At 32.6% G+C, this 144179-nt stretch overlaps 1 protein-coding gene and 1 long non-coding RNA gene across 2 annotated transcripts; one reads left to right on the forward strand and one right to left on the reverse strand.

Annotated features, from left to right (window-relative positions):
- Nucleotides 1-17914: 17914 nt before the first annotated feature.
- On the reverse strand, nt 17915-106241 carry LOC110671531 (probable jasmonic acid carboxyl methyltransferase 2). Its single transcript, XM_058134594.1, has 5 exons — nt 105758-106241; nt 65081-65208; nt 58952-59356; nt 18703-18957; nt 17915-18280 (listed from the first exon to the last, which is right to left on the reverse strand). Exons 1-5 carry the CDS (start codon nt 106239-106241, stop codon nt 17915-17917), a joined length of 1638 nt encoding a protein of 545 aa, XP_057990577.1.
- A 1169-nt stretch (nt 106242-107410) lies between these two features.
- Nucleotides 107411-110679, forward strand: LOC110638832 (uncharacterized). The gene is made up of 6 exons (XR_009143372.1): nt 107411-107729; nt 107830-107961; nt 108287-108337; nt 108838-109002; nt 109509-109573; nt 110420-110679. It is a non-coding gene; the product is annotated as an uncharacterized LOC110638832 (long non-coding RNA).
- Nucleotides 110680-144179: the final 33500 nt, after the last annotated feature.

Here is a 144179-nt window from a genome sequence, read left to right on the forward strand (position 1 = left end):
GCCACCGGAACAGTAGAACGCACTACCGAACATAGGGGTGTTAGAATTCTCCCCCCCTTAAAATAAATTTCGTCTCGAAATTTTACCTGGCATTAGTCTCTGAACAGCTGTGGGTGTTGTCTCCTCATATCCTCTTCACGTTCCCAAGTAGTTTCCTGGCCTGAATGATAGTTCCACAGCACTTTAACCAGATGTATCTGTTTGTTCCTCAGCTATTTCACCTCATATGCTAGAATTTCTATGGGTTCTTCCTCATATGAGAGGTCTGGATTTACCTCAATCTCTTCAACTGATAGTACATGAGATGGGTCAGATCTGTGCCTCCTTAACATGGACACATGGAAGACATTGTGTATCCTTGCTAACTCTGGAGGTAATGCCAACCGATAAGCCAAAGGACCCACTCTTTCCAGAACCTCATATGGTCCGATTAAACGAGGACTCAGTTTCCCATTTCTGCCAAATCTCATAATCCTCTTCCAAGGAGAAACTTTGAGGAATACTTTATCACCCACTGCATATTCAATATCTCTTCTCTTCAAATCAACATAGGACTTCTGACGGTCTGATGCAGCCTTGAGTCTATCTCTGATCAATCTGATCTTTTCCTCTGTCTGCTGAACAATTTTTGGCCCAATCGTCTTCCTTTCACCTACTTCATCCCAACATAAGGGAGTTCTACACTTTCTGCCATACAAAGCTTCATATGGAGGCATCCCAATGCTTGATTGGTAGTTGTTGTTATAAGCAAACTCAATCAAAGGCAAGTGTGTATCCCAACTACCTTCAAACTCAATCACACAAGCCCGTAGCATATCCTCCAATACTTGAATTACCCTCTCAGACTGGCCATCTGTCTGTGGGTGGAATGCTGTGCTGAAGTTCAATCTAGTTCTTAGGGCTCTCTGAAGACTACCCCAGAATCTAGAAGTGAACCTAGGATCTCTATCAGATACAATCGATACTGGCACTCCATGCAATTTTACAATTTCATATATGTACAATCTGGCCAATCTTTCCAGGCTATAGTCCATCAGGACTAGTAAAAAGTGAGCAGACTTGGTTAGTCTATCAATTATACCCCATACTGCATCATGACTATTCTGTGTCCTCGGAAGTCTCATCACAAAATCCATAGTTATCTGTTCCCTTACAATGTTTCATAGGGTGCCATTTGTATGCTAGCATGACACTTATTATTGTATACAAATTCTGTTAGTGGGATGTATCTATCCCATCTCCCCTCGGATTCAATGACACAAGTTCTCAGTATATTCTTGAGGGCTTATCACATATCACAGGTTATTATTATCATTTCATTTCATTATTTACAGGAACTCAACGAATTTCAAAATTTACCTGAATCACTTGTTTCGACTGTCCATCCGTCTTAGGATGATAAGTCGTACTGATATCTCTAAGCTTATAGCAATTACTATGGTACAGGTAATTCACATTAATGTAACTGAGTCACTAACTCTAGCTACCTTACAAGTGTAGTCATTTGATAGGCTAGTTATGAAGTTTTAAATTTCTTACTAAAATTTTTCACATTTATTTCCAGTAATAGTACTCTATTCGGGTGCAACTGTATCAATTTATAGATTACTTATAAATATTCTTAATTTATTGTACCACGAGGAAGCACATAGCTCTACACAATAATCCCGTGTCGGTACTGTAATCTGCAGCTTACAATACAAACATCGAGAATATTACATAGTCGCTACGTTATAACCTAATGGACTAGGTTTTCTAACATCTTATCTTTCTCGAATCCACTAATATCCTAAACCGATTCTGATTACAATATCCATTAATAATTACTAACAATAACATCTTTGCCCTCATCTAGAGCAATTCTATTACTATAACTTACTTTTAGGTCCTCTTGCCTTACATTAAGTAGGCTCGTCAATTAGCTTTATAATTTATGGTATGTTAGAAAATACTTTTAGCTAACAATTCTTCCAAAATTAATGTCAATCATACTTGTTATTATAGTTTTGATCCTAAAAGACTAGTCACTAACGCATCAAAATTTATTCCCCTATAAAGGAATAGCAACAAAACATAGAATTCTAACACTAATATATAAATAAGTAGTGCTGGAATCAAATAATAACTCATTGTTTCTATAAAAAATTAAGAACTTACCAGCAGCTACATCTGAAGTTTCTGCTCTTTCTCCTTGGCGCATAGTGGACGCTCTGACTGGTGCGCTACTATATTCAGATTGATTCACTGTGTTATAGTGGTGAGGAGTACCAACTCTATTTCTATCTCAACTCTGACTGACGGTCTGTGAACTCTGGAGAGCAGATCGAGGTGCTCTAGTACAATCTTTAGCAAAGTGTCCAAGTTTTCCACAATTTTAGCAGGCTCCAGAGGCCTTATGACAAATACCTCCATGTAGCTTACCACAAACATGGTAAAAACGGGCAGAATAGGAACTTCTGGTTGTTCGATGACTAGATCTTGGTGTTCTCTGCCCTAATGATCCGCCTCTGTCATATCTCTGAGCTCGGGGTTCCTCAAATTCTTCTCTCTTCCCCAAATTACTGCTCGAGTTCTGACCCGTAGATTTCTCCCTCTTCTCTATTCCATACTGCCCTCGTGGGGGTTGGGTCTGTACTTGGTCTTGGGCTGACAGATTATCAGCCACTTGTTGGAAGAAAGTGGCTATTTGCTGGGCCATTTGTGCAGTAATTTGTACTGGTAAAACTAGTACAGTCGGGCCTTCGACACTTTGTGGAGTTGGGGCCTCAACTTGTACTTCTGCCATCACGGACTGTTCTATTATTTCATTCTTCTCTTCCATAACTTTTCACAAGATTTTCTATTCCTGTACAACCAACATAAGGAGATTCCTCTCTATTAGTTCATATTTATGATGTAAATGTACTATATGTATCAAACATTTGAGTAGTTATAGTTACCGATAAAAAGATTTCAAATTCACAGTTCGAAATTCACTTTAAAACCATTGCTCTGATACCACAAAACATGTCATACCCTACCCCTCTGTAAGGCATAACATGATCCCGTAGTATACCTAATAAACTACCAACTTCGTCTACTGATAACCCATTAAATACACTACAAGAGATTTTCAAAACTTTTCTTACTTCTTTTACAGTGGTGAGCACAATTTACAGGTGTTAAAAACCTTTTTAAACTGCAGTGAAACAGCTAACACATTTGGACAATTAGTAATTTCTGTAAAAATTTTAGCAGAGTGCCATCTGTATTTTGAATAAAACAGTTCATCAATCCTGCAAAAGAAAATGCTCCCAATATGTTTTCTCAAATACAACTTCAATAACTTCATTTCAATTCACAATTCAATTCTCAATAAACAATCAATTCATTTTCAAACTAGTCTCATCATAAAGAAACATTTCATTGATTACAAGACTCAAAATTTATATTACAAAGCTATTCAAGTAAATGAAATCTCAAATTTACATTTACAATAATTTACATTTAATTACATACCAAAATGTTTTACAAGAGTTTTTATACAACTGCTCAAATAATTTACATACGTATTATTACATGCATACATCTAAACTTGAATTTTAGAGGTTCAATTGGTGCAAGGGCAATTATACATGAAACTAGACGCATAATGGCACAACTTTGGTGAAGAAACCATGCCCAGAAAACCAAATTTATTGGACCAAAAGATTGCCCTACTCCGGGTGACCTGCATTCTACCTGAGCAAAATGACCAAATGACCAGTGTTTGGTCATTTGGCCATAACTCAGTGTAGAAAGGTCCAATTGACCTGAAATTTTACCAGCAACAAGCTGAGATATAGATCTACAACTTTCATGAAGGAACCTAACCCAAATTAGGACCAGAACATATTCAAAAAGTGAGATGCAGTCACTGTTCCTACCACTGTAGATTTGGTCAGTCCAGAAATTCTGGAAAAATTTCAATCCGGCCAGTTGTGGTTTTTGGACCATAACATGAGCTAAAAAACTCCAAATGGAGTGATTCAAAAAAGGAAATGCAACTAGACAAAATAAGGAACAACTTTCATGTTGATCATTTTGCCAAATTCCCACTGCAAAAATGACTAATAAAATAGTAAAGACAAAGCATGAAAACTAAAAATTCTGCCAAATTAACATTAAGCTTAGAAATGGTATTGGTAACCTATACCAACAAATTTAGAATGCAAAATGTGGTATGTTGGGAATATTAAAACCAATGTACCTATTGTCTATACAAAAGTCAACATTTTAGTTGACTAATGAAATGAATAGTAACATTCAAACTTGAAATTCAAAACTTGTGAAATTTAAAAGTGTAATATGCCCTAGTATAACTAACAAAATTGGTTTGGATAGCTTGGCATGCCAATAGGGTTCTGTTAGCAGTACTGCATATGGCTTCATGCCATTATGTGTTTCATGGCTTCCTATGCCATTCTGTAACATAATAGCCTTTGGCTATGTTATTTGAGTTGTTACATTCGGGATTTTATCCCTGATAATTATTACAGCTTATCAACTATTCTGTTACACACCGGGAGACACAATGTGACTGATGGTGTGATGGTCTGAGGTACTTAGTACCCAGTGCCAGTTTACTCGTTTATCCAGTCCAGTCGACTAGTATGGGTTACTCGGGCAATTATAATAACTTTTACCAAATTTGAATCAAATAATACTATAAAAAAATATCAGGAATTAAGTTTACCCAAAAATGTTAACATACATTCTGCATACTTATTTTTATTCCTATTTTATATTATTTTATATTGTCACCACTAAGCAAAATTGCTTAGCGCGTAGCTTTTGCCACGCACAGGTACTGGAGACCTAGCTGGTGAGCCCAGCAGACATCAGACCGGGTGAGTCTTCATATTTGCATCAGGAGTCCAAAGTCACCTCACATCTGCAGTGCATATGGTAGGACATTAGGATTTTGGGGTAGCACTTTGTATTTTGCATTTTGTATTAATTTTGGTTTGTAACTATAAACTCTTGAAATTATGTAACAATGTAAATATATGAAATTTCATGTTATTGAAATTTTTTGTATAATGTATGTTGATAAATAAAATGTTGAGAAATATAAATGTGCTTTCAGTGATGATGTGAACAGAAAAGAAAAGTTTCTGAAAATAATATTGAGATTTTGAGATTGAGTTGAGAAATGTGTCTATAATGGAGTTTGAATTTGGAAATTATATTGGAAGTGTTTTTAAGCAGGTTCAGAAGAACTGTTTTTCCATTTTACAGACGGAAAAATGACGAATTTTCTATAAAATTTGCAGAAAAATTCAGATTTATCAAAAAATTGAAAATAAATAAATTAAAAGGGATAAATTGTAATTGAAACATGAATTGGTGCTCCAGCACACTGAGTGGCATAACTTGCTCGGCTATACTGTAGACGGGTAAGGGGTGTCACACAGTCCCTACCTGAGTCATTTGGAAATTTTGTGACATATTTTCATATGACTAAACAGGAATACACCTTGGATGGTTTACTTAACATGCTGGTTATTGCCCAAAAGAATATGCCGGGCAATAAAGGAAAAGAGGCAGCTTTGATTGCATCTTATTCTGCTGGAAAGTCCAACAACAAGAAGGGCAATAAGAAAAAGAAACCTCAAATTATTAGTCCTTCCAAAAAGATAGCTAAACAGAAAGGGAAGACCAAAGTTGATGGAGGTAAAGGAAAGTGTTTCCACTGCCAGAAAGATGGGCACTGGAAAAGGAATTGCCCAGAGTATCTTGCTTCTCTGAATGACAAGAAGGATAGACCTTCAGAAGGTATGTCTATATCCTATTATTTAGATGCTGATGATGCTCATAGTTCATCTACAGCTTGGGTTTTAGATACTGGTGCAAGTTCTCACATTTCTTATGATATGAAGGAACTAGCAAATAGTAGCAGCTTGCGTTCTCGAGATGTTAGATTCCGAATTGGCGATGGCTCAACTGTTGAAGCTTTAGCCAGAGGATCTAAATCTTTTTACATGTTTGGACATGTTTTACATTTGAATAATATTTTATATGTACCTGATGCTTTTAAGAACATCATTTCTATATCTACTTTGACTAGAAATGGCTATGAATTTCAGTTCACAGATGATGTTTGCAATATTTATTTTGGAAATAAATATGTTGGCTCGGGTTATATGCATGATGGTCTTTATTATTTGGATAATAATGATAAACACAAAATGAATGCAAGCAATCTAAAAGAATGCAATGCCATGGTGAAAATCAACTCAAGTTCAAAATTTATTTGGCACTTAAGATTAGGTCATGTTACAGAAGATAGGATTGCAAAACTGGAGAAAATGGGGATTTTATCCTCATTGGGTTCTGAGCCTGCTCTAACTTGTGAATCCTGCCTTTAGGGCAAAATGACTAGATCACCCTTTGTTGGACAAGGACTAAGGGCTGAAAATATTTTGGAGCTAATACATAGTGATGTATGTGGTCCATTTAAAGAAATGGCTAAAGGTGGTTTTCATTATTTTATTACCTTTACTAATGAAAAATCAAGATTTGTGGATTTGTTTTTGATGAAATACAAACATGAATCCTTTGAAAAGTTCAAAGAATTTAAATCTGAAGTAGAAAATCAAACAGGAAAAAGTATTAAAGCTCTTCGATCAGATCATGGAGGTGAATACTTGAGTACTGAATTTGATGAATACTTTAAAGAGCATGGCATTGTTTCCCAACTGACTCCTCCAGGAACACCACAGCTGAATGGTGTATCTGAAAGGAGAAATCATACCCTATTAGATATGGTACGTAGTATTATGAGCTATACTGATATACCAATCTCCTTTTGGGGATTTGCATTAGAATCAGCTTTGCATATTCTGAATAGGATTCCAACAAAATCAGTATCTTCCACACCTTATGAGACATGGCATGGAAGAAAATCAAGTCTTAAGCATGTTAAGATTTGGGATTTTCCAACTTATATCAAAAAGCTGAACACTGATAAATTGGAAACCATATCATAAAAAGGTTGATTTATTGGATATCCAAAAGAGAGTTTTGAATATTATTTTTATTTGCCTACATCACAAAAGCTTGTGGTAAGTAGAGATGCCACATTTCTTGAACAATAGTTTGTTCAAGAAGGAGGCAAAGGAAGGCAAATAGAGTTAGAATTGGAGAATTCTGACCAACTAATAGATCAGATAGATATAGATCCATCTAGTCAACCTACACCTATTGATGAAGCATCTACAGCTATTCCTCACAGATCAACCAGGATATCTCACCCACCAGTGAAATATGGTTTTCTTTATAAAGATGAACAAGAGTTGTTTACTCATGAAGAAGTAGATTGTGGAGATGATCCACTTACCTATGAAGAAGTTATATTAGATATAGACTCTTCAAAATGGATTGATGCTATGAAATCCGAAATTGATTCCATGTATAAGAATCAAGTTTGGGATCTTGTTGACCCACCTGAAGGTATTGTACCTATAGGGAATAAATGGATTTTCAAGAAGAAAATTGGTTCTGATGGAAAGGTAGAGACTTATAAAGCAAGGCTAGTAGAGAAAGGGTTTCGCCAAAGGCAAGTAATCGACTATGAGGAGACTTTCTCGCCTGTTTCCATGCTTAAATCAATTAGGATTCTATTAGCAATAGTTGCATACTATGATTATGAGATTTGGCAGATGGATGTCAAAACAGCTTTTCTCAATGGATACATTGAAGAAAACATTTTCATGGAACAACCTAGGGGTTTTAAATCCCAAAATGGTTCCAAAGTATGCAAGCTAAAGAGATCCATTTATAGGTTGAAACAAGCTTCGAGGAGTTGGAACATTCATTTTGATAAAGCCATTAAGTTATTTGGTTTAATAAAAAATAGGGATGAGCCATGTGTATATAAGAAGGTTAGTGACAGTGCTGTCACTTTCCTTGTCTTATATGTGGATGACATTTTATTGATGGGTAATGACACAGGTATGTTGACAACTATAATGGTATGGTTGTCAAATATATTCTCCATGAAAGACTTAGGGGAGGCAACCTATATTCTTGGGATTTGCATCTATAGAGATAGAGCGAAAAGAATAATTGGTTTGTCCCAAAGTCTATACTTGGAAAAGGTGTTAAAGACGTTTAACATGCTTGATTCTAAGAGAGGATTGTTACCAGTGAGACATGGTATCCACCTTGACTAGCAGGTTTCAATCCAATCCAGGTTTGGAACATTGGATAGCTGTCAAGAATATCCTTAAGTACTTGAGAAGAACTAAGGATTTATTTTTTATTTATGGAGGTGGTGACTTGCAATTGGATAGTTATACTGATTCTGATTTCCAATCAGATATCGATGATAGAAAGTCTACCTCTAGGTATGTGTTCATTTGTAATGAAGGTGCAGTCCATTGGAAGAGTTCCAAACAAAGTACGATTACTAATTCCACTACAGAGGCTGAGTATATTGCTGCATCAGATGTTACAAAGGAAGCTGTTTGGATAAAGAAGTTCATGACAGCACTTGCAGTAGTTCCTTCCATTGAGTCAGCAATTCCACTCTACTGTGAAAATAATGGAGCACTCATACAGGCTAAGGAACTTGGTCTCACCAGAAATCCAAACACATAGAAAGGCACTACCACATTATCAGAGAAATAATTGGCCGAGGCGATGTAGCCATGCAGAAAATAGCATCAGCTGAAAATCCAGCTGATCCATTCACGAAGCCTATGTCACAAGCTCAGTTATACCGACATCTTGAGAAGATGGGTCTAAGATATTGTAATGAATGGCTCTAGTGCTAGTGGGATATTGTTAGTAGTATGCCCTAGATTATATCATTAAGTATGTATCTTATACATATTTTATTAATAAAAAGGCAATTTCACTTTTCCATTTACATAATGTATTTATGTGTAATAGAAAAGGTCCATAGATATTTTGTTAGAAATTCTATTCTTAAGTTGTTAAAAATATGAGTGACAGTATTTCTAGCACAAAGTATCATAAATTGGTTCACAATCGAGGATACTTCACACAGGACATGACTTATCCAGAAAGATTGTATTCATGTTAGTTCCCAAGGTATTTATATGAGATATAAATAAGATGGAATGGTGAGTCTCATGCCATATAACAAACATGATAGGCACTTATACATGATAAGTAGGCCGAACCAGTGACACTTATGATAAGCACATGGAGCTTACTCTTGTCAATGCATTGTCATAAATCATATCAGTGCATATAATCTTTAGACCTGAGATAACACAGTTATCTTGTATATAGGTGATTTGAGCTTGATACTGCTTTCATACTTGTACTGTGTATGGGTATATGGGCATGTGTTGGCTCCTACTAGTTATATATGGAGGTAGGTGTTGATCAAGATGGAATCTATTACCCTAAGTAAATAGGGATAAAATCCTATGTTCATTTAATTGTTCTTGATGTTTTAAGTTCCTGGCCAGGACAGACAGATTTAATCAGAAAAGAGTTTCTGATCAGAAAATCTTTTTAATCAAGAATTAGAATTAAAAGAGAACATAATATTCATGGCAAATGGGGTTTGACATAAACCATGACTCCAGCTCAAATTGGGATTTTGTAACAGAGAGATTCTAGTGCATGGTAACATATGATTATAGGTTCATTTAAGGTATTACTTATTGCTGATTGGGTGGCCATGGCATGCTATGCTAGGTGTTAACCATGGTCTATGAGATGCCTAAAATGACTTAGAGAAATCATTTATGGTAAGAAAGAGTTCTGATGATATTAAGAGTTAATATCATATCTCATTGCCAATTAGTGATGAGCCTAGTGAGTCACACACATACACAAGTAATCACCAAGTTAAATGTGATTTAATTAATTAGTTAAAGAGTTTAATTGATTAATTAAATTGGTTTGGTTTGCAATTAGATTGCAAAGTTCCTAACATGGCTTGAAACCAAATCTAGGTTATTGGATGCATAGTATAAGTTAAATTTATATTTAAAGTGTTTAAATATGAATTTAATTATGAGAAATTAATTAATAGAGATTAATTAATTAAGTTATATTTGATATAAATTGATTAGAAGAGGAGAAATAATTATTTTGGGTTGAGAACTCAAAATTACAACACAAGGGTAATTTGGTCATTTCACAGGGTGACATGTGGCACCATGAGATGATAACACATGGCATCATAGTTTGTCATTTGTCTTCCTATCATGCATGATGATCAAAGTCAAGATTAAACCTAGCTTTGACACTTGGCTTTATGTGATTAGGTCAATTAAAATTAAGATGCAATCAGAAGATGACATGTGGTAAGGATTTTAAGTGATGACCTAATTATAAAAGGGTAAGAATGAAAGAATAAAACACATTTTGATTTTTCTACAGAGGTGCCGCCACCCATAAAGCTATCCTCCTCTCTTCTTCTTCTTCTCTCATCAATTCAAAGTGAATTGCCTATATACTCTTGAATTAAAATTGCTAGAAATTATTTCTAGTGTCCTATAAACATCTACAACCTCTTTAAAGGCAAATCCCTAATTTCTAATTGGTTGGCAAGGCTTAAGAAGCTGTTCAAGGGGCTACCATTGGTGATCTTTGTGTGGACAAACTAGAGGGACAACATTTGGGGTCCTAGGTGCTTCACAAAGGTACCAATCACATCTAAAGTGCATCAAAAGGTTAGTGCACATATTCTTGTATCAATCTAGGATTCTAATGAATTAATTTGTTAATTCAAAAATCTTAAATGGCAAATGTAGATCCTAATACATATTAAAATGTGTTTTAATATTCAATTGAACATTAAAATCAATTAGGAAAATAATGAATATTACTTTATGCAATAGACCCTAGAAGAAAATTTTTAAATTCAATGTTCTAATGAACCAACTTTCATGCTTTCGCTCCTTCACTTATAGGTTCAAAGGCCCCAATCTAGCCATAATGAGCAATTTCCTACAATAGGTATTAGAGGATGTTGATGTTCTAATGGTCAAGTTGGGGAAGGAAGTAATGAAAAAATATTCTATGATGAATAGCAAGTGTTGCATAATGGGAACAATAGGTGAGTATTGCAATTTAAATAACATGAAAGACGTGATGGTAGGAGCCAATTATAAAGTTAGAATTCCAAAGTAATGGTGCCTTGATCTCCATGTCAATGTGTTAGGAAGGTATGATAGACAGTAAGACACTTCAATTAGAAGTCAAGGGAGTCCCATTCCAGAGAAAGAGTGGAAAATAATAAAGTCGAGTTAACTAGGTCATTGGGGAATACAAAGACCTTTGTTATGTTAGAGAAGAGACCTAGCTTACTTTCTAATGTTGATAAATGGCGCATGGGACACTTGGAGTCATAAGAACACACATCAATACATAGTGAAAGAGAAGTAGGTGTCAAAGTATGGGTTGAAGGACAAGTGTTCGCACTTGTTCCAATCATACACTTTTCGATATCTCCTGTTTGTTTAAAAATTCAAGGATGAATTTTTTTTTTTTTTTTCTAAGGGCCCTAAAACTTTTAAGAAATAAATAACTTATTAATTTAATCATTATAATGTTATTTTATTATTTAAGTATATTTTATTGATCTATTTTAGAGTTTTAAAGTGGATTTTGATTATTGAATTTGGGCATATTTAAATTTAGAAATTTAGTGTAACGTTACGTTGTTATTATTATTATTATTATTATTATTATTATTATTATTATTATTATTATTATTATTATTATTATTATTATTATTATTATTATTATTATTATTATCATTAAAGTACTAGTGTTATATTATTTTATTTTAATATATTTAATTTAAATAATTAATAATATTTTAATGGGTGAATTGACAATTAAAGAATAAATTTTAATTATGTTTTATTATTATTATTTTAAAGCATCATTTTATGAATTAAATATGTGTAAATTTATTTTATTTAGAAAAGAATAAATTTATAAGTGAATTATATTATTATTATTTTATTATATTATATTATAGATTGTTATGTATTTAAGTTTTAGCAGTAATTTAATATTATTATAATATAACAAAAAGAAAAGAATGAAACTTTCTAGGAATGAATGTAGACAAATACATGTTCAGATTCAATCTCAGATTAAATAAAAAAAAATTGAAACATAAATACCATCTCTCGCCCCCCTCCTCCACCCCCCACCCCCCGCCCCATGCAAATCTCTTTCACCCCCATCCCTTCTCTCCCTTTCTTCATGTTTTTCTGACCGATGAAGGAGCAATCGCCAGCAACGAGTGACCAAACACCTCCAGGCAAGCCCGGACAATGGTCCAATGGCATGGAATAGTGATAAGCATAGTGGTTGCATGAAAAGAGAGAAATAAGGAGAAAATGGGTTTGAAACATTGAATGCTCATATCCGATAATTCCTACATCCTATTGGAGTGATTCTAGCTGCTATGGACTTATGGCTTTTAGATGGGACCAACTATGCTAGATTTGGTGGCCATTTCTGAAGCTAGTAAGAAGAGAGAAAATGGGTCTTACGAGATTATGAACGGTCCAACTGTAGAATTAGCAATTCGAGACCACTATTGAACTCAACATATCGAAACCTTTGAGATGGAACTAGCCTCACTCTGATCGGACATCGTTTGGAGAAAGTGATTATCAAACGGTCTATATTGCTCGGTGCGATCAGATAAGTGATAGCTCACCAATAATTGAGATCGAGTTTTTAACCCTATTCAAATGCTTAGTGGGTTATCCCAAAAGATGGTCATGTTTACTATAACACCCCTATTTGTATAGCCTGGTATATTTCACTGTTTCAGTGACCGGAGTCGGTCTGGATAATTAAGGAGATTAGAACCACACTTAAGACAACTAGATAAGCCATAAACACAAATAATTAGTAATTGTCAATTAGTTAAGTATAAATAAGAAAAACAGAACATAAGAAGTTAAACGAGCCGAGAGTCACAGCAATGGGTGACCTTCTCGGGAACGACTGCGAAGTCGATTTAAACTCAAATTTCGAACCATAAAATGTGACACTGCAGTCCTTAGGACCATTACGAACACAGTGGAAAAAAGAAAATCACAAAAAAGAACTGTTAAGCCAGTTAAATAATTAGGTCAGAGAGCAAAAAGAAATATTGAATTATTTGCAAACCGGGTTGAACCGGCGATGGGCAATTTGGTCAATTGACCCCGAGAGCTGACTCCTGACCTAACTGTCAAATAAAATTGGAGAAAAGAAAATTTCAGAGTCGGGAATTAAATTAAAGAACTAATAGAAAAATAAATAAATAAAAAATGAAAATGAAAAAGTGAAGGGAGATGACATCATGCATGATATCATGCATGATGCCATAAATATTATAATTAATATATTTAATTAAATTAATTTTTTTTAGTCTTCCATAAGACAAAAAACGTAAAGAAAAGAAAAAAAAAAAAAAAAAAAAGAAACAAAGTCATCTTCCATTGCCGCCTCTCTCTCTCAAATTTTCCTCCATGAAAGCTTATTTTTAAGCTTTCTAAACACTAATTCCACCATAAATCCTTTAATTTTCTTGAAGAAAAATTATAAGCAAATCTTGGAAGGAAGATTAGAAGGAGAAGAATTGAAGAAAATCAAGAGAAAGTGAAGATCAAAGACTTCACCTAAGGTTAGTAATTCAAACTTCAAATTTTTAGTTTAATTAGTGTATATATAGCATCAAGAACTTAGAAATTAACATAAAATGAAAAGAAAACTTATTTGGAGGACTAGATAGAAATTTCGGTCAACTAGGGTTTGATATATGTATGCATGAACTTGGTGAATTTAAAGGTGCATGTAAGCTTATTGGTGTTGAATGATTATGATTAAATGTCTTGAATTAGTTAAATGCAATGAATTAGTGTGGCTAGGGTTTGGCAACTAGGGTTTAGAGGCAAAAATTTGGAGAAATGGTGAAATGATGTATTTGATCCAGTTTGAAGTGAGAAATGGTCATTTGTGACCAAATGAAGTGTGTTGGAAGTGTTGGAGTTAAGGTTAATTTTGGATTCAATGTGGTCATGCTGCTGGCAGCAGGACTAAGGTCCCTTTGAGAGACCAAAACTGAAAATTTACAAGTCCAATTGGTATGAAACCAATTGAGAATGAAAATAGACACAAAATGACAAAATTTTCATTTAGGAACCATGCCCAAAAAGTGACCAAAACCTAGTGAACAAATTGACCAAATCTAGAAAATCTCAGTCTGCCCTGTACAAACTGACCAAATGAACAGTGTTTGTTCATTTGGCCATAACTTGAGCTAGGCAGGTCTAAATGACCTGAAATTTTACCAGTAGATAGATGAGATATAGACCTAAAACTTTTATAAAGAACACAAACCCAAATTATGCCATTAACTAAGTCATTTAGCCACCCAAAGTTGGTGACTTAAAACTGCTAGAACCAAAATTTGCTCAGAAAATCTGGGTTGAGTCCAATCCGGCAGCCATGGTTCAAATGGCTATAACTTGAGCTAAAAAACTCCAAATAGAGTGATTCAAAAAGGATAATTTAGTTAATACAATAGGAAACATTTTATATGAAGGAAGTTTTGCCAAATTCTAACAGAAAAATGACCAATGGAACAGTGCAACTTAAGACACTAAAACTAAAAATTCGCAAAATTGCCTAAAAGACTTAGAATTTGAGTAAACCACCAAAACCAACAAATTGAGTGACCAAAATGTGGTATGTGGGTGAAGTTGGAATTCCCATACCTATTAAGTCTTAGAAAGTCAACAAATTGACTTGAATAGTATAGTGAATAGTAACCCCGAAACACAAAATTTAAAAAACTCCAAGTTTAGAATATTAAAGCTAGGTATAAGTGAATTTAAATTTATTTTTAGATTTACGGTGAGTTATGATACTGAAACATTGTGAAACTGTGTGTTTCAGTTGAAAAGAACACTGAGAAAGAATCCGAGGAATCGAGTCAAGGCCAAGAGGCGACTCGCTTAAGGTTTGTGCACAACTAACTATTTTGTCACTTTTCACTTCTAAAATGATGTGAACAAGTTTATTTATGATTTATAATTTTGTGTGTTGAGGATTTTAATTTGTTGAATGAAATTGTACAAATTAAATGTAAATTTTCTTATTCATTTAAGGATTTATTGCATGGTTTTGAGGATCGTAAATTTTAAGTTTAATGTATTGCCAACCTTGAGCATGAATTTATGATGATTAAATATGTTGATGATTTGTAAACACTTTGTAAATAGAAATTGTTTTGAATATGATTTGAAACCACAGTTGACATGACAAAATTTGTTGTGAATTTTCATTAACTTGTCTAGTGAGATATCTCCTCCACTAGATGGGGCGAGTTCCTTCCTCTCTGGCTTGCCAGTTGGGGAAGAATTTGAATGAGTACCAATATATACTAGCTAGTCTTTGTTTCTCCCTTTTAGCCTCGGTTATTGGGAGAGCTTGAAATGTCATGGTGTACAACACGGCATCTATTTGAATTTTGGGTCATGGGTTTAACTGTGTGAATTGTTGGCAACGCCCTTTAAATTATGCATAATTTGATAAATTGTGATTGAAATAAATAATTTGTCAGTGATTCAAAATATTTTTGTATTGTTTCGGGATTTAAAAGAAATGTAGATAAATAGTTACTATTTGATTAAAATGTTATTCAAATGAATAATTTGCATGAATGAAAATAATGATTTTTGTATGTCATGGATTTTGAAGAATTTATAAATTTTAAATTTTTATTCATTATGAATTGTTAAGAATAATTTGTATTAAGTTTTAAATTATTAGTTTGTGCACCATTGAGTTCACCACTCAGCGATAGCTTTGTATGTTGTCGCAGGTGAAAGAAAATATAGAGCAACTGAGCGAGGTTACTGAAAGACACGGTGAGATTATCCTTGGGTATATCATAGGTATACCCTTGTACATTAGCTTTTGATGTAATTCTGTAATTATATGTATGAAATTTCCTTTGAGCAGCTGTACCAACTCTTTTGTAATATATATATTTCGATTGTAATCAAATACAAATTATTGTAATATTATCTTGAGATTTTATATACTTATAAAATTTTGCATTATTAAATTTTAATGCTCCCATGAATGTGAAAATTAATTTGGTTACCTCAATGAGATGTTTTAATATTTGATTTAATTTAAACTGTGTATTGAATTGCTTGTGTTGATTTGTGAAATGAGGATTGTTTGAAGTTTGAGACTTGAGAAATTGGTTGAGATTGATTGTGAAATTTGAAGAAGTTTGTTGAGAAAAATATTGGGAGTGTCATTATTTTCAGGTTTTGAAGAACTATTTTTTTAAAATACAGACGATACTCTGCCGAAATTTTTGTAAAAATTGCGGAGATTTTAAATATATAAAAATTTAATTTATGTTTGGACTTTAAATAAAGGTTTTTAATATCTGAAAAAAAATTTACCCACCAATTTAAAAATGAACGAAAATTATTTTAAAATCCCTTGTAGTATATTTAATGGGTTACCGGTAGGTGAAGTACGGTAATTCATTAGGTGTACTGCGGGAGTATGTTACATCTTACGAGGAGTAGGGTGTGACATTTACAGTCGTTTTTAGCATTTTTAGTCATTTCAAACGCATTCTAGATTGTAGAATTTGCAAAGGTGATCGGTGCTAGCTAGTTTTTTTTCTTTTCAGCCAGACTGGCTATAGTCGGATAATTAGCTCTATGAGTTAGATATTGATTATTTTTGTAATTTCAATATTATTTACATTCTTGGCATGCCCATGCATTTTATATATATATATTCACATAGTTAAATAAATTAGAAGCATTCTTATTGCTATATATTTAATTGTTATTATTTGTCTATGATTGTCACTGTAAGGATAATTTGGATTTGTATGTGTTATATATATATGGTATATGAGGCTATGGATTAGAAGTGTAATCGCAGCTTGAGCTAGTCTCGCTGAAACCTGGTCTTTATGGATCTGTTAAAGTCAGGGTGAAGCATGGCTTTGAGAGGCATCTCACTAGCCCCGCACTTGGAATTTTGAGCGAAAGTCTAGTTTGAGAGGTATCTTGTTTGCAGGATTTGGATTGAGAAAGTTGTATAGTTGATTAACTCCCATATTTATGTATTGATGTGAAACACAAGGTGCGTGAGTAGCTCCAAATTATCTTCTGGTGCAAATATCAGGTGAATTATTTATTATATGAGTTGAATGTGTATTTTGTGATAGAATTGTAGCAGCTGTAGGTAGTTGTAGAAATTACATCTATATTCAATATATAAACTCACTGCGTTAAATGCCCACTCATTTTCAATAATTTTTTCCCAAGTTGTAAGAGGAATAATTTTTTTCTGAGGCTAACTTACAATTTTTTCTTAGAGTACAATATTATTAATTGGAAAATTTTATTTATTTATTTATTAGTTTACTTAATTATTTATTTTATTCTTAAAAGTCCTCTGTGAAACTATGTTATAAATATATTGTATTCATTAATAAAAATTGATAGTATTAAATGATTTATACATACTAAGTATCAAGTTTGAGTTGGGGCTCCCCATAGTTATGGATTTCATATGGTTATTGGGTTGAGCTAGCCTAAATTGATTTGTAATATTTTATTTTATTTTGTTCTATATGTTGGGCTTTAAGATTGGTCCTGGTTATGGATTTGAGAACAATGAGGCTTGCTACAGGTTTCAGGAGCTTTAAATCGGCTCAAATCCTAGTGTCAGTCTAGTCCATAAAGTTGAGTCGTGACATTGTACTTGTAATTATGTGTGTGTGTGTGTGTGTGTGTGTGTGTGTGTGTGTGTGTGTGTGTGTGTGTGTGTAATGCATGTATCAGTTGCATAAGATATTACATAGAAAATCTTTTCATTCCAAGTTCCTACACCTTCAACAATCCAATTTTTAAGACTTCTTAGTCATGGAAATAACCAAGAAGTTGTATTTGGTCTTTTCTTTGGACAAATACTCACCAACATTTCTTGCATACCTTGAGAATAATTCATCAATAGTGGCCTCTCCAAAATGGCTAGCTAGCAAGGATTCTAAAGCAGCTCTTACACAACTAGCTACATTTTCCCCACTTGTGCTCTTGTCAAAGACATAATCCTGATTTTCATCATTGTCATTTGGGTCCCAATTCATTCCAAAGGTTTTCATATTGTTAATTTCAAAAGAACTCTCCATTTCAATTATCTCTATCACTTCTCTACTGAAAGGAGTGTACCAAGGTAGGTTGAAGGAATCCACATTATCCTTTTCAATAAGTCCCTGAACATAAAGGGATAACCATTATTAGAAAGAGATAAAACCATATATATATATATATATATATATATATATATTAAAGGCTAATTAAACAAAAAATTTCAAACTTTTGTGCTAATTGTCAATTTTATTCAAACTTTTCAATTTCAAATTAATTGACCCAAATTTTAGAATTTGAAAAAGAAAATTGTCTAAATTAAAAATTATTAACAAATTTTCAGTGTCACACTTAAGCCATGATCTTGTTTTACAAAATCCTCATGAGCAGTTTTGGCTAAAATTTCTTCAAAATTAAAATGTTTGATCAATTGGTTCAAAATTGAAACATTTGAATAAATTATAAATTAGCAAAATGTTTAGATTATTTTATCCAATTGCCCTATTTGAAAAGAAATAAAGGAAGAAAGAGAGGTGAAAGAACCAACTTCTCTTGACATCTCAAGAAGAGATTTAGTCAATAGATACCAAAACTGGACACAATCATTGCAGATAGGATCAAAAGAGCTTCTTCCTAGTAAAGTTAAAATCATCTGACCATTTGCTTTGAGTTCCATTGCTCTACAACTGAGGAATAATGAAAAGTCTCTCTGAAATTGATCCAAATATGCTTCAAACACATTCTTTGGACTTGTCTCTGACATGTAGATATTTCCTTTGTTATTCTCTATCCCTTCAGGAACCTGTAAACCATGTACTCTAGGTTATATAACAAGCTAACATGCCTGTTTCTATATTCTCATCATAAAAAAATTAAAATAAAAATTAAAAAAAATTGGGAAAAGTTGTGGACTTTAGTTTTTTTTTTTTTTGGCACTTAAGAACTCATATTATTAATTCGTTAGCAATTAAGGACAAAATTACTAAACAACGTCAATATATGCTAATGTGCCAAGTCTCCTTGTACTCTTAAACTAGCATGGCAAGTCTCTCTATGCTCTTAAGCTAGTGTGACAAGTGGACCCCACCTATTTGGCTATATATACCAATTTGCTTTTTGATTTCCTCATATGGGGGGTAAATGTTAGCATATTCTATTTTCACTCATTATTCTTGACTTGGCTGGATGAATGACATTATTTTATATAATCAAATATGTAAGACCTGTTTGCCACACTAGTTTAACAGCATAGAGAGACTTGTTATGTCAGCATATATTGATGTCGTTTAGCAATTTGCCTTTTAGTGCTATAATGGCATAATAACACAAGTTTTTAAGTGCAAAAAAAAAAAAAACTTTAGACTTCTACCTAAAGTTACCATTTTGGTGCATTCTGTCCAGCATTGGTAAATTGACCATAACTTGGTCTACACAACTTAGAATGACCTGAAATTTTGCCCCGCGTGCAATAAGACATAGACCTACAAGTTTATAGTTTGGACCGAAACCCAAAAATTGAGGAAACTAGGTCATCCAGCTAGGTCAAATTAGTATACTAAAATCCGGCAAATTGCAATAAAATGCAATATACTTGAAAATGAAATTGGTAACATATACCAACACTAAAGGGCTATAAAATGTGACATATTGGTAACATTAAACCTAATTCACCTAGAATGCATCGAGGGTCAACATCTTAGGTTGACTAACGAAATAATAGAATTCAATAAATTAATTATTAAGCCTTATTGTTAGAGACGGTTTAAATGAGTACTGAAACACTTCAAATTGTGTGTTTTAGTTAGCAAAGACTCAGGGAAGGGGAAGGAAACACTGAGTCAAAGCCAAAAGGCATTTATCAGAGGTTTGTGCACAACTAGTTTTTAACTGATTTTGTTCTGAATATTTCATATGATTAAATGACATATTTTTCTTATGTATTATGTTTAACAAGCATTGGATTTAATTCAATGATTTTTGAAATTGTTATAGTATGTATGAATTTAGCTTTGTGTAATGGTATTTCCACAAGTATTAAGCATTACTGTGAATTGAATAAATTATGTTTTGAAAATTTGTGATAGAACATGTTTTGAATTGTGATGGTAAATTTGCATGGAAAAATGCAAATTTATGATTTGAATTGTGATGAGCATAAAAATTATTGGATATTGGAATTGACATTGAATCGAATTGTATTGTGATTTATGCTCACTAAAAGGATTGTGATATTGTTTTATATCTCACTATAGATGCTTGACTAGGTTATTACCCGTCTCTCTCATTTATTGAGAAGACAATGGAGTTAGTTGTGTTTTGATTACCATGGTACGTGCACAGGCTTTGATCTCCTCTTATTAGAGGTTAGATCTAAGTTTTATGTTATGGCCCTTTCAGAAGATTCATTATTATGATGTGTATTGTGCACGATGATTCGACCTCCCCTACCATAGGGAGTTATAATCCGATTTGATCTCCCTGACCATAGGGAGTTAGAATCACCTCGAAGATGGCCCTTTCGGATTAGTCTTGCATAGTTAGTGAGATAAAGAATGGTTTTTAAGATAAAGAATGGTTTTTGAGAGAAAGAATGTTTTTTAAGATAAAGATTGGCTTTTGAGATAAAGAATGGTTTTTGAATAGTAAAGAATTGTGATTTCAATTATGATTTATGTATAATTGATTTTATTAGAATAAATCTTTATTTCCAATAAATTGTTAGAATTACCTTAAATGGTTAGTTATGATTTGATAAATTGAATTTCGTGATCAAAGTCATTTTATACAAATGATTTATATTATTGGCAATGAATATTTTGAGTTTTGGAATTTGATGAGTATCCAGATTTCTAAATTATTTGCTGTAGTTTTTGTTAAGGTATATTGTACTATGTTTTAAATTATAGTTGTGCACTACTGAGTTCACCACTCAGTGATAGCTTTGTATGCTGTCGCAGGTGAAAAGAGCATAGAGCAATTGAATAAGCTTCTTTGAAGACACATTCAGATCAGCTCCAGGTTTATCATAGGTATACCCATGTACACAAGTTTTGATGTATGCATGTAATAATATGTATGTAAATTATTTGAGCAGTTGTATAAAAAAAAGCTCTTGTAAAATATTTTGGTATGTAATTAAATGTAAATTTGAGATTTCATTAACTTGAATAGTTTTATAATATAAATTTTGAATCTTGTGATCAATGAAATGTTTCTTTATGATGAGATTGGTTTGAAAATGAATTGATTGTTTATTGAGATTTGAATTGTGAGTTGAAATGAAGTTATTGGAGTTGTATTTCAGAAAACATATTGGGAGTATTTTCTTTTGCAGGATTAAAGAACTGTTTTCTCAAAATACAGCTGGCACTTTGCCGAAATTTTGAAAAAATTTTATAACACCAGATTTTAATTGATGATTTAAATTTCATGAAAATTGTTTTAAAATACCTTATAGTATATCTAATGGGTTATCGGTTTAGGCAAAAGTATGTCCCCGACACTTATGTGGACATAAAGCTTCAAGAATTTCTAATTTTAAGAGAAGAGGATAGAAATAGCTGAATATGAGATAGAATTCTCTCGACTGAGTCATTATGTAGGGGGCCTGCTTATTATGAGCAGACACAGATGCAAGCGGTTTGAGGCTGGTTTGAGGCCAAGCATCAAAATGCAAGTGGTGGGTTTCAGGTATACAAACTTCTCAGACCTGATTTCATAAGCACTCAAGCTAGAGAGGGTAGAACTGGAGATGATAACTAAGAAAGTTGTGAAAAGACAAAGATAAGAGTGTGAAGGTGACTGAACAAAGTATAGGTAGTGGTTCAGGGAAAAGGAAGAAATTCAGGGGATTCAATACTCAGAGATTTGGTAAAGGCAGGTATTTGGGATAAAGGTCAACCAGACCTAATCAGTAGATGTCCAGAGGAACATCCTCTATTCGCACTTGTGAGACATGTGCGAAGGTGCATGGGGGAGTCTGTTTTAAGGCCACAGGAGCTTGTTATAACTGTGGAGGAACTGGACATTTTGCCAAGGATTATATCAGTACTCACAGATCTGTGCCATACACAGCATCAGAGGGGTCAGTTCAGGGCTCTACCCCATGAGCTTCATAGTCTACTAGCAAAGGAAGAGGTAGAGGCCGAGGCAGTACTACTATGAGTCAGGGGACAATAAATTGGCCTGAGAAGAGTGGTGCATCAGCCTGAGTATACACCATGGGACAAAGAGAGCAACCAGAGACTTCTGATGTGGTGGCTAGTATATTTTCTTTCCTTGATCAAGATGTTTATGTGTTGTTTGACCCTGGCTCTACCCATTCATATGTTAGTGCTGGAGTTGTTTGTGATATTGCTATTCCTTGTGTGAAAATGGACTATGATGTGTTGGTGACTAGTCCATTAGGACAAGAGGTGAAAGTGAATAGGTTATATAGGGATTGTCCATTGGTGATTCAAGATCACACATTTTTGTCTGATCTAATTGAGATTCCTTCTAAGGAGTATGATGTTATTTTGGGCATGGATTGGCTATCCAGGCATCATGCAATGATTGACTGTAGATTGAAGACAGCCACTTTTGGTCTCCCTGAGTATATAGACATGGGGATACAAGGGGAGAGACACCTGTTGCCCTCTAATCTCATTTCAGCTGCACTAGCTAAGAAGATGATTTGAAAGGAGTGTGAGACTTATCTAGCACATGTGGTAGACACACGTATGAGGAGTCCAGATCTTAAGGATATCCTTACAATGTGTGACTTCCCAAATGTTTTTCCTGATGAATTGCAAGGATTGCCTCCGGTTAGAGAGGTGCAGTTTGAGATTAAGGTTATGCTTGGAGTGAAGCCAATATCTATCACTACATATAGGATGGTGCTTGCAGAATTGAAAGAGTTAAAAGTGCAGTTGCAGAAATTGCTTGATAAAGGGTTCATACACCCTAGTATATCACCATGGGGAGTGCCAGTGTTATTTGTTAAGAAGAAAGATGGTACTCTCTATCTGCGTATAGATTACAGATAGCTAAACAAGGTGACAATGAAGAACAGATATCCTTTGCCCATAATTGATGATCTATTTGATCAGTTGAAAGATGTAACTGTGTTCTCCAAAATAGACTTAAGATCGGGGTACTATCAATTGGGGTGTAGGAGGAAAGTATTCCCAAAACTACTTTTAGGACTCGATATGGCCACTATGAATTTTTAGTGATGCCATTCGGGTTGACTAATGCTCCAGCGGTATTTATGAGCCTGATGAACACAATCTTCAGACTATATCTTAATCAGTTTGTGGTGGTGTTTATTGATGATATTTTAGTATATCAAGGTACGCAGAGGAGCATGATAAACACTTGAGAACTATATTACAGATTTTGAGGGAGAAGCAGTTGTAACACCCCTATATGCATAGTTCTGTGCATCTCACTGTTCCAGTGACCGATGTCGGTCAGGACAATTAAGAGGATTAGAATCATATTAACTCACCTAGAAAAGCCCTGAACAAAAATAAATAGCAATTACATGAAGGTAAAAAGGAAATAAAGAAAACAAAGTATAATGGGTTAAATGAGCCGGGGGTCACAGCGATGGGTGACCGCACCGGGAAGTGACTGCGAGATCAGTCAGAACCCTAATTTTGTATGGGACATTATGACACCACAGTCCTAAGAAAAATTGCGAAGGTAGTGGAAATGAGAAAACCACAAAAAAGAGTTGAGAAGTAGGTCAAATAATTAGATCAAGGTTTCGAAAAAAATACAGAATTATTGGTAAACCGGATCAGACCGGCGAGGGGCAAATTGGTTAATTCACCCTTAGAGGTGACTCTTGGCCTAACTGTCCAATAAAATGTGAGAAATTAAAATTTCAAAATATAGATTTAAATTGAAGAAGTATGGAAAAAGAAAGGAAAAGAAAAGAAAGGAAAATTAAAAGATATTAATGACATCATCAAGTGACATATGCATGGCACAATTAAACTTTTAATTTCTAATTATTGGTTTTGGGGATAAATATTAACTTAAAGACAAAAGAAAAGTAAAAACTCAAATTATCTTTTTCTTCCCCACTTACATGGCCAAACCATCCTCCACCCAAGCCATCCTCCATTTTTGAGTTTTTAAGCTTAAATTTTCAAACATTCTTACCATAAACTCTCTAGTTTCCAACACATAAATTTGATTATAGACCTCAAATAAGAGTTTAGTACCAAGAAGAAGAGAAAAAAGTGAAAAGTGGGTTAGCTTGGAAATCTCACAAAAGAGGTTAGTACCAATCTTGTTATCTCTATCCTTTAAATCTTTAAGATGAGTTGAATTGAGATGAAATTTTAAGTGAAATGAAAAAGATGATGCTTAATCAAGGGGTAGGGAATTTCGGTGGATATAGGGAGAAGTGAAGTTTTAGGTATTTGATGAAACTAAATTGGTTAGTAGTGTGATTGATAGGTGTATATATATATATATATATACATATATATATATATATATATGTATATATATATATATATTGAGTTGAATTGGCATGAATTGTGCAAATTAAACAATTAGAGTTCTTGACCCTTAGGGTTTTGGGGAAGAAATTTGAGAATTTGATAAATTGATGTACTTTGACCTAAGTGATGTTTAAAATGGTCAATTGAGACTAATTGGGGTGTGTTTGAATGGTGAGAAGTTAAGTCAAATTCGGATTGGTAGGGGTCCAATTCTGGACAGCCTGACCTTGGTCCACTTAGGGAACCAAAACTGTAATTCTACCACTCAAATTGGTATAAGGCCAATTGGAGATGAAAGTACACACATAATGCCACAATTTTTTGTGTAGAAACCTTGCCCTGAAAGCGACTCTAAGTTAGTGAACAATTAGGTCAAACCCGGAATTAGCACACTGCGACTGTACAAAAATGACCAAATAAACAGTGTTTGTTCATTTGGCCATAACTTAGTCTAGGCAGATCCAAATGACCTGATTTTTGAACCATTAGAAAGCTATTACATAGTACTACAACTTTCATGAAGAATACAAACCCAAATTCTGCCCATAACCAAGTCAAATTATTAACCAAAATTGGTTGCTCAAAACTGTCAAAACCAAATTTGGTACCTAGAATCTGGGTTTGGACCAATCTGGCCAACCTTAGAAAAATGGCCATAACTTGAACTAAAAAACTCCAAGTGGGGTGATTCAAAAAGGGAATTAAATAAGACACATCAATGAACAATTTTGATGAAGGAAAGTTGGCCAAAATTCCACTGTGGACAGACTAATAGAACAGTAGAAACTTGTAACCCAAAACTGACTTTTTGGATTTGCACCTAGGGAAATTAGAAATTGAATTGACAATCAATGCCAACAAAATTGACACCCAAAATGTGGTATATGGGTGCAATTAGAATTAATAAACCTATTAAGTATGGAAAAGTTAATATTTTGACTTGAATAGTGCTATGAATAGTGCTACTATACACAAAAATGCGATGGACCGAAATTTATAAATCGTAATGAGTAGGATAAGTCTGCAAAGAAATTGTTGGAATTTAATTATTAGAAATGGATACTAAAGCACTTTAAGTTTATGTGTTTCAATTGGAAAGAGATCTTCGAAGGAGAAACGAAAATTTGAGTAAATTGAGTCAACAAAAGAGGTTTGTGCACAACTAGTTTTAAATTGTTCTGTTTTGCATATTTTATTTGATTAAATGATTTTTGTTTCTTTATGTAATATGTTCACCAATTATTGAATTTATTTCAATGATTATTGAAATGTGTTATGGTATGAATGAGTTTAGTTTTAGAAAATGAAATTAATTATGATTTTATTTTGTTATGAATTGAATGAAACTGGCTTTGGAAAAATTTTAATTGAAATACGTTTACATGGTTTACATGAAAATTTTGATTTGAAAAATGGTTTATACTTAACATGGGAAATGGATTAAATATGTTTTGAATTGTGATGGACATAAAAAAATTATTGGATATTGGAATTGACTTTGAATTGAATTGTATTATGATTTATGCTCACAAAAAGGACAAAGAGATTTATTATGTGTTTTATATCTCACTATACATGCTTGACTAAGTTATTACCCATCCCTCATTTGTTAAGGAGACACTGGAGTTAGCTTTGTTTTGATTGCCATAGTACGTGCACATGCTTAGATTCCCCTCTTATTAGAGGTTAGATATAAGTTTTTCATTGGCCCTTTCCGAAGTTGCATTATTGTGGTGTGTAATGTGCACGATGATTCAATCTCCCCGACCATAGGGAGTTAGAATCGCCCTGAAGATGGCCCTTACGGATTAGTCTTGCATAGTTAGTGAGATAAAGAATGGTTTTTGAATAGTAAAGAATTTTAATTTCAAATGAGATTTATGCATAATTGATTTTATTAAAATTAATCTTTATTTCCATAAGTTAGTGGAATTACTTTAAATGTCCAGTTGGGATTTGATAAATTGAATTTCTTGATCAAAGTCATTTTAACAAATGATTTATATTATTAGCAACGAATATTTTGATTTTTTGAATTTGATGAATATCCAGATTTCCAAATTCTTTGTTGTAATTTTGCTAAGGTATATGGTACTATATTTTAAATTATAGTTGTGCACCACTGAGTTCACCACTCAGCGATAGCTTTGTATGCTGTCGCAGGTGAAAGGAACATGAAGCAGCTGAGTGAGATTACTTGAAGCTGCACCTTGAAGACACATTGGGACTAGCATCGGGTGTATTATAGGTATACCCTTGTACATTAGATTTTGATGTAATCATATAATTATATGTATGCAATTTCATTTGAGCATTTGCATAAATACTTTTGTAATATTATTTTGGAATGTAATCAAATACAAATTACTGTATTATTAGTTTGAGATTTTAATTACTTATAAATTTTTTTTTTTACTAATTTTAGTACTTCAATGAATGTAAATATTTAAATTCTTGCATTTTGTGAATGATAACTTATTTCCTTTACATTGAAAATTTGTGAGATTGAAATGAGATGGTTCAGTGTTGGTTTAAATCAAATTGCGTTTGATTGCGAATTGAGCTTCTTGTATGGGATTGAATTGGGAGCTGAAATGGATTTTATTGGAGTTGTGGTTGAGAAAACATATTAGGAGTGTTTTTCTTTTCAGGTTTTTAAGAACTGTTTTCTCAAAATATAGCCGGCACTCTACCGAAATTTTGAAAAAAATTTTGTAACACCAGATTTTAATCGAGGATTTGATCCATGACCAAAATGTCAATTAAAGGCCTTTTAATAAATATTTGACATTCACACCACTATAAAAATTATCAAAAATTGTTTTAAAATCCTTTGTAGTATATTTAAAGGGTTACCGATAGGCAAAGTACGATAGTTCATTAGGTGTACTATGGGAGCATGTTATGCCTCATGGAGGGGTAAGGTGTGACATGTTAAGTGGTATCAGAGCAAGTTTTAATGTAAATTTTGAATTGTGAATTTGAAATATTTTTCGGTAAATACAACTGCTCAAATGTTTGATACATATAGTACATTTACAACATAAATATGAACTAACGGGGAGAAATCTCCTTGTGTTAGTTGTACAGGAAATAGTAAATCCTATGAAAATATATGGAAGAGAATGATGAAATAATAGAATAGTTAACAGCAAAAGTACAAGGTGAGGCCCCAGCTCTTCAGAGTGTCGAAGGCCCGATTGTACCAGCCCCACCTGTATAAATTACTGCACAAATGGCCTAGCAGTTGGCTACATTTTTTCAACAGATGGCTGATAACCTATCAGCCTAAGCCCAAGTATAGACCCAACCCCCACAAGGGCAGTGTGAAATAGAGAAGAGGGAGAAACCTATGGGTCAGAGTTCAAGTAGAAATTTAGGGAAGAGAAAGGAATTTGAGGAACCCCGAGCTCAGGGAAATGACAGAGGCAGATTATCAGAACAGAAGCCAACAAGGTCCAGTCGTCGAACAACTAGAAGTTCCTATCCTGCCTACATCTGTAACTCTTGTGGCAAACAACATGGGGGTATTTGTCGTAAAGCCACTGGAGCCTGCTACAATTGTGGAAAGCTTGGACATTTTGCTAGAGATTTTACCAGAGCGCATCGCTCTGCTCTCCAGAGTTCACAGACAGTCAGTCAAAGTTGAGATAGAAATAGAGTTGGTATTCCTCGTAATCATAGCATAGTGAATCAACCTGAATATAGTAGCGTATCAGTCAAAGCATCCACTATGTGCCAGGGAGAAAGAGCAGAAACTTCGGATGTAGCTGCTGGTAAGTTCTTTATTTTGGAAGAAACAACTAGTTATTATTTGATCCCAGCACTACTTATTTGTATGTTCGTGTTAGAATTATATGTTCTGTTGCTGTTCCTTTACATGGGAATAAATTTTGATGCATTAGTGACTAGTCCTTTAGGATAGAAACTATGATAACAAGTGTAATTGAAATTAGTTTTGGATGAGTTTATCAGCGAAAATATTTGCTAGCATACAATAATTTATAAAGCTAATTAGTAAGCCTACTTAATATAAGGCACGAGGACCTAAAAGTAAGCTACAATAATATAATTGCTCTAGATGAGGGCAAAGATGTTACTACTAGTAATTGTTAATGGATATTGTAATCGGAATAAGATTCGAATATTAGTAAATTCGAAAAGGATAAAATATAAGAAAGTTTGATTTATTGGAATGTATCGTAGTAACTATGCAATATTCTTAATATTTGTACTGTAAGCTGCAGATTACAGTACTGACTTGAGATTATTATGTAGAGCTACGTACTACTTTATAGTACACCAAGATGAGAATAGTTGCCAACGGCATCTATTTTGGTATACTTATGCCAAGACAGAATTTTATTATTGGAAATGAGTTTGGAAATCCTACTTAGGGGTTTAAAACTCTAAAGTTAGAATATCGAAAGGTTATAGTTATAAGATAGGTAGAGTCATTAACTCAGTTATCTAATATGAGCTACAATACATTGGGAATTGCTATAAGATTACTAATTATAGTATAGTTATAAAATTAAGATAACCTTTATACAATAAAGTCATTCAGTCTCTAGTATAGAGTTTATAGTTATTTTGGCATTGTAATGAATCTTTTTGCCTAAAGTCTGCTACTTATGTAGCATAAGACACAAAATATGATTTTGCTCCTCCGAAAGAGACAAGATACTATGGATGATAATTATAACTTACAAAATAATTACGAAACGATGTTCTAATAAGGATAGTGATGTGTAAAAAAATAATAATAATAATGAAAATAATTGGCCAGGGATTTCTTAGAGAGAGCATAATTCTATTGTGCAGACTATAATGACTAGATTATGATTGGTACATGAAAAGAGAAAATGGATAGTTTTGTAGACCCCCTTTTTAAAATATTAAAGGCTAGTTTATAGTTAAGTAGAAAAGAAGACACTGATTTCAAATCAGTGAAAAATAAGCTATGGGATATCGATAGATAAAAAAAAAATTGTGGAAGTGAAAATTTAAATAGTTGGTTTAAACATAATAAAGAAATGCTACAAATATCAGTGAGAGTGCTGACAAGAATGGTTAGAGGACCAAATCAGAGTAATATTGAGGTATAACGGATTTATTAAGGATGATAGGGATGAAATAATCAAAGTTTGTGGAATGGAAAAAGAAGTAAATAGAAAAGTAAGGATGAGGATGGTAAAGGAATGACATTATGAAAAATATTTATTATGGCATAAACACATAGAAGCGCGAGCTTCGAAGTAAGTTAACTTAAGACAGTGTTAAGAGCCCAACCATGTGCTAGTAGTATGCCCTAGAGCATATCATTTAGTATGTATCTTGTACATCTTTTATTAATAAAAGGCATTTTCACTTTTCCGTTTACATAATATATTTTTGTGTAATAGAAAAGGTCCATTGATATTTTATTAGAAATTCTATTATTAAGTTGTTAAGAATATGAGTGACAGTATTTATAGCACAAAGTATCATAAATAGGTTCACAATCGAGGATACTTCACAATAAGGACATGACTTATCCAGAAAGATTGTATTCATGTTTGTTCCCAAGTTATTTATATGAGATATAAATAAGATGGAATGGTGAGTCTCATGTCATATGACAAACATGATAGGCACTTATACATGATAAGTAGGTCGAGCCAGTGACATTTATGACAAGCACATGGAGTTTACTCTTGTCAATGCATTTTTATAAATCATATCAGTGCATATAATCTTTAAACCTGAGATAGCACAGTTATCTTGTATATTGATGGTTTGAGTTTGATACTGCTTTCATACTTGTACTATGTATAGGTATATGGGCATGTGTTGGCTCTTACTAGTTATATATAGAGATAGGTGTTGATCAAGATAGAATTTGTTCCTCTAAGTAAATAGGGATAAAATCCTATGTTCATTTAATTGTTCTTGATGTTTCAAGTTCCTGGCCAGGACAGATAGATTTAATCAGAAAAGAGTTTCTGATGAGAAAAATTTTTTAATCAAGAACTGAAATTAAAAGAGAACATAATATTCATAGCAAATGGGGTTTGACATAAACCATGACTCCAGCTTGAGTTGGAATTTTGTAACAGAGAGATTCTAGTGCATGGTAACATATGATTATAGGTTCATTTAAGGTAAACCTTATTACTGATTGGGTGGCCATGACATGCTATGCTAGGTGTTAACCATGGTCTATGAGGTGCATAAAATGGTTTAGAGAAATCATTTATGGTAAGAAAGAGTTTTGATGATATTAAGAGTTGATGTCATGTCTCATTGCCAATTAGTAATGAGCCTAGTAAGTCACACACATACACAAGTAATCACCAAATTAAATATGATTTAATTAATTAATTAAAGAGTTTAATTGATTAATTAAATAGGTTTGGTTTGCAATTAGATTGCAAAGTCCATAGCATAACTTGAAACCAAATCTAGGTTATTGGATGTATAGTATAAGTTAAATTTATATTTAAAGTATTTAAATATGAATTTAATTATTGAGAAATTGATTAATAGAGATTAATTAATTAATTTATATTTGATATAAATTAATTAGAAAAAGAGAAATAATTATTTTGAGTTGAGAACTCAAAATTAAGACACAGGGGTATTTTAGTCATTTCACAGGGTGACATGTGGCACCATGAGATGGTGATACATGGCACTACACAAAAGCTTGCCATACGTCTTTGAATCATGTAAGATTATTAAAATCAAGATTAAATATAGGTTTGACACTTGGCACATTGTGATTGGGTCAATTAAACCTAGAGCCAATCAGAAGGTGACATGTGACAAGGGTTTTAAGTGATGACCTAGCTATATAAGTGTTCTTATGAAAGACTAAAACGTGTGGGCTGCTGTTCTCTCTTTGTGCTGCCACCCTTGGCTGCCCTCTCCCCTCTTCTTCTTCTTCTCTCATCAATTCAAAGAGATTAGCAAACAATCCCTTGAATTAAAAATACTAGAAATTATTTTTAGTGTCATGTTTACATCTGTAATCTCTTAAAAGGCAAAACTTGATTTTCTAATTCATAGAAAAAGTTTTAGAAGTTGTTCAAGGGCTGCCATAGGTGATCTTGGTGTGGACAAGCTAGAGAGACAACATCTGGTGTCCTAAAGACGCATCCCAAAGGTGCCAAACACACTGCAGTGCATCAAGAGGTTAATGCACGTGTTCTTGATCTAATCTAGGGTTCTAAAATTAATCAGATTATTTCTAAAATCTTCAAGGGCAAATACAGATCCAAAGACATATTAAAAGAGTTTTAATATGTTGTTTATCATTAAAATCAAGTAGATAAAAATAAATCTTGCATGATGCATGTGACCCTAGGTGAAAAATTTCTGAATTCAATGATATAAACTTGTATTTTTCATACTTTCACTCCTTCAATTAGTATCAGAGCCACTATATTTTCCATTTAGATTGTTGATTGTATGATTTAATTGTGTGGTTTGATCATGAGATGATAGATCCATTGCTGGTTGCAAAGGAAAGGTGGCGGCATGGTGATGAACACCAATGGTGTGCACACTTTGTGGTCTCCAATGGGGTGTGCAAGGTTTGGGTTTTTGAATTTATAATTGTTGTATGATCTAAGGTTCATCCTATGACTAATTAAAATGTTTAATTAGTTGTTTTAATCACATAATTAAATTTTGATTCAAATCTGAATTTTAAAAATTGTTTGAATGTGATTCAAATATGAATTTTAAAAGTTGTTTGAATGTGATTCAAATCTGAATTTTAAAAGTTGTTTGAATGTGATTCAAATCTGAATTTTTAAAGTTGTTTGAATGTGATTCAAATCTGAATTTTTAAATTTGTTTGAATCATATTCAAATCTGGATTTTTAAGTTGAATATGAGATATTTAATTTAATTTAAGTATGTATGTTTTATTTAATTGTTAAATAGTGATATGCATGATGGATGATCATGGACTATAAAAGACCAATGTGATTGGATTTATTTCTTTTATATTTCTTTGGGTTGTAATTTAAATTAATTTATTTTAATTTATTTTTGGGCATGTATTATTAAGGTTGTAATAATTTTTTGTTGTAATTTCATTTATTTAGTTCTTGTAAATTCGCCTTGGTATGCCAAGGATTACTATGTAATATTGGATTACAAGAAGATCAAGGAGGTCAAGAGTATTAGTGGGACCAGTGGGAGGAATTCAATATCAAGTTTTGATTATGTACTCCTTCGGCAACTCTTGTAATATGAATGAATGAAATGCACCTAGGAATGCCCTGATTCAATTCTTGGTGGCCCAGAATTGAATCTCTTAGATAGTCCATGATCATACCATATTTATTATTATCCATGAATGCATGAGATGTATGGGAATGTATGCAAGTATATGATATATGCATGCTAATTGGATAATGTGCAAAGTGAGACCTTAATAGTAATTAGGATGACCATAAAATCTTTTAAACAAATGATTAAGTTGGAAATGCTATAATTAAAGTAATTATAACATGGGCTCTCCATTGAGGCAATTATTTTAAGAAATTTTAAATATTTGCATAAGATACAATTAATTTAAGAGATTTTCTTAAGAATAATTGTTAAGCATGAGATGTTGTAAATATGTAAATGGTTTAGTGGCCAATATTAGATGTAGCTTAGGACATTAAAATTATTTTCATAATTACTGGCTCAATGGGATCAACTTAACTAATGCAAGATAAGTTAATAATGGATGTACCTGAGATTTTGAGCATTAGGGGCTAGGTAAAGGATTGAACCTCACATGAGATGTGATGGGCAAGGAGTTGCTCACTTTTAGTTTATTGTAATTCCAATAATGGATGTACCTGAGGATGATCAATAGAATTATAAGAATGCAATCACCCACTAGAAATCTATCCAACTAGAATTTTCGTTTTCTACTTTGGAAGTGTAGGATTCACTAAGTTAGTGGGAGGACCAATTTGATTAAAAGACCATAATCATTTTGATTAATTACATGATACATTTACTAATTAATCTGATTATTTTTTGCAGTTAAATTTTCTGATAATAATGAGCACAGAACAATCACCACCATCTAATATCCTTGCAAGCATACTTGATCGCAATAGGTTGACAAGACCTAATCTGTCTGATTGGCTAAGAAATTTGAAACTTATCCTGAACCTTGAACATATAGGATATGTTCTAGACTCAAATGTTCCTGGTCCCTTACCTCCAGATGCCACTCAAGAGGAACATGAAACTTTAGACAAGTGGAAGGAGCATGATATGAGAGCCAAGTGTTACATGCTTGCTTCTATGAGTAATGAGTTACAGAAGCTGCATGAGAACAAGCAGAGTGCAAGTGAGATCCTCCTTCACCTACAAGAGTTGTATGGTGAGCATAGCAGGAATGCTAGGTATGAGATATCTAGGCAGTTGTTCCGCATGAGGATGTCTGAGGGACAGAATGTTGGGGATCATGTCCACAAGATGATTCGGCTGATTGAGCAGCTGGAACATCTTAACTTTAACATGGATTTCCAACTGCAGATGGATTTAATCCTTCAGTCCCTTCCTGAGTCTTTTGGGAATTTTGTAACAAATTTTCATATGACTAAGAAGGAATGTACTTTGGCTGGTTTACTCAACATGCTGGATATTGCCCAAAAGAATATGCCGAGCAATAAAGGAAAAGAAGTAGCTTTGACTGCATCTTCTTCTGCTTGAAAGTCCAACAAGAAGAAAAGCAATAAGAAAAAGAAACCTCAAATTCCTGGTCCTTCCAAGTAGATAGCTAAACAGATAGGGAAGACCAAAGTTGACAAAGGCAAAAGGAAAGTGTTTTCACTGCCATAATGATGGGCACAAGAATAGGAACTGCCCAGAGTGTAGCCAATAATAGAAGCTTGCAGTAATGAGATGTTAGATTCTGGATTAGCAATGGCTCAACTGTTGAAGCTTTAGCCATAGGATCTAAATCTTTATACATGTGTGGACATGTTTTGTATTTAAATAAGGTTATGCATGTACCTAATGCCTTTTAAGAACATCATTTCTATATCTAGTTTGACTAGAGATGGTTATGAACTTCAGTTCATAAATGATGTTTGTAATATTTCTTTTGGAAATAAATATGTTGGTTCGGGTTATATACATGATTGACTTTATTATCCAGATAATAATGTTAAATACAAATTTAATGCAAGCAATCTAAAAGAATGCAATGCCATGATCAAAATCAACTCAAGTTCAAAATATATTTGGCACTTAAGGTTAGGTCATGTTGCAGAAGATAGGATTGCAAAACTGGAGAAAATGGGGATTATATCCTTATTGGGCTCTGAGCCTACTCCAACTTGTGAATCCTGCCGTCAGGGCAAAATAACTAGATCACCCTTGTTGGACAAGTACTAAGAGCTGAAAATATTTTGGAGTTAATACATAGTGATGTATGTGGTCCATTTAAAGAAATGGCTAGAGGTGGTTTTCATTACTTTATTACCTTTACTGATGATAAATCAAGGTTTGGGTATTTGTATTTGATGAAATACAAACATGAATCCTTTGAAAAGTTCAAAGAATTTAAATCTAAAATAGAAAATCAAACAGGAAAGAGTATTAAAGCTCTTCAATCAGATCGTGGAGGTGAATATTTGAGTACTGAATTTGATGAATACTTGAGAGAGCACAGCATTGTTTCCCAACTGACTCCTCCAGGAACACCACAGCTGAATAGTGTATCTAAAAGGAGAAATCGTACCCTATTGGATATGGTACGTAGTATGATGAGCTATACTGATATGCCAATCTCTTTTTAGGGATTTGCATTAGAATCAGCTTTGTATATTCTGAATAGGATTCTATCAAAATCAGTTTCTTCCACACCTTATGAGATATGGCATGGAAGAAAACCAAGTCTTAAGCACGTTAAGATTTGAGGTTGTCCAGCTTATATCAAAAAGCTGAACACTGATAAATTGAAAACCAGATCAGAAAAGGGTCAATTTGTTGGATATCCAAAAGATAGTTTTTGATATTATTTTGCCTACATCACAAAAGGTTGTGGTGAGTAGAGATACTACATTTCTTGAATAACAGTTTGTTCAAGAAGGAGGCAAAGGAAGGCAAATAGAGTTAGAATCGGAAAATTTTGATCAACCAACAGATCAGATGGATATAGATCCATCTAGTCAACCTACACCTATTAATGGAACATCTACAGTTGTTTCTTGTAAAACAACCAGGGTATCTCACCCACCAGTGAGATATGGTTTCTTTCATAAAGAAGAACAAGAGTTGTCCACTCATGAAGAAGTTGATCATGGAAATGATCCACTTACCTATGAAGAAGCTATATCAGATATAGACTCTTCCAAATAGATTGACGCTATGAAATCCAAGATTGATTCCATGTATAAGAATCAAGTTTGAGATCTTGTTGGCCCACCTGAAGGTATTGTACCTATAGGAAACAAATGGGTTTTCAAGAAGAAAATTGGTTCTGATGGAAAGGTAGAGACCTATAAGGCAAGGCTAGTAGCGAAAGGGTTTCGCCAAAGATAAGGAATCGACTATGAGGAGACTTTCTCGCCTGTTGCCATGCTTAAATCAATTAGGATTCTATTAGCAATAGCTGCATACTATGATTATGAGATTTGGTAGATGGATGTCAAAACAGCTTTTCTCAATGGATACATTGAAGAAAACATTTTCATGGAACAAATTAGGGGTTTTGAATTCTACGATGGTTCCAAAGTGCGCAAGCTAAAGCAATCCATTTATGGGTTGAAACAAGCTTCGAGGAGTTGGAACATCCATTTTGATGAAGCCATTAAGTCATTTGGTTTTGTCAAAAATAAGGATGAGCCATGTCTATATAAGAAGGTTAGTGATAATATGATCATTTTCTTTGTCTTATATGTGGATAATATTCTGTTGATAGGTAATGACACAGGTATGTTGACAACTATGAAGATATGGTTATCAAATACATTCTCCATGAAAAACTTAGGGGAGGCAACCTATATTCTTGGGATTCGCATCTATAGAGAGAGAGCGAAAAGAATAATTAGTTTATCCCAATGTCTATACTTGGGAAAAGGTGTTAAAGAGGTTTAGCATGCCTGATTCCAAGAGAGGATTTTTACCAGTGAGACATGGTATCCACCTTTCTAAAGAGATGTCTCCGAAGACACCTAAAGAAAGAGATAAAATGGCCAGGATTCCATATGCTTCGGCTATTGGAAGTTTAATGTATGCAATGTTGTGTACTATGCCGGATATCGCATATGTTATTAGTTTGAATAGCAGGTATCAATCCAATCTAGGTTTGGAACACTGGATAGCTGTCAAGAATATCCTTAAGTACTTGAGAAGAACTAAGGATTTATTCTTGATTTATGGAGGTGGAGACTTGCAATTGGATGGTTATACTGATTATGATTTCCAATCAGATATCGATGATTGAAAGTCTACCTCTGGGTATGTGTTCATTTGTAATGGAGGTACAGTCAGTTGGAGAGTTCCAAACAGAGTACGACTGTAGATTCCACTATAAAGGCTGAGTATATTGCTGCATCAGATGCTGCAAAGGAAGCTATTTGGATAAAGAAGTTCATGACAAAACTTGCAATAGTTCCTTCCATTGAGTCAGCAGTTCCACTTCACTGTGACAACAATGGAGCAGTCATATAGGCTAACGAACCCTAGTCTCACTAAAAATCCAAACACATAGAAAGGCACTACTACATTATCAGAGAAATAGTTGGGTAAGGCAATGTAGCCATGCAGAAAATAGCATCAGCTTAAAATCCAGCTGATCAATTCACTAAGCCCATGTCACAGACTCAGTTAGACCGACATCTTGAGAAGATGGGTCTAAGATATTGTAATGAATGGCTCTAGTGCTAGTGGGAGATTATTAATAGTATGCCCTAGAGCATATCATTTAGTATGTATCTTGTACATCTTTTATTAATAAAAGGCATTTTCACTTTTCCGTTTACATAATATATTTATGTGTAACAGAAAAGGTCCATTGATATTTTATTAGAAATTATATTCTTAAGTTGTTAAGAATATGAGTGACAGTATTTCTAGCACAAAGTATCGTAAATAGGTTCACAATCGAGGATACTTCACAATAAGAACATGACTTATCCAGAAAGATTGTATTCATGTTTGTTCCCAAGTTATTTATGTGAGATATAAATAAGATGGAATGATGAGTCTCATGCCATATGACAACATGATAGGCACTTATACATGATAAGTAGGTCGAGCCAGTGATATTTATGACAAGCACATGGAGTTTACTCTTGTCAATGCATTGTCATAAATCATATCAGTGCATATAATCGTTAGACCTAAGATAGCACAGTTATCTTGTATATAGGTGGTTTGAGTTTGATATTACTTTCATACTTGTACTGTGTATGGGTATATGGGCATTTATTGGCTCCTACTAGTTATATATGGAGGTAGGTGTTGATCAAGATGGAATCTATTCCTCTAAGTAAATAAGGATAAAATCCTATGTTCATTTAATTATTCTTGATGTTTCAAGTTCCTGGCCAGGACAGATAGATTTAATCAGAAAAGAGTTTCTGATGAGAAAAATCTTTTTAACCAAGAATTGGAATTAAAAGAGAACATAATATTCATAGCAAATGGGGTTTGACATAAACCATGACTCCAGCTTGAGTTGGGATTTTGTAACAGAGAGATTCTAGTGCATGGTAACATATGATTATAGGTTCATTTAAGGTAAACCTTATTACTGATTGGGTAGCCATGGCATGCTATGCTAGGTGTTAACCATGGTCTATGAGGTGCATAAAATGGTTTAGAGAAATTATTTATGGTAAGAAAGAGTTCTGATGATATTAAGAGTTGATATCATGTCTCATTACCAATTAGTGATGAGCCTAGTAAGTCACACACATACACGAGTAATCACCAAATTAAATATGATTTAATTAATTAATTAAAGAGTTTAATTGATTAATGGTTTGCAATTAGATTGCAAAATCCCTAGCATGGCTTGAAACCAAATCTAGGTTATTTGATGTATAGTATAAGTTAAATTTATATTTAAAGTGTTTAAATATGAGTTTAATTAATGAGAAATTAATTAATAGAGATTAATTAATTAATTTATATTTAATATAAATTGATTAGAAAAAGAGAAATAATTATTTTGGGTTGAGAACTCAAAATTAAGACACAGGGGTATTTTGGTCATTTCACAGGGTGACATATGGCACCATGAGATGGTGACACATGGCACTACACATAAGCTTGCCATATATCTTTTAATCATGTAAGATGATTAAAATCAAGATTAAATATAGGTTTGACACTTGGCACAATATGATTGGGTCAATTAAACCTAGAGCCAATCAGAAGGTGATATGTGACAAGGGTTTTAAGTGATAACCTTACTATATAAGTGTTGTTATGAAAGACTAAAATGTGTGGGCTGCTATTCTCTCTTTGTGCCGCCACCCTTGGCTGCCCTCTCCCCTCTTCTTCTTCTTCTCTCATCAATTCAAAGAGATTAGCAAACAATCTCTTGAATTAAAAATACTAGAAATTATTTCTAGTGTCCTGTTTACATCTGTAATCTCTTAAAGGGAAAACTTGATTTTCTAATTCATAGAAAAAGCTTTAGAAGCTATTCAAGGGCTGCCATAGGTGATCTTGGTGTGGACAAGCTAGAGGAACAACATCTGGTGTCCTAAAGATGCATCCCAAAGGTGCCAAACACACTGCAGTGTATTAAGAGGTTAGTGCACTTGTTGTTGATCTAATCTAGGGTTCTCAAATTAATCTGATTAATTCTAAAATCTTAAATGGCAAATACAGATCCCAAGACATATTAAAAGAGTTTTAATATGTTGTTTATTATTGAAATCAAATAGATAAAAATAAATCTTGCATGATGCATGTGACCCTAGATGAAAAATTTTTGAATTCATTGATATAAACTTGTGTTTTTATGCTTCCGCTCCTTCACCATGGAGCTCAAAATTGTGGGATAAGGATCAACCTTTGTTGTCCCTAATTCAAGTTAAAGTCAGTAGTATGTAGAACTCATAAGGATGTTAACACATGAGACAAAACCAGTAAGAAATAAACGAATACCATTGGGTAAAGTATTATGGACCATTATTCAGACTGTGAAGCAACATAGAAATGTGAGAGAGACATGAGAAAACAACACATACGGATGTTTAAGGACTAACAGTGGGCAAAATTTCGAGGATGAAATTTCTTTTAAAGGGGGGAGAATTGTAACACCCCTATATGCATAGTTCTGTGCATCTCATTGTTCCGGTGATCGGTGTCATTCCGGACAATTAAGAAGATTAGAATCATATTTAAGTCACCTAGAAAAACCCTAAATAAAAAATAAATAGCAATTACATGAAGGTAAAAAGGAAATAAAGAAAACAAAGTATAATGGGTTAAATAAATCGGGGGTCACAGCGATGGTGACTGCACCAGGAAGTGACTGCGAGATCAGTCAAAACCCTAATTTCATACGAGATATTGTGACACCACAGTCCTAGGAAAAATTGCAAGGCTAGTGAAAATGAGAAAACCATAGAAAAGAGTTGAGAAGTAGGTCAAATAATTAGATCAGGGTTTCGAAGGAAATACAGAATTATTGGTAAACCGGATTAGACCGGCAAGGGGCAAATTGGTCAATTCACCCTTAGAGGTGACTCTTGGCCTAACTGTCCAATAAAATATGACAAATTAAAATTTTGAAATATAGATTTAAATTGAAGAAGTATGAAAAAAGAAAGGAAAAGAAAAGAAAGGAAAATTAAAAGAGATTAATGACATCATCAAGTGGCATAAGCATGACACAATTAAACTTTTAAATTCTAATTATTAGTTTTAGGGATAAATATTAACTTAAAGACAAAAGAAAAGTAAAACTCAAATTATCTTCTTCTTCCCCACTTGCATGGCTGAGCCATCCTCCACCCAAGCCATCCTCCATTTTTGAGTTTTTAAGCTTAAATTTTCAAACATTCTTACCATAAACTCTCTAGTTTCCAATACATAAATTTGATTATAGACCTCAAATAAGAGTTTGGTACCAAGAAGAAGAGAAGAAAGTGAAAAGTGGGTTAGCTTGGAAATCTCACAAAAGAGGTCAGTACCAATCTTGCTATCTCTCTCCTTTAAATCTTTAAGATGAGTTGAATTGAGATGAAATTTTAATAGAAATGAAAAAGATGATGCTTAACCAAGGGTTAGGGAATTTCGGTGGATGTAGGAAGAAGTGAAGTTTTGGGTATTTGATGAAACTAAATTGGTTAGTAGTGTGATTGATAGGTATATATATATATATATATATATATATATATATATTGAGTTGAATTGGCATGAATTATGCAAATTAGACAATTAGGGTTCTTGACCCTTAGGGTTTTGAGGGGAAAATTTAAGAATTTGGTAAATTGATGTGCCTTGACCTAAGTGAGGTTTAAAATTGTCAATTGGGACCAATTGGGGTGTGTTTGAATGGTGAGAAGTTAAGTCAAATTCGGATTGGTAGGGGTCCAATTCTGGATAGCCTGACCTTGGTCCACTTAAGGGACCAAAAATGTAATTCTGCCACTCCAATTGGTATAAAGCCAATTGGAGATGAAAGTAGACACATAATGCCACAATTTTTGTGTAGAAACCCTACCCTAAAAGTGGCTCTATGTTAGTGAACATTTAGATCAAACCCAGAATTGGCACACTACCACTGTACAAAAATGACTAAATGAACAGTATTTGTTCATTTGGCCCATAACCAAGTCAAATTGTCAACCAAAGTTGGTTGCTCAAAACTGCCAGAATCAAATTTGGTATCCAGAATCTGGGTTTGGATCAATCCGGCCAACCTTAGAAAAATGGCCATAACTTGAACTGCAAAACTCCAAATGGAGTGATTCAAAAAGGGAATTAAAGAAGACACATCAAGGAACAATTTTGATGAAGAAAAGTTGGCCAAAATTCCACTGTAGACAGACCAATGGAACAGTAGAAACTTATAACCCAAAACTGACTTTTTGGATTTGCACCTAGGAAGATTAGAAATTGAATTGGCTATCAATGCCAACAAAATTGACACCTAAAATGTGGTATATGGGTGCAATTAGAATTAATAAACCTATTAAGTATGGAAAAGTCAAAATTTTGACTTAAATAGTGCCATAAATAGTGCCACTATACACAAAAATGCGATGGACCTGAATTTCTAAACCGTAATAAGTAGGATAAGTCTGCAAAGAAATTGTTAGAATTTAATTATTAGAAATGGATACTGAAGCACTTTAAATTTATGTGTTTCAGTTGAAAAAAAACTTCGAAGGAGAAACAAAAATTTAAGTAAATTGAGTCAACTAAAGAGGTTTGTGCACAACTAGTTTTAAATTGTTCATGTTTTTCATATTTTATTTGATTAAATGATTTTAGTTTCTTTATATATTATATTTACCAATTATTGAATTTATTTCAATGATTATTGAAATGTGTTATGGTATGAATGAGTTTAGTTTTAGAAAATGAAATTAATTATGATTTTATTTTGTTATGAATTGAATGAAACTGGCTTCGGAAAAATTTTGATTGAAATATGTTTACATGGTTTACATGGAAAATTTGATTTGAAAATGGTTTATACTTAACATGGGAAATGGATTAAATATGTTTTGAATTGTGATGGGCATAAAAAAATTATTGGATATTGGAATTGACTTTGAATTGAATTGTATTATTATTTATGCTCACAAAAAAGATAAAGATATTCATGATGTATTGTTAGTAGTATGCCCTAGAGCATATCATTTAGTATGTATCTTGTACATGTTTTATTAATAAAAAGCATTTCCACTTTTCCATTTACATAAGATATTTATGTGTAATAGAATAGGTCCATTGATATTTTGTTAGAAATATTATTCTTAAGTTGTTAAGTGACAGTATTTCTAGGACAAAGTATCATAAATAGGTTCACAATCGAGGATACTTCATAATAAGGACATGACTTATCCAGAAAGATTGTATTCATGTTTGTTCCCAAGTTATTTATATTAGATATAAATAAGATGGAGTGGTGAGTCTCATGCCATATAGCAAACATGATAGGCACTTATAAATGATAAGTAGGCCGAACCAATGACACTTATGACAAGCACATGGAGTTTATTCTTATCAATGTATTGTCATAAATTATATCAGTGCATATAATCTTTAGACTTGAGATAGCACAGTTATCTTGTATATAGGTGGTTTGAGTTTAATACTACTTTCATACTTGTACTATGTATGGGTATATGGGCATGTGTTGGCTTCTACTAGTTATATATGGAGGTAGGTGTTGATCAAGATGGAATTTGTTCCTCTAAGTAAATAGAGATAAAATCCTATGTTCATTTAATTGTTCTTGATGTTTCAAGTTCCTAGCCAGGACAGATAGATTTGTTCAGAAAAGAGTTTCTTATGAGAAAAATCTTTTTAATCAAGAACTAGAATTAAAAGAGAACATAATATTCATAGCAAATGGAGTTTAACATAAACCATGACTCCAGCTTGAGTTGGGATTTTGTAACAGAGAGATTCTAGTGCATGGTAACATATGATTATAGGTTCATTTAAGGTAAACCTTATTACTAATTGGGTGGCCATGGCATGCTATGCTCGGTGTTAACCATGGTCTATGAGGTGCATAAAATGATTTAGAGAAATCATTTATGGTAAGAAAGAGTTCTGATGATATTAAGAGTTGATATCATGTCTCATTGCCAATTAGTGATGAGCCTAGTAAGTCACACACATACACAAGTTATTACCTAATTAAATATGATTTAATTAATTAATTAAAGAGTTTAATTGATTAATTAAATAGATTTGGTTTACAATTAGATTGCAAAGTCCCTAGCATGACTTGAAACCAAATCTAGATTATTGGATGTGTAGTATAAGTTAAATTTATATTTAAAGTGTTTAAATATAAATTTAATTAATGAAAAATTAATTAATAGAGATTAATTAATTAATTTATATTTGATATAAATTGATTATAAGAAGATAAATAACTATTTTGGGTTGAGAATTCAATATTAAGACACAGGGGCATTTTGGTCATTTCACAGTGTGACACGTGGCACCATGAGATGGTGACACATGGGATTACACATAAGCTTGCCAAATGTTTTTAATCATGTAAGATGATTAATATTAAGATTAAATATAGGTTTGACACTTGGCACAATGTGATTGGGTCACTTAAACCTAGAGCTAATCAAAGGGTGACATGTGGCAAGGGTTTAATGTGTTAACCTAGCTATATAAATACTGTTATGAAAAAAGAAAAGCAACCAGCAGCCACTCCTCCTTTGTCATGCCATTTTGAGGCTCTCCATTTATTCTTCTTCATCTCTCATCAATTCAAAGAGAATAGCCATCAATCTCTTGAATTAAGAACACTAGAAATTGTTTCTAGTGTCCTGTTTACATCTTTAATCTCTTAAAAGGCAGAACTTGAATTTCTAATTAATAGAAAAAGCTTTAGAAGCTGTTCAAGGGCTGCCATAGGTGTTCTTAGTGTAGACAAGTTAGAGGGACAACATCTGGTGTCCTGAAGACGAATCTCAAAGGCACAGACACACTGCAGTGCATCAAGAGGTTAGTGTAATCGTTCTTGATTTAATCTAGGGTTCTAAAATTAATCTGATAAATTTTAAGATCTTAAATGGAAAATATAGATCCAAAGACATATTAAAAGAGTTTTAATATGTTGTTTATCATTGAAATCAAATAGATAAAAATAAATCTTGCATGATGCATGTGACCCTAGGTGAAAATTTTTGAATTCAATGGTATAAACTTGTGTTTTTCACGCTTCCGTTCTTTTATGTGTTTTATATCTCACTATAGATGTTTGACTAGGTTATTACCCATCCCTCATTTGTGAAAGAGACACTGGAGTTAGCTTTGTTTTGATTACCATTGTACATGCACATGCTTAGATTCTCCTCTTATTAGAGGTTAGATCTAAGTTTTTCATTGGCCCTTTCAGAAGTTGCATTATTGTGGTGTGTAATGTTCACAATGATTCGATCTCTCTAACCATAGGGAGTTAGAGTCACGATTCGATCTCCCCGACCATAGGAAGTTAGAATCGCCCTGAAGATAGCCCTTACAGATTAGTCTTGCATAGTTAGTGAGATAAAGAATGGTTTTTGAATAGTAAAGAATTTTGATTTCAAATGGGATTTATGCATAATTGATTTTATTGAAATTAATCTTTATTTCCATAAGTTACTGAAATTACTTTAAATGTCTAGCTGTGATTTGATAAATTGAATTTCTTGATCAAAGTCATTTTAACAACTGATTTATATTATTGGCTTCGAATATTTTGATTTTTTTAATTTGATGAATATCCAGATTTCCAAATTCTTTGTTGTAATTTTGCTAAGGTATATGGTACTATGTTTTAAATTATAGTTGTACACCACTGAGTTCACCACTCAACGATAGCCTTGTATGCTGTTGCAGGTGAAAGGAACACAGAGCAACTGAGTGAGATTACTTGAAGCTACATCTTGAAGACACATTGGGACTAGCTTCGGGTATATTATAGGTATATCCTTGTACATTAGATTTTGATGTAATTATGTAATTATATGTATGTAATTTCATTTAAGCAGTTGCATAAATACTTTTGTAATATTATTTTAGAATGTAATCAAATACAAATTACTGTAATATTAGTTTGATATTTTAATTACTTATAAAGTTTCGTTATACTAATTTTAGTACTTCAAAGAATGTAAATATTTAAATTCTTGTATTTTGTGAATGATAACTTATTTCCTTTACATTGAAAATTTGTGAGATTGAAATGAGATGGTTCAGTGTTGGTTTAAATCAAATTGCGTTTGATTGCGAATTAAGCTTCTTGTATGGGATTGAATTGGGAGGTGAAATGGATTTTATTGGAGTTGTGGTTGAGAAAACATATTGGGAGTGTTTTTTTTTTCAGGTTTTGAAGAATTGTTTTCTCAAAATACAGCTGGCACTCTATCGAAATTTTAAAAAAAATTTCATAACACCAGATTTTAATCGAGGATTTGATCCGTGACCAAAATTTCAATTAAAGGCATTTTAATAAATATTCAACGTTCCCACCACTATAAAAATAATCAAAAATTGTTTTAAAATCCCTTGTAGTATATTTAATGGGTTACCGATAGGCGAAGTACGATAATTCATTAGGTGTACTACGAGAGCATGTTATGCCTTACGGAGGGGTAAGGTGTGACAGCAGTTGTATGCCAAGTTGTCTAAGTGTGAATTTTGGTTGAAGAAGATAGCCTTTTTAGGGCATATTATGTTGGCAGAGGGAATTAAAGTGGATCCTAGTAAGGTGGAAGCCATTCTTAATTGTAAATCACTGAAGAATGTTACAGAAGTTCATAGTTTTCTTGGTTTAGCTAGTTATTATCGTAGATTTATGGAGGGATTTTCTATGTTGGCATCTCCATTGACGAAGCTACTGCGGAAAGATATAAAATTTCAGTGGACTGACCAGTGTCAATAGAGCTTTGATAAGCTAAAGAGTTGTTTGACTGAAGCCCCAATCTTGACTTTACCTACACCGGGTAAAGAGTATACCATCTACATGATGCTTGTCATATTGGATTAGGTTATGTGTTGATGCAAGATAGAAATGTCATTGCCTATGCTTCACGCCAGCTTAAACCACATGAGGGGAATTATCCCACCCATGATTTAGAGCTTGCAGCAGTTGTTTTTGCCCTCAAGATCTAGAAGCATTACCTATATGGGGAGAGATGTTACATTTACACAGATCATAAGAGTTTGAAGTGTTTGGGCACTCAGAAGGAATTGAATTTGAGATGAAGGAGATGGCTAAAGTTGATAAAAGATTATGACTGTTTAATTAATTACCAGCTAGGGAAAGTTAATGTGGTGGTAGATGCCTTAAGTAATGAGACCATAGCTAGCTTAAAAGTTTCACCCCTATCTATGGTGTATGACTTAAGGGCATTGCATGCAGAGTTAGTGATAGATACTGATGGGCGAATTTTGGCTACCTTGCAAGTGAAGCTGATGTTGATTGAATAGATCAAAGCAGCAGCTCAGAATGATGATGGGTACTTGAAATTAATGAAAGAGGCTCGGGATGATAAGAAACCAGAATTCTCAGTAAATGATGAAGGCATGTTGTTATACCAGGGTAGAATGTGCATTCCTAATGATGTTGAATTGAAATAGATCATCATATAGGAAGCACATGATTCACCATTTTCCATGCATCTTGGAAGAACTAAAATGTACAAAACCATAAAATAGCACTATTGGTGGAGAGGGATGAAGAAAGACATTGCTAAATTCATGGCTAAGTGCTTAACCTATTAGCAAGTAAAAGCAGAACACTAGGTGCTAGCAGGGCTATTACAGCCATTGCCTATTCCTGAGTGGAAATGAGAAAGGATCACTATGGATTTTGTTATGGGACTTCCTCGTACTCAAAAGAATCATGATGCAGTTTGGGTAATTGTAGACAGATTGACCAAGTCTGCACATTTTCTACCAGTAAAGATGGATTATAGCCTGGACAGGTTGGCTAAGCTGTATATTGATGAAGTAGTGAGACTACATAGAGTGCTAATATCAATTGTATCTGATAGAGATCCGAGATTCACTTCTAGATTCTGGAGTAGCCTTCAAAAAGCCCTAGGAACTAGATTGAATTTCAGCACAGCATATTACCCACAAATAGATGGCCAATCCGAGAGAATAATTCAGATCTTAGAGGATATGTTTCAGATTTGTGTTATTAAATTTAAAGGAAGTTGGAAAATACACTTGCCTTTGATTGAATTTGCTTACAATAATAGTTACCAATCAAGCAATTGTCCAACAGAATGAAGTGGCCTTATGTTGGGATGCCTCCTTATGAAGCACTATATGGTAAAAAATGTAAAACTCCCTTATGTTGGGATGAAGTGGCCAAAAAAAAGTTGATTGGCCTAGAGATTGTCCAACAGACTGAGGAGAAAATCAGGATCATTTAGGATAGACTAAAGGCTGCATTTAACCTACAAAAGTCCTATGTGGATATGAAGAGATGGGATATTGAATATAATGTGGGTGGTAAGGTGTTTTTGAAAGTTTTCCCATGGAAAAAGATCATGAAATTCGAAGAAAGGGGAAATTGAGTCCTCGCTACATAGGACCATATGAGATTCTGGGAAGAGTGAGTCCATTGGCATATAAACTTACCTTGCCTCTTGAGTTGGATAGAATTCATAATGTGTTTCATGTGTCCATGTTTCGAAGGTATAGGTCAAGCCCTTCAAATGTATTGCCATTAGAGTCAAATGAAGTTAGTTTAAACTTACCTATGATGAGGAGCATGTGGCTATTCTAGCAAGGGAGACAAAGCAGTTAAGAAACAAGCATATTCCCTTGGTGAAAGTTTTATGGCGAAATCATTCTAGGGAAGAAGCCACATAGGAACACGAGGAGGATATGAAGAGGCAACATCCACAACTATTCAAAGATTGATACAAGGTAAATTTTAAGGACGAAATTTCTTTTTAGAGGGAAAGAGTTGTAACGTCCCGAAAGTTCCAAGCTTTGAATAGTACTAATTATGGCTTGTGAATGGTATTATTCAAAGCCAACTTGAGGACTAAAAATGAGATGGAAATTAATTGAGATAAGTAGAATAGAAAATCGAAGTAACCATCGGGTTATGGACTTAATCGATATTATTGATAAAGATGGACTATAACCTGATGAAGGCCATTTTGGTCAATTCACTTGAAGAGTTGACTTTTAACTAAAATGTCAATTAAAGTAAGTGAGATAAATGCATTAGAAAGGAATTTAATTAATTGAAAGGTGTATGAAAATTATAAGGGAAATAGAAGGAATTATAAAAATTGTAATAATAATAATAATTAAAAATATAATTAAAATAAATTGTGATATTTTGATATAAGACAAATGCATAAAAAATACAAATCATTTTATCATCTTTTTCACCCATTGTTGTCGTCACCTTCCCTCTCTCTCTACCTCCTTTTTTTATCACACCAAGCTTCCAAACCCTATAATTCTTTCACTATTTCCATAGAAAATCACTAAAAAACCTTAAATTAGACCTTGATTGGAAGAAAGGGAGCAAGAAAATCAAAGGAAATTAGAAGGTTGTGAAGATAGGAAATTTAGTTAAGTGAGGTAAGTAAAGATTCTTGTTTAATTAACCATGAAATTGTGAAATATAAGTTTTATTGTAGAAACTGTCATAGAAATTGAGTGAAATCATGCATGATATGGAAGAGCAGAAATTTAGTCATGATGGTAGAAGTTAGGGTTTATGAGATTTGATATGATTAATTGGATTTTTATGCTTGAATGAAGTAGTAAGTATGATTGTTAACTTGAACTTTATTGAAATTGAAAGATGGCAATTAGGGTTTGCATGAAATTAGGTTTTTTTGTGGTATAGAGCTTAATTAATGTTAATATAGTTATATTATGACTATTGGATGTATGGTTATTGGGAAACAATGATGAATTGGTGAAGAAATTGAATGAATTGATGAGGTACCCTAAGTGCTGAATCTGAACAACTTGAGTCTAGTGGGGTTATTTGCTCACAACATGAGCTACATAACTTCGATTGAAGTGAAACTAAAGGGAAATGAAACTTAAGACAAAATACTAAAACTTTTATGTTGAACACTTGACCTAAAAATGGCCAGACGGTACCTCAATTTGGGCTAGAATTAGGCAGTGCAAATCTGGAATTCGGAAAACTGACCAAATGAACAATATGTACTTAATTGACTATAACTCACTCTACAAAACTCCAAATTGAGTGAATCTTGAACCTGTGTAATCCTGAAACATAGGAGAACAATTCATATGGCGACTATGAAGCCAAATTATGACTATAACCTACCCAAATTTGCAAGAAAATGTAGGTCCATAAATCTGACTAGATTCTGGAACTGACCTAGAAACCTAAAAAATTATCACTTAAATAGTTTTGGCAAAATGATCATAACTTAAGCTACACAAATGCAAATTAGATTATTCCAAAGACAAAATACACATAAGACATGGAACTATAAATTTTATGTTTGGACCTAAACCCAGATGTAAAGGCAGAGTGGTTGAAATATTAGAGTAAATTAGAACTTGAAAACTAAAATTTCCTACAACTTAGCAATTTTACCCTGTGACCTCTGAGTAGTAAATAGAGCATAACTTTCTTTGTATATCTCAAATTGAGGTGCTACAAAATAATTTAGAAACCTAAGACAAAGGCCTAAAACTTTGTTTTAGAGATCTAGTACAAATTCTGGTAGTAAGGTACTTAAATAATGAGTGCAAATTCCAGTGAAAATCTGGAAAACCTAAGAATTGTAGGGTAAGACACCCAAGAACAATACCCAGTATTTTGACCATAGCTGATGATCTAGACCTTCAAATTGAGTGATTCAAAATGGTAATCAAAGTTAAGACATAGAGGAACAACTTTCATGAAGATTACTTTAACAAATTATTATTAGAACTAGGTTGAAATTGAGCTTTAAAGTCATCTTCAAATGCTGCCCTGAATCTGGAAAAGTTGAAATATGTAGTTATTTTTCGAATTTTACTAGGAATTTATTTGATTTGTTATTGGGGACATTAGAATCAATATTGAGACATTTAAAATTGTATATTTTAGTGGAGAAGAATACTTTGAAGTGAAGGGAAGAATAGACCAAAGAAAAGAGACTAAGAAACGTTTGTGCACAACTTGAATTTCTTTTGTATTTTAACTTTGCAAATGAAACAAATGCGAATTTGCTTTATTTTTTAGAAATATTTACATTGTTTTGAGAACATTTAGAATGTTGAAAAGAATATTATTCTGTTGAAAAGGCGGATGTTGGCCATTGATTTTTCTGTAGCGAGGGTGTAACACCCTCCTTGTAGCAACTCCGTACATTCTACTGTTCCGGTGACCAGTGTCGGTCCGGACAGCTAGAACCTCCAGAAAAATATTTAAACTAGAGTGAGGAACTATAATTAACTCAAATATTAATAAGAAAAATTTAGAAAAAATTTTAGAAATAAAATACAACCAAGTTAAATGAGATGGTGCCCTAGCGATGAGTAACCTAGTGGGAAGTTGCAGTTCTCGCAACTAAGAGCCCTAGACCCAAGAGAAAATTCATAAAATAATTTTTGAGACTCTAGAGAAGGGTCATTGAGGTTTCTATGGCATTAGAATGCCAAGAAAATGCTTAGAAAAATTTTTCAATCGGTACAGACAATTTTTGTCTGTTAAGCCAAACGGAGGGCATTTTGGTCATTTCGCCTTTACAGGTGATTTTTGGCCGACTTGTCCAGTTAAGTAAATAATTATTATGATACAAAATATGAATAAATATTGCTAAAAATTAAATTGAAAATGAGTAGAGAAGAAAAGAAAAGAAAATAAATTAAAATTATAATTTTGACCTCATGCTTATGTCACTAAGCACTCTCACCCAATCACATTGTGACACATGTCCATAAACCACTTAAAATGAGTCAAATGGGCAGAAAATTGAAATGAAAAAACTGCACTCTTCTTCCTCATTTCCCGTCCACCATAGCCAAGAAGCTTTCTCTCCATTTTCTCTTTTAAAGCTTGATTTTCCTAAGCTTCCTCTCCACAAAACCCTAAACTCACTTCACTAAAAATCATTCCCACATCTTGGAGAAGCTATTTATAGCAAAAAGAAGAGAAAGGATTGAAGTTTTGTTACCTAAAAATTCTGCTCAAAGAGGTTAGTGTCCAATCTCCTATCTCTTTTACTTAATTCATGTTTATTGGCATGAGATAAGTGGAAAAGTGTAAGAAAAATAAAACAAAACTTATGTATATTCATCCCTACAATTTGGGCAGCCTAGGGATGGTTAGGTTTTGATGAATTTATTTGAAGTAAAGTTTTTATGAGCTGCCCATAGCATGAGATGAGTGATTGAACATGTAAGAGTAAGTGAAATGCAAGTGTGATGCATGAATGAACCTTGAAAATGTGGACACTTGAACAAGATTAGGGTTTGCTCATGTGATAGTTCATTAACCTTGTAATGGTCAATTAGTGACCATTTGAATGTGTATGATGAGGAAATGAAGTGAGTTAAGGCTTGGCATTTGTGTATGGGTGAGCTGCTTTGGCTGACCTGCAGGACTGAGCATGAGTCCAGCAGGTTTGGCCAGTTATAAATGGAGTTGTAGAGGTTCAATTGGTGTAAGGCCAATTGGACATGAAACTAGACACATAATGGCACCACTTTGGTGAAGAAACTCTGCCTAGAAAACCAAACCAAGTTGGCCTAAAAATTGCCCTAATCCGGGTGACCTGCAGTCTGCCTGGGCAAAATGACCAAATGAACAGTGTCTATTCATTTGGTCATGACTCAGTGTAGAAAGGTCCAATTGACTTGAAATTTTACCAACAGAAAGCTGAGACATATACCTAAAACTTTCATGAAAAATACAAATCCAAATTCTGACCATAACCTAGTCGAATTGCCAACCAAACTTAGGTTACCAAATCTGGCAGAACCAGTTTTGCCCAGAATTTTGGATTCTGTCCAATCCGGCCAATTATGGTGTTTAGGCCATAACTTGAGTTACAAAACTCCAAATGGAGTGATTCAAAAAAGGAAATGTAAGTAGACAAAATAAGGAACAACTTTCATAAAGACAATTTTTCCAAATTCCTACTGTTAAAATGACCAATAGAACAGTAAACACAAGGCTTGAAATTTGAAAATTTTGAACAACTAGCACTAAGCTTAGAAATGGTATTGGCAACCAATACCAACAATTTTAGAATGCAAAATGTGGTATGTTGGGAGTATTAGGACCAATGTACCTATTTTCTATGCAAAAGTCAACATTTTAGTTGACTAATGAAATGAATAGTAACACCTAAACTTAAATTTCAAGAATTGTAAAGTTTAAAAGTGTAACATGCCCTAGTACACCTAGCAAGATTGGTTTGGATAGGTTGACATGCCAATAGGGTTCAGTTAGCAGTACTGCACATGGCATTATGCCATTCTGTGATTTCATGGCTTTTAGCCATTCTGACATTGTGTTGAGACTTGGCCTTGTGCCTAATGTTATTACAGCTTATTAGCTGTTCTGTTGCACACCGGGAGACACACATGTGACCGATGGTGTGACGGACCGAGGTACTTGATACCCAGTGCCAGGTTACCCATTTATCCAGTCCAGTCATCTAGTATAGGTTACTTGGACAACAAAAAAAATGAAAGTTGATAAATTTAATGAAACAATGAATATAACAAGTGCCAAATAAATAAGACTACCAATAATTATCAAAAATTTGTCTGCAGGAGAAATCAATACACTCACTGCATAGTTATTTCCTTTCAGTTTTTTTTTTATTTTATTATTGGCACCACTAAGCATTATTGCTTAGCACGTCGCTTTTTGCCACGCGTAGGTTTTGGAGAGACAGACAGAGAGCCCAGCAGACCACAGACTGGGTGAGGTCACAGATCTGCCTAGAGTTAGAGTCACCTGTCATCTACAGTGCATCAGTGGTAGGACCTTTAGGTCCCTTTTGAAATTATGTTTTCGCATTTTGTAATAGGTAGTAGTTTGTGATTTGTAAATTATGAACTCATGTAAATAGTAAATTTATGTAATCATATGTTGATGTACATATTTTGAAGAATTTTGTTAATTAATATAATTTAAGAATATCTTCATGAAATTTTAGTTGATTTTGAATTTGAATGAAATTGTGGATTAATCTTGAGAACTTGAAATGATTGCTAATGTTGAGACCATGTTGATGGTTATTGGAGTTTGAGAATGATTGGAAATAATTATTGGAAGTGTTTTTCACAGGTTCCGAAGAACTGTTTTCTCCATTTTTAGGCGGTACTCTGCCGGATTTTCTATAAAATTTTCGGAACCTCAAATAAATTATAATTTCAATAAATGACTTAAATGAATTATATTTCATAAATTGTACTTCATAACTATGAAAAAAATAAATTAAGAAAAAAAATGATTGAATTAAAATAGGGTGCTCCGATACACTGCGTGTCACACCCTACCCCTCTGTAAGGCATAACATGATCCCGTAGTATACCTAATGAATTACCAACTCCGTCTACTGATAATCCATTAAATACACTACAAGGGATTTTAAAAACTTTTCTTACTTCTTTTACAGTGGTGAGCACTATTTACAGTTGTGTGAAAGACTTTGGTGAACTGAAGTGAAACAACTAACTCATTTGATTTATTTGGAATATTCAGAAAATTTTGGCAAGGTGCCATTTGTATTTTGGACAAAGCAGTTCTTGAAAAAACTGTAAAAAGCACTTCAATATATTTTCAAATCTCAACTCCAACATTTTTATCAACACAACACATTTCTCAAGTCAAATCCACAGTGATTTTCAAAGACTAAGATACAAAGATATAACACAATTTTTACAAGCCAAATAACTCATAATTATTTTACAACTTTACTGTACAACTTAAATTTACAACTGCTCAAAACCAAGAACAAAATATACATACAGTGAATATACATTACAGTACAAAATGCCACATGTGGTATACTCACTATACCCAAAAATCTCTCGCTGGCGATACTAGCACCCTAGCCTGCCTGTCTGCCTCTCTACTGCGAAAGAATAAAGCTATCGAGACAATGTCTCGATGGTGCACAACATTTACCAAATACAAATTTTAAATCACAATTCATAAATCATATCAATAGTGTATACTTAATACCCTAGTTAAATTCAAGACAATAACTGTCAACAAGAATTTAAACTCCATTTTTTAATATCACAATAATTTTAAATAATTCAGATCATGGTTGAATTCAATAGACAGTATATGTCAATAAGAGTTTAAATCAATTTCACAATCTCACAATACATATTAACACAATTCGATCAAATAACTGAAGAATACAGTGTTGCCAATCTATAACACAATTTAGGTCATGACACAAATTTTTCCATATATGCCGTGTTGTACACCACGACAAGACATGCTCACCCCAATAATCGAAATCAATGAGGGAGGAAGCTAGCTATATAATGAGAACTCATCCATACTCACCTCATGGGAAGTCAAAGAGGGAGGAACATAATCATACTCACCCTGCACTAATAAGTCAAAGAGGGAGGAATAATCACACTCACCCCATTAATGGAGGAGGAACATATTATCGTGTCATGCCAATTGTGAGTCAAAACAATTCCAAACATTTTATTCAAATGATCCGTAAGAATCCAATAAATTTCCAAAGTTATAATTTCATTCACAAAATGGCAACACAATTCGTAATTCACTTCAATTTCCACAAAACCATTTACGGTGCTTTTCAATCAATAAGTATCCATCAAATACCATTCAAACAATTTTTCACGCTTTCAAACCATTCACAATGTTTTTCAATCAATAAGTGTCCACCAAACACATTTCCACAATTTAAAACAATGATATGCAAATAGTCAATATTTATTTCCATTGAAAATAATTCAAAAGAAACAGCTTGTTGTGCACAAACCTCGATGATTGTCCCCCGACCGACTCGGTGTTTCCTTCCCTTTTCGTGAGTCTTTGGTAATCGAGAAACACAATTTGAAGTGTTTCAAGACTAATTTAAACTGTCTCTATCGATGGTGTTTGGTAAATAATGCATGAACTCAATTATTCACTTAATCACCTAATATACCGACCCTCGCTATGCTTTTAGGTAAATTAGGTTTTAGTGTCGTTAATATGTCACATTTGATAGGGTTTTAGGTTTGGTATGTTTTACCAAAGTCATTTCCTTGCTTAGTGCATTTTAATGCAAATTCTCGGATTCGAACACCGGTTTGACCTAACCGACGATCTAGTTCCTCAGTTTTCGGGTCTCGGTCGAAACTACAAACTTGTAGATCTAGGTCTTATTGCACGCGGTGCAAAATTTCAGGTCAATCCGAGTTAAGTAGACCAAGTTATGGTCATTACACTATTGCTGGTCAAGTGGTACCATTTTAGGTCAATTTTAGGTCAAATTGGTCAATTCTGGTTCGGCCAGTTTTTGGACCCGAACTTGTGCAAGTTGTTTGACTTGCTTATGGTCATTTCTGGGCTTTGGTGTCTTCATAAGACTTGTAGGTATGGGTCTTAACTATTCTTGGTCAAAATTTCAGGTCAATTGGACCTGGTTTGAGTGAGTTATGGCCTAAACACTCACTGCTGCCCAATTGGTCATTTTTCAGGTCCTAATTGCACCTAATCCGAATTGGTCATTTTTTTTTGTCACCTTGCAAGCAGAATTTTGGCATGGTTTCTCAATGAAAGTTGGCACATTTTGTGCCTAGTTTCACCTCAAATTGGTCTCATACCAATTGAGGTTACACATTCAAGGTTATAGGCTAAAATATACACTGCCCTCAATATGCAATTCACATCCCAACTTCAAACACACACTTACCTTTGCAAGGTTTACTTCCATACCCTACCAAACTGTTTTGGCACATTACCAACAACATTTTCTACATAACATTAGCATTATTTTGGGCAGATTCCAATCACCCTCAACACATCAAATATCATTCACAATTACAATTTCTAAGTACCATTACAAACACACCTAAACATTACAAACTTTACATACACTTTACAATGTAAATTGACATACATATCATCAATCCTTCTAGGTCAATATGCTGCCCACACTCCCTTCAATATACACCATTATTCAAGTGTCCACAAGCTACCACAATTTATTCATCAACATCACATTGCCGTACCATATGCCAATTCCCATCAAAGTGCATCATTCACCATATATACATGCATTAAATCACTAGGTTACTAAATCACCATGATTAACATTATTTCTCATCAATTATATACACAAATACCTCATCAAAAACGTGACCCATGGCTGTCCAAAATGGCAACAACAATAACCCTTCAAACTCAAAATTTTCCTTCACCAAACCAATACCCATAACATGCATAAAAACTTTAACAAAGGATTTCTCAAAAATGCAAACTTACCTTTATTTGTAACTTGCTAAACCTTCACCAAACTTCTCAAAATTAGTATCAATATCTTCCTTGTGATGTGTAGACCATTTTTTATGAAGGAACTTAAAGGATTGGAGTTGAAATGGAGGGGTTGATGGAGCTTCACTCAAATTACTCCAAGTATGTTTCTAAGTAGTTTATTTACGGCATGGGTAAGGAGAAATTTTGAAGATGAAGTTTAATGGAAGCCATCTGCCCACTTAGCATATATTTTAATCCCATAGTGCCCCACTAAAAAAATTATATCATATAATAAGCCAAATGTGCATTTATTCCACATTTAACCCATAATTTCCACTATTTATTTTAGGTACCACCAATTTAATTTTTCATTTTATTTTCTAAGTGTAATACTATTTATTTTTAATGGACATTTAGGTCAAAAGACAATTCGGGATGTCAAATGACCATAATGCCCCTGTTCGGGTTACGTTCCCAATTTTTCGGTATACCCGGGTGTTTTCTGTTATTCGATTACTCACTTTTCTTTGTACTAATTATTTAATTTTTCTTTGATCTTTCTAATGATATTTATTCTTCAACAAGGGTCTATTTAAGTCCTAAAATATTTTCCGTGGTTCCCGCAGTAGCTAGTCAACGGTCCACGCCGTGACTTCCTCTGATCACCCATCGCTAGGTTTTTCGGCTCGCTTAACTTGGTTACATTTCTTTGCTATGATTTTTTCCTTTGTTTTTCTTGTATTTCCTTTTCTTGTATTTCATTATTTTATGTCTCCTCACCCATTTTGAAGTACGGTTCTTGGCATCCTAGCTGTCCGGACAACACTAGTCACCGGAGCAGCAGAACGCACTACCGAACTTAGGGGTGTTACACTGCGTGGCATATCTTGCTCGGCTACACTGTAAACGGGTAAGGGGTGTCACAGAGGGGGTAGCCGAAATGAATGTGAATTTGAAGTGTTTGTGAATTTGATGTGTTGCCAATCGTATAAATGGATTTGTGATGATTTGAAATATTTATTGATTTGAATGGGAGTTGTTTTACAATTGTTTTATAATTGTTTTGAAACCACAATTGGTATGGCAACTTTGATTGTTCCCTCATTAATAACGGTTAATGAGGTTAAGATTAATTTGTTACTTTCCCTCTCTAGCTTGCGAGTTGAGATTGAGATCGGATAGATGCATTCATATTTGCTAGCTAACCTTTGTTCCCCCTTTAGTCATGGCTATTGGGGTCGAGATAATTTTGTCGTGGTGTACAACGTGGCGTTGATCGTGAAATTTTGTGTCATGACTTAAACTGTGTGTAGATGGCAACACAAATGATTTTAATTGTTTTGATAAATGTGTTATGAAATAAATGCTTTGTGGATGACAAATTGTGAATATTGTGAACATTATCACTGTTTTCATATTTGATTGAAAATTTTGAGCATTTTGAACGATTTATCATGGTTTGATTAATTATGTTTTATAAAAGTTGTGTTATTTTGATACTCAGGTATATTCTGGTTATACCTTTTTGAAGTTTGTTTCTGATGTAATGATAACTATATATATATAAGAATCATTTGAGCAGTTGAACAAAAGTGTTGGAATATTATTTCTAAAACCTTGAATGATTGTAAATTTGTAAAGAAATTTTCCTTTGGGTTGTAAATGGAGAAGTTTTATTCTTTTGGTATTGAATGAAGGAAATCCTCTACTTGAATATTTATTTGAATAAATTTATATTATATTTATTGCTACAGGTTGATTTTGACAGGCTTAAATTTTTAGTTTATTGGATTTTTAGCCGTCACCATGCCAATTTTCACAAAAAGAAATTTCTTTAAGTTTTAAAAATACTTATTTTATTTCTTAACTATTTTCACAGTATTTTTCCCAACTTTTCATCAATAAATTTACTTGAAAATGAATTTGAATCGTTTAAAATCCCTTGTAGTATGTTTAATGGATTATCAGTAGATGAAGTTCAGTAATTCATTAGGCATATTACGGGATCATGCCATTTTTTATGAAAGGATAAGGTATGACATTTTCTGTTCAAAAGGCATATGGAATATTTACCCATGTTCAATTCACTTGAAAATTTCAAGTATAATCTGCTAAATATATCAATAAATCCAACAACTGGAATAGTAGGTGAAAATGCTTACCTGAGAAAGCCAATGTAGACTAGAAGAGGAATGGACAAAATTTAGGGCTTCACTAGGAAATAATCTCCCATAAAAGGTTCCTGGCACGCCTGATATGAAACAAGTTCCCAAATCCAAGCCTTTCTGCTCCTTGAGCTTCTCATAAAATTGGGGCAGTGATCTAAAGACACTGTTAAAATCATTACCTGGAAGATCATTGAGAAAAACTAGGAGCTCAGGAGAATTGTGCCCCTTTTCTTTGCACAGAGTAAATATTGAATTGATCATTATAGAAATGGCTTGTAGGGCATTAGGTCCGGATGAGCAACCCATATCCACAATGGCAAATTTCTGAGACAAGGATTTGTCATAGAAAGCTTTCACTGTGTCCTCCAATATTGGTCTTACCCTTTTTAACACCAATCTCTGTGATAAAACAAAAAGTCATATATCTTATGCTTAACGTAAATTAAAAACACAATTAGTTGTACGATAATTGTGCAAATATCTCATATTATATACAAAAAGTTAGTAAAATTTATTAAAAAATATTAAAATTTAAAAGAAAAGTTATACAGAAGGTAAAAATTATAATTATTCTAACATATAATGTTCATTTTTTATTAAAATTTGAAAAAATAATAATATTTTAATTTCATATATACTACTGTATAGTTAAAAGAAAGTTTTAATTTATCTGAGTAATTAATTACAAAAATTAAAATTAGAGTGATCTTATATTTACATATATTAATGGGAAATTTAATGAATACAATTTTTAATGATAAAAATGAAATGAGATGAGAATATGATTACAATAGTATTTATGAGAGATAAACATAGGCTTAATGAAATTTAAAAAATATATTTTTTTTTGTATTTTTTTAATTTTATCTAAAACTTGTTTATTTTGACAATTTAATCTCATTTGCTAAATATTATTAAAATTTTATTTAATTTTATTTTGACAAATTTATTTGGCCATTTTAAGGAGGTTATGTTAATCCATTCCATCACCTAATTTTATTGTCGTTTGATGCTTATGCATATCAAAATAACTTTGGAATAATGCACCGGTGGCGGTTGGAAATATTTAAAACTAGCAAAATTTCAATCCATGGACAATTTATAATTTTTATTTTTTAATTTAATTTTAATTATATTTTAAATAATATAAATTATTATCATTAAATTAATTTTTAATTAAAATTTCACTTTTATTTAATTTAATTTAATAAATTTTTATCTGTTATAGTAATAAATTTTTAAGTAATTTATAGTGTAATTAATTAAAATATCTATTTAATTTTTTTTACATATATTAATAGTAGTTTCTATAATTATTTTGTTTAAAATACAATAAAATTACTTTATTCAAAAAATAATTAAAATTTCATGAAATTTTTGTATTTTATTTCATAATTTATGTAAATCAATATTTTCCTTTTAAATTACAGAAAATATATTAAATTAATGAGAAAATAATATTATTTAAAATATATAAATATAATATTTTTTATTCTTAATATAATAAAAAAATATATTAAATTACTAATAATGATTTAGATATTTAATTTTAATAATAATGAAAATATATAACTTATTATTAATTAAAAGTAATATTTTATTATATTATTTTTTAAAAATACTATATCTTTAAACTTTTATAAAGTATAAAATTTTTTATTAATCTGATATTTTTTTATAAAATAATTCTTTCATAAAAATGATTATCGTTTTACATAAATTTATGATATAAGATAAATACATTCCATAAAAGTTAATATTTTAAAATATTATCATTTTTATTAATATAATAAATATTAAAAATATATACTATTTTTTGAAAGATAAATCTCATAATTATTGTAACTTTAATTTTTTTTAATTATCTTTATTTGCAACAAAATTTTTAATGTAATCATATTTTCTATCTATTTTTGAAACTCTACTTCTATATAAAAATATAATTGAAAGCTAATATATATATAAAAATTTTGTTATTTAATTAAAATTTGAAAATAATTATGTTGAAAATTAATGATAATAAAGTATGAATAATCAAAATATTAGTTTTAATTACATTCGATATATAATTATAATGAAATAAAATATTAAAAAGTTTAAAAAATATTAAATAAGAAATTTATAAAAAAAAGTAAATAAATGAATATTAATTTAATATATTTAAATAAATAAATTTTGAGAATAATAATTAATAACTTTTGAAAGAAATAATAAAAAAATATAAAGTAAATTAAAAAAGGAATTGAGAGCATTTTAGTGAAATAAAAATACTTGATGAGAAGAGAATGATTAATATTTATTAAATGTCTCATATGACATACTATATACAGACAAACAAATAGAAACCATTTAAATAAAAGTTTAATTTTATAATTAAATATTATTTAATTAAAAAATGATAACAAAAATATTTAAATTCAATTTTTATGATAGTAAAATATTTTTCATTTACTTGACCGTTTCAATTTCATGACCATAAGTTGACCATAATGATAATAATAATAATAATAATAATAATAATAATAATAATAATAATAATAATTAATCTTAGAAAAGTGAAATAAAAAAAATATTAAATTATTAACATAAAAAATAATATATACTAATTATGAAAAAGTTAAATCTCTATATTTTATTTTTATAACTTTTTATATCTACTACACTTTTTGTCTTTTTAATTTTTTAACAAAAATTTTATAATAAAAATAATAAAAAATATAATAATATAATAAAAATATTTATTAAATATATGAAATAATTTAAAATTGATTAAATTATATGATAATTAATTATGAGATTAAAAATTATTGATTAATTTTCTTTAAATTAATTACTATCAATGATCTTTTATTATTGTTGTTGTTATTATTATTGTTGTTGCTGCTGCTGTGCTATATTGTTATTGTTGTCGTCATCATTTTCTAAATTATTTTTTATTTTAAATTATTATTATTATTATTATTATTATTATTATTATTATTATTATTATGGTGGATGACATGTGATAAATAATATTTTTACATAAATTAATTTATAAAAAAAATAATATAAATAATTTCAAATATTACATTTAATCACAAAGGTTTTAATTTTTAAAAATTAAATTAAAAAAATAATAATTTAAATTATAAATGTTAAAGTAATATTATAAAGAATAATGATAATTAAAAGAAAAATAAAAAAATTAAATAATAATTAATATAAAAAAATATAAAAGAGTTATTAATAGAAGATAACATGTGACAAGCTCTTCAAAAAAAGTGTCATATCACATTATCTTTGGAATACTTTTCTCTCTCTATCTCTGTATATATATATATATATATTTGTTAAGTCACCCCAATTGGAGGAGAGAGAGGTCATGTGGGAGACACCCCATCTCCCTCCGAGAGCTCCTTCCTCCATTTTCACCTAACCATTGTCGACCATCTGTCGAAACCAACATCTTTTCTTCCAGATCTGGTGCACCCCTAGAACTCTAGCAAACCAAGAAATAACACTAGTAGGAAAACATGATATCAAACCCGCGAACCTGAATAGAGAAATCTAGTAGGATTCTAATCTTCTCAGCGTCGTCAGGCTGCCAAAATGCCACTATTTCACTCGCTCACCTATCAGAAAGCCATCTCGACCAACCTCACTTCCAACTATTAAAAATTCCATTTGAAGAGATAGAAAAATTGGTCTACAGTGCTTTTCAGAGTGATTTTGGGATAAATTTAGGGAGTTGTCTTTGAACTTTGAATGTTGTAATAGGGATGTACTTAAACTTTGTTATATAATTCCCAAAACTTCAAAATTTTGCATAACAAAATCCTTCAAATCCTAACACTCTAATGTGAATAATTCAGAGTATCAATATAGTAGATAATTACTATTATTTTTCAAAGGTTAAGTCTTTCTAATCAATTGCTATATATTAGATGCTTCTTTATCCTATACGACTGAAATTCTTTTATGATTGATTTATAAAGAAAATGATAATTGTTTTACTATTGTTGCACAAATAAGAGAGAATTGTTCCCATCAATGCCACTTTAAATCGTTTACATAAGAATGTTACCTATAAACAGGCTATCAGGAGTCAAAAGAATTTTACTATATAAAATTTTAAAATTTAAAATAATTTTATATTATATTTTTAAATTTAGAGACAACTATTAAAATTTATCCTAAGATTTTGGCCAAAAGACTAATCAAACAGATAATCCAAGGCTACCATCTTGTTCCTTTCAATCTTAGCCTTCATTTGGCATCAATGATGTGCGGTTTTTTCTCTTGGCAATCATAGAGACCAATGAATGATCCAGATTTATTTACCTAATTTTCGACAAATAGAAGAACATTTTAGAAAACGGACTTCATTTCTAAGACCAACGGCTCTTGAGCATTTAGGAAGTCCGTTGGGATTGTCAAAAGTCCATTGACAATCAGACAATTAAATTTCCTGGACGCGCTGATCTCATCAGCAATCAATTAATTAAATTATATAAAAATAAATTATATGAAGCCAAGTTCAAGTCTAACTTTAGGGTGTCGAACCCGAGATCACTAATAATCAATTTTTTGAGACTCACGGGCTGATTGGTTCAATAAGCTGGCTTGCTTAACAAAGTAGTTTACAAGCTCATTAACTTGGCACATCGGGGAAGAAAATAAGCAAGCCGTTCTAATTAAAGCTACACCACTACATCTTTGATAGTTAGTGAATGTTGTTATGGTATACCGCATGAGCTGAAAGCCCTCCCTTCTCCCACATCTGAATTTTAATGAGAATGCAGGGGTCCCAGCTTCACTATATGGCTTGAAACTAAAATTGATTTTAACAGGACTTAAATTAAATTAAAAATTTATTAAAATCTAGTGTTGGTGGTATTAGATTTTCATTACTGGCTTAGTAGATTTTAAAAATTTTCTATATCTTATGGGCTTAAACTCGATTTATATAAATAAGTTGAACTCGAGTTTACTTATTTAGATTATAAATGAAATGACTTAAATTCATTTGTTTTGATTATAAATGAAGTAAATTCATGCTTAATTCATTTAGATTATAACCAAGATTAACACCAATTTAGTTTAAGTCGAATTTAATTTTAATACATTTTAAACAAATCAAATTCAAGTTGTAATATCAAAGTTTAAGCGAACTTATTTTATTCTATTTTAAGGCTGATGTCTTGGATGCTACCCATGACTATTTGCAATGACGATGCTTTAATTTTCAATAAATTATTTCTTTTATAAAAGTTTGAAATAGAGTAGCGGTTGGTATGGTAAAGTAATAACTACATATATATTGAATTTTGGTGATCCAAGATTAACTCGCTTTTCCTTTTTTATTTAATAATAATGAGATAAGATAGACATAGAGATAGAGATAGGATATAGAAAATATTTGATTTAACTACTTGTTATTAACTTTTTTCCTTTTTTATTTAATAATAATGAGACAAGATAGACATAGAGATAGAGAAAGGATATAGAAGATATTTGATTTAGCTACTTGTTATTAACTTTTGACTTAAAATTTATTTTTAGCTTACAAGTTAATTTAAAAATAAATAGTTAATTATTTACTAAAATTACTTAAAAGTAATTTTTAATTAGTTTAAATATTTAGTTAAAAAGTACTTAAATGTAACTTAATTTATTAAAATAACAAATATATATATATATATATATATATATATATATATATATATATATATATATATATATATATATATATATATATATATATAATTGAATATTATAATAGTTAAGATGAAGATAGTGTTGATATTTTTAAAAAATTATTAAGATAATATAATCTTTTACTTGGTCAAAAAGTAATTTTAAGATAATAAATAACTCATAAATAATGAGTATTTTTTTTTATAATTTTTTACTTATTTTAAGTAACTTTTTTAGTTTATAAGTTAAACTAAATATTAAATTACTTACGACTTTCTATTTATAAGTAGATTTAATTAACTTATTAGGCAAATCAAGTATCCTCACAGTTGCAAGCATATATAACTAGCAATATATCATATAGAGAAAAAGAAAGAAGCATATATAACTAGCAATATATCATATAGGAAAAAAGAAAGAAAGAAAGAAAGAAAGAAAGTGAGAGACCTGGAGGGAAGAGTTGCGAGCATAACTATGAATGCCATCTCCACCATTAACGTGAATGATGTTCTCCACTTGCTTAGTTTGGTTGCTTTCTAATGCCATTGGCATATATTCTAAGCTCTCTTTCTCAACTTCTCATTATGTATATACAGAGAAAAGGATAATGTTCAGCTCCCTTCACTTTCTATGCCACCAAAATTTATATTACCAGCCAGTTAATAAAGTCATGGTAGCAGTTGGTATGGTAGCCTACCTTTATTTTATGGGACCCTCATGCGCTTATGTTTTGTTTTGTTTTCTTTTCTTTTTTTTAATATATATATATACAAATAATTAAATAATTTACATAGAACAAAATTAAAAAAAAATAAATTTGGCATAAATTTATTTATATTTTGTTTAATTTGCATACTAAATATAGGAATTTACTTATTTTATAAAAATGAAATTTTTTTTAAAGAAAAAAAAATTGCGCATGAAGCACAAATATTAAGGTTGTCAAAATAAGAATTGATGGATATCCTTTTACTGGATATATGTACTAATAAAAAAGGAAAATTAAGAGTTTTTTATTTCAGTCTTAAACAATTTAAAAAGTATAATTTTTTTTGAAATTTCTTCTTAAATTTGGGCAAAAAATTCAAGCGAAAATAGGATGATTTTTAACTTCAAATTTGAGTTAAAATTCATATTTTTGAAAAATTTTGTTGAAATATTTCAATTTATTGTTTAGTCTTTTTTAAGATTGTAAGATCTTAAATTTGAATTTCAGTTAAAGTCATGTAAAAAAATAAATGAATAAAAATGGGATGATAATGAAAAAATATTGAAGAAATAATTTGTTGAAATATTTTGATTTGAGGAAATAAAATTTTATGAAAGGTTTTGATGCTAACTTTTAGATTTAAATGTTATATTTTTGTTATAAGATTTTCTTCAACTTTAACATTAAAAATATTTAAGAATTTTTTTTTTAAATTAAAATTTAAATGTTAACTTCTTTGAATATCAACAAATATAAGAGGATAATGTGGTGCAAATTTATAAACATTTTATGTTTAATGTAAAATAAGATTGAGGCTAATAGGCTATTTGAGTACATGCCATATTTTGCTTTTGTCCTTCTGTACATTGAAATAATAATTGTACTTAAATCCTCATTAATTTAATCCCTATTTTTAATAATTTTTTTAAAATTATTTTTCTTATTTTAAATGCATGCAAATAGAAAATTTGGTCACATGTTTAATGTTATTCGTACCTAGAAATTTGTAATATATTCAATTAGAGACAAGTTGCAGGAAAGGTCAAAGATATTTTCTATATATATATACTCTCACACTAATGAACAAAATCAAAACTAAATCTCCAGATCTCACCTGTCCAATATAAATGAAAAAAGTAATCTGTCCAAGAGAGATGTCCAAGAGATTATTCCTTTATTATATTGTTTGATTGAAAAAGAAATGATGTTACTCTCTCTTTTTTTTTTTTTTTAAGCTTTTCGTAAAATAAATTATTTAAAAAAATTAATTAAATTCACAGGCAAATCATTTATGCTTAATTTTTATTTTTTTTAAAATAAAATTTTTTAAATTAAAAAATTTAAGTCTTTCACTTCAAATAAGGGATTGATAAAAAAAATTAATTAAGTTAAATACTTATAAAATTTTAATTTCGAAATAGAGGGATGGTTTTTTTAATCTGAAATTTGGTTTAAAATTATCATTGTTAATTAGCAATAGTCTTTTTTTGCCCTTTATTTACTTTCAATAAATTTAAATCTCTTCTTAACTTATCAACTTTTTGTTATTTTATTTGTCTCATTTTATCACTTTTTTTATGGAGTTTATTTTCTATATAATTGTTTCTTTTAAAGGGAGAAAGGGAAAAAAGAGGTCTAATATGACATAGAAAAAAGTAATATCAAAAAATTTATAAATTTTAATTATTGATGTTAATCTATATAGCAGAATGCAACTAATTTAAAATTAAAATATCATAAAAAATCACATCCATACAAAATAAAGAATATAAGATTTAACGTGTTTCGACATAAGCCTACTCTGCTAAACAAATTCACTATTAAGGAAAAATAATTATAACTACTAATTATTTTTCTCACTCTCAAAATCACTCAAACAAAACTCACGAAATTCAACACAGCTCTCCACTTTATAGGCTTTCTGTAAATACATTTCCTATAATGGCTAATCAACTATTCATACATATAGGTCATTAAAACCTAGTCCTTTTAAGACTCTAATTATTAAATTTCATAATTTAAATTCTACTAAACTTTCTAAACTAATTATACTTCCTAAATTAATTATACTTTCTAATTCTAATTGGACTTGGACTCTAACAATCTCCACCTCTAAGTCAAATGGAATTAGCTTTTACAATTTCTGCAAAAGTCAATTTTCTCTTGGGTACTTCCTTGCACTCTTGATTGTTGGTGTTGACTCTTGCTTCCACTTGCATTCTTCCAATCAATGTGCTTCCTTCCAATTTATAGAGATTCTTTGTACCAATCTTCTCGCTCTTTATGATCATAAGAGCACCTCGGTTAACTCTCATGACTCCACCATGAATTAAACACCTATAACCCAAAGAATCTAATTTACCCAAGGAAATTAAGTTCTTTTCAAATCTAGGAACATATCTCACTTCATCGAAAACTTTTACTTGATCACCATGCAGCTTAATCTTCACTCTTCCTGTCACACCCTACCCCTCTGTAAGATGTAACATGATCCCGTAGTATACCTAATAAATTACCGTACTTTACCTACTGATAATCTATTAAATATACTACGAGGGATTTTGGCAAAATAATTCCATTTAACAATCTGGCGTGGTGACAAAAATTTAAACTAAATATTTTTAAATCCAATATCTATCATAAAACTTTTTAGGAATAATTAAGCATTTTAAAATTTTGTGGTGATGCCATAAACTTTATTTGAAATTAATTTAACATTTAAAAATTTTACAAAAATTTCGACAGAGTACAGACTAAAAATTTTAAAAAACAGTTTTTCAAATCACCTAAAAAAGGCAATTTACAAAAATGTTCCCAGTTCAATCTCAACATTTCACAAATCATTTTTCATTTCATTTCAAGCAATCAACTCGTCATCAAGAAAATGATTCATTATCCACAAGACTCAGAAAGAAATTTAAATATTACATCCATTAGATTGATAAAATTAATTTTACAAAAATATATAAGTAAATAAAATCTCAAGCTAATATTACAATAATTTGCATTTGATTACATTCCAAAATTAATCTTACAAACGTTTTTATATAACTGCTCGAACGTTCTTACATATAAATAGTTACATGATTACATTAAAATCTAAAGTATATGAGTATACCGACAATGCGCTAAAAAATATTCCCAATACATCTTCAAGTCATAGCTTCAAGTGATCTCACTCAGCTGCTCTATCCTTTCTTTCAACTGCGACAGCATACAATGCTATCACTGAGCGGTGAATTCAGTGGTGCACAACAAATAAATTAAAATTTAATACAAAATATAATTTGACAAATCATAGTAAAAAGGCTCAAAATATTTAATTTCTTCAAAATTCATAAAATCCAAATCGATAATTTCAATCACACTAATTATTTGATGAATAGCATTTGATCGAGTAATAATAATTTATCCAATTTATAATAAAGCAATTGAAATATTTATATTTTCTTAAACCATGAAACAATATATCATTTTCCAACCACTAACAAATATTTGTTTCAATCACATTTATCAAAGTATGCATGATTTAAGGATGTTGAAAACATTCACATAGCTTAGAGCATAACACTAAAACAATGTCGGGTTGTACATCACGACAAAGCTAATTTTCCCAAGAACTAAAGGCTAAACGGGTATACACGGGCCAGCTAGCAAATATAAGTACTCATTCAATTCTTCCTCAACTTGTACATACCTCAACACTTCAAACAGAGAGGGAATAACATGTTCATCCCATTAGACAAGCTAATGAGGAATTCAATCACATTGCCATGCCAACTGTGGCTTCAAATCATATTCAAAACAATTTCTATTCACAAAAAGTATTTACAAATCACTAAACATATTTAATCATTGTAAATCCATGCACAAGGTTGGCAACACATCAAATTCACAATTTATAATTCTTAAAACCATGCAATAAATTCTTAAATGCATAGAAAAAAACATAATTAAATCAAACAAAGTCATTCAATGAATTAAAGTTCTCATACACAAGAGAAAATACAATTATCAAGTTCATTCAAAACTCATTATAAATTTAAAACATCGAAATAGGCTAGTTGTACACAAACCTCTTTTGCTTCCCTTGATTTAGTCCAATTTTCTTTCTTCATTCGAAGACTCCTTTCCAACTGAAACACATAATTTTAAAGTGTTTCAGTATCCATTCAAACCACTTCTACTAACTAATTCCAATAATTTTATTTTTGCATACTAAATTTACCTACTAGGTCTTATAAGTTGAATTATTGTATTTAGGGTCCTGGAGTTACTATTCATTTGACTAATTAGGCAAAATGTGGACTTTTTCATACTTAATAGGTATACCATTTCCAACCACATGGTCATACCACATTTTGGTCTACAATTTTGTTGGCATTAATTACCAATTGAAATTCAAGGCTTCCTAAGAGAATTTCCAAATTTTCAATTTTAGTAACCTATGTTTACTGTTTCATTAGACCTATCTACAGTGGCAATTTAGCCAACATTTCTTCATCAAAGTTGTTCCTTAATGTCTTAGCTTTAATTTCCTTTTTGAATCACTCCATTTGGAGTTTTGTAATTGAAGTTATGCCATTTTTACTAAGGCTGACCGAATTAGTCATTTCTAGATTTTCTGGGCAAATTTTAGTTCTGGCAGATTTGGTGACCTAATTTTGATTGGTAATTTGAATAGGTTATGGTTAGAATTTGAATTTGTATTCTTAATAAAAGTTATTCTACTATGTCTAAGCTTACTAATGGTTTAAAAATCAGGTCATTTGGACATCTCTACACAAAGTTATGATCATTTGAACATGTATTGTTCATTTGGTCAATTATGCCCAATAATAGGGTACTAATTCCGGATTCAACTAAATTTTAGACCAACTTGTGGTCACTTTTTGGGCAAGTTTAGCATTATAACCCTAATTTCATCTCCAATTGGCTTCACACCAATTGGAGTCATGCAATTCAACTTACAACCTCTTAAATGGAAAGAGGTCAGGCTATCCAGAATCCAGCAACACGACACCATAAACCATTCTCAATTCCATTCATCAATTTGCATTCATAAGCACTCCAATTGCCCAAAATTAAGCATCAAACATCAATTTGGTCAATTATTCTCAAAACCCTAATTTTACACCAAAACCCTAATTTTCCATAAACCTAATTCCTCCCAAATTCCTACTTCATGCCAATTCACCTCACAATCATGTATAACAACTCATTAAACATCATAAAGTATAGTTAATTTAAATCAAACTCCTCAAATTCCTCACCCTTACAAGCTGGCCGAAATTCATGGCTTGGGTCCATGCATTATTTCTTTTCAATTTTAAGCAATTTTCTAGTTGTTCAACTCCATTTCAATGAGTATAACTAAATTTAAACTAAGAGAAAGACTTACCTTATATGGAGCTTTTGAATATTAAATTTTCTCTCTCAATTTCTTTAATTTCTCCCTTCAATCCTTCCTACTAAGGTCTAATTAGGGGTTTTTAGTGAAGTGACTATAAAAATTATGGGTTAATTTTGGGGTTTCATAAGCTTAAGGTGTTTATCAATTGTGGAAAAGAGAAAGTGGAGAGCGAGAGAGGTGAGAAGAATTCGGCTATTCTTGAAAAAAAAGAAGAAGACAATTTGTCTTCTTTTAATTAGGTCTTATTATGTATAATTATCTATAAAATTTAATAATTAAAATTATAATTAATTTTGATGTCACTCTAATGTCATCATGATGTCATAATCACTTAAATTTGAATTTTCTTTTCTCTTTTTTCATTCTTCCATACACCTCTCTTCACTTATAATCTATTTTTCATAAATTTAACTTCCTATATTTTAATGGACATTTAGGCCAAGAGTGACCTCTGAGGGTGAATTTACCATATTGCCCATTATCGGTCTGATCTGTTTTTCCAATAATACTAGATTACTTCTTGAACTCTGATTCAATTATTTGAGCTGGTTCTCTATTCTTTTCTGTGATTTTCATACTACCATTAGCTTTGCAATTTTCCTTAGGCCTGAGGTGTCATAGGGTCCCACATGAAATCTTGGTAACGACTGAGCTCGTAGTCACTTCCTGATTTGGTCGCCCATCATCGAGACCTCGGCTTATTTAATTGATTATGCTTTGTTTTTCTTTATTTCCTTTTTACCTTTCATCTAATTGTTATTTATTTTTATTTATGGCTTTTCTAGGTGACTTAATTATGATTCTGAACATCCTAACTGTCCGGACAGACATCAGTTGCTGGAACAGTAGACTGTATGAAACTGTTCAATGTGAGGGTGTTACAATTCTCCCCTCCTTAAAAGAATTTTGTCCTTGAAATTTGCCTAATGTCAGTCTCTAAATAATCGTGGGTATTGTCTTCTTATGCCCTTCTCACATTTCCATGTGGCTTCATGGTTTAGATGATAGTTCTATAGCACTTTAACCAGAAGTATTTATTTATTTCTTAACTGCTTAACCTCGTGTGCCAAGATCCTTATGAGCTCCTCACCATAAATTAAGTTTGAACTTTAATTCTAGAGGTCAGCAAATCTGTGTGCTAATGGACCCACTCTTTCTAGGTGTAACTATAACGATCGGGCTCCTGTTGCCCAATAGCATTCTCCCCCATGAATCTTGCCACAAGTCTCATAGGGGCGGGGAGGATGTGAACCCCTGCTTGACTGCTGACCACACCTATGGGGTCTCTGTCTAGAGAATCTGCCCCTTTCAAACCTTCTACCTCGACCTCTACTAGGTCCACCAAATTTCTTCCTCTTCCCAGAAGTACCACTAGAACTTGGCTTATTTAACCTCTTATATTTTGTTTTTCTTATTTATACTTAACTAATTGACAATTACTAATTATTTGTATTTAGGGCTTATCTAGTTGTCTTAAGTGTGGCTTTAATCCCCTAAATTATTCAGACCGACATTGGTCACCGGAATAGTGAAATATACCAGGCTATGCAAATAGGGGTGTTACAATTCTCCCTTCCTTAAAATAAATTTCGTCTCGAAATTTTACCTGGTATCAATATTTGAACAGCTATGGGTGTTGTCTCCTCATGTCCTCCTTTTGTTCCCAAGTAGCCTCCTGGCCTGAATGATGGTTCCACAGTACTTTCACTAACGGGATCTGCTTATTCTGTAGCTGCTTCACCTCATAAGCCAGAATCTCTATGGGTTCTTCTTCATATGTAAGGTCTGGATTCACTTCAATTTCTTCTACTGGTAGTACATGAGATGGGTCTGATCGATACCTCCTCAACATAGACACATGGAAGACATTATGTATCTTCTCCAACTCTGGAGGTAGTGCCAAACGATATGCCAAAGGACCCACCCTTTGCAGAACCTCATATGGCCCAATGAAACGAGGACTTAGTTTTCCCTTTCTGCCGAATCTCATAATCTTCTTCCAAGGAGAAACCTTGAGGAATACTTTCTCACCCACTGTATACTCAATATATCTTCTCTTCAAATCAATATAGGACTTTTGACGGTCAGATGCAGTCTTAAGTCAATCTCTGATCAATCTGATTTTCTCTTCAGTTTGCTAAACAATTTCTTGCCCAATCATCTTCCGCTGCACCACTCTGATAGGCAAATCCCACATCGGCAAAGCACGGAGATGATCTTGGGTTCAAAAAGTAATGATATATAAGATGGGGGAACTAATCACTAGAGGCGCCTTTTGGTGCAATGGTCTGGAGAGTTGGAAGAACTCCAGGGTTAAGCATGCTTGCTTGAGAGAAATCCTAGGATGGATGACCTCCTGGGAAGTTCTCCATTCCACCTATGGGACAAAATCGTGAGGCTTATGGCCAAAGCGGACAATTCCTCTAGTGGTTAGACCCTGATCGTTACAATTGGTATCAGAGCCCCTCGCGTGTCCTCTTGGGCGATGGTGGGGCAAACCTCAGCAAGGACGCTGAGTCCCGAAAGGGGGGGGGGGGGGGAGAAAGATACCTTAGGCAAATCCCACATCGGCAAAGCACGGAGATGGACTTGGGTGTAACACCCCTCACCCGACTACAGTGTAGCCAAGCAAGGCCTGCTACAATCGGTGCCGGAGCACCCTAACTTATCTTACTTTATTTTTTTTAATAATTTTGAATTCGTTTAATTTAATATCAATTATTTTTCGACGGAGAAACCAACGGAGTTTCCCTTATTTTATTATCGTTTGGCATATTTCAATCACCTATTTGAAATTCAACAATATTTTCAAAATAAAATCTTATCCATGTTAATCATAATTATCTCATCAATCATTCTCATAATTTTCTCATATTTCAAATCTTATCCATACGTTTCAATTTCATAATCATTTCCATACATTTCCATTCATACTCAATTTATATGTAAACATTCTAAAATTACATAAGCAAAATTTTCAAATTTCCTTAATTTACATAACTTACAAAATAATTACAAAATTTTATAATTTACATGATATATAAATTAATTACATATGAAAAAGCTAATTTATTAATTTACATCGCATTCCTATTGATTACCTGTTCATAATATACATTATAATATAATATCTAAGCATTTTATACAAAATATAAAATATGATCTATATGGGCCCTATCTATATGCATTGCTGAGGAGGTGACAATCTTGAATACTTTAGACACTTTTGTAAAACAGAACTTCAAAATCTCTATTTAATATTTTTATCTGGGCTTTACCTTCAATACCTACGCGAGGAAACAATTCCATCGCGCAAAGCATTGCTGCTTAGTGGTGCAATAATATAACAAGGAAATAATATACAAATAAAGATAGAAATAAAACATAATTCAAATAATTAAGATTTATTTATACTTCACATGCAGTTTATAAAATTTAATATGTTTTATCATAATTTAGTCTTCTTTGGAAGTGTTTATTTCGCCAATGTACAATAATAATGTACATAGAAAAATGATCTAAAAATAATAAATTTATGCTTATATTATTATGTAAGTCACATTTGCAATATTTATGTATGTTATAATTTTCTTTGCTAATCTTTTAGCATTTTCTCAATACTTTCTAAGTTGTCTCATTTTATTTCATAATAAGTAAATTTTAATATCGGTCCAGTTCGTTTCGATTCTTTCTAATAAATAATTATTCTAATTTATTTTAGGTCATCTTACTCATTTATTTAATTTCTAATATTTTTAATTACTAATATTCTTAATTTATTTCAATAAATTTCACTGCCCAAGTAACCTATGACAGGCTGACTAAATTGGATAACGGGTCATTGGCACTGGACACTGCGGTGCCACGAGCCGTCATACTATGGGACGCAGAACGTCAACCACGTATGCAGTTAGTATGGCTAAAAAGCCATGATAACACATAATTGGGCATAAAAGCCATGAATGTTTGCATAAAGCCATGAATACAGGCATAAAGCCATGAATACGGGCATAAAGTCATGAATACAGGCATAAAGCCTTTCGCAGTACTGCTAAAATAATACCCTATTGGCATGCCAAACTATCCAATCTGACACACATGTCTAGGCAATACAAGGGCACATAATATCATTAAATATTAATAAATTGTATTTTATGACTTTATTATTTCATGATAAATTTCATAATTTATACATTCATCATAATATTCATACATTCCTTACATCATTCATATTGATCACAATTCACAACGATGGTGTTCATATACCATTGTACTCAAAACATTCTTCCTTTCTCTTATAAAGAGAACTAATATTTCATTCATATTTTCATATGATTCATTTATTCATTACAATATTTATATGAATTCATAACTCATACAATGTGTTATTATCTTATTTGTAATGGAAACATAAATCCTAATGTAAACCTCATCCCATTTATACTCAACAATCCATCTAGATTAATTTCATTTCATATTCAAGTGGTATCACTCATGTTTTATTAGACCTACTAGTAATGGGAATACAAATCTTAACTATATACTCACATAACTTAAATGTTCATTGAGTCATTTAGGTGAATTACTATTTTTATTCCAAGTAATCCATGAATGTTTCATGGATTCCAAATTTCATACCATAATTTCCTCTACCAATTTAGTTGTTATACTTTGTGTCTTTGTATTACTATTCACATTACTATTCACTCAAATTGTTGACTTTTTAATACATAATAAATTTATTGAACCTAATTTCTCCAAGATACCACATTTTGCATTTTATTTTTGTTGGTATTGATTTCCAATACCATTTCAAAGCTTATCTTATGTTATTCAAAATTTTCAGATTTCATACCCTAGGTTTACTGTTCCATTGGTCATTCGTACAATAGGAATTTGATAAAATTATCTTCATGAAAGTTGTTCCTTATTGTGTCTAGTTACATTTACTTTTTTGAATCACTCCATTTGAAGTTTTGTAGCTCAAGTTATGGCCTAAAAACCATAACTGGCCGGATTTGACCGAATCCAGAATTCTGGGCAAAACTGGTTCTAGCATATTTGGTGACCTAAGTTTGGTTGGCAATTTGACTAGGTTATGATCAGGATTTGGATTTGTATTCTTCAAGAAAGTTGTAGGGCTATGTCTCAGCTTTATGCTGGTAAAATTTCAGATCAATTGAACTTTTCTACACTGAGTTATGACCATTTGAACCAACACTGTTTATTTAGTTATTTTCCAGTGACAGCATGTTGGTCACCCGGATTGGGGCAGTTTTTAGGTTATCCTAAGTTGGTTTTCTGGGCATAGTTTCTCCACCAAAAATGTGTCATTATGTCCTAAGTTTAATTTCTAATTTGTCTCACACCAATTGGAGTAACCTAACTCTACTTATGGTCACATTTATGTACTGGACTCAAAGTTCAAAAAATCCTGCATGAACACAACACTTCCAATACCTCCCATTCCATACTACTACCAACTTCAATCACATTCAATACACTTGAAATACTCCATAATTAATCTCAACACATCAATTTATCAACATAAAATGAAATTCCCAATTTAGCAAAACCTAAATCAATTTGGTGCAACTTCAAAATCCAAAGGGATTGATAGCACTAACCTTGGTCTCTTGGCTTCAAACAACCTTTAATCACCCTTCACTTCATTCAAACTCCACTTCCCCCTTGTATTCCACTTCTGGCCAGATTTCTCACTTGAAAATTTGGTGTGTTTTCTTCACTTCAAGGCTGGATATGAAGTTCCCTCAAGGTTTCCAACAATTTTGGTGAAGAGAGGGTGGTGGTTTGAAAGCTTGGAATGGTGGATCTATGGTGGAAATGAAGAAAGTTGAGAGAGAATGGTGAGGAGGAATTGGGACAACAGATTTTGCTGGAGAAGAAGATGGCTTTTTCACATTTTAAATTCATTTTTTATCCATTTTTATTAGTTTGTCAAATGGTGATTGGGTGGAGGCATTGTTAATGGCATCATGTGATGTCATAATTCCTAATTTCTTTCATTTTCTTTTTCTTTTCTTTACTACTCATTTTCAATTAAATTTTTAGCAATATTTATTCATATTTTAGATCATTATAATTATTTACTTAACTGGACAAGTCGGCCAAAAATCATCTCTAAAGACGAAATGACCAAAATGTCCTCCGTTTGGCTTAACAGACTAAAATTGTCTGTACCGATCGAAAAAATTTTCTAAGTATTTTCTTGGTATTCTAATTCCATAGAAACCTCAATGAATCTTCTCTGGAGTCTCAAAAATTGTTTTATAAATTTTCTCCAGAGTTTAGGGCTTCTAGTTGCGAAGATCGCAACTTCCCACTGGATTACCCATCGCTAGGGCACCTGTTCATTTAACTTGGTTGTATTTTATTTCTAAAATTTTTTCTAAATTTTTCGTATTAATGTTTGAGTTATTTATGGCTCCTCACTCTAGTCTAAATATTTTTCCAGACGTTCTAGTTGTCCGGACCTACACCGGTCACCGAAACAGTAGAATGTATGGAATTACTACAGTGAGGGTGTTACATTGGGTTCAAAAAGTAATGATATATAAAATGGGTTTTGAAGTGCTAGTAACTAGTCTGTTAGGACAAGAAGTTCGGGTCAATAGAATCTATAGAGACTATCCTTTGGTGATCCAAGGACATGTTTTTCTGTCAGATTTGTTTGAAATGCCCTTTAGAGATTATGACATTATCTTAGGCATGGATTGGTTAGCCAGGCATCATGTAATGATTGACTGTAGACTAAAGACAGTCACTTTTGGTCTCCCTCAGTATGGTGATGTAGTAATACATGGGAAGAGGCAGTTATTGCTGTCAAACATCATTTCAGCTGCACTGGCCAGAAAAATGATTAGGAAGGGGTGTGAGGCGTACTTGGCACATGTGATAGACACCCAAGTGGGTAGTCCAGCATTGAGGGACATTCCTATGGTATGTGACTTTTCGGATGTATTTCCTGATGAATTGCCAGGATTACCTCCAAAAAGAGAAGTGCAGTTTGAAATTAATGTTATGCCTGGTGTAGATCCAATCTCTAGAATGCCATACAGAATGGCACCAGCAGAACTAAAAGAATTGAAAGTGCAGTTGCAAGAGCTGCTTGACAAGGGCTTTATCCGCCCTAGTGTGTCACCTTAGGGAGTGCCAGTGTTGTTTGTTAGGAAGAAAGATGGCACTCTCCGCTTATGCATTGATTATCGGTAGTTTAATAAGGTGATAATAAAGAATAGATATCCATTGCCCCGCATTGATGACTTGTTTGATCAGTTGAGGGGTGCAGCTGTGTTCTCCAAAATTGACCTGAGATCAGGTTATTATCAGCTAAAAGTACAAGAGCAGAGTATTCCTAAAACTGCCTTTAGAACCCGTTATGGCCGTTATAAGTCCTTGGTCATGCCATTCGGGTTAACTGATGCTCCGGCTGCTTTTATGGATCTGATGAACACTATCTTCAGACCATACCTTGACCAGTTTGTTCTAGTATTCATAGATGATATATTGGTTTATTCGAGGAATGCAGAAGAGCATGATAGACATCTGCGCATTGTACTGTAAACTTTGAGGGAGAAACAGCTATATGTCAAATTTTTGAAGTGTGAATTTTGGCTGAAAGAAATATCTTTCTTGGGGCATGTAGCATCAGTAGAGGGTATTAAGGTGGATCCTAACAAGATAAAAGCTGTCCTTAATTGGAAGCCACCCAGAAATATCAAAGTGATTCGCAGTTTTCTGGGGTTAGCTGGATACTACCGTAGATTTGTGAAGGGATTCTCCATGTTGGCATCTCCATTGACCAAGCTGCTTAGGAAAGATGTATACAAATTGTTTTATCTTTAACGAAATATGAATGGAAGTATTTTGCATTAATTTGAATGAAATTGATGACTGTTGAATTTTGAAAATTGATAAATTATATTGAAATTGATTGGGATGGTTGTGAAATTGAAGAAGTTGTTGAGATAAATTGAAAGTGTTTTTTTCAGGTATTTGAAGAACTGTTTTCTCAAAATACAGACGACACTCTGCCGAAATTTCTATAAAATTTGCAGCAAAATAAAATGGGACAAAAATTTTATTAGTTTTAAAATTTCGAATAAATGATTTTAATATCTATTAAAAAATTCTCACTACTTATAAAAAGTAAGAAAATTATTTTAAAATCCTTTGTGGGGTACTTAATGAGTTATCGGTAGGTGAAGTTCGGTAGTTCATTAGGTATTCTACGGGATTATTTTATGCCTTACAGAGGGGTAAGGTGTGATAGTAACCCCTCACCCGTCTACAGTGTAACCGAGCAAGGCGTGCCACACGGTGTGCCGGAGCACCCTATCTTATGCTGTCCTGTTCACTGTTAATTTCAAAACTTTATTTGTTCAAAAATGGTTTAGGCACTAAAGTTGTTTATTAAATCTGAATAGTGTAGTAAATATCACATATTTTCCATATTCGCAATTTCAATCTCATTCATATTCAGAATCAACTCATATATCAAAATGTTCAATTCCATTAAGTAACATAATTTGTCAACTAATTACATAAGTTCACAGTTTACATATTTTATAGTTTAAGTAAATCACAAACTTATTCAATACAAATTCTTAAATTGAATTACAACATAAGAAATAATTAAAATATACAAAATACATTATATGCTTAATATGAGCCCTATCTACATGCATTGCTGAGGAGGTGACATGTGACACCCCTTACCCGTATACAGTATATCCGAGTAAGCAATGTCACACGGTGTATCGGCACACTCTATTTTACCTTAATCAATTTTTATCATGCTTTTGAATATAACTTGTGAAATATAATATATTTGAGCCATTTATCGAAATTATAATTTATTTGAGGTTCCGAAAATTTTAAAGAAAATCCAGCAGAGTACCGGCTAAAAATGGAGAAAACAGTTCTTTGGAACCTGTGAAAAACACTTCCAGTAACCATATTCAATCATCTCAAACTCCAATATCATCACAAACTCAATATTTTTCAATTTCAGTTCTCAATCATCATTTCTCAGGTTACTCATATATAAACAACAAATAAATACTCAAATTACTTCCATACATAACCATAAATCTTCATTATTTACATGAAGCTCAAAATACATTACATAAGTTCATTTACATACGAGAAAATAAAAAAAAAAATAGTTACAAAATACCAAAATGACACCTAGTGTCCTACCAATGCACTGCAGAAGTTGAGGTGACACGGACACTGTGCAGAACTGCATGATGGACTCACCCAGTTTGCGGTTTACTGGGCTCACAATCTGTATCTCCAGAACCTACGCGTGGCAAAAGCAACGCGCTAAGCAATAATGCTTAGTGGTGCAATAATAAAATAAAAGAAATAGCAGAAAATAAATATGTATTTAATGTATATGTCTTATTTGTTTTGTATCTGTTATATTCATTTATTTCTTTAACTTTGTCCATTTTCATTCATTTGGTTGCCCAAGTAACCTATACTGGACGACTGGACTGGATAAACGGGTAAACTGGCACTGGGTATCAAGTACCTCGGGCTGTCACACCATCGGTCACATATGCATCTCCCGGTGTGCAACAGAACAGCTAACAAGCTGTAAATAATATCAGGCACGAGGCCACATCTCAATACAAGGTCAGAATGGCTAAAATCCATAAAATCACAGAATGGCATATTGCCATGTGCAGTACTGCTAACTGAACCCTATTGGCATGCCAAACTATCCAAACCAATCTTGTTAGGTATACTAGGGCATTTGATACTTTTGAATTCTTCAATTTTTGAATTTCAAGTTTTGGTGTCACTATTTACCTCATTGGTTAACAAAAATGTTGACTTTTGGATAGAAAATAGGTACATTGGTTTTAACACTCCCAATGTACCACATTTTACATTTAAAACTTGTTGGGATTGAGCACCCATACCATTTCTAAACTTAAAACCAAGAGGGCAGAATTTTCAGTTTTTGAAGCCTAAATTTACTGTTCCATTAAGCACTGTTGCAGTGGGAATTTGAGGAAATGGTAAACATGAAAGTTGTTCCTTATTTTGTCTAGTTGAATTTAATTTTTTGAATCACTCCATTTGGAGTTTTGTAGCTCTAGATATGGTCCAAAAACCATAGCTGGCCGGATTGGAAAAACTGCAGAATTACCAAATCTACAGTATCATGAACAGTGATTGTGACTGCCATTTGGGTTAGGTTCTGGTCATAATTTTGGGTAGGTTTCTTCATGAAAGTTATTTTTCTATGTCTTAACTTGTTGCCGTAAAAATTTCAGGTCAATTGACCATTTCTACAGTGAGTTATGACCAAATGAACAGTTACTGTTCATTTGGTTATTCTGCAGAATTGGCTTGCAGGGTACCCGGATTGGTGCCAACTTTTAGTCCTCTTGCTTTAGTCTTTTGGGCATGGTTTCTTCAGCAAAAATGTGTCATTATAAGCCTAGTTTCATGTCCAATTGGCCAAACACCAATTGGACCAACACAGCCAAAGATATGGCAGTCCAAGTGGGCTGGAATCACAGCCACCCTGCTGCACTCACTGGGCAGCATACTCATTCACTTTGCCATGCTATATTTCAGTCCAAATTATGGTCAAATTTCCTCAAATGGTCACTAATTGACCATTAGAATGTTCTTTAACAATTTCATAAGCCAAGTCCACATTTTACTCTCAAAACCCTAGTTTCCATTATAAATTTTCACAACATACCTTAATTACTAACTCATTCACTAACCACATGCATACATGCTTTAAACATGATCTCTAATCCAATTTAAGTCCATCAAAACACTCCATTATTGTTCCTTCCTTAGGGCTGTCAAAATTCATGGTAGGCATACACACAAATTTGGTTCATTTAATTCACAAATTCATGTTGATTTCAAGTCCCTAACATGGAAAATAAGAGTTTTAAGTAGATAGGTGCACTAACCTTAATTTAGCCAAGTCTCTTTCTTGCCAACTTCAAGATTCTTGCTTCCTTTTACTTCCAAGCACTCTAGCTAGGGTAGATATTCAGTTTTCATGAAGATGATTATGGGAAATATGGTGAGATTTTAAGGAAATTTAAGCTTAAAGGGAGTAACAATGGTGGAAAGCTTTGGAAAAGGAAGAGCTACGGCTGAAATGAGAAAGAAGCTGCTGGAATTGGTTTTATTTTTGTCCCATTTTATGTCATTTTTGTCCCTTTAATTTATTTGTCAAATGATGATTGGGTGGAGCTTTTTAAATGACATCATCAAGATGTCATAAATGAGCCTTTTTTTATTTTTCTTTTCTTTTCATCACTTCTCAATTTCAATTTAATTTTTAGTAATGTTTATTCATATTTTATTTCATCATAATTATTTACTTAACTGGACAAGTCGGCCAAAAATCGTCTCTGAAGGCGAAATGACCAAAATGCCCTCCGTTTGGCTTAACGGGTCAAAATTGTCTATACCGATTGAAAAATTTTTCTAAATATTTTCTTGGCATTCTAATGCCATAGGGACCTCAATGACCCTTCTCTGGAATTCCAAAAATTATTTTATGAATTTTCTCTCTGGTCTAGGGCTCCTAGTTGCGAGAACCGCAACTTCCCTCTGGGTTACCCATCGCTAGGGCACCGACTCGTTTAACTTGGTTGTATTTTATTTCTAAAATTTTTACTAAATTTTTCTTATTAATATTTGAGTTAATTATGGTTCCTCACTTTAGTTTAAATATTTTTCCGGACGTTCTAGCTGTCCGGACCGACACCGGTCACCGGAACAGTAGAATGTACGCAGTTGCTACCGGGAGGGTGTTACAACTCTTCCCCTCTAATTTAAATTTCATCCTCGAAATTTACCTGATGCAAACAGTTGAGGGAACTGTTGCCTCATCGTCTCTTTGCTTTCCCAAGTTGCCTCCTCGGTGTTGTGGTGCCTCCAAAGCACTTTCACCAGTGGAATCTGTTTGTTCCTCAATTCTTTTACTTCCTGAGCTAGGATCCGTATAGGTTCTTCTTCATATGTCAAATCCGGTTGTATTTCAATTTCTTCCCTGGAGATGACATGTGAAGGGTCTGAGCGGTATCTTCTGAGCATGGACACGTGGAACACATTGTGGATCTTGTCTAGCTCTGGTGGTAAGGCTAGCCTATAGGCCACTGGACCCACACGTTCAATGACTTCATATGGGCCAATGAACCTAGGGCTTAACTTACCTTTTCTTCCAAACCTCAATACTTTCTTCCACGGTGACACTTTGAGGAACACTTTGTCGCCAACCGCATATTCTATTTCTTTTCTCTTCAGGTCGGCATAAGATTTCTGTCTGTCTGAGGCAACCTTCAGATTGGTTTTGATTAGTTTTACTTTCTCCTCAGTCTATTTCACCAGGTCTGGCCCCACCAGTTTGTCTTCGCCCAATTCAGTCCATCACACTAGAGTTCTACATTTCCTCCCATACAGTGCTTTATATGGGGCCATTTGGATACTAGCTTGGTAGCTATTGTTGTATGCAAATTCTGCTAGTGGGAGGTATCTATCCCAACTTCCCTCAAACTCAATGACACAACTCCTCAGCATATCCTCAAGGACCTGACATATATTTCATGTTATTATTATCATTTCAGTTCAATATGTGCATTTGTTTAATTTGTTTCAATTGTTTACCTGGATTACTCTTTCTGATTGCCCATCCGTCTGAGGATGGAAAGCAGTGCTGAAGTGGAGTTGTGTACCCAAGGACTCATGAAACTTCTTCCAAAATCTCGATGTAAACCTTGGGTCTCGATCAGATATGATGGAAAGTGGAATTCCATGCAGTCTAACTATCTCACTGATATACAATTCTGCTAACTTTTCCAGTGAGTAGTCACCCTAATCGCGTAAAGTGTGTCCGACTTAGTCAATCTATCAACTATCACCCATATCGCATCATGTTTCTTCCGGTGAGAGGTAGACCACTTACAAAATCCATGGTGACCGATCCCATTTCCATTCGGTATGCGTATAGTCAGGTAGCAAACCCGATGGAACTTGATGTTCGCCTTGACTTGCCGACATGTCAAGCACTTAGTCACATAGTCACTATGTCCTTCTTCATACTGTGCCACCAATATCAAGCTTGGATCATGATACATCTTTGTACTTCCTGGGTGCATAGCATATACACTGGTGTGTGCCTCTTTTAGAATACTGGCCTTCAATTCCCCATCATCTGGTACACACAGTCTTCCTTTGTAATACAAACACCCATCTGCTTTCACCTCATGGTCAGTTGCTTTTCCCTCTGAGATTTTGCTTATAATAGCCATTAGCTTCTCATCTGCCTTTTGCCCATCTAAAATCTGCTGTAGCAGGTTTGGCCTCACTTGCAACTCAGCCAAAATAGCTCTATCTCGAACCAAAGATAGATGGGCATTCAATGATCTCAAAGTTGTCATGGATTTTCTACTCAAAGCATCAGCAACTACATTTGCCTTCCCAGGATGGTAGTCAATTACACAATCATAGTCTTTCAGGAACTCAATCCATCGCCTCTGTCTAAGGTTGAGCTCCTTCTGGGTTGGCAAGTATTTTAGACTCTTGTGGTCTGTGTAAATGTAGCACTTTTCACCATACAAGTAATGCCTCCATATCTTTAGTGCAAAGATAATTGCTGCAAGCTCTAAATCATGGGTAGGGTAGTTCTGTTCATGTGGCCTTAGCTGCCTGGAAGCATAAGCGACCACCTTTCCCTCTTGCATCAATACACACCCTAACCCATTATGAGAGGCATCACTGTAGACCACAAAGTCCTTTCTCGACACCGGCCGTTAACACTGGTGCCTCTGTCAACATAGCCTTCAACTTCTCAAAACTGGTCTGACACTTGTTATTCCAGTCAAATCTGACATTCTTATGTAACAACTTGGTCATTGGAGCAGCTATTAAGGAAAATCCCTTTACAAATCTCCTGTAATACCCAGCTAGCCCCAAGAAGCTTCTGACCTCAGTTGTATTCCTGGAAGGCTTCCATTCCATCACTGCTTCTATTTTCTTGGGATCCACCCTAATCCCATCAGCTGACACTATGTGTCCAAGGAATGCAATCTCATTCAACCAAAAGTCACACTTGGACAACTTAGCATACAGCTTTTTTTCTCTTAGGGTTTGCAGAACAATCCTCAAATGCTCATCATGTTCTTCCCTGGTCTTGGAATACACCAAAATATCATCAATAAGGACCACTACGAACCGGTCTAGGTATGGATGGAAGATACGGTTCATAAGGTCCATAAATGCCGCTGGTGCATTTGTTAGGCCAAAGGGCATCAACAGAAACTCATAATGCCCATATCGGGTCCTGAATGCAGTCTTTGGCACATCTACATCCTTCACCCTCAACTGATGATACCCTGATTTGAGATCAATCTTAGAAAATACTCCCGCTCCCTTCAACTGATCAAACAGATCATCAATTCTAGGCAACGGATATTTGTTCTTTACAGTCACTTTATTCAACTGCGGGTAATCAATGCAAAGCCTCAAAGTCCCATCCTTCTTTTTCACAAACAGCACTGGAGCTCCCCATGGTGACACACTGGGGCGTATGAACCCCTTATCAAACAACTCTTGCAACTGAGTTTTCAACTCCCTCAATTCAGTGGGTGCCATCCTATAAGGAGCAATAGAAATGGGTGCTGTACCCGGCAGTGTCTCAATAGCAAATTCAACTTCCCTTTCTAGTGGCAAACCAAGTAATTCTTCAGGAAATACTTCTGGGAAGTCTCTTACTGTGGGTATATCACTCAAGTTTGGCTTAGCCTGCCTAGTATCCACCACATGTGCTAGGTAGGCTTCACAGCCTTTTCTTATCATTCTTCTTGCAACTGTGGCTGAGATAACATTGGACAGGAAATCAGTCCTTTCACCCACAATAGTGATCCCATTACCCTCAGAAGTTTTCAGAGAAATTCTCTTCAATTTGCAATCAACTATTGCCTGATGACGTGACAACTAGTCCATTCCCAAAATCACGTCAAACTCGTGGAAGGGCAACTCAATCAGGTCTGCCAAGAATTCATACCCCTGAATCCTTAACGGGCAACCCTTGTACACTTTGTTCACTACCACACTGTGGCCCAATGGATTAGTGACCAGAATGTCTTGGTCACCTCCCCTACTAGTATCCCCCTTTCTACGGGTAAGTTGATGCAGATGTATGAATGAGTGGATCCTGGATCCACCAATGCATGCACAGGTGTATTGTAGAGGGAGAACGTACCCTTGATAACGTCCGGGGCATCTTGCTCCTCCTGAGCCCTCATGGCATAAGCTCTGGCAGGTGGTCTGTTATCAGGCCTCTCTGCTGGCTCAGATGCAGGCCTCTGAGATGATCCCACTGCCTCAGATTTGCCAGATTTCCTACCCCTTTGTGGTGCAGGAGCAGTGCGTCGCTTGTGTTGGAGCAACAGTAGTAGTTCTGCGTGAGCGGTTCCTCGCCTAATGCTCACGACCCACACCTTAAGCAGGCACCAGTCACTCTCCAACACTCCCCCTTATGCCACTTCAAGCAATGTGGACATGCAGAAGATGCTGGGGCTGGTCCCTTGAACCCCATTCCTGGAGAGCTGCCCACTGATGGTGTGGACTGACCTCTCCTAGGGGTGAATCGTGGCTGGGCCCCGAGATCGACCACGACCTTGTGGCTGACCTGAACTCTGTGCAGGTGAACCCTTGAACTTTTTCCCAAATGCAGGAGATGAACTAGACTGACCTGGGCCCCTCTTCTGCTGTCTCTCTCTTCTGGTCTGTTCACTTATTCTAACCTTTTCAACCTTCATTGCAGCTTCCACTAACTTGGTGAAGTCGGTGATTCCCAAGGCAGTGATCTGTATCTTTATGTTGTCATTTAGTCCCTCTTCAAATCTCTTACACCTTTCAGCTTCATTAGGGACTATCTCCCTTCCATAGCGGCTCAATCGGATAAATTCCTTCTCATACTCGGCCACTGACAACTGTCTCTACCTCAGATTAATAAACTCTCTTCTTCTCTCTTCTAGGTATACAGTACTCACATATTTCTTCTTAAATTCGGAGAGAAAGAAGTCCCAAGTGACTATTTCTGGCTGTACTTCACTGGACACAGTATCCCACCATTCATATGCATCGTCTTGCAGCAGAGATACAGCAGCTTCTAGATTTTGCTCTGGGGTGCAGTGGAGTTGTTTTAGGACTCTGCCTGTTCTGTTCAACCAATTTTCGGCTGCAACAGAATCATCTTCTCTCTTGCCGAAGAAATCCACTGCTCCAAACTTTCTTAATTTTTCCAGGTGTGATTTTGGTTGTGGAGGTGGTGGTGGTGGTGGAGCTAGCATTACCCCAGCCATTTGTCTGAAGAATTCGGCCATTTGTTGGAACATGGCCTGTGGAGGCCGAGCAGGCTCTGCTTGAGCTGGCGGAGCAGGTTCTCCCATACCCCGCCTCGCCATCGCAGTGGAGCATGACTCTCCACTTCCTCCTCAACTGCCCTCTGAGATGTAGGGTCCATATCCTATTCACAATAAGAAAGACAAACAGATCTGCATTAGTGTCACCTCGACTCTTACAAATGCAATGCATGGTATGGACTCAATCTAGGCCCAGAAACGCCTAAACCGTGCTCTGATACCACTAAATGTGACACCCCTTACCCGTATACAGTATATCCGAGTAAGCAATGTCACACGGTGTATCGGCACACTCTATTTTACCTTAATTAATTTTTATCATGCTTTTGAATATAACTTGTGAAATATAATATAATATATTTGAGCCATTTATCGAAATTATAATTTATTTGAGGTTCCGAAAATTTTAAAGAAAATCCGGCAGAGTACCGGCTAAAAATGGAGAAAACAGTTCTTCGGAACCTGTGAAAAACACTTCCAGTAACCATATTCAATCATCTCAAACTCTAATATCATCACAAACTCAATATTTTTCAATTTCAGTTCTCAATCATCATTTCTCAGGGTACTCATATATGAACAACAAATAAATACTCAAATTACTTCCATACATAACCATAAATCTTCATTATTTACATGAAGCTCAAAATACATTACATAAGTTCATTTACATACGAGAAAATGAAAAAAAAAATAGTTACAAAATACCAAAATGACACCTAGTGTCCTACCAATGCACTGCAGAAGTTGAGGTGACACGGACACTGTGCAGAACTGCAGGATGGACTCACCCAGTCTGCGGTTTACTGGGCTCACAATCTTTATCTCCAGAACGTACGCGTGGCAAAAGCAACGCGCTAAGCAATAATGCTTAGTGGTGCAATAATAAAATAAAAGAAATAGCAGAAAATAAATATGTATTTAATGTATATGTCTTATTTGTTTTGTATCTGTTATATTCATTTATTTCTTTAACTTTGTCCATTTTCATTCATTTGGTTGCCCAAGTAACCTATACTGGACGACTGGACTGGATAAACGGTAACCGCACCGGGTATCAAGTACCTCGGTCACACACCATCGGTCACATATGCATCTCCCAGTGCAAATGTAATGCCTAACAAGTCAGAATAATATCAGGCACGAGGCCACTTCTCAATACAAGGTCAGAATGGCTAAAAGCCATAAAATCACAGAATGGCATATTGCCATGTGCAGTACTGCTAACTGAACCCTATTGGCATGTCAAACTATCCAAACCAATCTTGTTAGGTATACTAGGGCATTTGATACTTTTGAATTCTTCAATTTTTGAATTTCAAGTTTTGGTGTCACTATTCACCTCATTGGTCAACAAAAATGTTGACTTTTGGATAGAAAATAGGTACATTGGTTTTAACACTCCCAATGTACCACATTTTACATTTAAAACTTGTTGGGATTGAGCACCCATACCATTTCTAAACTTAAAACCAAGAGGGCAGAATTTTCAGTTTTTGAAGCCTAAATTTACTGTTCCATTAAGTACTGTTGCAGTGGGAATTTGAGGAAATGGTAAACATGAAAGTTGTTCCTTATTTTGTCTAGTTGAATTTATTTTTTTGAATCACTCCATTTGGAGTTTTGTAGCTCCAGATATGGTCCAAAAACCATAGCTGGCCGGATTGGAAAAACTGCAGAATTACCAAATCTACAGTATCATGAACAGCGACTGTGACTGCCATTTGGGTTAGGTTCTGTCATAATTTGGGGTAGGTTTCTTCATGAAAGTTGTTTGTCTATGTCTTAACGTGTTGCTGTAAAAATTTCAGGTCAATTGACCATTTCTACAGTGAGTTATGGCTACTGTTCATTTGGTCATTCTGCAGAATTGGCTTGCAGGGTACCCGGATTGGTGCCAACTTTTGGTCCTCTTGCTTTGGTCTTTTGGGCATGGTTTCTTCAGAAAAAATGTGCCATTATAAGTCTAGTTTCATGTCCAATTGGCAAAACACCAATTGGACCAATACAGCCAAAGATATGGCAGTCCAAGTGGGCTGGAATCACAGCCACCCTACTGCACTCACTGAGCAGCATACTCATTCACTTTGCCATGCTATATTTCAGTCCAAATTATGGTCAAATTTCCTCAAATGGTCATTAATTGACCATTAGAATGTTCTTTAACAATTTCATAAGCCAAGTCCACATTTTACTCTCAAAACCCTAGTTTTCATTATAAATTTTCATAACATACCTTAATTTCTAACTCATTCACTAACCACATGCATACATGCTTTAAACATGATCTCTAATCCAATTTAAGTCCATCAAAACACTCCATTATTGTTCCTTCCTTAGGGCTGCCAAAATTCATGGTAGGCATACACACAAATTTGGTTCATTTAATTCACAAATTCATGTTGATTTCAAGTCCCTAACATGGAAAATAAGAGTTTTAAGTAGATAGGTGCACTAACCTTAATTTAGCCAAGTCTCTTTCTTGCCAACTTCAAGATTCTTGCTTCCTTTTACTTCCAAGCACTCTAGCTAGGGTAGATATTCAGTTTTTATGAAGATGATTATGGGAAATATGGTGAGATTTTAAGGAAATTTAAGCTTAAAGGGAGTAACAATGGTGGAAAGCTTTGGAAAAGGAAGAGCTACGGCTGAAATGAGAAAGAAGCTGCTGGAATTGGTTTTATTTTTATCTCATTTTATGTCATTTTTGTCCCTTTAATTTATTTGTCAAATGATGATTGGGTGGAGCTTTTTAAATGACATCATCAAGATGTCATAAATGAGCCTTTTTTTTATTTTTCTTTTCTTTTCATCACTACTCAATTTCAATTTAATTTTTAGTAATGTTTATTCATATTTTATGTCATAATAATTATTTACTTAACTGGACAAGTCGGCCAAAAATCGTCTCTGAAGGCGAAATGACCAAAATGCCCTCCGTTTGGCTTAACGGGTCAAAATTGTCTGTACCGATTGAAAAATTTTTCTAAATATTTTCTTGGCATTCTAATGCCATAGAGACCTCAATGACCCTTCTCTGGAGTCCCAAAAATTATTTTATGAATTTTCTCTTGGGTCTAGGGCTCCTAGTTGCGAGAACCGCAACTTCCCTCTGGGTTACCCATCGCTAGGGCACCGACTCGTTTAACTTGGTTGTATTTTATTTCTAAAATTTTTACTAAATTTTTCTTATTAATATTTGAGTTAATTATGGTTCCTCACTTTAGTTTAAATATTTTTCCGAACGTTCTAGCTGTCCGGACCGACACCGGTCACCGGAACAGTAGAATGTACGGAGTTGCTACCGGGAGGGTGTTACATGACAACCTTGAACTCTTCTGACACTTCTGCAGATTTGGACTCCAAAATCTCAATCGAAGTACCTGCGCGAGGAAAACAATTCCATCGCGCTAAGCATTTCTGCTTAGTGGTGCAATAGTATAACAAGAAATAATATATACAAATAAAGAAAGAAATAAATCATAATTTGGATACTTAGGAATCAATTTAATTTGGTATGGTATTTCTAGTATCAACTATCTTATATACTAGTTTGTTCTTTTTTGGAAGTGCTTATTTTATAACCTTTCTATAAATATACTCAATATACAAATTATTCTAACTATATTGTATTTTAAGTCTCTACGGTTCTGCAAATTGTATTTTTGTTATGTTTCTATTGCTAATCTCTTTTACTCATTTCATTTAGTACTTAATTTAATTATACTGAAATTTCATTATATTTAACTTAACTACCTAAATTGAATAATATTTTAATTAACTACCTGTGTAGCCTATACACCGACCAGACTGGATAAATAGATAAAATAGCACTGGGTACCTAGTACTTCGGGCCGTCACACCATCGGTCACAAAGTATCTCCGAGTGTGCAAACAGTGGATAAAATAGCACTGGGTATCTAGTACCTCGGGCCGTCACACCATCGGTTACAAAGTATCTCTCGGTGTGCAAACACTGGATAAAATAACACTGAGTACCTAGTACCTCGAGTCATCACACCATCGGTCACAAAGTGTCTCTCGATGTGCAAACAGTGTGACTAAAAGCCATATAATCAATCAAGCAATAAGCCGAGTATAATAATATAATTCGTATAGCCATAGGCTATTAAAATCATAGTGTGGTATAATAAGCCATAAAACATAGTATGTCATGAAACCATTTATAATACAGCTGTCAGAACCCTATTGGCATGTCAACCTATCCAAACTAGTCAACTAGGCAATACTAAGGCATTTACAAACTTAAACATTTAATTCTTTATTTTTAGGGTTTATATGTCATTATGCCTTTCACTAGTCAACAAAATTGTTGACCTTTTTATGCATCATGGATAGGTTGATTCTAATATCAATATGTCATAATTATTTAGTAGATCATCAGACAGATCACATTTCATATCAATTTTTCTGAAGTACCATTGTGCTGAAAGCATTTTTCTTGTCTCTGATAATAAGGACTAATCTCCCATTCACACATTCATGTGATTTATTAAGTCATTATGTTTCTTATTCACATTACTAGTCAAACATAAACGTTGACTTTTCCACACTGAACAGATATGTTGGCTCTAGTTGCACTAGGATTCCTCATTTTGAGTTTATACTCATTGGCATTGACTTCCAAACTTAATTCAAGGCTAATTATATGTGATTCCAAATTTTTAGATTTCATGGCCAATGGTTTCTATTCCATTGGGTCAGGCTATAAGGTGAAATTAGCAAAATTCTCTTCATCAAATTGTTTCTTATTGTGTCTTCTTTAATTCCCTTTTTGAATTACTCCATTTTGAGTTGTATAACTCAAGTTATGGTCAATTAACCATAACTATGTCAAATCTGAATTTTGGTTCCCTCAGTAGTCATTTTGATTCTGGACTTTACTAATTTATTTGCACTGCTTATAATGACATTTAGGCCTAGTGTGCTTCATAGGATTTGTTTCCCTATGTCTTATATTCATTTAGAAATTTTATTGCAATTTTTCAAACTTTATAGAATTTTTTATAGTCACATTATTGGCTTGAATTCAAATATCGTATATTAACACGCTTCCCATTGAGGTCAATAGCTTTGACCTTAAATTTAGACTTCATACATTCATAATTTGAGAATGATATCCAAAACAAAGTTTAAGGTCTGTTTCTTAGCTTTCCAAATTGGTATGGTACTTTTCAATTGAAGTTTTCTAGTGGTAGGTAAGCTTAAAACAATATTTTGGATTCATTGGTCAATTATGCCAATTTCCAAATTTGGTATGCTGGCTTGACCTAATTAATTGACTTAGTTTCTTTGATTTCTGGGTTTTGGTCCAATTTCCAATTTTGTAGGTCTATATCTTATTGAATTTTTAGCACTAATTTCAAGTCATTCTGAGTTTTATAGATCAAGATATGGTCAATTTACTAAAGCTAGACGGATTGTATTTTCAATGCAAATTTAGGTCTTTTTTAGGTCAAATTCAATTCTGGCAAATTTAGTATTCTAAGTTGGGCAAACAATTTGACTTAGTTCTGGTCATTTATGGGCTTTGGTGTCTTCCTAAGAGTTATATCTCTATGTCTAAGCTTTCCATTGATATAAATTGCAGGTCATTTGGACCTGTTTTGAGTGTGTTATGGTCAAATGAGTGACTACTATTCATATGGTCAAATTCTGGGTAGCAATGGTTCTGGACAGTTTTGATACCTCAAATTATGCAAGCAATTTGACTTAGTAAATGGCATTTCTGGGTTCTATGATCTTCACCAAAGTTGTAGCCCTATGTCTAAGCTTTCCAGCGGTATAAATTTAAGGTCATTTGGACTTGTTACAGGGAGTTATGGCCATTAATGTGAATACTGTTCGTATGGTCAAAAATTCTAGGTTCATTAATGGCAATCCGGATTTGGTCACTTTTTAGGTCACTTTCTAGGCAAAATTTTGGCATAACTTCTACATGAAAATTGGTCCATTACAAGTCTAATTTTGTCTCCAATTGGTCTCATACCAATTGGGGTCACACATTTTTATTTATGGCTCAATTTATCTGTTGTTTTCAACACAATACAACCTGCACAAGAATTTACACTTCCAATTGTCATTCCTCCTCCCAAAACTACAATTCAACATTCATAGCACTTTTAATCTCATTCATCAAGACTCAAGTTAGTCAATTCCCAGTAGTATACATAAATCCTCACAGTACTATACATAAATCCTCAATATACAATACACAACCCTTAATTCAAAGAGGCAAAATTAACATCTTAAACATGGGATTGAATTAGCTAATACCTATACTTCAATTAGCCATATACAATAAACTTTCACTACTCCATCAATACTATAATTCACCAAGTAATTTCATGAAATTATCAACCTTCAAGCTGCCAGAATTTACCACTTGTCCTAGGTCTTCCACAATTACTCAAACCCTACCTCAAAACATCAACATTAAACATACACATGAAATAATCTTTCTAACTCATGTAATACCTTAATTAACATCACAAAACACCCCTTTTACACATGAATAAATCAAACTCTAAATTATTCCATGGCTACCAAATTTGATTTCACCAAATACCCAACCAATTCTTTAAATTTCTTAACCATTCAACTCATCTCAAGATTAATACAAAGTTTAATTGAGGAAGGGAAAACTAGCACTAACCTTTGTTTGGAGCTTGCTAAACCTTGAAATTTTCTCTTCTTTTTGTTGCCTATATATTTCCCATGAGGACAAGTTCTTGTGAAGGCATCTTGTCATTTTTATGTGGAAAAATGGTGAGGATTGAGAGCTTTGATTGAAACCTTCCATGGAGATTTTGAGAGAATATGTTTCGGCCATAAAAAGAATATTGGAGAAGAGGAACTTATTAGTGGGATTCTTTGTCATCTAATATCTTATATACTCCACTAAGTTGATTTAAATAATAATGATAATTCAAGTTTTCCTATTTCTAATTACACCCCCCTCTTTTTTCCTTTATTACACTACACATAAAATTTTATTTTTTATGGGATTTTCAAAATTTAATACTACTCATTTTTAATAGACATTTAGGTTAAAATTCAACTCTAGATGTCAATTGACCAAAATGCCCCTCTTCGGGTTATATTTCCGATTTTTCAGTGCTACCGATAAGGTCCTTAACCCGCCGATTTCTTTAATTTTTATTTTTTTGTTTATACTTACTTACTAATTTTCTTTGACATTTTCAATGTCAATTACACCTCAGTAGACCTTTAATTAGGTCCCGAAAATATTTCCAAGGGTTCCCCGCGGTCTAGGGCTAGTCAACGGTCCTCACCGCAACTTCCCAGTGCGGTTACCCATCGCTATGGTTTCTGGCTCCTTTAACCTAATTGCATTTCATCTCTTTTATTTTCTCTTAATTTTTCTTGTATTCTCTTACCATGTATTCCATCATTTTATGTCTCCTCACTATCCTTTAAGTGTAGTTCTAGACATCCTAACTATTCAGATAAACATTAGTCATCGAAACAGTAGAAAGTACGGACTACTGACTGTGAGGGTGTTACACTAGAACTCTGTATGGTCCTATGAAGCAATAACTTAGTTTCCTCCTTTTTCCATAATCTCGTGGTTTTCTTTCAGGGGAAAACCTCTAAAAATACTTTATTATTCGTATTATCATTAATATCTCTCTTACTACTGTTCTGTCAATTATTTTCATTTATGTTTCCTTATAACGTGACCTTATTGGTCTTGTTCAAGATCCTTTAGTTAAATCCTTGGCCACAGTTTCCATAATCATTATCTTACTATCTTTATCCATGACCCAGCTTATGTGCCATTATGCACCATCTTGTTCACCTTTATTTAACTCATTACTTATAAATTTATTCCTTTGCTTAATAGAACAGTTCAAAATACTCTTACAATTTTAAATTCCATACTTGCTCTAAATTTTGCATTTCTAGATTCTATATCGTAATAATTATTCCCCTAGTATTATTCCTTGGCCCAACTATTATGTCAAAAGTTTGTACCTTTTTACCATTCCCAATAAATTATCTACACTGCAATATTACTCTGGATTGGTCCTCTGACCACTCTGGCCAATATTTCCAATATTCGTGATGTCTCTTTATCACGTTTAAACCAACTATTTAAATTTTCACTTCAATATTTTTTTTATCTATCGATATTCTCTAGCTTATTTTTAGCTGTTTTGCAATCATTACCTTCTCTTTTACTGAACTGTAAACAATCCTCTAATACCTTAAGAAGGGTGTCTACAGGACTCTCTTTTTTCCCATGCTATTCAAAAGTTTTAAATTAATCATAATCTAATCCTTATGATTCGCACAATAAAATTGTGCTCTTCCTAAGGAATACCTGACCAATTATTTCCTATCATATTACTGTCCCAATTAGAACATCATTTTGCAATCAATTTATAAGTTATGATTATCATCCATAGCATCCTGTCTCTTTCAGGGAAACAAAATCATACCTTGTGTCTTGCTGCTACACAAATAGAATACTATTTCTTATTAAACATTGGGCAAAAGATCCATTGCAACACCAAAACAACTACAAACCCTATATCAGAGACTAAATGACTTAGTCCTATAGGTGTTATCTTTAAATTTTGACCATACTAAAATCTCTAGTCTTATAGCGATTTCTGATGTACTGTAACTCATGCTAGGGTAATTGAGTCATTGTGTAACACCCCTCACCCGACTATAGTGTAGCCGAGCAAGGCGTGCTACAATCGGTGCCGGAGCACCCTAACTTATCTTACTTTATTTTTGTAATAATTTTCAATTCGTTTAATTTAACATCAATTATTTTTCGACGGAGAAACCAGCGGAGTTTCTCCTATTTATTATCATTTGGCATATTTCAATATTTACCTGTTTGAAATTCAACAATATTTTCAAAATAAAATCTTATCCACGCTAATCATAATTATCTCATCAATCATTCTCATGATTTTTTTCATATTTCAAATCTCATCCATGCATTTCCATTCATACTCAATTCATATGTAAACATTCTCAAATTACATAAGCAAAATTTTCAAATTTCCTTAATTTACATAATTTATAAAATAATTACTAAATTTCATAATTTACATGATATATAAATTAATTATATATGAAAAAGCTAATTAATTAATTTACATCGCATTCCTATTAATTACCTGTTCATAATATATATTACAATACAATATCTAAGCATTTTGTACAAAATATAAAATATAATCTATATGGGCCCTATCTATATGCATTGCTGAGGAGGTGACAACCTTGAATATTTTAGACACTTCTGCAGATCAGAACTCCTAAAATTCCCAGTCAAACGTCCATTGGGTTCTAGCTTCAGTACCTGCGCGAAGGAAACAATTCCATCGTGCTAAGCATTGCTGCTTAGTGGTGCAATAATATAACAAGGACATAATATACAAATAAAGATAGAAATAAAAAATAATTCAAATAATTAAGATTTATTTATACTTCACATGCTGTTTCTAAAATTTAATATGTTTTATCCTAATTTAGTTTTCTTTGAAAGTGTTTATTTCGCCAATGTACAGTAGTAATGTACAAAGAAAAATGATCTGAAAATAATAAATTTGTGCTTATATTATTATATAAGTCACATTTGCAATATTTATTTATGTTATAATTTTCTTTGCTAATCTTTTAGCATTTTCTCTATACTTACTAGGTTGTCTCAGATTATCTCATAATAAGTAAATTTTAATATCTGTCCAGTTCATTTCGATTCTTTCTAATAAATAACTATCCTAATTTATTTTAGATCATCTTACTCATTTATTTTATTTAATTTCTAATATTTTTAATTGCTAATATTCTTAACTTATCTCAATAAATTTCACTGCCCAAGTAACCTATGACAGGCTGACTAAACTGGATAACGGGTCATTGGCGGCCGGCACTGGACACCGCGGTGTCTCGGGCCGTCATACCATGGGACGCAGAACGTCAACCACGTATGCAGTCAGTATGGCTAAAAAGCCATGATAACCATAATCAGGCATAAAAGCCATGAATGTTGGCATAAAGCCATGAATGTGGGTATAAAGCCATGAATGCGGGCACAAAGCCATGAATACAGGCATAAAGCCTTTCGCAGTACTGCTAAAACAATACCTTATTGGCATGCCAATCTATCAAATCTGACACACGTGTCTAGGCAAATACAAGGGCACATAATATCATCAAATATTAATATATTGTGTTTTATGACTTCATTATTTCATGATAAATTTCAATTATAATTCTTACATTCATTTGATCATTTATATGATCACAATTCTAAGCAATGGTTCACATGTACCATTGTATTCAAAACATTTTTCCTTTTTCATTTATACATTCAAAAATCTACTTATGTAATTACAAATTGTATATTTCAAGTTGAGTTACTAATATTTTATGAATTCTATTTGTGATGGGTATATAAGCCCTAACTATCTATTCACATCAATTAGGTGACTTATTTTTCATGTTTCAAGTAATCCATAAACATTTCATGGATTTCAAATTTATGGCCTTAATTTCTTTTTAACAAATTTTGACTAGGATGCATAATCCACATTTGTCATACAATTCTAAGCATTTAAGCTTAGAATTGGTTCTAGGTCTTCATCTTAGTTTGCTAATCATTTTGATTACTATTCACCTTACTAGTCAACCAAAATGTTGACTTTTTCATACTTAATGGATATGTTAATTCTAATTACACCAAGATCCCACATTTTGAGTTTTACATTTGCTAGTATTAATTGCCAATTGCAATTTAAAGTCCCCTAGATGCATTTCTAAATTTTCAGTTTTTATTACCTAAGTTTACTGTTCTATTGGACAACTTTAGAGTGGAAACTGGGCTAACCTTTCTTCATCAAAGTTGTTCCTTATTGTGTCTTATTTAATTCCCTTTTTTTAATCACTCCATTTGGAGTTTTGTAGCTCATGTTATGGTCATTTTACCATAACTGGCCGGATTGACCTGTACCCATATTTTCTGGGCAATTTGGTTATGCCAGATTTGGTGACCTAAGTTTGGTTGGCAATTTGACTAGGTTATGGTCAGAATTTGGATTTGTGTTCCGCATGAAAGTTTTAGGTCCATGTCTCATCTTTCTGCTGGTAAAAGTTCAGGTCAATTGGACCTTTCTATTCTGAGTTATGACCAAATAACTAAATACTGTTCATTTGGTCATTTTGCCCAGGCAGACTGCAGGTCACCCGAATTAGGGCAATTTTTAGGTCAACTTGGTTTGGTTTTCTGGGTAAGCTTTCTTCACAAAAGTTGTGCCATTATGTGTCTAGTTTCATGTCCAATTGACTTTGAACCAATTGGAGTAACGTAGCTCAAGTTATGACCCTAGGAATACACTAGACTCAAGTCCAGTATCCTGGCACAATGGGGGCAGCATACCACTTTCAATTTCAAGGCCATAATTACTTTCAATTTAGGGTCAAACTTCATCAAATGGTCACTAATTGACCATTAGAACTCCAATTAACCATTCAAACACAATATCTCCAATTTTCATACTAACCCTAATTGATCAAATCTCATTCTCATACAAACTCAAAAAGATTCAACTCCATCCAACTCCAATTCATATGTATACATTAATTGACATTAATATACAAACTTAATTGAAATTAAACCATCAAAACCCTAACCCTTTCTTGGCTGCCACAATTCATACATACTCCTACATAAGTGTTTAATTCAATTTCTTAACAATTTCTCACTCACTTGAACTTCCTAACATGGAATAAAAAGAAAAATGTAAGAGTTAGCAATAACCTTTGTTTGAGCAGAATTCTCTCAAGTTTAAACTTCACTTTCTTGGCATTTCTTGGCTGCCAAACACTCCTACAAGGTGTGGGGATAATTTTTATTGAAGGGATCTAGGGTTTTTGGTGCAAAATAAGCAAGGTTCCTAAGCTTGGAAGCTTGAACTATGGTGGAAACACTCTCCTCTCTCTCTCTACGTTTTGGTTGCCCAAAGGATGAAGATGGGAGTGCATATTGGTCTTTCATTTTGTCTCTTTTTAATTAGTTTTTATTCCTTTTAATTAGTTTGTCAAGTTGTGATTGGGTGGGGGCATGTTAATGACATCATGTGATGTCATAATTTCCAATTTCATTTTTCTTTTTTTTTTTCTACTCATTTTCAATTCAATTTTTAACAATATTTATTCAAATTTTAGATCATAATAATTATTTACTTAACTGGACAAGTCTGTCAAAAATCGTCTCTGAAGGCGAAATGACCAAAATGCCCTCCGTTTGGCTTAACGGGCAAAAATTGTCTGTACCGATTGAAAAATTTTTCTAAGCCTTTTCTTGGCATTCTAATGCCATAGAAACCTCAATGAATCTTCTCTGAAGTCTGAAAAATTATTTTATGAATTTTCTCCCGGGTCTAGGGCTCCTAGTTGCGAGAACCGCAACTTTCCACTGGGTTACCCATCGCTAGGGCACCGGCTCATTTAACTTGGTTGTATTTTATTTCTAAAATTTTTCCTAAATTTTTCTTATTAATATTTGAGTTATTTATGACTCCTCACTCTATTCTAATTATTTTTCCAAACGTTCTAGTTGTCCGGATCGACACCGATCATCGAAATAGTAGAATGTGCGGAATTGTTAGAGTGAGGGTGTTACAATTCTTCCCCTCTAATTTAAATTTCGTCCTCGAAATTTACTGGGTGTAGGTATCTGAGATAATTCCTTGACCTTTCTATTACTCCCTTTGTCTACTTCTTTTATATATATGGTACTATTTAGTCTTTTCGAATCTATCATTATACACTTAGGCATATCATAAAGGAAGTACTTTACCTCAAATTCACATTTGGGCCTTCTTGTTCCTCTCCGGCTTGGGTGACATTTGGAAGTGGTGTTACTGTTGTACTTAGTCCTTCCACGACCTCTGTCTGGGTCCATGGGAAATTCCTCTTAGGACAATCTTTTAGACGATGGTCTATGGCTCCACATCTATAACAGGCTCCAGTCAATCCCCTACGTTCACCTTTATGCCACTTGTTACAATGGCCACATTTTCTTGCTAATCCTGGTGCACTCACTACTAGTGTTTCTTGTTGATCTCTTCTGGGTATAGGCCTGGGTCTAGATCTCCTACTTTGATCAGATGTCTGACTTAACTATTCTCTCAGCCTCTTATTACTAGACTGTCCAAATTTCCTCTTTTGCTGATCACCACTCCTCTTTTGTTCCTCTTCATGAACACAGCTAATATATTTCTTTCTGAACTCTATCAAAAAGAATTCCCAAGTTACGTTGGCTGGTGGCACTACCTTGGTTACAACATCCCACCACCGATATGCAGCTTCTTGTAACAATTAAACTGCACACTCCAAACTCTGTTCAGGTGTGCAATGGAGCTGCTGCAGGACACTTTCAGTCCTTTCTAACCAATACTCGGCCGCTGAAGAATCATCTTCCTTTCTACCATTGAAATCTATAGCTCCATACTTCTTAATTTTACCTAGAGGTGATTTCTGCTGAGGTGGTGGTGGAATAACCCCAGTCATCTGTCGAAAGAATTCAGTCATCTGCTCAAACAAGGCCTGTTGGGGTTGTACAGACACCTCTTGCACTGGTGGAGTAGGATCTCCTTGATTTCTAATATCACTCCCAGTCAGGATATGGCTTACTACTTCTTCTTCTACTGCCCTCTGCGATTCTGAGTCCATACCTTAACCTAAAATAACCAAGAAAATATATCTGCATTAGTGTCACCTCGACTCATATGAATGCAATGCATGTTATGCACACTATCCCTTTCCATCTATCTATGCCTAGGAACGGCTAAACTGTGCTCTGATACCAATAAATGTAACACCCCTCACCCGACTATAGTGTAGTCGAGCAAGGAGTGCTACAATCGGTGCCGGAGCACCCTAACTTATCTTACTTTATTTTTATAATAATTTTCAATTCGTTTAATTTAACATCAATTATTTTTTGACGGAGACACCAGTGGAGTTTCTCCTATTTATTATCGTTTGGCATATTTCAATATTCACCTGTTTGAAATTCAACAATATTTTCAAAATAAAATCTTATCCACGCTAATCATAATTATCTCATCAATCATTCTCATAATTTTTTTCATATTTCAAATCTCATCCATGCATTTCCATTCATACTCAATTCATATGTAAACATTCTCCAATTACATAAGCAAAATTTTCAAATTTTCTTAATTTACATAATTTACAAAATAATTACAAAATTTCATAATTTACATGATATATAAATTAATTACGTATGAAAAAGCTAATTAATTAATTTACATCGCATTCCTATTAATTACCTGTTTATAATATACATTACAATATAATATCTAAGCATTTTGTACAAAATATAAAATATAATCTATATGGGCCCTCTCTATATGCATTGCTGAGGAGGTGACAACCTTGAATACTTCAGACACTTCTGCAGATTAGAACTCCCAAAATTTCCAGTCAAACGTCCATTGGATTCTAGCTTCAATACCTGCGCGAAGGAAACAATTCCATCGCGCTAAGCATTGCTGCTTAGTGGTGAAATAATATAACAAGGAAATAATATACAAATAAAGATAGAAATAAAACATAATTCAAATAATTAAGATTTATTTATACTTCACATGTGGTTTCTAAAATTTAATATATTTTATCCTAATTTAGTCTTCTTTGAAAGTGTTTATTTCGCCAATGTACAGTAATAATGTACAAAGAAAAATGATATGAAAATAATAAATTTATGCTTATATTATTATATAAGTCACATTTGTAATATTTATTTATGTTATAATTTTCTTTGCTAATATTTTAGCATTTTCTCTATACTTACTAGGTTGACTCAGATTATCTCATAATAAGTAAATTTTAATATCTGTCCAGTTTATTTTGATTCTTTCTAATAAATAACTATCCTAATTTATTTTAGGTCATCTTATTTATTTATTTTATTTAATTTCTAATATTTTTAATTGCTAATATTCTTAACTTATCTCAATAAATTTCACTGCCCAAGTAACCTATGATAGGCTGACTAAACTGGATAACGGGTCGTTGGCACTGGATACCGCGGTGTCTCAGGCCATCATACCATGGGACGCAGAACGTCAACCACGTATGCAGTCAGTATGGCTAAAAAGCCATGATAACCATGATCAGGCATAAAAGCCATGAATGTTGGCATAAAGCCATGAATGCGGGCATAAAGCCATGAATACGGGCACAAAGCCATGAATACAGGCATAAAGCCTTTCGCAGTACTGCTAAAACAATACCCTATTGGCATGCCAATCTATCCAATCTGACATACGTGTCTAGGCAATACAAGGACACATAATATCATCAAATATTAATATATTGTGTTTCATGACTTCATCATTTTATGATAAATTTCAATTATAATTCTTACATTCATTTGATCATTTATATGATCACAATTCTAAACAATGGTTCACATGTACCATTGTATTCAAAACATTTTTCCTTTTTCATTTATACATTCAAAAATCTACTTATGTAATTACAAATTGTATATTTCAAGTTGAGTTACTAATATTTTATGAATTCTATTTGTGATGGGTATATAAGCTCTAACTATCTATTCACATCAATTAGGTGACTTATTTTTCATGTTTCAAGTAATCCATAAACATTTCATGGATTTCAAATTTATGGCCTTAATTTCTTTTTAACAAATTTTGACTAGGATGCATAGTCCACATTTGTCATACAATTCTAAGCATTTAAGCTTAGAATTGGTTCTAGGTCTTCATCTTAGTTTGCTAATCATTTTGATTACTATTCACCTTACTAGTCAACCAAAATGTTGACTTTTTCATACTTAATGGATATGTTAATTCTAATTACACCAAGATCCCACATTTTGAGTTTTACATTTGCTAGTATTAATTGCCAATTGCAATTTAAAGTCCCCTAGATGCATTTCTAAATTTTCAGTTTTTATTACCTAAGTTTACTGTTCTATTGGACAACTTTAGAGTGGAAATTGGGCTAACCTTTCTTCATCAAAGTTTTTCCTTATTGTTTCTTCTTTAATTCCCTTTTTGAATCACTCCATTTGGAGTTTTGTAGCTCAAGTTATGGTCATTTCACCATAACTGGCCGGATTGACCTGTACCCAGATTTTCTGGGCAATTTGGTTCTGCCAGATTTGGTGACCTAAGTTTGGTTGGCAATTTGACTAGGTTATGGTCAGAATTTGGATTTGTGTTCCTCATGAAAGTTTTAGGTCTATTTCTCATCTTTCTTCTGGTAAAATTTCAGGTCAATTGGACCTTTCTACATTGAGTTATGACCAAATGACTTAACACTATTCATTTGGTCATTTTGCCCAGGCAGACTGCAGGTCACCCGAATTAGGGCAATTTTTAGGTTAACTTGATTTAGTTTTCTGGGCCGGATTTCTTAAAAAAAGTTGTGCCATTATGTGTCTAGTTTCATGTCCAATTGGTCTTGAACCAATTGGAGTAACATAGCTCAAGTTATAACCCTAGGAATACACTGGACTCAAGTCCAGTATTCTGGCACAATAGGGGCAGCATACCACTTTCAATTTCAAGGCCACAATTACTTTCAATTGAGGGTCAAACTTCATCAAATGGTCACTAATTGACCATTAGGACTCCAATTAACCATTCAAACACAATATCTCCAATTTTCATACTAACCCTAATTGATCAAATCTCATTCTCATACAAACTCAAAAAGATTCAACTCCATTCAACTCCAATTCATATGTATACATTAATTGACATTAATATACAAACTTAATTGAAATTAAACATCAAAACCCTAACCGTCTCTTGGCTGCCACAATTCATACATACTCCTACATAAGTGTTTTATTCAATTTCTTAACAATTTCTCACTCACTTGAACTTCCTAATATGGAATAAAAAGAAAAATGTAAGAGTTAGCACTAACCTTTTTTTGAGCAGAATTCTCTCAAGTTTAAACTTCACTTTCTTGGCATTTCTTGGCTGCCAAACACTCCTACAAGATGTGGGCATAATTTTTATTGAAGGGATCTAGGGTTTTTGGTGCAAAATAAGCAAGGTTCCTAAGCTTGGAAGCTTGAACTATGGTGGAAACACTCTCCTCTCTCTCTCTCTACGTTTTGGCTGCCCAAAGGATGAAGATGGGAGTGCAGATTGGTCTTTCATTTTTTTCTCTTTTTAATTAGTTTTTATCCCTTTTAATTAGTTTGTCAAGTTGTGATTGGGTGGGGGCATGTTAATGACATCATGTGATGTCATAATTTCCACTTTTTTTCATTTTTCTTTTTTTTTTCTTTTCTACTCATTTTCAATTTAATTTTTAACAATATTTATTCACATTTTAGATCATAATAATTATTTACTTAACTGGACAAGTCGGTCAAAAATCGTCTCTGAAGGCGAAATGACCAAAATGCCCTCCGTTTGGCTTAATGGGCCAAAATTGTCTGTACCGATTGAAAAATTTTTCTAAGCCTTTTCTTGGCATTCTAATGCCATAGAAACCTCAATGACTCTTCTCTAAAGTCCCAAAAATTATTTTATGAATTTTCTCCCGGCTCTAGGGCTCCTAGTTGCGAGAACCGCAACTTCCCACTGGGTTACCCATCGTTAGGGCACTGGCTCATTTAACTTGGTTGTATTTTATTTCTAAAATTTTTCCTAAATTTTTCTTATTAATATTTGAGTTATTTATGACTCCTCACTCTATTTTAATTATTTTTTCAGACGTTCTAGCTGTTCGGACCGACACCGGTCACCGAAATAGTAGAATGTGTAGAATTATTACAATGAGGGTGTTACACGTTGACTCTCACTACTTTGCACCTGTGACACTTCGATATTCTAATTCTAGAGCTTTAAATCCCGGATTAGGATTTTCGAACTCATTTTCAGTAGTAGAATTCCATTCTGGCATAATTATACCAAAGCAGAAGCTATTCGTAACTATTCTTATCTTGGTGCACTATTGGCTAGTACGTAGCTCTACATAATAAATTCCAAGTCAGGACTGTAATCTATAGCTTACAATACAAATATCAAGAACATTGCATAGTTACTATGATACATCCCAATAGATCACACTTCCTTATATTTTATCCTTCTCGAGTCCACTGATATCTTAAACTAATTCTGATTATGGTATCCACTGACATCTATCAGCAGTAATACCTTTGCCCGCATCTAAGACAACTATATTACTATAACTTACTTCTAGGTCCTCTTGCCTTGCCTAATTAGGCTCACTAATTAACTTTATAATTTATTGCATTCTAGGAGATGTTTCTCACTAGCAAACTTTTCCAAAACTAATTCCAATCACGCTTATTATCGTAATTCTTATCCTAAAAGACTAATCACTAACACATCAAAATTTATTTTCATGCAAGGAAATAGCAGCATCACATATAATGCTAGCATTAGCATATAAATAAGTAGAGCCTGAATCAAATATTACATAATTATTCTTTTCAAAAATTGAGAACGTACCGACAACTATGTCTGAAGTCTCTGCTTCTTCTCCACGATGCATGGTGTACACTCTGTCTAGTGTACTCCTCTGCTCAGGTTGGTCCATTGTGCTAGGATTACCCAAAGTGTTGTCTCCACTTCTGCCTCTACCCCTACTGATTATCGATGACCCTCTAGAAACAGAACCTTGGACTGATTCCTCTGGTGTAGTACGTGGCATAGGTCGATGTGCTCTAGTACAATCTCTAACAAAATGCCCGATTCTATCATAGTTGTAACAGCCTCCAGTGGCCTTATAGCAAATACCCGCGTGCAATTTACCACAAATGCCACAGGTACGGATAGGAAAGAAATTCTTGGTTGTCTGTCGATTGAATCTTGGTGGCCTCTGTCCAGCTGGTTCGTCTCTATCATATCTATGAGTTTGGGGTCCCCCAAAATCTTTTCTCTTTCCCAAACTGCTGCCTGAACTTTGGCTAGCCGGCTTCACACCCTTCCCCATTTCATGCGACCTTTGTGGGGGTTGGGTATGTACTTGGGCTTGAGCGAACATGCTATTAGCAATTTGTTAAAAGAATATGGCCATCTACTGAGCCATTTGTGCAGTAATTTGCCACTACAAGAAAATATCAAAACAGAAACTGAATTTAGAAACGGATTTATGTCAGTTTGTAATTTGAAACGCTTTTGAAACGAAAATTGGGAAGAATGGGTTAAATATATCAGAAACTGATTAGAAACCAATTAGAAACCAAATTTTGAAACGGAAATATATCGGTTTCTAAATTTCGCGGCATAATTTGGGGGCAAATTTAGCATCGGTTTAGAAACCGATTATAAACCAATATCTGAAACCGAATAATTTTCCGTTTCTAATTAGTAACCGATTTGTTCGGTTTCAAAAGTTGAGGTAAGATAATTAAATTTAATGTTCATATTAGAAACCGATTTTTTCAGTCTCTAATCCCATGACTTATATCATTTTATATTACAAACTGATTCTGTCAGTTTCTAATCCCATGATTTAGAAACCGATTATCTCGGTTTCAAATCGGTTTCAAAATTCTATATAGCATAATTAGTTTTCATGTTCGTGTTAGAAACTGATTCTTCGGTTTCTAATTCCATAATTTAGAAACTAATTAGTTCGGTTACAAAACTTAAGAGATATAAATAAATTTAATGTTCATATTAGAAACCGATTATGTCGGTTTCTAATCCCATAATTTAGAAACCGATTGATTCTGTTTCAAAAGTCAATGTTTTCATGATCATATTAGAAACCGATTCTGTCGGTTTCTAATCTCATAATTTAAAAACCGATTGGTCGGTTTCAAAATTCAAGGTTGGCTCATTAGATTTCAAGTACATATCTCATGATTTAGAAACAGACTTATTCAGTTTCAAAATTAAAGGTAGGATGATTAGATTTCATGTTTATATTAGAAACCGAATCCGTCGGTTTCTAATCCCATGATTTAAAAACCGAAGGGTTCAGTTTCAAAATTCAAAGTAGACTAAATAGGTTTCTCCATATAAATATATAACTTAAAATTTATTAATTATTTTAATATTTATTTTTAATAATAATAAAAATAATTTATTAAAAATAATAATATTAAATAAAATTTATAATTTTCAATTTTCTATAAAAAAAAAATAACCTAGCGCCTTTTGTTTTTCGCTAAAGTTAAAATTCCCTCTCTTTTTTTTCTTTCCAATTATTCTTCCTCTTTCCCAATCTCGCCAATCCCTTGCTCCTCTCCCTCTTTCTTATGTCTGCCCATTACCACAGTTTGCCCCGCTTTGATTTCAATTGGGAATTTATAAGTCACCATTTAGACTACATCTTTGATTTTTACAGTTATTGTGATCGCCGTCTTTCTCTAAAAAGCCTAGCTACTCCTGCCTAATTTTATTTCCCTTGCTCTCTTTTACACAACCCTCTCAATTCTAAATCCTCCTTTCGACAACCCGCAATCAACCAGAGGTCCATTTTCTTTATCATGTTCAATAATCTGAACTCAATTGAACAACTTTCTTTATAATTTTATCTTTGTAGTCACTGATAGTGATCAATTGATTTACAGATTATTGGACTGCAAGCTGTTGGGAGAGACAAAAAGAGGGCGAGAGTTGTAGGGTTCGATGGCCAGTGGCTTCGATGCGGCGGAAGCAACTACCTTATCCTGTGTTCAATGCGGGAAGCCTGCGCATATTCAGTATGTAATTTGCTGTGTTCATCTATTTAATTTGGATTATTTGTTCTGAATTTATTTCAATAAACATAATTTTAACTTATGGCCATTTTGGTGCTTTGATATTGAAATCAAACTAGTATAACTCAACCATAATAGTAACTTTGCGGCAGTTGACATACATATTTTAATTTCGTGTGTTTCCTTAGTGAGATTGAGATTTTGTGCTTCAGTTCTAATTGACTCATACTTTTTCAATTGATTTGAAATTTCATTGAGTGAACTTGTATGCTTCCAATTCTCTTATCCTCAGATTTCCCATTCTTTTACAACATTTTATTATTTGCAGGTGCCCAAAGTGCATGGAATTAAAGCTTCCTCATGAAGGTGCCGCTTTTTGGTATGTAATTAATGCAGAAGCATCCAAAGTCTTATGCAATGGGTTTTTATTCAGTTTTCTAATTTTTCTTTTGCCATCTTTATTTAGGATTCTTGTCCGCTAAGTCTTGATAGATTACTATTAGTTTTCAGTCAATGGAGCTAGGATTTATCCTAACTAAATAGGGTTGCTGGTAAACAAATCAGTATATATTTTTTTCTTTTGTACCAACCACAATCAACCCTATGTCAGCCCTAATTGTTGAGATCTAGTTGCCTATGTCAGTAATTATTGTATAAGTAACAATAAGATTTCTGGTGTGATCCAGCTCACTTTCACAAGCAGTAAATCACTTGAGATAGTAGATTTCAACTCCAACAATCTCTCCAATTTATTTCTACTTTCTATTCTTTTTACTTTGAGTTAAAAAAAAAAAAAGAATGAAGTAATTGATTGCTGTAAAATCAACTGGTTTCTAATATGCCTGAAAATTGACTAATTTGTCATGCAATGCTTTGTAGAGCATATATTTCAGCTTCTAGGAGACTGTCATCTTATGTTCCCAAGGAGTTGGAGGAGTATATTGCTACTGCATATTCAAGCATTCACATGAAGAAGCTAAGTTAAATGCCCCACATTCCTACGCAACCACTACAACTCTTCTTAGCATCCTTCGTATATCAACTGTAAGTCTCAATTTTCTTTTATTTCTTATCATAATAGGCTCTGGTCTAAAACTATGAATTCATTTAAGGCAACTAGTACCGTCCAAGTAAGGCAAAGGGTAGGACTGCCATCTTGAATGATTATAGACCTACATTCTAGTTGCTCTGAATCCACACATGTTCTGGTTAAAGAAATGCAATAAAAAAATAGGCTCATATGTTGGTTATATGTAGCCAAATGGATTGGACATAAGATGCTAGCTCCCATTCAAAGATGAAAACTATATAAATTCATAATGATTTTTTGAGTTTGAGTTTAGTGAGACTATGATTGAAACTAATCTCCTTTGGTCAGTTTGGAAAGTTTTAAGCTAATGTATGAGGCTGTTACTGATGGTAGTATAAACACTTGATTGGCTTTGGCACAAGAGCCATATGTTTATTTTTCTTTTCCCATCCTTAAAGTCATTTGATCTTTTCTCATGGTAAGGGCACAATCACTCTTGATTCCTCTTTATTTGGCACAGTTGTGTAGAGAAAGAATAGCTGAAAGAATCAGGTATTGCAAGAGTTGGTTCCTAGTGCAAACAAGGTGTGTCCTTTTTTGTTTGATGTCTTGTTTATGAATTTAAATGAAGCATGGCTCTTTATAAGTGGGTTGTAAGAAGAATAGGAAACTTGAATCCTTTATAGTAGCAGCAGGCTTTATTCTGATTGATTTAAAATTTGGCATGAAAACTAAATTAATTAAAAATTTTTAATTAATATTTTGATTTGAAAGAATTTATAACTTATAAATTAACTAAAAGTTAATTCATAATTCTTTTTATATGATGACTCAATAAGTAATTTAAATCAATTTATAATTTAAATTCTTTCAAAAATTAATAAAATTTAAAACAAATTGAATTCAAATCTAATTTCTTGAACTACTATTGTCAATTTTTTTGTGAACTACTACAGTTAGTTTCTTCATATTTTTGGATATATATATTGATTTGATCGTCCTTGAATTGGGGGGATTGTTTATTCTGAGATGCTAAAGCTGCAATTGAATGAGTTGATGGTGTTTCTTTTATTTACATTGGTTCATTAGTTGAATATATATATATATATATAATATGAGTTGTTAGTTAAATATGTATGTATAATCTGAGTTTTGGAAACTAGCTGGTTTATGGTCATGATTGGAAATGTCTTCAACACTAGCACTATAATCTTCAGATATATGCTTATCAGTGAGTTTAGTTTCCAATTAACACATTAATGCTTGAAGTCCTTTATATTGAACTAATATTTGCTACCACTGATACTTATAAATTTTCAGATTTAAGTCCTTTATATTGAACTAATGGCAAGAAAATTGTCCTGCTTTCTATTTACTTAAGAGTAATTTTGAATTCACTTTTACTCATTGAGGTGCTTTTCCTTGATGCAGATTATGGCTTTATCCTTGATTTGACTATGGGGCATAATTAATGTTTGAAGAGATATGGTTATGGGACCAGAATATTCATGAATAAACATGGAGTGGAATGGTCCAGATCTTACTAGCATGGGTATTTACCGAAAAAATATGGCCAGACATGACTTGGTTCACTTTTGTGATATTGTAATCTATATTTGTTGTGATATAATTATCGCCCAATACTGAAGTTTGTTGGTTGGAGTCTATATTGGATTTCTTAGTGTTTCAATTGCATTGTAAGTGTATACTTTTCTTTGCATATATTAAATTTATGAAGTTCATAATTTAATAAAGATATCCTTTTCTCCAATGTTTTATTTATTTTATCTATGATAGAATTTTTAATTTTCTTTTAGTATTGAGATTTGATAATATATTATATGTTTTAATATAAAAAATAATGTATTAAATAAATAAAAATAAAAATTTTTACAGTAATTTAAAACGGCTTAGAAGCTGAATTTCATTTTTAATTTGAAACAGAAAAGTATTTGGTTTCAAAATAAAGTGATTTTATTTAATTTTATTATGCTTAGAAACGGATTTGAAATAAAAATTTCGTTTTTATTTAGAAACCGAATATATTTTGGTTTTAAAAAGTGTTTTATTTTTGTTCCGATTAGAAACTGATTTGAAACGGAAATCCGTTTCAGATTATTAGAAACCGATATATTTTGGTTACTAACTTGATACAGATTTAGAAACCGAAGTTATTCGGTATCTAATTTTAGAATGAAAATATCCGTTTCAAATTGGTTTCAGAATTAGAAACGGACGTCATATTCCGTTTTTAATTTATTTAGAAACCTACGAATTGTAAACCGACTATTTCGGTTTCAAATCGATTTCTAATTGAAATTAAAAACCGATTTTCAATGTTTTGAAACCGAATTTTCGGTTGCTAATTTTCTTTTTTCTTGTAGTGTGCATAGGTGGGGTTGGTGCAATTGGGCCTCCAACGCTCTAAGGAGTTGGGGACTCACCTTGTACTTCAGCTGTCCTTGACTGTTCTACTATCTTATCTTCCTCTTCCATATCTATTCATAAGATTTTTCTATTTCCTGTATAACCAACACAAGGAGATTTCTCTCCGTTAATTCATATTCATGATGTAAATGTACTACAAGTATCAAACACCTGAGCAGTTGTACTTATCGAAAAATATTTCAAATTCACAATTCTGAATATACATTAAAACTAGCTTTGATACCACTAAAACATGTCACACTCTACCCCTCCATAAGATGTAACATAATTCCGTAGTATACCTAATAAATTACCATACTTCTCTTACAGATAATCTATTAAATATACTACAAGAGATTTTGGCAAAATAATTCCATTTAACAATCTAGCGTGGTGAAAAAAATTTAAACTAAATGTTTTCAAATCTAATATCTGTCATAAAACTTTTTAGGAATAATTAAGCATTTTTAAAATTTTGCGATGATGCCATAAACTTAATTTAAAATTAATTTAACACTTAAAAATTTTATAAAAATTTTGGCAGAGTGCCGACTAAAAATTTTAAAATACAGTTCTTCAAATCACCTGAAAAAGGCAATTTACAAAAATGTTCCCAGTTCAATCTCAACATTTCACAAATCATTTCTCATTTCACTTCAAGCAATCAACTCGTCATCAAGAAAATGATTCATTATCCACAAGACTCAGAAAGAAATTTAAATATTACATCCATTGGAGTGATAAAATTAATTTTACAAAAATATGTAAGTAAATAAAATCTGAGGCTAATATTACAATAATTTGCATTTGATTACATTCCAAAAATAATATTACAAATATTTTTGTACAACTGCTCGAACGTTCTTACATACAAATAGTTACATGATTACATCAAAATCTAAAGTATATGAGTATACCTACAATGCACTCAAAAATATTCCCAATACATCTTCAAGTCACATCTTCAAGTGATCTCACTTAGCTGCTCTATCCTTTCTTTCACCTACAACAGCATATAAAGCTATTGCTGAGCGGTGAACTCAGTGGTGCACAACAAATAAATTAAAATTTAATACAAAATATACTTTGACAAATCATAGCAAAAAGGCTCAAAATATTTAATTTCTTCAAAATTCATAAAATCAAAATCGATAATTCCAATCACACAAATTATTTGATGAATAGCATTTGATCGAGTAATAATAATTTATCCAATTCATAATAAAGAAATTGAAATATTTATATTTTTCTTGAATCATGAAACAATATATAATTCTCCAACCATTAACAAATATTTGTTTCAATCACATTTATCAAAGTATGCATGATTTAAGGATGTTGAAAACATTCACACAGTTTACAGCATGACGCTAAAACAATGTTGGGTTGTACACCACGACAAAGCCAATTCTCTCAATAACTAAAGGCTAAAGGGGCATACATGGGCCAGCTAGCAAATAGGAGTACTCATTCAATTCTTTCTCAACTTGCACACACCTCAACACTTTAGCCAGAGAGGGCATAACATATTCATCCCATTAGACAAGCTAATGAGAAACTCAATCACATTGTCATGCCGACTGTGGTTTCAAATCATATTCAAAATAATTTCTATTCACAAAAAGTATTTACAAATCACTAAACATATTTAATCATTGTAAATTCATGCACAAGGTTGGCAACACATCAAATTCACAATTTATAATTCTTAAAACCATGCAATAAATTCTTAAATGCATAGAAAAAAACATAATTAAATCATACAAAGTCATTCAATGAATTAAAGTTCTCATACACAAGAGAAAGTAGAATTATCAAGTTCATTCAAAGCCCATTATAAATTTAAAACATAGAAATAGGCTAGTTGTGCACAAACCTCTTTTGCTTCCCTTGATTTAGTCCAATTTTCTTTCTTCCTTCGAAGACTCATTTCCAGCTGAAACACATAATTTTAAAGTGTTTTAGTATCCATTAAAACCATTTCTACTAATTAATTCCAATAATTTCATTTTTGCATACTAAATTTACCTATTAGGTCTTATAAGTTGAATTTTTGTATTTAGGGTTCTTGAGTTACTATTCATTTAACTAATTGGGCAAAATGTAAGCTTTTTCGTACTTACTAGGCATACCATTTCCAACCATATGGTCATACCGCATTTTGGCATTAATTGCCAATTGAAATTCAAGGCATCCTAAGAGAATTTCTAAATTTTTAGTTTTGGTCACCTATGTTTACTATTCTATTAGACCTATCTACAATGGAAAGTTAGCCAACTTTTCTTCATCAAAGTTGTTCTTTAATGTCTTAGCTTTAATTTCATTTTTGAATCATTCCATTCGGAATTTTTTAGCTAAAGTTATGCCATTTTTACTAAGGCTGGCTGGATTGGTCATTTCCAGATTTTCTAGGCAAATTTTGGTTCTGGCAGATTTAGTGACCTAAATTTAGTTGGCAATTTGAATAGGTTATGGTCAGAATTTGGGTTTGTATTCTTCATAAACATTATTCTACTATGTCTAAACTTTCCAATAGTTCAAAAATCAGGTCATTTGGACCTCTCTATACAAAGTTATGACCATTTGAATATGTACTGTTCATTTGGTCAATTATGCCCAGCAACAGGGTACTAATTCCGGATTCAACTAAATTTTAGACCAACTTGTGGTCACTTTTTGGGCAAGGTTCCTTCATAAAAAAATGTAGCATTATAGCCCTAATTTCATCTCCAATTGGCCTCACACCAATTGGAGTCATACAATTCAACTTATAACCTCTTAAATGGACAGAGGTCAGGCTATCTAGAATCCAGCAACACCACACCATAAACCATTCTCAATTCCATTCATCAATTGGCATTCATAAGCACTCCAATTGCCCAAAATTAAGCATCAAACATCAATTTGGTTAATTATTCTCAAAACCCTAATTTTACACCAAAACCCTAATTTTCCATAAACCTAATTCCTCCCAAATTCCTACTTTATGCCAATTCAGCTCACAATCATGTATAACAACTCATTAAACATCACAAAGCATAGTTAATTTAAATCAAACTCCTCAAATTCCTCACCCTTACAAGCTATCCAAAATTCATGGCTTGGGTCTATGCATTATTTTTTTTTCAATTTTAAGCAACTTTCTAGTTGTTCAACTCCATTTCAATGAGTACAACTTAATTTAAACTAAGAGAGAGACTTACCTTATATGAAGCCTTTGAATCTTAAATTTTCGCTCCCAATTTCTTCAATTTCTCCCTTCAATCCTTCCTACTAAGGTCTAATTAGGGGTTTGTAGTGAAAAAACTATAAAAATTATGGGTTAATTTTGGGGTTTCATAAGTTTAAGGTGTTCATCAATTGTGGAAGAGAGAAAGTGGAGAGAGAGGTGAGAGGAATTTGGCCATTCTTGAAAAAAAAAAAAGAAGACAATTTGTCTTCTTTTAATTTGGTCTTATTATGTATAATTATCTACAAAATTTAATTAATTAAAATTATAATTAATTTTGATGTCACTCTAATGTCATCATGATGTCATAATCACTTAAATTTTGAATTTTCTTTTCTCTTTTTTCTTTCTTCCATACACCTCTCTCCACTTATAATCTATTTTTCATAAATTTAATTTCCTAAATTTTAATGGACATTTAGGCAAAGAGTCACCTCTGAGGGTGAATTGACCATATTGCCTCTTATCAGTCTGATCCGTTTTTCCAATAGTACTAGGTTACTTCCTGAACTCTGATTCAATTATTTGAGCTAGTTCTCTATTCTTTTCCATGATTTGCACAATACCATTAGCTTCACAATTTTCCTTAGGCCTGAGGTGCCATAGGGTCCCACACCAAATCAGGATAATGACTGAGCTCGCACTCACTTCCCGATTTGGTCACCCATCACCAGGACTTTGGCTCATTTAACTGATTATGCTTTGTTTTTCTTTATTTCCTTTTTACCTTCATGTAATTGCTATTTATTTTTATTTATGGCTTTTCTAGGTGATTTAATTATGGTTCTGAATATCCTAACTGTTCGGATAGACATCAATCGCTGGAACAGTAGACTGCATGGAACTGTTCAATGTGAGGGTGTTACACTTCCAATACGTTCAACTTCTATCTTGTTCCCATTGACTAGCTTCACTTTTTCTCTTTTCTTTTCTTCAATCACATCAAATCACTCCTTTTTTGAGCAAATATGGAATGGGCAAGTAGAATCCATTAACCACTCATCTTGAAATGGATCTTTTGCCTTTTTCTTATCATCATCCACATTCAAACATTCCCCATCAATACCATCATCCATTGCACTTGCAGCAGTTCCTTCTTTTTCTTTTCTGTGACTCTTCTTGAATTATTTGAACTCTACAAGATCTTCCTTCATCTTCATACAATGGTATTGAATGTGACCCTTCTTGTGACAGTAGTGGCATTATCTATCTTCATGGTCTACTTGTGGTCTTGAGCTTGATCTACTATTCCTTCTCTAATTGTTTCCACATGGATTGCTTCTACTACAACTAGAACCAGCAACAAAAGCTCCACCTTCATTACTACTACCTGTCTTCTTAAACTTCTCATCATCCAAGATAACTGCAGTAACCTCCTCCAACTTCAAAGTCTCTTTTTCAACTGTTAAAGCTGTCACCAAGCTTTTATAAGAGTGTGGGAGAGAGGTTAAAAGCAAGAGGGCTTTATCTTCTTCATCAACCTTCACACCAACACTGGCCAATTGGGTAATTATTTATTAAAAATATTAAGATAATCTCTCACATCAGTACCTTCATTTATTCTGAGTTGGTATAACTTTTTCTTCAAGTAGAACCGATTTGTGAGTGACTTTGACATGTACAGGCTCTCCAATTTTCTACCACAAAACAACTGGTGAAGTCTCTTCCAAGACATTATACTTCACATCTGAGGCCAACGTCAATCTAATTGTACTCACAACCTTTTGTTGAAGCTCCTCCCAATCATCATCTTTCATGGTCACTTGTTGCTTCTCGTTCAATGCTTTGATTAATCCTTGTTGCAGAATGACATCTTTCACGGTGCTTTGCCACAAATTGAAATTATTTTTCCCATCAAATGGCTTCACCTCAGATTTTGTGCTTGCCATCTTTGACATCTCAAACCACAGCTCTCATACCACTTATTGTGAAAAATCACACCCACACAAAATAAAGAACACAAAATTTAATGTGTTTCGGCGTAGGCCTACTCCACCAAACAAATTCATTATCAAGTAAAAATAATTACAATCACTAATTATTTTTCTCACTCTCAAAATTACTAAAACAAAACTCACGGAATTCAACACAGCTATCCACTTTATGGGCTCTCTTCAAATACATTTCCTATAATGGCCAATCAACTATTCATATATATAGGTCACTAAAATCTAGTCATTTTAGGACTCTAATTACTAAACTTCATAATTTAAATTGTACTAAACTTTTTAAACTAATTATACTTCCTAAATTAATTATACTTTCTAATTCCAATAGGACTTGGACTCTAATTGTTATTTAATTCATGAATATATTTTTTTTTTATCTTTTATGAGAAAGTATTTCAAATTATTATTGATTAATTTTACTGAGTAAACATGATATCTAAAAAAATTACAGTGATTATGGCAGAATCCTATTGAAAAAAATGCTTAGGACATCAAATAATTCATGAGTGATGCGGAAGAGATTCTATATAGTATTTTAAGAGTTTTGCTTTATTTTATAAGGTTAAGCCATAATTTTTTGATATCAATATTATTAATTATAAATAGTTAATAGTTAATTTATATGGTCAAAATAGTTAATTCAACTACCAATTTGTCTATAAATCATAGAAAAATTGAGATGTAAAAAATTATTCAACTTACATGTATAAATAATTAAATAATTTACATAGCACAAAATTAAAAAGAAGCGAAATAAAAAATAAACATGACACAAATTTATTTATATTATGTTTAACTTGTATACTAAATATATGAATTTATTTAGTTTATAAAATTGTTTTTTTTTTTGAAATTTCTATGTCAAGCACAAAAATTAATATTGTCAAATTAATACTTGATGGATATCTTTTTACTGGATAAATTGTTTTCTGCACTACACTATTAAAAAAAGGTAAATTAAGAGTTTTTTTTTATTTCAATCTTAAAATTTTTAAATAGTATACTTTTTCTTTTTTATTAAATTTCTTCTTCAATTTGGGAGAAAAAAAAAATCATCAACAAATAAGTGCTTGTATACTAAATATATGAATTTATTTATTTTATAAAATTGATTTTTTTTTTGAAATTTGTATGTCAAGCACAAAAATTAATATTGTCAAATTAATACTTGATGGATATCTTTTTACTGGATAAATTGTTTTCTGCACTACACTATTAAAAAAAAAAAGGTAAATTAAGAGTTTTTTTTATTTCAATCTTAAAATTTTTAAATAGTATACTTTTTCTTTTTTATTAATTTCTTCTTCAATTTGGAAGAAAAAAAAATTCATCAACAAATAAGTAAAAATAGTATTTTTTTTTAATTTAAAATTTCAGTTAAAATTCATTGGAGAAAAATTTTATTGAAATATTTTATTTTATTATTTTATTATTTCGAGAATTATGAGGTCTCAAATTTGAATTATAATTAGAGTCAAATAAAATAATTAAAAATTAAAAATGAATAGAAATGGGATAATAATTAAAAATTATTGAATAAAATAATTTTCTTGAAGTATTTTGATTTTATTAGAGGAAAAAAAAATTTCATTAAAAGTACTGATGCTAGTTTTTTCAATTTAAATGATATATTTTATATAATTTTTTTGACATTTAAAGTTAAAAATATTGAAGATGTTATTTTTAGAATTTAAATGTAAAAAATTCTTTTATTATTAATCATTATTTTTAATATATTTTTCTTTTAAATTATTTTTCTTATTTTAAATGCATGCAAATGGTGAATTTTATCAAATGTTTAATATTATTTGTACGGAGAAATTTGGAATACATTTTGTCCTTTTTTTTTACGAAGTTTTTTTAAAAAAATATTTTTCATATTTTTTATATTTGAGAAATTTAAAAAATATTTTATTAATTAAAAAAATAAAACAAAATTTTTAAGAAAAATTGCTATCATTTTATGAATTATAATAATTTTATTAAAATATGAAAATAATTATAATGATATAAATTCATGTCATTAATTTAATATTATAATCAAATAATAAAAAATATTTTCTTAAAATACAATATATATATATATATATATATATATATATATATATATATATATATATATATATATATATATATATATATACACACACTCAGATCACATCCTTCCAATATAGAAATGAATTCCAATAGAGAAATGAATAAGTAATCTGTCCAAGAGATATATTCAATCTCTTCGACAGATTACTTACTCATTTCCATTGGACAGGTGAGATCTAAGATTTAGTTGCTTATGATTTTGTTCTTAGGTTTTCAATCAATTCAATATTAATTTCAATGAATTTTTAATAATTTTAAGTGTATTAGAAAGAAAAGGAAATACATTCTTCCTGCACATGTTTTACATTCTTTTTAATTTTATATTTGATTTAAAATTATCACTGTTAATTGGCAATAACTTTTACCTTTTGATTTTCTTTATTGGCTTTTAATAAATTCAAATTTGTTATTGATATATCAATTTTTATTCTTTTATTTTTCCTATTTAAAGGAGGTTTTTTTTTCTTTCTTTGAGTTTGTTTTTTTATTTAGTTGTCTTTTCTTTTTAAGATATTAGTTTCATATGTTTTATGAGAAAATATCTATATTGATTTGAAATTTTTATGATTAATTTTGTTAAATAGATGTGACCTCTCAAAAAATTAAAAGAGATTAAGATAATTCATGAATATGTTAGATATAGTTAATAACTAATAAATATAAAAATAGTTAAACTAATTTATTTAGAAATGAGTATTTTGATTTAACTGTTGAATACAACTGATAACTGATAAATATCTAAATAACTAGACCAACCCATTTAGTAAATCTATTAGAATTGTAATTGGTAACTGGTAGACTATCTATGAGCTATAATTTATAGCGATTTTGAAATAGAAGCTCTTTCTTATCAACTTTTATTTTTTTATTTAGATTATATTACTTTTTTAAAATTTTTTAATTATAAAATTTTTATGTTTATAAATTAATTTTTTTATATTAATAAATTATTTATATTTATAAGAAATAATAGAAAAAAAATAAAATATCAAAAATAATAATTAAACTAGTTATAATGTTCATTTTTATATGATAAAAATGAAAATAAATAAAAAATAATTATATTTTTAATTCTTATATATGTTGCATAATAAAATAAATAATATAAAATTCTATTATTAGTTATCAGTTATTAACAATTAATTATATATAACAGTTAAACCAAATAAACCTTGAACCTAATAGTTTATATTAGCTTTATTTTTTAAGTTTTTCTCATTGGTTTATAATTATTGATTTGATTTATTTTTATTTAAAATATATTAATTACAAAATTTTGTGTTTTCAAATCAATTTTTTTTACAACAATAAATTATTCAAAATTATAAGAAATGATAAATAAATAAATATAAATTATTATATGTGATAATTCAACTAATTATAATTTCATTCTGTTAAGTTAAAAATAATTTCAATATCACAGAATAAAAATTCACTGATTGTATAAATATTTTATTTGAAATAAAACAATATGATTTTGAATAAAATATTTAATTTAAAAAGATATTTGTAAACTAAATTTTAATTATCCCATTCACATTAAATTTGACACATAGTTAATTCAACAACCAATTTAGAAGACTTTAAATCATGGGAAAAAATTGAGATGTGCGAAAATTTATTCAACTGAAATGTATAAATTATATAGTTTTTTTTACATGATCATATAAATTTAAATTATTAATATTTTTCAAAATAGCATTTAAATTTTGTACTCTAAACATATACATTATGCATGTTAACTTTTAAATTAATCTAATCAGGATTTTTCATTTAAATAAAAATTAAAAAAAAGTGAAGGATTTTTCATTTAAATAAAAATTAAAAAAAGTGAATTGAGAGTTTAACAATGTACTCATTCTCAAGCTTATTGGCTGAACCTTATCTTTTCAATAAATAAATAAATGTCATGGCTAACTTAACTGGTTGGAAATGGCATTGCCATAAGACGAAACATTTTTAAAAATAAACAAAATCTATACGACGGATCACAGAGATAAGGTCCGCATTCTTTGGTTGAAGTTGAAATACCCATATGAACTAACACATTTTAATTAATTAGAAATTAAAATAAATAAAAATAATTGACATAATACTTTTTATATAGTTTATTTTATTTTTAATTTTTCCTTGCCATTTAAATTGTTTCCCGAACTTATTTCTGACATCCAATTGAGTTGAATTTTATAATTAAATTAGGATAAATTTTTTAAGTTTAATTCAATTAAATCTTGATAATCTATGAAAATTTTACATTTTTTAAAAAATTCATACTCATTAATAATATATGTTTCTTAATATTGACTGTCTCAGTTTTGGAACACGTTTCATAGTCTTGATCAATCATACTAAACATGAGTTTTCTAACTCTACCGGCAAAAGAATACTCTAAATGTTTTTGCTTGTTCACAAACAATTTTATCAAGACATGGTGTATATTCATTAAGTTCAATTACTATTTTTGCTTGTTCACAAATAATTTTATCAAGACATGGTATGTATTCATTAAGTCCAATTACTATCACACATATAAACTTTATGCATTTTCTAATTAATTAGGATTGCATCACTTACTTATCGCATAATTCATGCACTATAAATAGGCATTGTGTAAAGTATGAAATTTATCTTGCTTTCCCTACGAATTTCTTTCACTAGGCTTCTTCTTTTTTACTTAACCACCAGAGTCCACCCCTAGAGAAGTATAGCGTTCCCTTCCTAGGTCATTCTTATTATTATAGGTGACTCTCAATCTAGCTATATCAAGAATCGAAAAAGGTTAGTCATCAATTGATGTAGTGAGCATAAACCAGTTTTCTACAATCCACGTACAACTACAACACTCAAACACCCTCACATACTTTGGGAAATTCCCATAATAAAGATGGGTTTCCTACTAAGGAAGTGGGAGCAATAGTTGCAACCTCAAGGAATGGTGTCAACAATGGATGCAATCTCAGTCCTAACCACAATAGTCACAATTCATAGGTATAGGACACATTCACAGGTTAACCACAATTTTGTTGTAGGCGTTTAGAAACAAAAGTTGATGTTCCAGAATAATAACATATTCATTTTATAGTCTAAACATATGGTATTGATACACTTGTATCATATAGGTATTTTAAGGCACTATTGCATTGTATTTCATAGCATTTAGGTAGTTAATTACATACATATTCCTTAGTTTCATTAGTTTTTGTTAATTTTGTTAATTGTTATTTAATTTCATATTTTTTGTATCTTTTCAGGTGTTTTAAAGAAGATCCAAGGCATAGAAGTCGATTGGACATGTTTGGGAAACAAGAAAAGCAAGAAGGACTGTTGCATAACATTACATGGGTTGTGTAAGTGTGGAGCTTAACCCGTGTAACTCCTTGGTCAAGAGAAATTGAAGAAGGCATGGAGAAGCCATAGTACACGGGTTATGTAACAAACCTCGTGTAACTCACCTGACCCATGTAACCTTCTAGAAGTTAAGACCTAAAGAACCGTGGAGAGATGATAGTACATGGGCCATTTTAATAGCCTCGTGTAACCTTCCTACCCCCGTGTAACTTGCTGTCTTCCTCATGAATGAAACCTGAAGTAGTCTAGAAAATTACACGACCCAGAGCCATGTAGTGCTACACAGGGCGTGTACTTTGTAATAGATAGACTTCTATTTCGACTTGAATTCCCTTCCACTCATTCTGAACAAATTTCTAATGCTTTTAGGACTCTCAAACATGACTATGAGGCATCTAATATAAATACTAGAAGACCGAAACATGCAGGAGAGCTTTTAGTTCAAGGTAGTCAGAGTTCACCTTTACTTCAAACCTTAGTTTTCTAAGCAACTTAGAGAGAATCTACATCAACATCAAGGAGGACTCTCAACTGAAGCTCCAAATGGTCATGGCTGTAGATCTTTATTTTGGGTTCTTTTGTTATATTTCTTTAAATTGTCTTATTTTATTTTATTTTAATTTCAGTATGTTTGTCAAACTCACAATGAATGAGTAGTTTGTTTAATTTTAGGATTAGGAGAGTAGCACTTTCAACTTCTGATATGGATAGATACTGAGATTATTTAATGGATTTGAGTTTTGTTCTTTGATTCAATATTCTATGTTCATAATGCATGCTATATGTTGGTAGCCACTTAGTGATGATATAAGATACTAGTTAAAGAACTAAAAGGTGAATATTAGTATTGGAAATTAGAATTTTAGACCTAGGGAATCCAACCTAGAGATAGGCTGAAATTCTTCCATAATTAATCAAAGAGCTTAAAGGTTTTTAATAAAGATTGATCGCCAAAAAGTAAGGGTTAAGTTAATTAAAATACACCTTAAGTGCATTGAGAGAGGACTTAAGATATTTTAGGATTAATTTCCATCAAGGTAACAATTCTCAATCTGTTAAATAGGTGAAGTTAAGTTTATAACAAAGTTAAAGTATGAAATCTTAATTCTAGAATTGCTTTAGTGAATTGTTTTATAAATTAAGTTTATAGCTTTGTCTTCTTTTAATTCCTAGCATCTGTAGTAGTTTAGGATTAATCTCTCAACATATTCGGTAGTTTAAATAGTTAAAATTACTGTCTAGCTTGGTACTTATGCCTATAAATTCCTTGTGGAAATGATACTCTACTCACTATTGTATTACTTGTTCATGATCCGTGCACTTATGGGATTGTAAACCAACAACCAAGTTTTTGGCACCGTTGCCGGGGAGTTTTAGTAATATTGAGCGATCGAAATCTTAGCTAATTTAGACGTTTAATTTTTATTTATTTTAATTTATTTTTACTTTTTATTCCTTTTTTAGGCTTTCTATTCAGTTTTATGACCATAACAAAACCTTGAGAGGAACTGTTTGAATTGAATCCTGAAATAGACAAGACCCTTAGAGCCATTAAGAGAGGAAGGAGACATCAAGAACTAAAACCAGTAGTTTTTGAAACTCTTGTCATGGCCAAAAACAATAATAGGCTAAGACCCTTGAGGGACTATGGAGCCCCAACTATCTAAGGATTCCAATCCAATGTTACTAGGCCCAGAGTGGAGGCCAACAACTTTGAGCTCAAAACAGCATGACTCTAGATGATTCAATAGACTCAATTTCTACATGATATAAGGGACTATACTTGGGAGGAACCTCTGTTGTACAAGAGATGCAATGATAGGCTTATTAGAAGATGCATACCAGAGGAGGAAATAGAAAGTGTGCTGTATCATTACCATTCATCACCCTATAGAGGGCACTTCATCACATCTAAGACAGTAGCAAAGATATTATAAGCAGCGTTTTACTAGCCAAACTTGTTAAAAAATGTAAGGAACTTTGTGCTGATATGCAATCAGTGCCAAAGAGCAGGAAACATTTCAAGAAGAAACGAGATGCCACTCTATGGAATACTTGAAGTTGAATTGCTTGATGTTTGGGATATAGACTTCTTTGGTCTATTCCCATCCTCATTTGTCAATAAGTCTATCCTTATTGGTGTAGATCATGTATCAAAATGGGTAGAAACAATAGTCTCACCAACAAACGATGCCAGGTTAGTAATCAAGTTCCTCAAGAAATACATTTTTACAAGATGTGGCACACCAAGGGCAATCATTTGTGATGAGGGAAGTCACTTCTGTAACTACCAATTTAAAGCTTTACAAGAAAATATGGACTAACTCACAAAGTGGCAACAACATACCACCCTCAAACAAGTGGACAAGTGGAGATTTCAAATAGGAAATTGAAGAGGATCCTTGAGAAGATGGTAAATCACTTAAGAAAGGCCTAGTCCCTATAATTAGATGATGCACTATGGGCCTACTGCACTGCCTTTAAAAGACCCATTGGAATCACCCCCTTTTGCTTGGTGTATAGAAATTCATGCCACCTCCTTATTGAACTTGAGCAAAAAGCCTATTGGGCAATTTAAACCCTTAATTTCAACCTAAACACTGCTAGAGAAAAGATGCTTCTACAGCTCAACAAATTAGAAGATATTAAAGCTAGCATGACAAGCCTATGAAAATGCAAAGATCTTGAAGGAGAGGACCAAAAGCTAGCATGACAAGCATATCATAAGAAAAAAGATCAAAGAAGGAGATCTTGTCCTATTTTTCAACTCTAGATTGCACCTATTCCTAAAAAAGCTAAGGTTTAGGTGGTCTAGCCCCTTCAAAGTTCTATAAGTCTTCCCACATGGAGCAGTAGAAGTATGGAGTAAAACCTCAGGAGCTTTCAAGGTCAATGGCCAAAGGCTGACGCCATACTTCTCAGGAGAGCCAACAGAGAATGGAGCCACACAGTACTTTAGCAACCCACCTGCACATCAATGAGCCAAGAGGAACAGTCAAGCTAAAGACTATAAACAAGCGCTCTTTGGGAGGCAACCTAAGACTTTAAAATTTTTTCATTAAGTTTATTTGGTTTTTGTTTCCTTTAAAGTTTTGTAGGGATCCCAAATTTTAACTTTAGACATTGTAAGTAAAAGTGAGGAGTAGAGAGGAAGAAATGGATGGAAACAAAGAGTCAAAACCACACAAGAGAAATTTTCAAAATCAGGGAAGTATTTCTGTTGCTAACCTCTATTATGCATCTCATTCATACATTTAAAAAATGTTAGCATTGAAACTTAAAGAGATTGGGAAAAGTAAGTAATTAAAGTGCATAGAATTTTGGTCCAAGAAGTTACACGGGGTACTTGTGCTTTGAAGCATGCCCCATATAACCTACTAAGCACAAGAACACACATATCAATGCACTCTAGAAATTTACACATGGCCCATGTAACCAAGGAAGGAGAAAAAACAATGGGAATTTCAAGAAATAGGAGCTTACATGGTGTTCCTCTTCAAGAATCCCTAAAAACTGCTCCCTCTCTTTTGATTTTCCTCACAAAACCCTAACCCTTTCTTGATTCTCTCTCTCAGTGGATCCCACCAAAAGATTCGAAGGAACCATTGCCTCTTCCTCAAGGGGAAAAAATGACTCACCATCACCACCCTAGAGGCCAATAATGAGGCAAGCAAGATAGGAAGAACCCCATCCCCAACCCCAACCCTAACCCCAACCAGACTTTTCTTTGGCCTAGCATTTTAAGAATGTCACACATAGATATATCTGTACTACGCTAAACAATAAGAGGATAATATCCACAAAACATATGGATACAGAGTTGCTACAGTAACTTGGGGTCAAAGAAGAGGTGGATATGGTTTTAGACAGCACTTGAGTTTTTAATGGACTTCTCACTTCAAATAGATTTGATCTTATAATCCCTTATTGAGTCATTTGGATCATTTATCACAAACTTCCATATAACTAAGATTGAATGCACACTTGGTGGGTTACTAAATCTACTAGTAATTGCACAAAATAATATACCTGGCAATAAGGTGAAGGAAGTTGCTTTGGTTACTTCTTCTTCTTCTTGAAAGTCTAAGAAGAAAAAAGGCAACAAAAAGAAGAAAGCTTCCACCTCGGGTCCTTCTGATAGAATAGCTAAACACCAATCTAAGAAGAAGAAAAATACTAAAGCTATTGTAGATAAAGGAAAATGTTTCGATTGTTAGAAGGAAGGGCATTGGAAAAGAAATTGCCTAGAGTATTTGGTGTATCTGAAGAGCAAGAAGGATAAGCCTTCTGAAGGTATATCCATATTTTATTATTTAGATATAAAAAATACTTATAATTTATCTATACCTTGGATTTCAGATATTGGTGCAAGTTCTTACACATATTTTGATATGCAGGAACTAGCAAGCAGTGAAAGCTTAGAGGCACGAGATGTTAGACTTCAAATTGGCAATAGAGCAAGTGTTACAACATTAGCTATAAGGTCTAAATCTATATATCTAAAAGAACATGTTCTTGTTTTTAGATCATATTTTATATATACTTGATACTTTTAAAAATATCTGTATCATGTTTGACTAGTAATGGATATGAATTTCATTTCATAGATGATATTTCCAATATTTATTTTAGAAATAAAATTATTGGTATGGGTTATTTGCAAGGTAGTCTTTATTATTTAGATAATAATAACAAAATAACTTTAGGCAACCAAATTGAGTTTAATGTAATCATTGAATCTAAATGAAGTCCAAGATAACTTTGGCCTTTAAGATTAGGTCATATTGTAGAAAAGAGAATCAGAAAGTTGGAAAAGAAGGGGATTTTATCCACATTAGGTTCTGAACTTATTCTAATTGTAAATCCTATCTTTAAGGCAAAATGACTAGATCACCTTTTATTGGATAAGGAATAAGAGCTAAAGAAGTTTTAGAGCTAGTAAATAGTGATGTATGTGGCTCATTTAAAGAAATAGCAAGAGGTGGTTTTTCCTACTTCATTACTTTCACAAATGATATATCTAGGTGAGGATGTGTGTATTTAATGAAATACAAACATGAATCTTTTGAAAAGTTCAAAGAATTCAAATCTGAAGTAGAAAAACAAATAGGAAAAAGTATTAAAATTGTAAGATCAGACCGAGGAGGTGAATACTTAAGTATTGAATTCAATGAGTTCCTGAAAGAATATGGCAATGTTTCTCAATTAACTCCTCCTGGAACACCATAGTTGAATGGTGTATTTGAAAGGAGAAATCATACCCTATTGGATATGGTGCGAAGTATAATGAATTATACTGACCTTCCAATCTCTTTATGGGGATTTGCTTTAGAAACAACTTTATATCTTTTAAATCGTGTCCCTTCCAAACTAACCTCTTCCACTTCATATGAAATATGGTATGGAAAACAACCAAGTCTTAAACATGTTAAGACTTAGAGTTGTCTAGCTTATATCAAAAGGCTGAAGACTGATAAATTGGAAGCAAAATCTAAAAAGGGATGGTTTGTTAAATATCCAAAAGATAGTTTTGAAAATTATTTCTATCTTCCTACAAGATAAGGAGTTGTGATAAGCAGATATGCTATTTTTCTTGAAAAAGAGTTTATTCAAGAAGGTGAAAAAGGAAGGAAGATAAAATTGGAATTAGAGAATTCTGACTAATAAATAGACAAAATGGATATTGATCCATCCAGTGAGCTTATACCTATTGATGATGTCTCCACATCAATTCCTTGAGGATCAAGTAAAATATTTCATCCTTCTGATAGATATGGATTTCTTCATAAGAATGAAAAAGAATTATTTTTCATGAAGAAATTGATCATGGTCATGATCCTATGACTTATGAAGAAGCTATATCAAATATAGATTCTTCAAAATAGATAGATGCTATGAAGTCCGAAATGGATTTTATGTATAAGAATTAAGTTTGGATCTTGTAAACCCACCTGAAGGTATTGTACCAATAAGGAATAAATAGGTTTTCAAGAGGAAAATTGGTTTGATGGAAACGTAGAGACCTATAAAACAAGGCTAGTAGTGAAAAGGTTTCGCTAAAGGCAAAAGATTAACTATGAAGAGAACTTTTCACTTGTAGCCATGCTAAAATCCATTAGGATTTTATTGGCAATAGTAGCATACTATGATTATAAGATTTGGTAGACAGATAAAACTGCTTTCCTCAATGGATACATAGAGGTATACATTTTCATGGAACAACGTAAGAGTTCTGAATCTAAGGATGGTTCTAAAGTATGCAAACTTAAAAGATCCATTTATGGTCTAAAGCAAACTTCGAGGAGTTAGAACATACGTTTTGATGATGCCAATAAATCTTTTGGTTTATCAAAAATGAAGATGAACCATGTGTGTACAAGAAAGTTAGTAGGAGCGTAACCACTTTCCTAGTCTTGTATGTGGATGACTTATTATTAATAAGAAATGATGTCGGTATGCTAACAATTATAAAAATCTAGTTGTCTAGTACTTTCTCCATGAAAGACTTAGGGGAAGCAATCTATATTCTGGGAATTTGTATCTATAGAGATAAATAAAAAATAATGATAGGTTTATCCCAAAGTCTCTACTTGGAAAAGGTGTTGAAAAGGTTCTATATGCTTGATTCTAAGAAAGGATTGTTTCCTGTAAGGCATGGTATCCATCTTTCCAAAGAAATGTCTCTAAAGACACTAGAGGAAAGAGAAAAGATGGCAAGAATTCCATATGCTTAGCAATTGGAAGTCTAATGCATACTATATTGTGTACAAGGCCAGATATTACTTGTGCTGTTAGTTTGACTAGTAGATTTCAATCTAATCCAGGTTTAGAACACTGGACTGCAGTTAAGAGTATTCTTAAGTACTTGAGAATAACTAAGGATTTAATCATGATTTATAGAGGAGGTGGTTTACAACTTGATGGATTTACAGACTCTGATTTCCAATCAGATGTAGATGATAGAAAGTCTATCTTAGGTTTTATGTTTATTTGTAATAGAGGTACAGTTAGCTAGAAAAGTTCTAAGCAGACAACAACTATAAATTTCACTACAGAGGCTGAGTATATTGCTACATCTGATGCTACAAAAGAAGCTGCAAAGAAGCTATTTGGATAAAGAAGTTTGCCACAGAACTTTGAGTGGTTCCTACGATTGTGTCACCTATTCCTCTCTACTATAATAACAATGGTTATATTGCTTAAGTAAAGGAACCCAGGTCTTACCAGAAATCCAAACACATAGAAAGGCGCTATTGTATTATCAGAGAGATAGTTGGGAGAGGCGATGTAACCATGCAAAAAATAGCTTCAGTTGAGAATCCAACTATCCACTTACCAAAGTCATAAACCAGTTAGATCAACATCTTGAGAAGATTGGTCTTAAATTTTATTATGATTGGCTCTAGCACAAGTGGGAGATTGTTAATACTATGCTTAAATCATAACAAGTCATTTATATCTTGTAAGTATTAATTCATATTTAATGGCATATATCTTTTCTTTTAATTTAAATTGTTTAAAATTAATTGAAAAATATCCTTTAATAGCTTATTAGATATTTCATTCTTAAGACGTTAAGAATGTGAGTGACGAAATAATCTAGTACAAGTGTTGTAAATTTTGGTTCACAGTCAAGAATACCTTATTGATTGTGATTTATCCATATAAACTGTCACCTATGCTTGTTTTCATGGATTAGTATGAGATATTAATAAGATTCAATGGTGAGTTTAATGCCATATAATAAACATGGTGGGCACTTATAAAATAAGTAGGCTAAACCAGTGACATTAAGATGATGTGTACATGGAGTTTACTCTTGTCAATACATTATTATCTATATCATAATATTTCTTAACCTAAGATGACATGGTTATCTTGTATATAGGTGGTTTGAGTTTGATGCCATTTTTATACTTGTACTAGGTATGAGTATACAAGCGTGTGTTGGCTTTGACTAGTTATATATGGAGATAGGTGTTTAGTCAAAATTGAATCTATTGCCCTAAGTAAATAAGGACAAAATCCTAAGTCTATCTTAATTTTTCTTGATAAATAAAGTTTCTGGCCAGCGCAGATAGACTTATTCAAAAAACTGTTTCTGATTGAAAAGTCTTTTAATCAAGAATTGGAATTAAGATGAGGACATATGTCACACCTTACCCCTCTGTAAGGCATAACATGATCTCGTAGAATACCTAATGAACTACCGAACTTCACCTACCGATAACTCATTAAGTACCCTACAAGGGATTTTAAAACAAATTTCTTACTTTTTATAAGTGGTGAGCATTTTCTAATAGGTATTAAAATATTTAATTAAAGTTGAAAACTAGTTAAAATTTTTGGTCCATTTTATTTTTTTATAAATTTTATAAAAATTTTGGCAGAGTACCGTCTGTATTTTTGGAAAATAGTTCTTCAAATTCCTGTAACAAGCACTTCCAATAATTTATCTCAACAACTTCTTCAAATTCATAATCATCCCAATCAATTTCAACATCATTTATCAATCTCCAAAAATTCAAATCCACAATTTCTAATATTCAACAATCATCAAAATACCATTAATTAATTTCATTCAATTTAAAAAAAAATACTTCTATTCATATTTCATTAAAGATAAAATAATTAATATATATCATTGTAAAAATTTACATTAAGAGAAATTCAAACTAAAATTTATTACAAACTTTATACAAACTGCTCAAGACTAGTTTTACATGTCCATACCTTTACATACATTACATACATCAAAATAAATTTTTACAGTCAGGGTATAAAATATACCCGATAGCTTCAAAGCAGGTAGCTCCTCAATCCTCAGTAGCTCAATCTGCTGTTCCTCTAGTATCTATATTTGCGATAGCAATAACAGCCATCGCTGAGTACTAGGACTCAGTGGTGCACAACATATTAAAATAAACTTTATGCAGAATTCAAATCATAATTATTTAAAAATTAGACTGAACATGAGAATTAAATACAAAACATAAATTATGAGATTTTAATCCAAACAATTTCATTTCGAAGTGTCAAAACCAATTTAATAAAACCCACAGTTATATCATGCCATTCAAACCAAATATAATCTCAATAGCCAGAGGCTAAGGAGAAGTCACATCACAAGGCTAGCTAGCTCAAATATATGGATATCCATTCAATTTCTTCTTCTACTGGCACACATCTCAACACTTCAGCTAGAAAAGGAATCAAAATTCAAAACTGATTACCCCCACTAGTCATGCCAGTGAGGTGTTCAAATATATGGTCATGACACTGTGGTTTCAAAACTTATCTTAACAAGTTACTAAACATTTATGCCATCTTAAATATACACAAATAACTTTCAATAATTTAAATCAAAAGCATCATAAATACTTCATCATAATAATGTCACAATTCAATATTTCAAATTATTCAAAACAATATGCAGAAAAAAAATTTACAGAAATTTTACGTTGTGCACAAACCATATATATGTCGCCTTTTGGCCTTGACTCGACACCTCGGGTTCTTTCCCAGTGTTTTTTTCCACTGAAATACACAGTTTCACAGTGTTTCAGTATCATAACTTAGCATAAATTCAAAAATAAATTTAAATTCACTTATACCTAGCTTTAATATGCTAAACTTGATGTTCTTTAAAATTTGTGTTTCGGAGTTATTATTCACTACACTATTCAAGTCAATTTGTTGACTTTCTAAGGCTTAATAGGTATGGGAATTCCAACTTCACCTACATACCACATTTTGGTTACTAAATTTGTTGGTTTTGGTTGTTTACTCAAAATCTAAGTCTTTTAGGCAAATTTGCAAATTTTCAGTTTTGATGTCTTAAGTTGCACTGTTCCATTGGTCATTTTTCTGCTAGAATTTGGCAAAACTTTCTTCATAGAAAATGTTTCCTATTATCTTAACTTTATTCTCCTTTTTCAATCACTCCATTTGGAGTTTTGTAGCTCAAGTTATAGCCATTTGAATCATGGCTGCCGAATTGGACTTAACCCAGATTTCTGGGCACCAAATTGGTTCTGGCAGTTTTAGGTCACCAAATTTGGGTTACCAAATGACTTGGTTAAAGGCATAATTTGAGTTTGTGTTCTTCATGAAAGTTTTAGGTCTATATCTCAGCTTTCCACTGGTAAAATTTCAGGTCATTTAGACCTACTTAGCCTAAGTTATGGCCAAATGAACAAAAACTGTTCATTTGGTCATTTTTGTAGAGGTCAGACTGCCTCACACTAATTGGACTTGTAAATTTTCAGTTTTGATCCCTCAAAGGGACCTTGGTCTTACTGCCTGCAGCATGGCCATTTTCAATCCGAATTTAAACTCACTTCTAACACTTCCAACACATCTCAATTGGTCGCAAATGACCATTTTTCATCTCAAATAAGGTCAAACACACCATTTGACCAATTCTCGCATTTTTGCCTCTCAAACCCTAGGTGCCCAAAACCCTAATTCATACAATTGATTAATTCATACCCATTTTACTACACTAATCACATATTCAACCTTACCCAATGTCAAATTCATATCTAAATTAAATTGAACATATCAAAACTTCAAGGTACCATTGCTGGCCAAAATTTACATTTGGTCCCTCAACTATGTTTTCTTTTAATTTGTTTCCATTTTCTCATAATTTCCAAACAATTTCATTACATACACATGAATCAAACCTAGGAAGTGAAGAGTTAGAGCACTAACGTTTACTTTGAATTTCAACTTCTCAATTCCTTCACTTTCTTCCTTCCTATTCTTCTTCAATCTTCTTTTCTAGGGTAACTTAGAAGCTTTTTAGGATTTAGGGTTAAATTTGTGGGGAGGAACTAAGTTTTTTTAAGCTTTAAAAGCTTGTTAATGGAGGAAAGTGAGGGTGAGGGAGAGAGAGGTGAGTGACGGCTTGAAGAAGATAAGTTTTCTTTTTCTTTTTTTTTTCTTTTCTTTATGTTTTTAGTCTTATGGAAGACCATAAAATCAAATTAATTAAATTTATTAATTATATATTTATTGCATCATGCATGAGGTTATGCATGATGCCATCACTTTTTACTTTTCCTTTTTCCTCTCTCTTTTTTTTTTTAAAGTTAATTTCTGATTCTGAAATTTTCTTTTCTCTGATTTTATTTGACAGTTAGGTTAGGAGTCAGCTCTAGGGGTCAATTGACCAAATTGCCCCTCGCTGGTTTAACTCGGTTCGCAAATAATTCAATATTTCTTCTGGCTCCCTGACCTAATTATTTGGCTGGTTTAACAACTCTTTTTCATGATTTTCTCTTTTCCACTGTATTTGTAATAGTCCTAAGGACTGCGGTGTCACATTTTACAGTTCAAAATTTGAGTTTAAATCAATTTCGTAATCCTTCCCGAGAAGGTCACCCATCGCTGTCACTCTTGGTCATTTAACTTCTTATATTCTGTTTTTCTTATTTACACTTAACTAATTGGCAAATACTAATTATTTAGGTTTAAGGCTTATCTGGTTGTCTTAAGTGTGGTTCTAATCCCCTTAATTATCCGGACCGACACTGGTTACCGGAATAGTGAAATATACAAAGCTATACAAATAGGGGTGTTACAACATATGATTTTAAGCAATTAGGGTTTGACATAAACCATGACTCTAGTTAGAATCGGGATTTTGTAACGGAGAGATTTTAGTGCACGTATGTATGATCATGGTTCATGAGTTAAGTATGAATTAATTAATCATTAGTTGGGCAGTCATGGTACACTATGCTAGGCGTCAACCATGATTTATAAAAACTAAGAGTGATAAGGAAATTTCACTCTAAGTATGAAATAGTTCTAATAATATTAAATAGTTAATACTATTTTCATTACCAATTAGTAATGAACCTTGAAAGTCACACACAATAAGAATAACATGATCAAAGCATAATTTATTTGATTGATTAATTAAATGGTTTGATTAGTTAATTAAATTAATGTTTTTAGTTTGCAATTAGATTGCAAAGTCTCTAGCATGACTTGAAACTAAATTCATCAATGAAAATATTCAAGTTAATATTTAAAGTGTTTAAATATAAACTTGATTAATTAATTTATAAGGTAAGAGATTTTAATTTAGTTAAAATGATTTAAGAAGTCATGAGAGAGAAAATTAATTAATGTTTAATTAGTGTTTTCCATAACACTAATTAATTAGAGTTTTAATTCCCTAATTTATATTAACTTGACAAGTGGCCAAATCAAAATTAGAAAATACATCTAACTGGTGAATTAGATGTAGACGCTTGTAAAGTTGGTTATCATTAGTGGTTAACCACTAATTGACTTTAAGGGAACTAAAAATCTCTAATTATTAGAGATTGTAAGACAATTAAGAGAATTATTTTTTTTCTCATCTTCCATTTTCTCTCAAACTCAGCTCTCCCATCTTTTTCTTTGTGTTTAATTTAAGAGAAATTTGAAGTTGTCACTCTTCAATTAAAGATAGAGAAATTGTTTCTCTATACTTCCATAAGCTTAAAAACCAAGAAAAATGTTAAACTTCATCTTTGTGCAAGCTTCCTCAAGACAAAGAGAGGAGGCACAATGGAGTTTTGTTTAAAAATTGGTGCTTTGGTCATCTTATTAATGTGGACAGACTAGAGGATCAACTCTTGGCAATCTTAGCTTTCGCATTGGGTGTTGAATGTGATTTGCATATATGCAAGTAAAACCCTTAACTTTATCTTAATAATTATCTTAATAATTTTAAGGTTTAAGTTTTTCAATGGCAATTAGGCTTTTTAACAATTGAGTTATAAGTATTGTAACCTAAGCTATGTGTTTTTATAATAGCATAAAGTATTTGCATATTGCATAAAACATTAGTGTTTAAAATTTTTAAATTGCTAAGTTTGCACCCTTAGTGCTTTTTTTCTTTCACTGGGTACTAGATCAATTTCAAAATCTATCTCCCTTTTAGGTGGCAAACCTAGTAGTTCTTCTAGAAAAACATCTGGAAATTCCTCCACTACTGGAACTAAACTTGGTCCACTTCGGCTCACCACACTTCCTTGGCATGGGTTATAAACCCTCTATATCCTTTTTCAAGCATCTGCCTGTCCTATATGGCTGAGATTATCCCTTTCATGGGTGACACTTGGTCTCCCTAAAACAACATTTCTGACCCATATTGCCCCTTAAACTTCACTATCTTGTTCTTGTAGACTAAGGTAGCATAATTGGCTGAGAGCTAATCCATCCCTATAATGACATCAAAATCAATTAATTTTAGAGCTACTAAGTTAACTGGAAAGCATCTATCCTCAACTATTACTAGACAAAAGTAACAAATCATTTCTATCACTAAAGGGTCACTTTAGGTCCACTAATAAGTAGATGAAAATCTAAATTAGACACCATCAGTCCTAACCTTAGGATTGTATCAAGGGTAACTATAACACCCCTCACCCGTCTACAGTGTAGCAGAGCAAGGCATGCCACACGGAGTGTCGGAGTACCATATCTTATCTTATTATATTTTCTAAATACTCATTTTAGCAATTCAAATAGCCTTTGTAAGAAATTTCTATCATTTTACGTTATTATTTAAAACCTTGCTTAATTTGAATTTCCACACATTTTACAGAAAATCTGGCAGAGTGCCAGCTGTAATTTGGAAAAACAATTCTTCAGAACCTGTTAAAAACAATTCCAAAATAATACTCAAATTCTCAAACTCAATTTATCTCAACACAATCTCAAAATTTCTTAGAAGTCTCAACAGTTTATCATAATCTCAATATTTCATTCACATTACTTCCACAATTTCATTCATACCATAATAATCTCAAATACATAAACAAATACTCAATTTTTATTTAATTACAAAATATACAGATATTTACATAAACTTTAAATTTCATAAATTTACAAGTACATGGTAAAGCCCTATGCTATTACATTGAAATCAAATAGGTAAATAATGAATCTTGCATGATGCATGAGACCCTAGAAGAAAAATTTTGAATTCAATGATCTAAACTAATATTAAAAGTGTTTTAATTGTGTGATTTGATCAAGAGTTGATTGAATCATTGCTGGTTGGACCAACAATGTGGTAGCATGAAGAAGAGTTCCATTGGTGCACATGGTTTGGTGCATTCAACCATGCACATGGCTTTTAGGCTTCAATGTGGGCTTGGTTTCAAGGCCCATAATTAGGCCCATGACTAATTAAAGTTTTTAATTAGGATTTTTAATCCCATAATAAAATTTTGATTCAAATCTAAATTTTTAAATTTGTTTAAATGTGATTCAAATATGAATTTTTAAATTTATTTGAATGTGATTCAAATCTGAATTTTTTAATTTGTTTGAATTATATTCAAATCTGGATTTTTAAGTTGAATATGAGATATTCAATTTAATTTTAGTATATATGTTTTATTTAATTGTTAAATGGTGATATGCATGATGGATGATCATGGACAATAAAAGACCAATGTGATTGGATTTATTTCTTTTATGTTTCTTTGGGTTGTAAATTAATTAATTTAGTTTAATTTATTTTAGTGACATGTATTATAAAGGTTGTAATATTTTTGGGTTGTAATTTCATTTATTTGGTTCTTGTAAATTCGCCTTGGTATGCCAAGGATTACTATGTAATAGGATTGCAAGAAGATCAAGGAGGTTAAGAGCATTGGTGGGACCAGTGGGAGGAATTCAAGATCAAGTGTTGATTATGTACTCCTTCAACAATTCTTGTAAAATGAATGAATGAAATGCACCTAGGAATGCCCTGATTCAATTCTTGGTGGCTTAGAATTGAATCCCTTAGAAAGTCTATGATCATACCATATTTATTGTTTATCCATGTATGCATGAGATGTATGGGAATGTGTGCAAGTATATGATATATGCATGCTAATGGGATAATGTGCAAAGTGAGACCATAATAGTAATTAGGCCGACCACAAAATTTTCCCAACAAATGATTAAGTTGAAAATGGTATAATTAAAGTAATTATATCATGGGCCCTCCATTGAGGCAATTATTTTGAAAAATTTTAAATACTTGCATATGATGCAATTAATTTAAGAGATTTTCTTAAGAATAATTGTTAAGCATGAGATGTTGTAAATATGTAAATAGTTTGGTGGCCAATAATGGATGTACTAGGAGACATTAAAATTATTTGCATGTTTACTGGCTCAATGGGATCAACTTAACTAATGCAAGATAAATCAATAATGGATGTGCCTGAGATTTTGAGCATTAGGGGCTAGGTAAAAGGATTGAACCTCACATGAGATGTGATGGGCAAGGAGTTGCTCACTTATAGTTTATTGTAATTCCAATAATGGATGTGCCTGAGGATGATCAATAAGATTATAAAAATTCAATAACCCACTAGAAATCCATCCAACTAGGATTTTCATTTTCTACTTTGAAAGTGTAGGATTCGCTAAGTTAGTGGGAGGACCAATTTGATTAAAAGACCATAATCATTTTGGTTAAATACATGATATATTTACTAATTAATCTAGTTATTTTCTGTAGTTAATTTTCTAATAATAATGAGCACTCCACAACCACCACCATCCAATATCCTTGCGAGCATACTTGATCACAATAGGTTGACAGGACCTAATCATTCTGATTGGCTAAGAAATTTGAAACTTGTCCTGAACCTTGAACATATAGGATATATTCTAGACTCAAATGTTCCTGGTCCCTTACCTCCAAAGGCCACTCAAGAGGAACATGAAACTTTGGACAAGTGGAAGGAGCATGATATGAGAGTCAAGTGCTACATGCTTGCTTCTATGAGTAATGAGTTACAGAAGCAGTATGAGAACATATAGAGTGCGAGTGAAATCCTCCTTCACCTATAAGAGTTGTATGGTGAACATAGCAGGAATGCCAGTTATGAGATGTTTAGGCAGCTATTTCGCATGAGGATGTCTGAGGGACAAAATGTTGGGGATCATGTCCATAAGATGATTCGGCTTATTGATCAGCTGGAACATCTTGACTTTAACATGGATTTCCAACTGCAGACGAATTTGATCCTTCAGTCCCTACCTGAGTCATTTGGGAACTTTGTGATAAATTTCTATATGACTAAGTAGGAATGCACCTTGGCTGGTTTACTCAACATGCTGGTTATTGCCCAAAAGAATATGCCGGGCAATAAAAGAAAAGAGGTAGCTTTGATTGCATCTTCTTCTAATGGAAAGTCCAACTAGAAGAAGGGCAATAAGAAAAAGAAACCTCAAATTCCTAGTCCTTCCAAGAAAATAACTAAACAGAAAGGGAAGACTAAAGCTAATAGAGGCAAAGGAAAGTGTTTCCACTACCAGCAGGATGGGCACTGGAAAAGGAACTACCCAGAGTATCTTGCTTCTCTGAAGGACAAGAAGGATACACCTTTAGAAGGTATGTCCATATCTTATTATTTAGATTCTGATGATACTCATAGTTCATCTACAGCTTGGGTTTTAGATACTGGTGCAAGTTCTCACATTTCTTATGATATGCAGGAACTAGCAAAAAGTAGCATCTTGCGTTCTCGAGATGTTAGACTCCAAATTGGCGATAGCTCAACTGTTGAAGCTTTAGCCATAGGATCTAAATTTTTTTACATGTCTGGACATATTTTGTGTTTGGATAATATTTTATATGTACCTAATGCTTTTAAGAACATCATTTCTATATCTACTTTGACTAGAAATGGCTATGAATTTCAGTTCACAGATAATGTTTTTAATATTTATTTTGGAAATAAATATGTTGGTCGGGTTATATGGATGATGGTCTTTATTATCTGGATAATAATGACAAACACAAATTGAATGCTAGTGATCTAAATGAATGTAATGCCATGGTGAAAATCAACTCAAGTTCAAAATATATTTGGCACTTAAGATTAGGTCATGTTGCAGAAAATAGGATTGCAAAACTGGAGAAAATGGGGATTCTATCCTCATTGGGTTCTGAACCTACTCCAACTTGTGAATCCTGCCTTCAGGGCCAAATGACTAGATCACCCTTTGTTAGACAAGGGCTAAGAGCTGAAAATGTTTTGGAGCTAATACATAGTGATGTATGTGGTCCATATAGAGAAATGGCTAGAGGCGGTTTTCATTACTTTATTACCTTTACTGATGACAAATCAAGGTTTGGGTATTTGTATTTGATGAAATACAAATATGAATCCTTTGAAAAGTTCAAAGAATTTAAATCTGAAGTAGAAAATCAAATAGGAAAAAGTATTAAAGCTCTTCGATCAGATCGCGGAGGTGAATACTTGAGTACTGAATTTGATGAATACTTAAAAGAGCATGGTATTGTTTCCCAGCTAACTCCTCCAGGAATAACATAGCTGAATGGTGTATCTGAAAGGAGAAATCGTACCCTATTAGATATGGTACGTAGTATGATAAGCTATACTGATATGCTAATCTCCTTTTGGGGATTTGCATTAGAATCAGCTTTGCATATTCTAAATAGGATTCCATCAAAAATAGTATCTTCCACACCTTATGAGATATGGTATGGAAGGAAACCAAGTCTTAAGCATGTTAAGATTTAGGGTTGTCCAGCTTATATCAAAAAGCTAAACACCGATAAATTGGAAACCAGATCAGAAAAAGGTTGATTTGTTGGATATCCAAAAGAGAGTTTTGGATATTATTTTTATTTGCCTGCATCACAAAAGCTTGTGATAAATAGAGATGCCACATTTCTTGAACAACAGTTTGTTCAAGAAGGAGGCAACGGAAGGCAAATAGAGTTAGAAATTGAGAATTCTAACCAACCAACAGATCAGATGGATATAAATCCATCTAGTCAACCTACACCTATTGATTAAACATCTACAATAATTCCTCGTAGATCAACTAGGATATCTTACCCACCAGTGAGATATGGTTTCCTTCATGAAGATGAACAAGAGTTGTTTACTCATGAAGAGGTAGATCATGGACATGATCCACTTACCTATGAAAAAGCTATATCAGATATAGACTCTTCAAAATGGATTGATGCTATGAAATCCGAGATTGATTCCATGTATAAGAGTCAAGTTTGGGATCTTGTTGACCCACATGAAGGTATTGTACCTATAGGGAACAAATGAGTTTTCAAGAAGAAAATTGGTTATAATGGAAAGGTAGAGACCTAGAAAGCAAGGCTAGTAGCAAAAGTGTAACACCCCGTTTGCATAGCCTGGTAGATTTCACTGTTCCGGTGACCGGTGTCGGTCCGGATAATTAAGGGGATTAGAACCACACTTAAGACAATTAGAGAAGCCATAAACACAAATAATTAGTAATGTTCAATTAGTTAAGTATAAACAAGAAAAACAGAACATAAGAAGTTAAACGAGCCGAGAGTCACAGCGATGGGTGACCTTCTCGGGAATGACTGCGAAGTCATTTTAAACTCAAATTTCGAACCATAAAATGTGACGCTACGGTCCTTAGGACCCTTATGGACACAGTGGAAAAGAGAAAATCACGAAAAAGAACTGTTAAGTCAGTCAAATAATTAGGTCAGGGAACCGAAAGAAATATGAAATTATTTGCAAACCAGGATAAACCGGCGAGGGTAAAATTGGTCAATTGACCTCGAGAGCTGACTCCTGACCTAACTGTCAAATAAAATTGGAGAAAAGAAAACTTCGGGATCGAAAATTAAATTAAAGAACTAATAGAAAAAAAAGAGAAAATGGAAAAGTTAAAAAAGTGTAGGAAGATGACATCATGCATGATATCATGCATAATGCCATAAGTCATATAATTAATAAATTAATTAAATGGATTTTTAAGTCTTCCATAAGGATAAAAACAAAAGAAAAGAAAAGAAAAAAAAAGTAAAAATCCTCATCTTCCTCCCATTTACATTTCTCTCTCCCTCACCATTGTAAACCTCCATTAAAGCTTGCTTCAAGCTTTGAAACCACCATTAAACCCCAAATCCTCCCATACTTGCTTCATAAAAACTTGATTTAATCACTTGAGAGGAAGATTGGTCATCAAAGAATTGAAGAAAATTGAGAGAAAGTGAAAGTTCAAAGACACCTAACAAGGTAAGTAATGCAAACTTCAAGTTTTTAGTTTAATTAGTGTATGTATAGCATCAAGAGCATAGAAATAAACTTAAAATAAAAAAAATATATGTGAGGGACTAAAGTGAAATTCGGCCAGCATGTGTATAGGGGTATATTTGCATGGTTTGATAGATTTAAATACATATGTGAGCTTGTTTGAGATGAAGAAACATGTATGTATGCATGGAATTAATCAAATGCAACAATTTAGTGTGGTTAGGGTTTGGAGGCCTAGGGTTTTGAGGCAAATTTTGGAGAAATGCATAAATGATGACTTTGACCAATTGTGAACTGAAAAATGGTTAATAATGACAAAAGGAGATGTGTTTGAATTGTTTAAAGTGAAACCAAATTCGGAGGGTGAATGGTCATGCTGCTGGCAGCATGACCAAACCAACTTTGAAGGACCAAAACGGAAATTTTACAAGTCCAATTGATATGCCACCAATTGGGGATGAAAATAGACATAAAATAGCACAATTTTTATGAAGGAACCATGGCCAAAAACTGACCAAAACTTAGTGAACCAATTGACCAAAGTGAAATGAGAGCAGGCTGCCACTGCACAAACTGACCAAATGAACAATACATTTGGTCATAACTCGAGCTAGAAAGGTCAAAATAACCTGAAATTTTACCAGTAATTAGATAAGACATAGATATAAAACTTTCATCGAGAACACCACCCCAAATTATGCCATTATCCTAACCAAATGATTGAGCAAAGTTGAGTTACTAAACCTACAAAACTGCAGATTTCCATTTGAACAGTAAAGTTCCAATGGCTATAACTCTCTCTAGAAAACTCCGATTTAGGCGATTGTTGAACCTATAGAAACCTAAGACATAGTAGAACATTTCGTATGAAGGAAATTAGACCAAATTATGGACTTAACTTGATCAAATTACTGCACTAAGTTGGATCAAAAATCTGCCAGAACCTAAATTGCAGCATGAACAGTGCACGTGAACAGTAATTGTATTTTGGCTATAACTTGAGCTACAAAACTCCAATTGGGGTGATCCAAAAATGAGAATACACTTAAGACAATAAGGAACATTTTCTATGAAGGAAGGGTTGCCAAATTCCAATAGTAAAATGACCAATGAAACAGTGCAACTTAGGACCTCAAAACCAAAAATTGGCAATTTTGCTTAAAAGACCTAAGCTTTGAGAAAATGACCAAAACCAACAAATTTAATGACCAAAATGTGGTATGTGGGTGAAGTTGGAGTTCCCATACCTATTAAGCCTTAGAAAGTCAACTATTTGACTTGAATAGTATAGTGAATAGTAACCCAAAACACAAAAATTTCGAGAACGTCGAATTTAACACGTTAGAACTAGGTAAATGTGAAGCTAAATTTATTTTGGATTTGTGTTAAGTTCTAGTATTGAAACATTGTAAAATTGTGTGTTTCAGTTGAAAAGAATATCGGGAAGGAACCCGAGGAACCGAGTCGAGGCTAAGGGACGACTCGCTTGAGGTTTGTGCACAACACTACTATGCCTTAAAATTTATTGATAAAGTGAATGAAATATGCATTTTTACTCTTGCTTTGAATTGTTGAAAGTTTATTGTGATCTTATTCAGGATGTTTGGTTTAAATTGTGAAAGTTATTGTGTATATTTGAAATGGCAATGTTTAGCAAATTGTTAAGATAAGTTTTGAAACCACAGTGTCATGACCATATATTTGAACACCTCACTAGCACGACTAGTGGGGGTAATTAGTTTCGAATTTTGATTCCTTCTCTGGAGAAGTGTTGAGGTGTGCCAGTAGAAGAGGATGTGAATGGATATCCATATATTTGAGCTAGCTAGCCTTGTGATGTGATTTCTCTTTAGCCTCTGGCTATTGAGATTCTATTTGTTTCGAATGGCATGATTTAACTGTGGGTTTTATGAAATGTGTTTTGATACTTCGAAATGAACGTGGTTTGCATTAAAATCTCATATTCATGTTTTGTGTTTAATGCTCATGCTTAGTCAAATTTTTGAATAAATATGATTTTATTTTTGCATAAAGATTATTTTAATATGTTGTGCACCACTGAGTCCTAGTACTCAGCAATGGCTTCTATTGCTGTCGCAGATACAAAGACTAGAGGAGCAGCAGACTGAGCTGCTGAGGTGTGAAGAGCTATCAGCTTAAAGTCTTCAGGTATAATTTATACCATAACTGTAAATATTTCTTTTGATGTATATATTGCACATAAATGTATGGACATTTAAAAATGGGTCTTGAGCAGTTTGTATAAAATTTGTATAAAGTTGTAATATATATTGTAGTTTGAAACTCTCTTAATGTAAATTTTGTAAGAATGTATATAAATTATTTTGTCTCTAATGAAATATGAGTACAACTATTTTATTTAATTTAAATGAAATGTGTTGCTAGTATGCTGAGGATTATTGAATTTTGAACTTGAGAAATTTATTGAAATGATTGTGAAATTGATTGAGTTTGATTGTGAAATTGAAGTAGTAGTTGAGAAATTTTTTTTGAAGTGATTTTTACAGGTATTTGAAGAACTGGTTTCTCAAAATACAGACAGAACTCTGTCAAAATTTTTATAAAATTTGCGGAAAAATAAAATGGGCCAAAATTTCCAACTAGCCTTCCACTTAATTACATGTTTTAAATACTTATTAGAAATGCTCACCACTTATCAAAAATAAGAAAATTGTTTTAAAATCCCTTGTAAGGTACTTAATGAGTTATCGGTAGGTGAAGTTCAGTAGTTCATTAGGTATTCTACGGGATCATGTTATGCCTTACAGAGGGGTAAGGTGTGACAAAAAGGGTTTCGCCAAAGGCAAGGAATCGACTATGAGGAGACTTTCTTGCCTGTTGCCATGCTTAAATCAATTAGGATTCTATTAGCAATAGCTGCAGACTATGATTATGAGATTTTGCAGATGGATGTCAAAAAAACTTTTCTCAATGGATACATTGAAGAAAACATTTTCATGGAATAACCTAGGGGTTTTGAATCCCAAGATGGTTCTAAGGTATGCAAGCTAAAGCGATCCATTTATGGGTTGAAACAAGCTTCG

This window comes from Hevea brasiliensis, chromosome 14 (genome assembly GCF_030052815.1).
Source record: "Hevea brasiliensis isolate MT/VB/25A 57/8 chromosome 14, ASM3005281v1, whole genome shotgun sequence".
NCBI lineage: Eukaryota > Viridiplantae > Streptophyta > Magnoliopsida > Malpighiales > Euphorbiaceae > Hevea > Hevea brasiliensis.

What these genes read in the sequence shown, in the direction of transcription:
- LOC110671531 (XM_058134594.1), bottom strand. Translation starts at nt 106,241, where the DNA reads ATGGGGAAGGGTGTGAAGCCGGCTAGCCAAAGTTCAGGCAGCAGTTTG. An exon ending in GACTTCAGACATAGTTGTCG is followed by an intron (nt 65,209 to 105,757) that starts GTACGTTCTCAA and finishes CATAATGAGAAG; the next exon opens with TTGAGAAAGAGAGCTTAGAA. An exon ending in CTCGCAACTCTTCCCTCCAG is followed by an intron (nt 59,357 to 65,080) that starts GTCTCTCACTTT and finishes GTTTTATCACAG; the next exon opens with AGATTGGTGTTAAAAAGGGT.